Here is a 108,042-nt window from a genome sequence, read left to right as displayed (position 1 = left end):
CGCCGATTTGAATAGAGCCATAGCCCAATAGACCATAGAGGAGGTGACTCAGATCTCGAATTTCAGAGTTTAAAAACTCTGGATCGGAGCGGCCTATTCGGGTGCAGATTGGTCCATCGATGCGTATGGAATTTGTAGGGTTAGGGTATATTTTGGTCCATTCGGATCATGGTTTTAATGCTCGGTATTGGAACAGGTATCGGCAACACGTAAAATCGATATGATATCGATATGGTGTGCACCTGGCTCGGCTGTAGTGGATAAAATTACCCTTGAATTTCTTTAAAAAATGAGTTTTCTGACCATTTTAGCCCCTTTTTGTACAGTGCTACCGTAGCGGTATGGATATCGGTATGTATCGGTATCGATGACTAACAAAATCGATATGTATCGTCCGATACGAACGATACAATACCGATACTTAGAATCATGATTCGGATGGATTGTATTGATTGATTTGAATTAGAATTAGTTGAGGTCGATCCTCGATTTCAATCAATCAAGATCAATTAATTGATCTGTCTTAGATTTCTAAGGTTAGGGCATATTTTTACTGATTCCATTACAACAATACAATATCGATCAAGTATCAATATCGGTCTATAGATCAATTGATACCAATTACTTAAATCATGACAGTAAGAACAGGAGAGGAGAGCAGAGATTGGGGGATATTGGATTGATCCTTTGTGTCAATCAAGTTTATCCTTATTTTCTTCAAAAATTAAAATTTTTTTTATATTTTTATTATTATTCGTATCAATCCACTGATACGAGATCGACCACAAATTAACATCGGTCTCCATTAATATTGATATGTATCGACCATTCCGATACCGATTCCTCAAACCATAGTGAGAGAGGAGAGAGGAGAGGGGACAGAGGATAGAGGATGTCAACTTTCTTATTACTATGATGAGAAGACCCAAAACAAACGAATTTTTTATGTTCACATTATCAGATTTAGACAGAATCTCAATTCTCACATGTCTAGAGGACTTTGACTATCACACAATCGTACTAATTTTTAAATCAGGACCTCGTCAGGGGATGCAACCCTCGAGATTGAACTCAAAGAGATTTAACACTCAATTCAAGGCACTGTCTTGCTAATCGTGCGATAAATGAATAATAATCTTACTCCATCCTTCAACCCCCCACTCCCCCCAACATCAACACTTTTTTGATATTGGGCAAATTTCAAGGGCACCCCTTCTAAATATTCAATATGTCACAAACTTACCAAATTTAGTCAAAATGTCCCAGACACCTTTTACTTTAGGACTTTATTTCAACTAGTCCACTATGTTAGGTCTCTGCATTTAAGTGGCTGTTAATTCTTTTTAAATGGTGAAATTACCCTTACCTGTGAACTCCCCATAATACCCTTAAGGGTAAAATTCCAAATGCAAACCATTCTCTTCATGGGACCCATCATTTCTTCTTCTTCTTTATTTCTTTCTGCTTCACTGCTGCAATCTCCGACCACCACCAATGTCAATGACTTTCATGGCAGCACCTAGACGGACCATCGTAATTGATGCCCAGGCTCGCATGTCTATCTGTTATACCCGCACCCAAAGTACACCTTAATTTTTTGGGCCACGTCGAACTTTCATTGGTAGATGTTGCAGTGCTACCAACGGTCAATACCTGTGACTTTGGGTCCTGACAGTCAAGGAGATAACTAGAATAAAAGGGTGAAAATTTGATGTGATGGGTGATGTGACCGCGTGAAGGTGAGCATTTAATCCTTAAATATCGTGTGTACGTATTTCCTTGGTAACCCTCGAAAGGTGGGCCAAGCCCGGGGTTTATTGCCTTGGATTACCCTATTTTAGGTAGGCTGGACCCTGAACTGGACTTGGTGGTGAGTCCACACTTACCATATGATTTATTGTGGATAACGTGTCGTGGACCCCACCACCTCTTTTGTAACTTAGTGATTGGATCTTAAAATATCTTAGGGACCCACTAGAGACTAATTGAGGGTTTTGGAGTTATGTGGATTAACTTAACTATCCACTCACTAAACCACTTATTAATCTAACTATCCACTCACTAAGCACCCACTAACTAGTCACTAACTCATCTAACCTAGCAAAACCGTGGAAGAGAGGAAAAGAGAAAGGAAGGAGAAGAAGAAGAAGAGAGGAGGAAGCATTGAAGGTTCTAGGGCTTGTGCAAGCACCCCTACTTAGAAGTGATTATCTTGAGGAGGTAAGTCCTTAATTATATGTCTCTATCTCTCCCTCTCTTCTTTAATTCTTTTTGGGTTTGGGGATGAAGCCATTAGGTTGGGGGTTTTGATCCTAGGGTTCCATTTGAAACCCAAGGATGCTTTTGGGTTAGTAACCTCCCTACTTGGAGGCATGATGCTAGCTTGGAGTCTGTCCTCTTCCCTTTTGTGGATTTTGATTCTTGGATTTAGGGTTCTTGGTGGAGAAACCCTAGATAGGGTTTTGATGAAATTACCCTTTGAACCCAACAACCCTATGATAAGGGTAGGGTATAATGACCCTAGGTGGCTTATAGACCTTTTCCCCTAATCCTTGTGGGCTGAAACCCAAGAGAAATCGAGTTCGGGAGCTTGCATGTGGTGAATTTCGATTTCAGCAGGGTGGTGGACCCTGTGGTGGACTCAGACCAGAAACCACAACCAGAGTCCACCCCTTCTCTGCCTGCAGCTGGACCCTGTGGTGGACCTAGACCAGAGTCCGCATGCTCGCTGGTTCGTGCTGGACCCAGGAGTGGACCCAGACCAGAGTCCGCATGCTTGCTGGTTCGCACTGGACCCAGGAGTGGACCCAGGCCAGGATCCACCCAAGAGTCCAGTCTTGGATTTTAGAGTATTTTGCCCGGGGTGGACCCAGGCACTGTGCCTCCACTCAAGAGTCCACCTCAACTCTATTGTGTTACCTTTAAGCCTAGACTTCGAAACCCCTCTTACCTCACCTAACTCACTTTGCTATGCTTCTTTAGGCACCATTACTCTTACGATGAGGCTTATCATACGTTGATTGACGATGAACCCTAATAAACGAATCGCGAACTAATAGGTGAGTGGGTGTGGATTTGACTTAATTTAGGAGTGTTTTGCATTATGTTATGCTTGTATGTCATTTCTCATGCATACTCATTCTTGCATTATAATAACTATGTTTGTGAAAATTACGAATGTATGCTTTATGAATATGGCTTGTTAATGTCTTCATCATGTTTATAATTGGTCTGCTATGCGCCGTGTCGTGCTAGTACCAGGGTGATAAATGGTATGGGACTTTGATGCACCCGGAATACCTCTCGATACGATAGTATCATATTGCATCATACGGTTAGTGCTATTATATAGTTTGTCATGCGTTGTGTCGTGCTGATACCCGGGTACTAAATGGTATGAGACGTTGATGCACCCGGAATACCTCTCGACACGATAGTTCATATAGAATGGTTAAGGTTACATTCCCCTTGTTACGACCCTTACCAATAGGGGTTTAGGTGTTGGGTAACTAAAGCTCCCTGTGTGCCTGAGGAGTGATACGAGGCCAGGTCCGGGATGATCATTGGTTATCGGGGTTTGCCTCTGGGTGGCGAGTGGCTTCTATCGGCACGGGCCCCAAGGTAACAATTGAGGTTGCATCATGGTGATAAGATAAGTGCTCCATGATGTTTTCCGAGTTGTTGCAGTAGCAAGAACCTAGTGACTTAGACATGTTTGCTAGGTGGCTAATATTGTTAATTAATTCATGCATCATAGACTATGTGTTATTGTTTGCATGTTTTCCATTCCCTCACTAGGCTCATTGGAGCTTACCCCTCTTTGTGCAACCTTTTTAGATGTGTTGCAGGTGATGTTTTGGTGGAAATCTTTCTGGCTCTTTCTCTTGAATACGTTTTGCTCGGTGAATGTGCCCGATGGGGCACTTATTTTATCGAGACACTTATTTCTTTGCTCCTTTTAAGACTTAAAATCAAAGCATCTTTAAGGATGGGGCACTTTATTTCTTTACGGATCGATCGAGACACTTATTTCTTTACTCCTTTTAAGTTTCATCATTTGTATAATATAAACTCTCTAATAATTACTGTTGTTCTTAGTTTTATTTAACCTCTTGAGAAATGATATAATATATTATTTGTCTATCACATAGACTTTTGAACGCTTTTATTATTGTAAATACTTCCATTCTTTTGCATCTACATTTACTTTTATTGTAAATGTATTTCTTCCCACACTTTGATGTACATATGAGTTGTATTAAGTTGACTATGATTCGAGCCATGCATCGAGATCCTGGCGGTGTGGGGTGACACGTGTCATCCTAATTATACCCCTTTTATTGTATTTTATCCCTTTTTGGGATGGAGGTGTAACACTATCAACCTATAAATACACTTTACATATCTCCATCTTCTTCTACTCATCGATTCCTCTTTTATTTTCATTCAATTTCTTTGTTCCTGTTTCCAGTTTTAATTTCTCGAATCTCAATTCGATTGTCCAAGCTCAAAGAAGAAGAAGAAGAAGATATTGGCGATCTTAACAAGACAGTAGCTCATCCACCAAAGGAGCTGCACCCCTGATTCTTTAAGGAGTGCTGAAAAGACTAATCTAATTCCAGAGGAGATTCTCAAGGATTCCTTCTCTTCCCATCCCGGTAATGCCTTTTCCATGGCGTTCAACAGTGCGCGCGCTAATGTTCGTCTTGATCAAATCTACTCCCTCCACAACCAAAGGTACCCATATTGTGCAATTTTATTTGTTGCTTTTGAATTTCTTCAAGTTTAGATCAGAAATCAAACAGATTATTAGAGATAAGAATGAAGCAATATTGAAGATCATTTTGTTTTTTGGTTTACCTGTTCACAGTCGCCGTCCAACCACCCTCTCTTTCCCCTTCTTCTTCTTCCTCTTATTCTTATTATTCTCCATACACCATAACCGAACCCACCTCTCCACTGAACCTCAAAATTCATCTCTATTTCCCTTCCATTAACCAAATTTCCATCATCATCGTTACCCACTCCCTTTCCAAAAACCCCAAAACGAAACCCATCTTCCTCACTTCATTCTTTACCCCAACTCAAAACCCCTGCCAACACTTCTTTCATTGGTTTTTGCAGGTTTAATGATGTTAAAGACCTCATTTTGTTTTTCTTAACGTTATCTGATCGGATCAATTTGCAAATTGTATGAAATCCAAACTCTTGGTCTTCCAACAGTTTCAAGCGGAAAAAATTAGGTGAAATTTGGGGATTGGAGGTTATTTCTTACAATGGGCTATGATGATTTTAGATTGATTTTGAGGAATTCAAGGGGTAGATGTCTGGAATTTCATGGACACGGCAATCTCTGTTGACTCTTTGTATTACAAAAACAAATTGAAGGATCGAAGGGATGGAATCGTAAAGCGGCTTTACGGAAACGAATAAACAAATCATGGACAGGACAATTTTGGTTGGGCGGCCGTCATGAGTAGTCGAGGGGGAAGGCTATTGCAGCAGGTGGTGGTCGTGCGGGAAGACGAGGGTATGGTGGTGGCGGCGGCGACAATGGTGAATGGTGAGGGGGAAAGTTGCTATTTTGACCAAGTTTGATAAGTCCATGACATATTGAATACTTAGAGGGGGTGTCCGTGAAATTTGCCCTTTGTTATTTGGATTCCATTTGATTGATAAACTAAGCTCTAAGCTCTAATCTCAAATGAAATTGTTCGTGATGATCTTAGATGCTTGTTGTAGGAGTGGTCATTCATTCATTCAGATCGTGGCATCTATGATGTCTTGATGATATCGATATTGATACAGATCAGTCGTATTGAGTTAAATCGAATCGTTTTGACTCTCAAAATATCGATACATTGATATTCAGTATCATTTTACCCAGTATATTAATATCAAATTGGTATAATATCAATATTTGGCAATACTAATATATATCGATCAATAGCTAATCTCGTGATACCATACCTTGACTCATGGTTATTGTGCAAGGATTTAAAATCCAAATCTAAATCGAATCAATCCTAACTACATGAGTAGGGTTAGGTATCTACAAACCAATTCTAGGATTTTTCACACCGATTCTAAATACCAACTCTAACACCCCTACTATTGCGGAACACTTATGCAACATTGAATGTTGTTTATCTGATACGATTCGATACATATCGATATCAATAACACAGGTGATCAATGCCCATGCCGATATTGTGAACTAAAACACTTGAGAATTGGAAATTTGGAATGGATCCAATTAGAATTAGGGACCAGTTTCATGAGTCCAAATCAGGTCCGGTTCTTAAATGGTAGCCGGCGAGTCTAAAGAGCCAATAATAAATAGTCAATCCAATGCATTTCCCTCTCATTTATTACATGAATGTTATGCGAAAGGCCCCTATAAAAGCTCCAAACTCCCAGGCCCTATGGGTGATGGGTCGGTAGTCCAAATTATCGGCGAATCCAACATATTTATTCCAAATCTCATTAAAACCAAAACAAAAAAGTCCAATTCCCACTAGACTTTTGGGTTTTGAATGTTGTCATTCTCTTCTCTTTACCTTTCATTCTTTTATTTATATGGACCGACATGATGAATTGATGATACGAAGAAAAGCCTTCAACTGCCCACACGTGCATTGACCGTGTCTTTCCTTCACAATTGAATACAAATCAGCTCTTCCACCATGATTAGGGTGGATCTAAAGTATCTCTACTCCTACTCCAATCAGAGTTTGAAAAAACCAAAATTCAAATTCCAATATATGGATTCGGGTGGATCCGGATCAGAGTCGTGACACGATACGGACAAGGGTAAAATGATAAAAAAAAAATTATTTTTAAAAAAGAATCAAGGGTAAATTTATCTGATATAACTAATCCATGCTGATATCAATTTGATACCATATCGATTTTTGGGTTGATCGATACCCGTTCTGATATCGTGTACTAAAATCATGTTTAAGAGGTTATCTCTTCCAAGTAGGAGAAGGGATCCACAACCACAATGATCTGGCCCGACGCAAATCATTGTGGGAAGGAACCCACAATTGCATCTATGAAAAACCGTCAAACCTAACTTCGGACATCCTAAGTGTTGGGATATTCATGTATAAAGTAAAAAGAATAATCCCACATCGGATATAAAAAAGGATGTGAGTGGGTTAATAGGTACTTGGACACCCTCTCCTTAACGGCTAGCTTTTGAGGATGAGACCCAAGTTCTTAACACTAAGGAGAGATACTCTTATCATTAAAGCACAGTTAAGGGTTCAAGCCTTGAAAATATCAAAATAAACAAAAGAAATAGTTTTAAACAGATTTTGAAATCCTACTTTCATTAAAATAAGAGAGAGAGAGAGAGAGAGGGGGGGGGGTTGGGCAAGCAACTTGTTTTCCTAGAGCTAGCAACTATGCCTAATGGAGAAGGTGGGGGGTTGCCTTTTTGACACAATATGCAACCCAAGAGAGTTGATCCCTTGACCTCTTGGGGGCCATGCACTCAATCAACAATGCCTCCAACCAACCGAGCTAGCAGTTGTTTGCTTGCACTCAATATCTTTTAAAGAGTTGCTTCTTATTTGGAACCATCACCAACCTACCATAAGTGGTCACCTCCTTGGCTCCTCCCTTAGTGGGATTAGATGGATCTATTGGCATGGTTTAGAGTATCGCATTGTATCATATCAGATGATACATATTGATATCGCAAGGTATTAATACGATATGGTACGATAATATATCTTTTTTTTTTTAATATATTATATATCGATAAATATCACATTGTATTGGCTAATGCGGTTTGATACGGTATGATACTATGGATATACTCACCAATACATTGCTTTAAATGATTTGGAGAAAAAGAACAAAACATCGGTACATATCGTTAATGCATCGACCAATACGGCTCGATACTATGCGATATGGTCGATGCTTTTATGATACGGTTGATACAATCATTAAACTATCATGTGCACATTCCAAAACTCAAAAATGTTTTTTTGAAGGCACAAATACCCACTTGAAACTCCCCTTTTCTCCATACCTTTTTTTTTTCTTTTCCAATTTATGACTTGGGGTTTACCTTCAAACATCAAATACGACTCTTATTCAACCAACAAACACTTTTTTCGATCATTTAATTGACTGAAATAAGAGACTGAGGTAGAAGTTCTTAGCAAAAAATTTGTATTAGTATATTATACTCGTATTGCAATTAAGTTCATACTTCAACCAATTTATTAATCTGCCTTTGTACTATTTTCTAGATGCCATGATACCATGATAAGAACGTGCAATGATCACATCATTTTGTAGGGATAACATTAAATAAAAAGAGAAAGAATGCTGACAAGTGTTGTGCCTTGGCGTGTACTTGTGCTTAGGTATAGCCACACGTAAAATGACCAGCACACTCCCTGGAAAAGGAGAAAGGACCAGGCGTGCAAAGGTCATTTCATGTACAACTATGTCTGACACAAGTACATGCCGTGCTACAACACCGGTGAGCATTGTTTTCCCTTAAATATATATATTTTTTAATTTGAGAAATGGTATTTAAATATTGTATAAACAACGTTCGTTGTAACCATATTCTGAGCGCCAATAATTCAACTAACTTGGTATAAAGTTTCCATTCCCTGGATAGAGCACTAGCTACTAGATGTATCCTCCTTCACTTGGGATGTGGCAATGATTTTGTCTCTTTTTCTAAAATATAATTGAGTTCAGTCGATTCAAATGTTTCATAATGAGATCCAACTATGAGTCATCATCATGATTTTCGTGAGTCTCGTCCGAAGCTTCGTGGCAACACGGGGTTTTTAAAACTGATAAATCAATTGTTTGGGACGACATGTGCGTCTTTCCAATCCTATAATAAATTGTTCTCATTTTTTATTTTTATAATTGCAATATGTACACTGTAAGGTCTTTTTTTTTTATGTGATAATAAACAGATTTTCTCTATTTTCAGGCATTTTCTGATTTTTATCATAACTTGGTTCCAAAATGTGATTAGGCAATGCTGTTCATCTTTTGAATGAAACATTTTATATATTTTAATATTGTTATAGGTTTAACTGTTTAAGGGTGATCTCTACATTTGGAAAAATTTTAAACACCTACGTACTTTGTAGGATTTGTTTTCTTAATTTTTTCCCCCACATGTCCTTTTGTAATTAAAATTCAGCCAAAAAAAATAAAAAATTTTTGTTATATGAGCCTTTTCATTTTGGATTTTCTTTTTCATTGCTATGCCAAGTAAAGTATAATATTTCACTATTTGTCACATGACAATACATGAGTTAATCGATGTGATAGAGAACCAAACAAACATCTCATTAGTACAATATCAAGTTAAAATGTATAGAGCAAGTAGCTAAAAGATATCATTTTGTGTTTTATATTCATCTCCATTTGATGCCATTTTCTTTAGTAATCCTTGAGAAAAAGAAAAGAAAAAATCCAAATATAGAAGGATATTTCAAGAAATCATACCAAATACTCTTTCTGAAGGCATTGTTCAACCCAGTTTCTGAGATTTGATCTAAGCTGATCCATGCATAAGGGTTGAGATAGACTCTATACTTTCTTAGCTTCATGGGTCCAGTAAAAGTGACTCTGCAATAACAATTTTTTTTGGGTCACATGTACTTCTGTAACCATTAAGAAGTACTCAATTAGTGAGTGTTCAAAAAGTGAACCTACCTTTCCCAGTTGCCAGTAGATAACAAGCTCTGACATTGGATTCTGCATCAGTGGAGGAAGATAAAGAGACAAAATTCTTCGGATTGCAATGTCATTTGAAAGGTGATGTGGCCATTGTGACAATTGTATAGAGAGGATATGGTCCGGATTAGCCACACGTTAAAAGAGCTTAATTCAATCAAATATTCTCTCGTGTATTGGCATGTATCCCCTTGCATCTTCTGGTACTTTGACCACTATTAGATCTCTCTTGATTTTTTAATGATTTGTTTTACCATTTGACAAACTACATTAGGCCTGATACTTGACATGTGAGCAGGGGACCTTGGGATCTACCTGTCCACAAAATTTTAGCCTCATCCAACCTTCCATGTGGCAGCTATAGGCGTGCAGACAGAGAATTTGTTTCGTGTCCACCAGTCCAGGAATGTGTCTTCCAAGTAATGGTTTTGCATCTTTTCTATGTGTTCATTCCACTTCTGCTTAGCATCCACTAAGGCTTGAAAATAAACTAACAAACTATTTATACCTCCTCTTGTTGTCGAGCAGAGAAAGATAAGAGCTGCTTTTGTACATCAATGGAGCTCTATGTCTCAGCAATAACCTCAGAGTCTCCAAAACTGTATTGAGCAGGAACTGCAAATGGCACAGACATTAAACCTCATATCTTGGATTTTTGAACAACTAAATCTTACAAAAAGTTTTTATTTCCTCCTATGGTTTCCTACTGTTTCAAAAGCTGTTTTGTGGGATGAAATTGTTGATTTTAGGGTAACATGGAAATATTGTGATCTGTGAGAAATATGAGGTATAGAAGTCCCTAAGATTCAATGCAACTTGCTGAGTTACAAAAAGGAGCTCATATCACCCGGTGGATGTGCATTCCATAGTTATCAAGGCGGCAAGACAATCATGGCATTGGAGAGGGTCTAAAATCAAGGCGACACCAAGAAGGCTGCAAGGTGCCCGCCTAGGCACCCAAGGCATCTGAAGACAATTCTCTACCACCTTTATTGAATGAATTACAGTTTTTCGAATTTATAAATAAAAATTGAAAATATCAAAACACTGAAAAATAACTATCTATAACTTAGTTTTCATCCCTCCCCTTTGTGTAGGTTTAACTTATGGTGCCCATAAGCAAAGACAGTGCAGTTTAAACCCTTGAGAACAACATTAACAATTGAAGAAATTGCTTGATCATATATCGATCTCTGTTGTGCCTTGGCCCCAAATCCTATCGCATATTTCAAAGCAAAACCAGAAAACATAGTTTGACATGCTAATCAAGTACTGTTGATTCTTCCCCAATATCGTAAGTCATTTAGACTAGGGTAATTTAATTAGAACTTTCAAGGGATTAGGGTTTCTCTGTATTGTAATGCGCAAGACACTATATGTAGTGTGTTTATCTCGTAAGGAAGTGTGAGTTAGTAGAATTTTGTAATTTCTTCATCAAAATAGTTGAAGCTCTACTTTATCGTTTCACCGTAGATGTAGCCCATCTTGGATGAACCACGTAAATCGTTGTGTTCTGTGTGTGTACGATCTCTATTTTCGTTTTTCTTTTGCTAAATTATTGTTCTGCTGCGTTATTAATTTCTAACAATATACAACTAGTGCATCCCTACTAGTCTCATTAAGGATCTACCAAATTTCTATTATTTTCACAGAACTGGTTTTCAAGCCCACATATTTTATGGCTTGAAAACTGACCGATCAAGCGCCTTATTGGTTTTTTGGTCTTGGAAGAGACCCGAAAATTTTGAAGTGATAAAAAACTGCAGAAGAATGAAAAGGTCTAGCCCTGATAAGTTGAGATCCAGAGAATATCAAACACCATGAGAAATGGAAAAGAAAATACCTGTCGTAGAGCTAAGGGTGCAAATTTGGGCCAACAAGCCGGAGCCCACCCAAGCCCGTCCTGAGCTTGATAGGGGTTGGGCTGGGATTTTCAGCCCATAGGCTATGGCTAGTTTGGAATTTTTAGGTCCGGGGTCGGGTCGGGTCGGATTGGGTTTGGGCTTGGGCTGAACCAAAACTGACCGATCAAGCTTCCTTATTGGTTTGGTATTGGTTTTCGTTTATAGAAACCGTTAAAAATATCAAAATCAATTAAATCACTCGAAACCGATCATTTGGACCAAAAGAAGAAAAGAACAATAGAAAACCAAAAACCTCAATAAAATCGATAAATTCAAAATTTTTTTTACCCCTTTTTTATATATGAAAAAAAATTGAGACCGGATCAACAATAGATTGATAAGGGACTGTTAAAGAGAAATTGATAACAAATCAACCGGACCAATAGCTATCCGTATCGGATTGGCTTTTGTAGACCGATATCTATCTATATCGGATTACTCCTTCCTTACCTTCTTGAGTGGATTAAAATGACTAAAATGCTCATGGTCCTTCATAAACTTGAAATAATTCTAACCCCTTGAATTTGGGAATGAACTTGAAGATATAATGACAACCTTGCAGTCCACTTTTAGGCTGTGTTTGGCATGCATTCTTGGAATGCATTTTAGGTTGATAATGCATTCCAAGAAATCATACCAAACACAGCACAACCTTTGTCTTCCACCCATGATCTTTAACATCTAAACCTATCATTTATTTAACATATATACCTCAACTTCTCAACCTCAACATTTTGTGGGTTCTGGGCACTCCACCCCTTGAAAATTTCAATTCGAAAAACCATGGTTACAGAGAATGAACCATACAACTATACTTTGAAAGCTTTTGAAATCATATAGTGGACTTCTTAAAATTAAGGTTGTATTTGGTATGATTTCATGGAATGCATTCCAAGAATGCATACCAAACACATCATTAGTTAATTAGATACGAATTTTCTAAAATATACACAAAGACATTTTCATATTTGTATTTCCTGTCAACCACTAAACTGAATAAGATAATCACCCTAATTAAATAGAGACATCAAATATGTCAACCATATAACTCAAATGACTTATCTACTACTCATCATGATTGAGATTTTACATACAAAATGAAGAGAAAAAGGTAAGAAACAAAGGTATAACAGACATAACAAGAAATGAATCGCGTGCACACACTTTTTATTGTCTGAAATGCGGTGCACTATCTAGTGCATCACACTTGAGAATCCAACTGTTAAATCATGGGCAATGGTGTTTTTTTTTTATCTTCTCAAGTGTTGGGTGTACAGTTGGATTCTCAAGTGAGATGCATTGGACAATACACCGCACTTTATTTAACCCAAACCAAATACTAAATAATAAACAATAGAGTATGCTTTAAAGGTCATAAATGATTTCTTATTCAACAATCCTCTTTATTATTATTATTATTTTTTGGTAAAAATCCTCTTTATTGAGCATGAACAAATTAAACACAAAATAATGCTTTAAAATGCATTAATAATATATTTTATCAAAAGAAGAAGATAAAGGATTTCTTATTCACAATCCTCTTTATTGGAGCCCAAACCAAATACTAAAAGAATTAACAATAAAGTATAGTTAAAATGAATTAGTATTTTATCAAAAGAGGAACGCTACTTTAGGATCTTAACACTGTATTTACTGAAACTAACTCTCTAGCAGTAAGCTTTATTCAATGTTTGGTGCTTAAAGGCAAACACTGATTTTCTTATAGAGAAGATAAAGTATTGTTTTTATGTGTCGGATTCTATCTCTAAACTCCTACAACCCTGAGCTCTTGGGGGCATTACGTTCCTTCAAGTGGGGGGAGAAAAAACAAGATATGATCGAGATTCTTTTGTAAAATATATATATATTTAGGCAAGAAGAATGCCACCCGTTCATGCAATGTATGCCACCCCTGTGTCTGACATAGGGGTGCATGCAATGACTGCCACACCCTTGAGTCATTTTGAGGGTTATAGGGGTGCGACATGTTGGGATATCCACGCATAAGGCAAAAAGAATAATCCCACATTAGATATGAAAGGAGATGTGGGTGGGTTTATAGGTATTTGGGCACCCTCTCCTTAATGGCTAGTTTTTTAGGATGAGACCCAAGTCCCTAACAAGTGGAATCAGAGCCAGGGTGTAGAAATTCTCGTTTGACCAAGGGTTATCGGGGTTTGATCTCAGGCTCCACATCAGCTCTCGCGTGGAGGGAGAGATCGGGATCTCAGGCTCCACGTATTTGTCATCTACGTGGAGGGGGAGATTGTTGGGATATCCACGCATAAGGCAAAAAGAATAGTCCCACATCGGATATGAAAGGAGATGTGGGCGGGTTAATAGGTATTTGAACACCCTCTCCGTAACATCTAACTTTTGAGAATGAGACCCAAGTCCCTGACATGACAGTCATTTCACAACGCGCAGGGGCGGTGACCGGTATATTAACCTAGGACACATGATTTGTCACAAACAACCTGTTGTAACCATTCTTTTGACATCTACATTCTTTGTGGTTTTAGATCTAAGATTGAATTTTGTATATCAGAAATAATATGTGGACACATATGATTATATTTGTTGATCCTTCTAATGTAGTTGAAAGCTCTTTTAATGTAGGAGGGTTCAATCCAAAATCTAAGCATTAAGTGGATATAGCTCCACAAGTATATGAAGAAATCAAGGACCTAAACAAATTAATCAATGTGAGACTCTAACTCTATAACTTCTGACAATTCAACACTCCCCTCATGTATAAATTGGATATACTTGGCTCTACATGTAGAGAGACAACTTGAGGATGATAACTATGTTGGAAGATCCAATCTAAAACCTTAAGACATTAAGTAGAGATAGTTCATCAAATATATGAAGGCATCAAGGCTGTGAACAAACTGATGTAAGACAATAACTCTTAATATCTCAACACCGATACATTTAGATGATAATATATAAACAAATGAATAATTAATGATGATTAGAGAGGATCATATCTTCCCATAATAAGCCATGTAAACTCATTTATGGTAATATCTCATGCGTGGATTTAAAAGTCAAGATAGATGACTCCACCATACAATTGTTGATTGTCTCCCTTCTTTTATGGGTTTCTTCCACTAACCCAAATCATGGAGGGCACTCAAAGGCAGGCCAAACCCAAAGGAAGGAATGAGACAGGACCAACACTCCCCCTTTGTCTCTGCACCCCAAATGCCCACCAACTAGTAACTCCCAAAGCTGCAAACTACAACACCTTTAGATTATATAAAAAGAACAAAGTAACACAGAATGAGGATCCAAGATATATTAAACAATTTAGATATAATATTTGAAGTTTGTAACTACAGGTGAGTCACATTTTTATATTTATATTTACCTTTACTGAGAGATAGGAGAGAGAAAAAGGTTTTCTAGTGGGAAGCCCACAAAATATTGGTGGCTTCCAGGTCATGTTTGAGTCATCTTTTGGGCAACTCACTCTCTAGTCTCTTCTCCCCTCCTTCCGCTTCCCCTCTCCCCTCTCTATTTTGTTGTATCCAGGTCATGTTTGATTATCTTTTGAGCAACTCCTTAATTACTCTCTACTCTCTTCTCCTCTTCTTTCACTCTTTCCCTCCCTCTCTCTCAGAGAGAGTGTTAAGTACTTGATCGATCGATATGCCAGAAGCTTCAGAACTGATGGAATAGGTTAAATCAAGTCCTTTAACCTATCTCATACTAAACTGATCCAATCTAGTGTACATACACTAGAATGCCTCCCATTAGACACATAAGAGAGAGAGAGAGAGATCTTCACTCCCTTGGGCAACTCACTCTCCTAATCTCTTTCTATCTCTTCTCCTTCCACTCCCTCCCTCTCCCTCCTGAGTGAGAGAGAGAGAGAGAGAGAGAGAGAGAGAGAGAGAGAGAGAGAGAGAGATCTTCACTCTCTCCCCACAAAGCAAAGCAAAGAAAGAGAAGAAAGCAAAGAAAACAAAGAAAACCCCACCACCTGCTTCCTTCCTCAATCTTCCTTTCCTATTGAGGTTTTGGTTTTTTCTTATGGGACAAAAGTTATTGGTCCGGGAGTGTGGCCTATGCCAACACTCCGATGAGTTTATGTTTATCTCTCTCCTCTCCATGTGAAAAGATCCCCCTGCCCCCTTGTTTTAATGAGGAGAGAGATGACACATGAAAGTGCTGACATAGACCACACTCCCATACATAAAACTACTTCTCTTTTCTTATTATTTAGTTTCAATAAATTGTAAAATGATTTTTACCAAATACAAAAAAACAAAAAAGATTGTAAAATGATGGATACAGTGCTGAAATCACCATAGACGTACGATAGGAACAGTCGTAGCAGCTGACGCCATTCCCCATTTTGACATGTCTGCTTATAATAATCACCCGTGCTGACCCTAATATCATATTTAATTAATTAAAACTCTTCTTCGACAAAGTTAATGATAATAATAATGAGTTAATTATTATGTTAAGATATCTTTCATTCTCAAACAATTGGTTCCCATGCCCATTGGTTTAGAATTTTGGATTTTAACTTCTCATAATTAAAGATTAATTAATAATGCAGATTGAAATCATTGATGGGATGAAATTCTGAGTCAGGCTCCCGTTCACATACGAGAACAACGGCTCACAATCGGTCAAATGGAATCTACTCTGTACAAGAATGGTTCATAATCGTTAAGATGGAATCTATTCTGTGGGATCCACATGGAGTGAATTCCATTTGAACGACTATGAGCCGTTGTTCTCGTACGTGAACTCCTTAATTCCTGCATTGGAGCTGCTGCTCCCATGCCTTCATCGTGTATCATGATTGTCTTTTTTCTTTTTTTTTTTAATAAAATAATTTTTTTTAACAAAAAAAAAAAAAAACAAATAATACAAAAACAAAAGGTAGGAGACAAGCCAAATTAGTGAGAACTAAGAGGCAACACGACAACTTTAGACAAGGAGAGAAAAAAATTTACAAGGACCATGGTCAACCACAAATTAAGTTTCTCAGTCTTTGAAACGATGCTGTAATTTTGTTTAGTATCACATTATTTATGATAAGCTCATGGTCGTTAATTTAATTGTATTAAAAAAATAATAACCTCACAAGATTAATAAGTGGTCCGAAACTACATGATGCACCTAGCTAGTGTACATTTACGGTTAGGTGATAACATTTATCCTTTTTTATTCTATAAATGTCTCTCCATGCATTCTTTATATTGGCATTAGACATGACAGGTGTCACCACCTAATTATTTGTACGTGAAGCATACATAATCAAGCTCGTGAGCCTTATAAGCCTTGCTACCCAATCATAGTCTGGGAAATAATTCTTATATATTTTCCATACCTATTTTACAGATTTCCCTATGCCCAAGGATTTCATGTGTCATATGATTAAGGGTGTAAGTTTGGCCCAATGAACCTCAGCCTGCCCTGAGCCCGGGACAGGGCCTTTGCTGGGCTTTTCAGCTCACAAGGCTGGCCTGGGTTAAGTTTTTCATGCTCAAGACCAGGCCGGCCCAGCCCAACCTCAAGATTGGGTTGGGCTTGAGCTTGGGCTGAGGTAATTAAATAGAAGACTTAGGTTGGAAAGTGCATTCTCTACTATCTTTTTGCCACTAATAGCTGGCTACTTCTAGCTCACTATTGGCTGCTTCTCGCAGTTTGCAAATGTTTGATTGCTTATTTGTAATGTTAGGTTGGCTTTGCATCCAACCTCAACTTTCTACTTAATTAACTAATTTCTTCTTTACTAAGAAACACTAATCTTTATTTTCTTTAGGCATCCATGAAAGTCCCAGTAGTAACTTAATATAATTGAGTCTGGAAATCAATTCAAATGGAATAAACCCTTCTCATATTGTTTGTGGGATTCAAAAGAAAATGAGCAGAAACTGTCTGATGATCGAGATCAATAAGGACATCATATGTTGTCCAAACGATTCTATAAATTATGTTCTTCTTTCCAACAAAAAAAAAAAAACATAAAAAAAACAGTACAAATATTTATACAAAAAGGCATGTATTTGTGTAAAACTCTGTTTGTTTTCATGTAGAAACAATTAAAATTTTGTTCAGAAGAGCAGGTTTTGAACTGCTCTAGGATAAACATTATCAGTTTATGTATATGACAAAATTTTTGTACTTTTTTAATACATATATTTTGCATGAAAAACAAATTAATTCCATATATACAATTTGGTTTTTGTTTGATATGCATTTTAAGAACAGATCGATCGCATTTATTCTCTATTTTCTCACACTTCAAAATGCGATCTAGACCCCAACTGTATTCCAAGAATGAATACTAAACACAGCTTTAAACTAGCTTACAAATAAATGAAAACCATGTCAATTCTATGAGGAAAATTTTTAGTAACTTTCATGGGTTACTATACCTCCATCTTGTTCCTATTGTTGTTTAGGTGTTAGGCTGTATCAATGGTGTTATAGGCTTGGGTTAATACCTATAAACACATCGGGCTACTCACATCCGATGTAGGAGTATTACTTTTGCTTTCAGTGTGGAACGCTAACAATTAATCTCTCTCTCCCCTTGGGAGGAATTGAGATCTTCCTCATCGATTCCTTCACGCAGTAGAAGTCAAGATCTTCTTCGACTTCATCCTCATAGGCACATTCTGACTGTACCACAACCTTATTAATCCTGATACCACTTGTTAGAGACTTGGGTAGAACTCATCCTTAAAAACTAGTCGTTAAGAAAAAAATGCTCAAGTACCTATAAGTCTCCACGTACATGAGGTTACTCAAGAAAGGGAAAACTTCATGTTGTTTATGTGACGCCTATGTCATTAACAGAGTAAATATGGTATCATATATAGAGTTATATATTGTCATGATATGTCATATATATAGATAAAGGAAAATAAATCAAATACGAAAAGTGGTAGTCATCACAAGATGGTCTAATCATCCACCACGTATACATGGTGGATACAAAGTCATTATAATGATAATAATAATAATAATTAAATTCCGTACTATAATTTAATATCAATATTAAAAACAACCAATAACTTGTCTGCAATGAGAATCATGGGATTGTATAAATAGAAAGAACTAGTTTAGCACCTTGAGCTTAATTCATGGTTGAAAGGAGAAGTGAGATCAGAGTGATCATCAGTACTACAAGAGGTTAATTCAGCAACCCAGACATAAGCGAGACAAGCAAGTACTGCAAGTGAGATCACTGTGGCCAGAGAGAGAGAGAGAAGCAAATCAAATGATGATGATGATGAAGAAGAAGATGTTGGTAGTTGCAGAGGAAATTCGAAAGGGGCCTTGGACAGAGCAAGAAGATGTTCAACTGATGTGCTTCGTGCGATTATTCGGAGAACGTCGATGGGATTTCATAGCCAAATTTTCAGGTTCGATGGTGGAGGGGGATAATACAATAAATGTACAACTACTTCTACTACTGCTACTACATCACACTATGCTACTTGCTACTTCTAAATAAGCTTAATTAGGTAATTAAGCTTATTTAGAGAGAGATTAGAGGGGGGTGGGGGGGGTTACCATTAACCACCTCGTTTCTTTGTAGGTCTCAACAGAACTGGAAAGAGTTGTAGGTTACGTTGGGTTAATTACTTGCATCCAGGCCTCAAACGTGGAAGGATGACTCCTCAAGAAGAGCGAACTGTGCTTGAACTCCACTCTCGTTGGGGCAATAGGTTTGATATGTTTAATTAATTAAATATGATATAAATTACCCATTAATTAATTAAAAATTTTCAAGAACATCTTTTCTATTTCTCTGTTTTTTGTTATCTCTTCTTGTTAGTAATTAACCTTGTTTCTACTTAAGCTTGAGCTTCATAAATGACTTGCAGATGGTCAAGAATTGCTCGCAGATTACCGGGTCGAACTGATAATGAGATAAAGAACTATTGGAGAACACATATGAGGAAGAAAGCACAAGAGAGGAAGAAAAGCGCTTTTTCACCACTACTACCTTCATCAGCCACTTCTTCTAATTCTCCACCACTACAAGATAGTAGTAATACTATTTCAGGGGTTTCTCTCCCTGATGAAAGCCAGAGGATCATAGAAGGAAGCTTATTGATGAATATTGATGATGACAAAGGTGATTTGGTTGTGAGTACAGGAGATCATCATCAGAGTGAGGAAGAAGTTGGAAAAGGGTATTACTACTCCATGGATCAAATATGGAAGGAAATTGCCTTAATGGAAGAAGATGTGATCAGTAGTATTAGTAGTACTGGACCAGTTCATGTGGGAAATGAAGAACACAAGGGGGAAGATGCAGCTTACACTTTCTTAACTCCTCCAATTCCAATGGCTCCTCCTTCTTCTTCTTCTTCTGCTTCTTCTTGGAATATTAACTATTGTTCAGATTCACTATGGAGGATGGATGATCAAGAAGACATCAAGATGCCACTTCCCACCATGGGAGATTATTTTGTTTCTGACTATGGAAATGGGATTGAATACTGAATCATACCTATAATATCAGGACAACCCCCCCCCCCTCTCCCCCCCAAAAAAAAAATAGTTTTTCTTTTAGAATAGGAGTTCCTTGTTCATAGCTGTTCTATCAGTAGTTCATATAAGTGAACTCTTTTAACTTCCTAGCATGACCATGTAATCAATAATGTTGTGTGTGTGGAACTCATCAGTTTGTCACTCATTTCTGGGTTTCTAATTAAGTTCACTCCAATAATTGTTGTATTCATATCATATACTTGTGCACAATCCACTACTCCCTACAGAGCTTTCTAGAGAAAGAAACAGAGAGATGATCCTTAAAAGCAGAGAATCCAAAGATCCAATAACAATTTATAATAGCTGGTCCAATATACAGGCAACCAATTGAAATGCTTCTGCTAATACATGATTGTATATGGCTGTCCCAACATGAAAAAGGTTATCATGTGAATTTCTAATATTTTCTCATGGAAAATGTAACATAACTTTTCCTCACCAAGAAGCAAGGCAAGTACATGGTTGGTTCACTACAGAGTCTAGTCAAGGGTTCTCATAATTACACCTAAGAAAAGGGCAAAGCTCAGATTGAGGAGTTTTGGAAAGTACAAGACCAGCAAAAAGAGATCCCCTATGACCACAACAAAAAGGGCTAGCAAAAAAAAAAGAAGCGACCCCCCCTTAACCAGTAATAACATGTCATTTTTTTTGTTTTCATAAATATCCCTCTTTGTACTTTCAATGACAAAAGATCGATGGGACAGATGTCATCATCTAATCTTATATGAAGTCGTACACGTAAAGATAGGTGATCCGTTGGATCTTTATCACCTCAAGTTCCCTGTCTGGCCGAGTTTCCCAATTCCTCTAACAAAGGGGGATTGGAAAGACCACCCTACCCCTGCCCGGGTGAGGTCCACCATCCCTTATTAGAGGAACTGGAAAACTGGGCCGGGCAAAAAACTGAAGGAGATAATTTTCCAATCTGGCCTTCATCTAAGAGAGCTTGGATGATTTTTCTTTGTTAATAGATTTTCTTTCTTTGTAGGAAGAGGGGGATGTATTACTTACCACTTCACTTTGGTGTGCATGGATCATGCATGCATTAAAAAATTTTGGGGGTGGGGGGTGGTTGAGGTGTTCAACACAATTTTATCTATTTCTATTAGGCAGAGGATTCATAATGGGAATCAGCAGGAATGCCACAGTTTGATGTGCATGGAGCATGCAACAAAGCTTTGCTGCATGTTTTGTGTTTTTGGGGGAGGGGGGTTGGTGTACTTTGGGTGTCACACAATTTATCTTTTTTGTTTTTTTTTTTTTTTTTTAAAGGAGAGGATTCATGAAGGGAATCAGCAAGAACCAGACTTTGAATCCAGGACTTAGGGAGAAACTCATTCTTTTGATTTTGGAACAAATTATCTTTATCAATATATGATTTCGTCTTCACATTTGTCTCTATTCCATACTGGAGAATAGTTAGGATCAAGGGCAATGTAAGAAGGAATATGCACACTACCGCATGAAAACCACTACTAATTAAACATGAAGTTTCAGGGGCAGTAAAAATATGACTCTATAACAAGTATTATATATTTAGAGGTAGTTAGTTCTATTTTATAGCCGCAAATTATGGTACAAGCAAGCTATTAGTGGCAGTAAAAAAAATATAATAAAAAAAAAAACCCAACGCTAAAGATATACTTTTTGGGGAAATGTTTTCTGCACCTACGCTCAAACACATGGGGTAGGCAAAATGACCACCCCGCCCACCTAAATGGCCGAAATGACCACTAAACCCATCCCATGTGTCTGGACGCAGTGTGCACTCTCGGTCAGAAAAGGCCCCATACTTTTTACCACCATTAAAAATCTCAGTAAAAACGTTGCCCATGTGTGCTTTTCTTGTAGGACATGATTGACATCACCTTTTGTTTACTATCCTAGTTTTTTTTTTTTAATGCGGGAGGAGGGGGGAGATTCGCCACCCTAATTTCACAATATGGCAAAATCTATACAATTCCTACAAGGGCAATTTAAGAAGGAATCCACACACTACAATTAACGAGGGATTGAAAAAAGATATCATTCATATGGGGTATATATAGGACCCACGTGGCCAAAATAGAAAAGAAATGTCAGTGTAGATCCCACTATTTATTATATGATGAGGGTATAAAAAAATCTATACAATGCCAGTGTAACAATCTTTTTATTTTTCAGTACCAAGATAAAACCATATGAGTGAATTTGACTAAACAATTGGCATGTAGAGGTCATAGAAAAGAGGAAACCCTGTCCATCCAACACTTGGAATGACCAGATTAGCCTCCATGCATATGGCTGAAATGGATGGACTACTCGGCCAATCTCAAGACTGTACCGTCAATGTACACAATTTCTCTTTATAATTTCCATTGGAGAGGATGATTGGCTTTCAAGATGCATGATAAGGTCCGGAGCAATTCAAGTAGTGGTTCCAGTGCTAACCCACTTATCCACTTCTATTTAAAGCACCAAACAGAGAGATAGAGAATGGTAAATGGTAGTCAATTTCCATAGTGATATCCATCCAAAAAAAAAAAAAAAATTTTCTATAGTGATAGAGAGAGTAAGTTAGAAAAGAAGAAGTTGATACGTACGTAAGTATACTGCTCAACATATAAATATACCTCAATTGAGTGTTGATGTGGCAAAATTAATTTAAATATATTCATATATAACGGCTAATTCTCATTCTTTTGGGCAATCTAAGACCCTAGAATCCATACAACTCGCTTTCATGACCTGTCCATTAACGGTGGGTAAATTTGTACCTCTTGTCTCTTAGATGACATATTATAATAATAAGCCCATGTCATGGATATAAAGTCTTTATTTTTGTATATTTAATATTTTACTATAAATGTAAAAAAAAAATGAAAAAAATGTAATCTTCGCGGCCGTAGAGATAATCCTTCTCCAATCAATGGCCGGCCATCGTAATTTTTTAATTCCAACTATTGGATAGATAGGTAGACTTTCTCCTTAAGATTTTCCATCTTGGTTGTCTTTTGTCGATCTCTAATAAGGATGATGAGGCCAGCCATGGCCTCATCATCCTTATTAATATACATTAACCAGATGTAGCTTTCCTACCATATGTAGGAACTTACTACGAAGCTTCATTTTGTACTTTCAACATTTATAAATAATAATAAATAAATAAATAAATAATTTCGACCAACTTCGAGAATTTTGATGTGGCATAATCTATAGAGTTTTAGGTCCATAGAACTGCAATGTTCTATGAAACCATGGACCATCATTTTCCTAAAGGATCCTATCCCAGAGTAATACATACTCCCACTCATACCAAAACCCACCAATGAAAAACTGTTTACTGGACATAGATATTTGTAAGATCCTTAAGCAAGATACACTTAACCCTAATTGAATTAGAGAACAAGAATTGTGAGAGATGATAGGGTCAAAGCATAGTGTAAGATTACTTGGGGTTTGAACAATGTAAAACTCTAACTAGAATGCCCATATCGAACTCTATAATACATTCATTACTGGAGATAAAAAGAGGGAATTTGTAACGTACCTTGCACCTCATATGCTGATGAAGAACAATGAAATATAATCCTTAAGCAATCTCCTTTCTCAGCCCTTAACGAATCAATCTTTGAAGTGATCTTATGCAGTCTCCCGTTCTTCATCCAAAAAATAATCTTTCTTGTGGGAGAAAAGAAAAAATGAATGATGTAAGCTTTGAAGGGATCTTTTGCAGTCTCCCGTTCTTCACCTAGAGAATACTTTTTCTTGTGAGAAAAAAGAAAAAGTGAATGACATGACTGCATGGGCCCTCCTTAATAGTACTTATAGTACTGTCCAAAAACCCAAACTCATTTTCATAATGGACTTGGGCTGGGGCTGGCCCATCTTAGTAAACCGGGTTACATGCTTGAATGAGTTCATGTATTAGGTAGGATCCCGATTTAAAAACTGGACCCAGTATTTAATTAAACCCATAAAAATAACCTTGGAAATTTCTTACACAGATCACTAGGGAATTTTTTATAAAAGAATAACTGGATTTTGAAATTGTTGTCCGTCTATGTTTAGATAATTTGTTTGTTTGTTTTCTAATAAGACTGCAGTTGTTCATCGTAAAATATTTTATGGGATTTGTTGAAATTCAATATAAAATTGTATGAGGTTTTGAAAAGGAAAAATTATTTTACTTATATAATATAAAACGTTGAAAATAATATCCATTTCAAAATTAAGGATGTTTTTCTTAAAAAAAAAAAAATTAAAAATAGCGATGGTATCTTGATCATTGGTACTCTTGGCACCCACTCCACCCCATCATATGGTCAGTTTCTTTTTCTTAATCATAGTTATAGTGTGCTTATTAGCCTTGTCAAATGATAGAAAAATATTTTTTTAAAACTGTGTAACTAATGGAATCTATGATCTGAATTAATTTATACACAAAATCACGAGTTTGAGAGCATTTCGAACACTTCATATTACATGGGCGAGTAATTATTCCATTTTTTGTGGTCTATTTCTCTAGACCCTAGATTCCCTTGGCTACACCGACTACTGAACTTTTTTCCGTAAAAATTTAGAATAATAACAATTTTCTCATAAAACCTTTTCCGATGAAATTAAGGATTGGGCTCCTCTCCTCGGAGTGTATTGCCCAGTGAGTGCCCAATGAGGCATCCAACTGCTGGGCTGAGCTGGGTCGCACACATCCCGATGGCTGATTTGACACACGTTGAGATGTGTACGGCACAGCCCAGCCTTCGGATGCCTCATTGGGCACTCATTGGGCGATGCTCTCCAAGAAGAGGAACTGAATCCTGAAACTAAGGCATGGAGCCTAATTGTACAAGTCATGGGCATTAGTTTTTAGCTGTGTACCTGTATCTCTGTTGTTTCTATTAAGTTTGAACAGAAGTATCACAAGAGTGCATCAAATTACCACTCAACCCCTCCTGAAATATAAAAAATCATACAATAAAATAGATAGATAATCCTTCTCCAATCCATGGCCCACCATCTTTATTTATTTATTTATTTTTTATGATAAAAAATCAAAATAAATTACAAATTAAGATAGGAATATACAAATGCCTAATTTGATTGCTGAGCCATTTTGGCTAGGTTAGAACCGACCACCGAACAAAACGGATCCCTCTTAAATCTAAAGTTCATATCTTGGCCTATAGAGTTGATGTCTAAAAGAAGTTTAAGTAATGACCAGGGCCACGGATTAGTAGATGGAGATAGAAGAAGATCGGCAATCCGTTGATTCGAGCACCATACTTCTTTCACCTTCAACCCTAACCGACGAGCATGCTGAAGACCTTTACAGATACTGAATAGCTCTGGTTCCATATCATAGAGCGATACATGGGGATCTGCAGCAATCAAAATAAACTTTCCACCCAGTAGAAGAAGGTAAGACCATCCAGCAGAATCAACTCCTGTGATCTGATATCCTGCACTGATCAAAACAGGAAAGTCAAAAGTAGGCAGATGAGAATAGATATTTAAGCTAAGGATCTCCTCAACTGGAGGATAAACATCCTGAGAGGTAATTGAGGGTGGGGATAAAGCTAAATCTGATATCCATAAGTTTATATTCTTCATGACCCAGATCGGATCTACTTTCTCCAAACCATATACAACTTTGTTCCTAATAGACCATATAAAGTAGCAGGTAATAATGAAAATTTCAAAAAACCAACTCAGAGTAGGTTTATCCAACTTGTATTTGAGCAAAAAAGAGGTGCAGAGATTTTCTAGAGAAGTATGAGATAAAAACTCAGTTCTCAACCCCAACGGACCAGCAGCCTAAATATGTTTAACCCAATCGCATGAAAGAAATATGTGCCAGTATGATTCCACACAGTTCCCATAGAGGGCATAATAAGGGTCGATCGAAAGCCATTTGGAAAGAGTAGCCTTGACTGGCAGTCCTGCATTTAACACTCGCCAGAAAAATAATTTAAATTTGAGATGTAATTTAAGTTTCCAAAAAAACTTCCACCATGTGGACAGGAAAACATTATGATTCGGAGATACACAAGACAGAGCTCTGGCTGCAAGTTTAGTGCTGAAAATGCCATTCTTGGCCAAAACACACCACCAAGTATCATCAGAGTTAGACAAATTTATTTTATGAATATGGTGAGAGACATCCATAGGAACAGTAGCATTAAGAAGATTAGACTTCCAACAAGAATTAAGGATATACTTACCAACCTTTTCAGAATGGCCCTGGTTGCCAAACTGCTTGGGAACAGAAAAAGAAGGGAGAGATGGGATCCAAGGATCATTCCAAAAGAATGTAGAATTACCATTCCCAATTCTCCTGATAACAACCTTTTTCAGAGAGGGAATAATATGGGCAATACTATTCCAAGTCCAAGATCCTCTTTTAGCACCAACTTTGGGATCAAATAAAGAGGAACTGGGAAAATATTTGGCTTTTAAAATTCTGGCCCAAGGGGAAGAATGATCAGTAATTAACCTCCATCCAAGTTTCCTCGGCAAAGCTCTGTTATGGATTTCAGCTTTACGAAACCCAAGGCCCCCTGTAGATTTAGCAACACACATTTTATCCTAAGCAATAAAAGTTGATTTCTTCTTCTTACCAGAATTACCAAGCCAAAAATTTAAGCAGATTGAGTCAATGCTTCTACAAGTCTTGAGAGGGAATTCAAAACAATTCATTAGGTATGCAGGAGTAGAAGAAATGACAGATTGAATAAGAACACTACGCCCTGCATAGGAAAAGAAATTAGCTTTCCACAAAAAAAGTTTATTTTGAATTCTTTGGACCACACCACCCAGCTCTTTGATTCTAGATCTGTTATGAAAAAGATTTGATCCCAAATAGGTCGAGTCTTTAGACATTTCCTTAATCCCCATGACAGAACATAGGGAGGTCCTATCTCTAGGAGAAACATTTCTGCTAAAGTGAATACCGCTCTTGGCAAAGTTGATTTCCTGGCTAGAAAGGTCAGAGAAAAGGTCCAAAATGGCCTTAATAGTAAGAAGATCTTCAGAAGTAGCTCTGCAAAAGATGAAAATATCATCAGCAAAAAGAAGATGGGATACTTCAGGGGTAGATCTGGCAATTTTGATTCCACGAAATAAATCAAGGTCACGATAAGTAATGACGAGTCTAGAAAGGACCTCCATAGCAACAATAAATAAGGGCGAGCTCAAAGGGCATCCTTGACGGATTCCCCTAGAGGCAAGAAAATGGTCAAAAGGACTACCATCAAGTTTAATCGAGAAGGAGGTGGAAGATATCAGAGAAAAAATCAACCGACACCATTTATCCCCAAATCCTAGAAATCTGAACAAAGAAATAATCATATTCCATTCAAGCCTATCATAAGCTTTAGACATATCAATTTTTATTGCAACATACCCTTGCTTACCTTTAGTGTGGTTTAGAAAGTGAAAAATCTCCTGAGCTATCACAATATTGTCAGTGATCTGTCTGCCAGGTATGAAAACAGCTTGAAAAGGCGAAATGAAGTTAGGTAAATACGTCTTAAGTCTGTTGGCAATCAATTTAGATAAAATCTTGTAAGAAAGTCTACCTATCTATCTATTAGTTGGAATTAAATATCAAGATGGAGATTTTAGACCATCTTGATATTTAATTCCAACTAATAGATAGATAGGTAGACTTTCTCCTTAAGATTTTCCATCTTAATTGTCTATCTTTAATAATGGCCTCATCATCCTTATTAATATTAAGCATATGAGGCTTTCCTACCACATGTAGGAAGCTTCCTTTTGTACTTTCAAAAGGAAACAGAACTGCCAGAGTAATATATACTCCCACTCATACCAAACTCACCAATGAAAAAAATGTTTGCTGGACAGAGATACTGAGAAGATCCTTGAGCAATACATACTACCCCAAATTAAAGTAAAGAAAAATAATTGGGAGAGATGATGGGGATCAGAGATTATATTTTACAATTTGTGAATTTGTAATAAAAGAATAGCTTGGTTTTGGAATTTCTTGTCAGTCTATGTTTTGTTTGTTTGTTTTCTGCTAGGACTGCGTTTGTTTGTGGTAAATCTTTTATGGGTTTTGTTGAAATTTTTAATATAAACTTGTATGAGAATTTGAAAAGGGAAAATTGTTTTATGGGTTAAAGTTCCCCACCGGCCATGCCAGTACAAAACCCAAATTGCATGTTATTGTCAGTTTTCCCACCCAAAACGCTGTAACACCACCCTCTTAAAATGACTTATATACCCCCTCTATGTGCTGAGTTTCCTCTAATATCGCCCTCCAACGTTCAAAACTGCACATGGGTGTCGGAGGGAACCTCCCCCTTGTTTTATTTATACAATACAAAAGTTGGAAAATAATATTCATTTCAAAATTCAGAATGGTCTCTTCACCATTGCTAATCTTGGTACCCATGGAGGACTCTCTTAATAATAGTTCAATGTGCTTATTTAGCCATGTCCAACCAAAAAAAGGCCAAATGGTGGAAAAATATTCGCTGTGGGGAGAGCGTAACCTCCGCAAGGACTCCTTTTCTATCTCTCTCCTTGCACCGTGAAATGACATATCTGCCCCCAAGGAGAGAGTAGACACAAGGGGCACTAGCGAAGCCTACGCTCCCCCCAACAGAGAAGACTACCAAAATATAATAACAAGGGATCGCTAGTCGATGTTGTAGCTCAGGGGATCCAGGTTTGGAGCATTTTAAGCACTTTGGACTACACGAGAATAATAATTCCATCTATGTAGTCTATTGCTCTAGACCATGGATTCCCTTAGCTATACACTTAACTGACGAACTTTTCTCTATAAAATTTGGGCCAAGAGCTCGCTGCCTTGTCATGTAGCCACTGCATCAACTTGAGGGTCAATGAGAGCGTGGACATGGTCATCAACCTGTATGTTATTTTTTATTTCAGTAGGGGTTGGAGGTAATTTTGTGCACTCCTATATCTAGGAGTAGGAACCACACGACCAGACTGCATTCTTTTTTCCATTAGGGAGAGGTTTCCTCACGCTGCCAATGTGGGGAGGAATCTGCATGCCACACCAATGGGTGTCCCAAAAAAGGTATCATCCATATTGGCTACATTTTCAAAATAAGTGAAAAATAATAATGAAAATTTTGTGAGAGAAAATGCTCATTGGCAAGATGGCAATCTTTTTTTTTCAAAATTATAATACTCAATTAAATTATGGGGAAAAGATTGGCGCATGGGAGGGGAAGGGCATTGATGATGTGTCAAATAGTGGGGCTTTTGGTCATTTTGGCTAGGCATTTGTACCCATCAGACACCCATGAAGCCAGACCTTGCATATAACCTTTTGCCTTGTATTATTTTCTGCAGCCTAATTATACTGAGTCAAGGAAGATTGCTTTTGGTTGTATACCTCTGGGGTTTCTGTCAGGTTTGAGCAGAAGTATCAAAAATTATGAATCAAATTCTCAAAAGAGTTGTAAAAGGTTATACCATAGTTCAGAAATGTGAATTGGCAGTAACAGGATAGCTGGGTGGGCAGTCGTTTAGCTTGTTTTTCTGTTTTCTGAAGATTGCATAGGGCCTGGCCATTTATATTGGTTATGCACACCTGGGGCTTACTGCCACTTTCTCTGCTTCTTCTTCATGTCCCTCTAATGATACCTTTTTCTCAATACATAACCAAAGAAAACAAGAACATTCCACAAACTACTTACAAAACTAATATACTAGTAAACATGCTTGTAGGGTCTTTCTTATTCAACACCTTAGACTATTATGGTCTTTGAAATGTTTGAGTGTAACAATGCTTAATATAATTGTAGGAGATCTCGTTCTTGAAATGTTTATCTTTAATTAGGTTTCTTTTGGGATAAGAAGGGGATTAAATATATAAAATTTGTGAGATAAAAAGAAGGTAATAAGTGATAACTTAGTGTCACTCCCATTAGAGAGTACAGTAGCAGACAGAAGCCCGTCAGGTAGCAAATTATTTGAAAATTGGGTTCTTACAGGGCCTACATGGCTGAGGACAAAGGTATCTAAATTCTAGAACATGGGAAACAAATGAAATGAACCAAGCAACAGTTTTTCAATGCTCTCCTAAACCTGGCCAACGCAATGAGAGATTACCCACTATCTCATTTTAACATATTGGGTTCCATTAGTTGATATGTGATGCGGATCATTATTATCATCAAGAAATCAACTCTTGCAGATCCAAGATAAGGATTCCTAGGCCATAATGTACTTCTTTTTTTTTGGATAAACACCCACATCTCATTTTAAATTATTTCGTATGTCGGGCAACTCTGCCAGTGTTTTATGCTGCCTGTCCCAAGCCTTGATAAAGGAGGAAAGTTAGTGCATCAGGTCGACAGCCGACGTTGTAAAAACTTTAGCTACACCTTTTTGCATGGATTCTAGGTCATCCTTGGAAGCAATGCATTGCACTGCACTGCACTATAACCCTAGGTGTAGTGAATAGTAAGCAAAGGTTAGCTAATGCTTCCCAGCAGCCGACCCCATTTAGTTAGGACAAGACTGAGTTTAGTTCAGTTGATCTCTCCGCCAATTGACATGAGATAGAGATCATCATCAAGATTCAAGACATGAACCTTTGGAGATACAAGATAAGGTTAGTAGGCTACAACTCAATGTACAAGACAGACCATGTCCCTACAGTTTTCGGCTCAGTGTTGGAGAACAGACCAATCCAACCTACTGATCTTAATGATCTAAGCGCGTTTTCTACATGGCCTGACTGCAATCCTACAGCCTAGATCAAAACAGTGTGTGAAAACATTGACCACAAGATGTTTTGTTGTCATGTTAAGGAAATATCAGACTTGCTATGGTTTCCTGCCAAAAAAGAATTTTCAAATAAAAAAATAGGAGGGTTGAGGAATTGGTGGATGCATGCGGATGGATAAGATATCTATCCTTTGGATCAAAATTAAAAAAAAAAAATTGAGTGTCACCTTATCTTCAACACTCTTTTTCGTACCTAACTTTTTGGACTTTTTGATTCTGACTTCTGAGGCTCAGGACTCTTTAGGTACTTTTAGGGTACTTGGATCACCACTTTCATCAAAGATCTTCTGCTATCTTCTTTTCAGTTATATTTTATTAAATTAGTTCCTCTTTGAGGTACTTGGATCACCACTTTCTTCAAAGATCTAAAGTCATGACTTATTTTAACTAAATTACAGCAATTTCACGTCACTCATATAATAACTGAAAGCAACTTCCACAGAGATTGTGACCAACTCGGGAAGCATTTCTAGGAACTAGTGCAATCTAAAATACAGATATTAGAATATCCTTCTATGGGAACAGGAATGAGCTTATTCATCAGATGACCCACCCAATCCTTCAAGTAAAATTTTTGGAGTCCATTTGGACAAAAATCAGTTGGCCACATGAACCTAACAATCCAAATGGGTCCACCACTCTAATACAGTGATGTTCAATAAAACATTTTCAACAACTCTATCTACAGGAGCATAACCACCAATTAGCAGGTTTTAACTCCTGGTTGATTATAGGTTTCAGCAGTGACAAGTATGTTTTTGTTCTTCTGTAATATTTTTTACCCCTTTTCTTTTTCGGGTTGTTGGGGGAAGCACATTCTGGTTGTCATACCTGTAGGTACTTGAGCAGTTCTGTGTCATATTAAATTTCATAAAATATAGCTATAATCAAATCAAAATAAAACAATATGATAGTACAAATGTCAGGGATATGAATTACTATAACAATATCATTATAGCAGGCATTCTTTTAGAAACATGCTATAGAACTAGAGTTGTATAAAAATAGATTTTAAGATTTGAGAATTGACTAGCCCTACCCTACAGCTAGCACATAAATATATAGTTCTACAAGATCCTGGTAACATCATCCCTCATTGTTACCAGGTGATCCATGAAATCATCTGAGTTAAATCAAAGAGGTACAGATCCATAAAACACTACCTCAGCAAGCCCAGTCATGTAAACATGATTGTCTTTCTCGCTCCATTGGATTTCCAAAGGCCCACCAGGCAAATCAACCATGCAGCTCTGGGAAGAAAATGTAATATTGACGAAACATGCATAGAAAAATAAGGACAGGGAGAAGAATACTCTAATTTTTTATTTTCTCTACATCAAATCATACTCTTATTTACCCTCTCAGAACGATCCTCAAGAACTGCAGCAACCACAACAGCACAAGCTCCAGTTCCACAAGCTAGGGTTGCACCTATTTTACAGAAAAGATCTCAAAAGTTGAGCAGCTATTAATGAGTAATTCAAAGAGTAGTTAAATTGTTTAGTATGTTGGAACACTAGCTACAAGAAGACAACTTAAACACTGTAATGACCAACACAGTATCAGAACATGAATGGTTATTTGGAATGTCGTTACCAACCAAAAATCGAACCACAAAATTCAAAAGAAAATAAAACAAATCCAACCAATCAACTAAATAAATGAACGTAGTCCAAGCAATAACAGTTATGTGAAAAGAATGACTGACCGGCACCACGCTCCCAAACACGCATTTTCAGGTGTGAACGAGAGAGGACTTGCACAAATTCTGGGGAAAAATTAATAATGAGACTTACGAGTCATAAGGTGCACAAGTTCATATGGAATCAAAAGCAAATATACAAAAGAAAATGGAGCAGCAAAGGACCAAGTAATAGTGCATCAGCAGCATCAACAAAAAAATAAATAATAATAATAATAATAACAAAATGAGCAATCCTCAGAAAATAGTGAGAGACATTAGTATTTTAAAAAACAAAAAACAACCACAACAACACAGTCAGCAACCCTCAGAAATTAGTTCAGCTTCAATAAGCATGATGTAGTTCAATAATACCATGAGTTACATTTGTAAGTTCAAAATAACAAGATTGTCAAGTTAAGATCAAGAAATGAAGGAAGAAAATCATATTAACAGAGTATAAGCCAAGCACTTGGTAGCCAGTCTTCAAGAGTTCATCCAAGTCTCAAGATTTGTTTTGTGTCGTAGATAGACATGACTGGTCCATGTGATAGAGGACACCACACCCATCTCACTGCTCAAGTTTTAAGCCCTAATGAGCAAGGGAAGTCACTGATAACTGAGATGGTACCACTTTGTGAAGTCACTAATAGAGGATGGGCCTTGGTGCATCGGTAAGGATACTCCATTGTGACCAAGTGGTCACGGGTTCAAGTCTGGAAACAGCCTCTCTCAAAAAGCAGGGGTAAGGCTGCGTACATTATGACCCTCCCAGACCCTGCACTCCCGCAGTGGCAAGAGCCTCGTGCACTGGGTACACCCTTTATCGCCAATTTTGTACTATCTTTTAATGCAGTTCTATTTTGTTTGGGGCTGAAATTTTACCAGTTAGATGGGCTGAAATATCCTCTACTCTCGGTAACCAAGGTCCAAACAATCCGTACAGCACAAAATGAATCAATTGTCAAATTCCCACGAGGATGCGAGACACATACAGGATAATCCTAGTCGTGTCGCCCCTGCACCATGGCCAATGATAGTGTAGACAAAGGCATTGGTTTGGAAGGGATTTTCTATTTCACTGGGGCTGAACGGACTTTTCGCACGCTCCTGTGTCTGGGCGCAGGAACCACGCCGTCCACGCGACCAGGTAGCGTTCTTTTTCCCTTCTTTTATTAAATCCTACTTTATGATGTTGGAGATTGTAGATTATTTTTCATTCCAACACCAACCTTATTGATATTGCAAGGCTTCTCTCAATTAGGAAAGGCTATGGGTTGTCACCTTGTGGAAGAAGTGACTGGAGACTTGTACCTGCTGTAGCTAGCTGGACTATTTGGGTTGAGAGGATTAGGGAAGTTTTAAAAGGGTTCAAGAAGAATGACATCTTTTTCCTTTTTTCTTCTCTCTTTTTTTTTTTTTTGGGGGGGGGGGGGGGGGGGAGTGTCTGTATAGTCTTTACTCTATATGTTGCCTCTGCTGGCACACAATTTGACACTTACATTGCTAAATAGTTACACAAGCAGAACGATCATTTGCACATGAAGAAATGTCCAAACTCTCAAGCGTTGGTTGAAGAGATGCAGAATGTAAAACAACCCAATTCTGGGATCAGTTCTTCTACAAGGTCTACATGGTGCCACCAATGGGTCCAAATGACCAGACTATCAAAGGAGGAGTGTTAGCTTTCAGGGTTGCCCAGTGTTAGCTTTCAGGGTTGCCAGCTTTAGCTTAGCTTCTGAATCTCTTTTATTTTTCGTTTAATTTTTAATTAGTCACATGTTTGGTAATTAGGGTTATTTTGTTAATCTTTTGTTACTGGAATCATTACGGGCTTGGTCCAATCAGGGATTGGGTTTGGTTTTGTTCTACAAAATCAGAAGTTGTTTGAGTTGGTCTTGGGTTTATCAACCCATTGTATGCCTTTTCAAACTCCATATAATTGTTATTTTTTGGGGAGAATGTTCTCTGTACCGGAGGCGCAGGCTGCGCCTAGATACATGGGCCTGCCATTCAGGGGGCAGGGTGGTCATTTCGCCCACCCCCATGTATCTAGGCGCAGCCTGCGCCTCCGGTACAGAAAACATTCTCCCTATTTTTTTATTGCATGGTTGTTGATTTGTGATGAATCAAAGAGCCTTGTGGATAGAAAAGCTTCTTTTTTTTTAGGGAAATTTACGTCTACCACCTCTGTGGTTTCAAACAATTACATCCACCACCCCTGAGATTTCAAAAATTACTTCTGTACCCCTGAGTACTAACTCTGTTAGTTTTAAAAGGAAATGAGCATTTAGCCCTTTCTTATTTCTTATAAGAAATAAACCCTCTCCACCCCACCCCCTGTTACTGTTCATCTTCAAGGTCTTGTAACATCCACCACCACCACCTCCCCTTCGATCACCGCCACCTTTACCCCCACCGTTATAACCGCCGTATCCACCATTGTAACCACCAACTCCGCCTCCGAAACCATAACCCCCACCACGGCAAGTTAAAAAAAAAAAAGGGGGGGGGGGGGGGGGGGGGGGGCACTTGTTTTTGGGCCAATGCTCCCAATAATAACTTAACGAAAAACAGAGGGAGAACTCTAACTTCAAAGAGCAAACCCAGCACAGGGGAGACCATTTAGTTTGAGATAAATTCCACTCTGGTTTCAATTTACTAGAACGAAAAATGTAAGACCGCAGATTCTAACCTTGCTAATCTTTGGAACAACCAACCTCAGCATGTAAAACCTGTCATTGAGTTTCTTTCTGCGTTTCCTCTTGGCCATAAGATTTTTTGTCGGGAGCCCCTTCTTCTTCCCCTTTTGATCAGTAGCAGTGACAGTGCTGTTAGCATTCAAGTTGCTTCCACCATTTTTTGCATTCTCGTCCACTTTGTTGTTGTTGTTATTCTCTGTAGCTTCATCAGAATCATAATTCAAACCGGACCCATCGATGCTTGCCTCCTCCACTGCATCCTCTTCGATGTAGTTCTTCCTCCTCTTCTCCTGGGCTCCGTTCAACTCCCTCTTCCCCTTATTTCCTTCCGAACCCGCGAAACCCATATTCTCACTTTGTTAGGGGAAGCAGAATTCTGCTGCAGAGCCGCTCTCTTCTGAAAGAGAGTGGGCTGTTTGTCAATACCTTGGACTTGTTGAGGAACTATGGATTACCAAAGCCCTAAAAAGTCAAAACCTCCAAACCCGGGTGGACTGAAACCAGTGCTAACAGCCGTTGTCGGCCGCCATCAAGAGGAAACGAGTGGATGGAAATTGTGAATTGGAGCTTAGATCGGGGATGCCCATATGAGATTGGGGGCTTAAACCGTTGAACTCAGTTAAAACCCCACCTCTGTTCATCAAAGCAGGGGAGTTCGTGTTCAGGTTCCCTTGCAAGGGCGCAATAAACCCGGGTCACAACCCAAATCGAAACCGCTCTCAAACAGGTTACTACAGACGACATTGAGCAGCGAAGACAAGCAAAATTTCGGAGGCAAGGACTGTACCTGAGAACGGTCGAGATTAAACACGGACAACGGAGAGCACGACGACGAGGAGTCTACTGACTGCAGCAGAAGATTCTCAGCTGCAGTAGGGTTTGAAGAGAAGGTGTTGTCTCTTATATCTTGGTGGTTGTGGATGCTCTGAAAATCATGGTGTGAGACGGGTTCCCTCCACTGTGCACGTACCAGTCGTCTAGCATCGATTTGAACGTAGAGAGAGGACCCAAGTAGTCCCTGTTTTCTCCACCGCCACTACTACCACCGTTGTTCCTAGTCCATGAAACCGCATCTCTTTCGTCACCCTCTTCTTCCATCCAGCTATTAGCGATGATGAACCCATCCCAACAGGGGACTCCGGCGACGAGAGGGAGGAGTGAGAGAAGAGAGAGAAACCAGCATGTTAGGGTTACAAACAAATGAGGGTAAATATGTAAAAGCACCTTCATTAAGGGTATTATGGGCATTTTGTTAATATTTGGAAGATGACATCATCACTTAACTGTTCTCATCCAACGGTAGGGGTAAATTTGTAAGAATCTTTCAAAATACAGGAAAGGTTTATGAAATAGATGAAATCCCAAGGGTAGTAGACGTAATTGTTTGAAAACACAGGGGTGATAGACGTAAATTTCCCTTTTTTTTTTTAATGTCGTTGTGCATGCTTAGTTGCATGGTTTTATTTTTAATGATCCAAGGTGCCTCATAGATTAATACAGAATATTAGAAGGTAATAAAGTCTTCCAATATTTCTCTCGTATATTATAACCTACACATGCTGAAAGCAACCAACAAAACTACAAGCAAAAACAATGTGAACAAAATCAACAAACTTCAACGTATTACAATGGCATAGAGGATCCAAAACGAATCATAGGTTTAACCACTAGCTGTTTAGCAGGCTTATTTCCCATGTCTTTAACACAATCTAAAATCCACATGAATGAACAGTTCAATTGAGATAAGGTGCCTGGTCTATCTAATGAGGTGAGAAAACCTTGACGGCTCATTCCCTGGATTCTTAATTCATCCAATCACATTGGCCCAATCTCCCTCCACTAATACCCTTTCAAATGCGCACTGAAGCACATAACATAAGCCATATGAAATTAGTAGTTTAGCCTCTAGTGGAATCTCGTTCACCATTAGGACCCAAGGGTGACAGATCTTCCTATGCTTGACAGCCGGCTGTTACATAATATCCAAGATATAATTTGATTTATACGAGCAATAATTTGTTGTATGTCACAAATCATAGGAACCTTCAAATAAGCCTTAAGAAAGATAGCAGCTAACCCGTGTTAGTTCGAGCAGGGAAAATTTCATGATGCTCAAATTTTGGACCGATTTCTGCCAAATTTAATCTATCAACCTGCAAATTCTGTACAAAAACTAGCATGAGAAATTCAGTAACAGATGCTTGTTAAACATTAAGGTTAAAGAGGTTAAAAATTCTAAATCATTGAGCAGTTTTAAATCATTATTAGAAAAAAGTGTTATTGTCAGACTCTATCTGAGAATAGAGTTGACTGGTGAAAGAGGATCCATGTACCCGAACCAATATTTTTTAGGATAAGGCTGATTTGAGTTTTGTATCAGATTTTATCTGAATTCCGTTCTCTTCAGGAAAAAAAAATCTAATCCTCCAATAGTTTGAAGATTTCATCATGACAATATGTATTTAACTCAGAAAAAAGTCCTAAGAACACACTGCAATCCATTGAAAACCAAAATAACCTGTTCTGGCATTAGAGAAAAATTGTTATGGTTATTCGCCTATATAGAAAAGGCGGGTGGGTCTTCAGGCGTCCAGCCGCCTGAATAGAGTCAATAAAAAAATTGATGAATTGTAGCATTGCATTGTAGCCAGTGATTGCCTAGGTCGGTGTGTGATCGCCTTTGGTGAAGCAACCCTTCAGATGCTTACAAAATGAAACTCTTAATCCCAACTTCGTCGAGAAAGACTCCACGATGCGTGAATCAACATTATTAATTTATTACTTATTATTCCATATGATGAAGGCATAGTCTTCTCTTTTTTTTTTTTCCCTCAAATACAAATAAAAAACTTATTGGCACCAAGCGGGAGGGAATGCTAAACATTTAGTAATTTCTCCTCTGACCAGGACGAATAAAGTATATACTTCGACTTTTGTGTGCTAGAACTTTGGCTCCAAACACAAAAGTACTGTACGCGCTTTTTTGAAAAGATTGGATTCAGAATTATTAGAAGAATTCTTTACGGAGGAAGAAGAAGTTCATTCTTTGATCTTCCCAAGAGCCTCTTCAGTCTTCTCCTTTGTGGAGGTTATATAGAGAACGGACTTGGTATTTGGATATTATTCGTATCAATGATTTGGTCAACCATGATAGATTGTTTATGAGACCATGTAAATAGAAATCATCCCTAAATGATGAAGAAATAAAAAAAATATTTCATTCATTTCAATTCTGAAGTGCTCATGCAGTAATGGTTGAATCAATTGAGTATTCAACTTTTTTACAGTCTCATCTACGGAACTGAGTTTTACTTGTATACATAGAGAAAGCCATGTGCTATGAAAAATGCAAGAATGGTTTGGGGAAGGAGTTTTTTTTTTTTTTTTTTTTCTTATTTCAACAAGGAAATGATCCACTCCATCCAACTAGTTCCGGGTTCGAATCCCAGGCAACCCAAATGCCCTATATTCACTAATCCTAAAACATATATCTACCCTTTTTCTTAAGTAAAAGAATCATATGAGTGAACTTGTAAATGACGAAGAGAAAAGATCTCAAAAAAATGGAAGACGAAATAGAGAATAAACCAACCAGTAGTCCGAGAGAGCAGGGGTCAGAGCTAGGCAGGTATGTCATGATGTGGGATGGTTACTGACAAAATTTTTTCACATGGCTGAACTGTAAAGATTTCAATACTTAAATTTAGTTGTGGCATCTCTAATGTTTCTGTGCATGGTTTATTTTAATTTATGCGATGTAAATTAACCAGTTCATGGGAACCACACGAGGTCACATAGGTTGTATGTTCTCCCTGGCAGGAGGGTTTCTAACCATATCAGTACCTGGCCAACACATAAGTCAAAAGAAGGTTGATTAAACCTGGGCATATAGGGCCATGTTTGGTAACATTTATATTCCCCAGGAATTTGAATCAGATTTTTTTTTGTTTCTATTCTTGGGGAGTATTTCTTCAAGCTAAAAATGTGTTTGGTAATTCTGGGAGAGAAAAAGATTTTGGATGCAAGGGAGACCGAGAGGAGGTGAGTCAGGGGAGAGGTGAGAAGAAGGGAGACAGAGAGAAGGGGAGAAGGGCGGGCAGGAAAGTTGCAGAGCTGGAGTGGGGTGGAGCAGGGGTGGGGGAGAGGGGGAGAGGGGGAGATGATAGAAAGGAAAGAGATGGGGAGACGGGGGAGATGAGAGAGATTAGAAAGACAGGGAGACGGGGGAGTTGAAGAGGGCAAGGGCGGGGGAAATGAGAGATGGGTCTCATGCGATGCTTTTGTTTGTTTTTTTTCTCTTGATTAGTTTTTCGAATAACAAAGCTTTTATTGTTCTTCGTTTCTGTTTTTTAGGTGTTCCATATGCCTGGTTCAATTCGGGAGAACAGAAAAACGAACTGGGCTTACCAAACACATTTCCAGTGTTTTGTATTTGTAGAACAAAAAACAGCTGGAATTACTTCTTCAGAGTGTTTCCAAATGCAGCCTAGGTTACCGTTAATATCATCTAGACTCTTAATTTCAATTGGTTTAAGTTGCAATAAACTGATTTAAAAAGCACTTATGGTCGGTCACTGCTTAAAAATTGGTATTTTAGTCTATATCTTTTACTTTTCAGCTTTTGAATCAGGTAGGAGTTTAAGTCAGCAAACTTAGAGTCCTAATTATTTTTGTCAGTCAAAAAGAGTTAACCACAAGGTGACAACTATAATGAATTTGAGCACAGTTGCAGCATTTTCGTGTTTCTAACAGCTGTTGCTCACTTCCTACCATTTTTGGCGATTACTTGCTTGTGTTCATACTTTATTCATCAAGCTTAGGTCAGAATATTGCATTTCTAGATTTATTTTGATTTTCAGCCCCGATCAGTTGGGTGCTCTTCAGATTGCAATTGATTAGCCTAATATGAACTTAGTGGATTTTTTTAGTGTTTGCCGAATAGGGTTTGCAAATCAATCTTCTGAACTATATTGTTATGTCCTTCCATAAAGCAATATCTTTTATTGGTTTGCAGTCAACTGCGTAGGGCTTTAAATTAAAAAAGACCAAACCATAGACTCTCTCAACCTTATACCGACAGGCCACTTAACAAGGTTAGAGAGAGATCTCATCCATCTTAGCCACACAGCCTGGTAGGATAAATAAATCCTGAGTTTGAAGTACGGTTGGGTTTGGACAGAATTGACAGGGGTTACGTGATTTCTCTTTGCAACCATGTTGCGTTCACTGCATCCTTGTCAGTTTCTATATCTTATCTTTTTTTGTGGGCATACTTGCAGCATGCAAACTACAAAGTTGGTAGAACCATCCTGCATCATTGTGACATCTTTTAAGCTTCTCCATATGGTTCAGAATTAGATCAATGGTTTGCCTAAGCAGTAATACATAGCTTCCAGTTATAATCAGACTGATATTTCTAGAGAGGGAGAGTTAAGGGGAACACTGTAAAAGAGGCGCTCTCACATGAGAAGCAAAGAACATTAAGAAAAGTGGTTGAATTCATACAATAAACACAAAATAATCTGGGTACTCATTAAAAAAAATACCTGGCTTTCTGTTGTTCCAAAAGTTACACAATGTGGGTTTCCCATGCTAACGCAAGTCACATTCCAGGTTAATCCATTGACTTGTAGTTCTGATCTGATAACAGCTTGATCCTTGTTTGCTGGTAATTTAGTAGGTACATCAGATGGATTAAGTATTGGTTAACCCATATCCACTCTAACCTGCAAGTGGACTAAGAAAATCTTTAAGAAGTCTATGGTTCAGATCAAAAGTTGATTTCATAAAACAATTGCTTAATGATAATGTGACTACAAGTCTACAATTGTATATCCGATAATACTGCAGGAAATCTTTCAGGCACTATAGAGTAATAGAGGTGCAACCATAACAAGCAAAACACCAAAAATGTCACTAACAAGAACTATATGCACTATGGAAAGTCCAGGCATGATGACCAAAAGGCTCCTCGAAAAAACCACTCCAATTTCAGGGAAACAAAAGAATAACCAAATAAATAAAAAAGAGGAAGTTTATTGGAGGAATTTTGCTACTTGACCATGTAAAGCTGCCTAGATCAGAGTAGATCCACCAGAAAAAGTGATCTTTGGTCAAGCTAATAGATATCAGCTTGAGAAGCAAAAGACGTGGAAGTGAGATGCAAGAACTTCCCCATCCATACCAAGCTTCCAGCAACTATGGTTTAACTCCAGTTTATACAGAACTGTGGTAACTGTAGGCAACATGAGATAAATTAACCACTAAAGTTGCTTTATCAACTTCATTACTTTAAAGAGGTCAACCTTGAACATTTAGCTAGTCATACATGTGACATCAGTCCTGCCTGATAATATTTCGATGATAAAACCAGAAGCCTGCCCGATAACTTATAATATGGATGAACATGCATATGTCAGCCAAACAAATCATAATATGGAAGTATGGATGAACTAATATATGATCTGTGAAAGATTGGATAATGACAGGCATTAATATTATGACATAAAATACAAATCATAACTCATAAGTACAGTAAATATTACAAATAGGTTGAATGATAGGGCCTATGTCGGATAATAAAATTTTAAAAGCACTTCAGAAGTCAGAACTTATAAGCCACAATAAGTCAACTCAAAATAAGCATACCTTACCATCATCTTGAATTTCAGGAACAATTAGACCAGCACCCAGCACCAGTGTGTACAGTAAAACTGTAAAACACAGAAAACCAACATTTAAGTTTGTTTGAGCTATCAAGCTGTGACACATAACCTACAGTTTAAATTAGCCAATATGTGTTGTACATCAAGAAAAAAATGCTTGCTCCAAAAATCAGCATCTGACAGAAAGGAAATGATTATTAAAATTAGACAAACATATGAAAATTCAATTATCACAGGTATAATTTCACTCTTCTCTTTTTTGTTAATAAACATCACTTAAAATATGTCCAAAGGATGATATCAATTCAACAGACAAATTAAAGCATGCAGGAAGAAGAGAAAAAATATGAACGATTGCAATTATCATATATCGTCTCTACTTTGATCTAGACTTCAAATTTTCTATGAAATGCAACTTCAGAGGATTACTGAATTTACCATATCATTTCCAGATTTATCAAACATGAGAACAAAGTTTTCAATCAGAGTCATGACAGCAGAAAACAGATACCAATTATATATGTCTTTAAGTTGTGTTTATGATACCGCAGTAGCATTGTTGTCTGTTCCTGCGGAAATTAGTTTTATTTATTATTATGATGTAATCTTGTGAGACTTCTACTACCGCAAGGACTGGAGGGTATTCCTAGTCCTTGCGGTATTGTACTTGATGAATATTATATAATGTGGGGAGGGGAACTGCTATTCTAACCTCTCTTCTTCTGGTTTGTTAGTGCTGGTTTACCTTTTCTGATATTGTTTTCATGATATGAAAGTGTGCTTAATCAGTATTTACGATCTCCAACAATACTGTTTTGAGAAGTTCTATTTAGATCTCTCTCCTGTGGTGTACAGCCACCCTTTGCTGCAGCTTTCTACAATGAAGACCTAGGTTTATGTCAATGAAAAACAAGGGTTCTCTTGGGTAATGCTATCTACATGAAGAATACTCCCTGCTAAAGATTGTTCATGGAGTAATTTATCTATCTACATCAAGCTATCTGAATTTCTACTGCCAATACCTGATTTCATGATTTTTTGTTGACTGAATCGATTCCTTCTGGCAACTTCAATCTCGCCATCAACCTGATTTGAAGTTTTAGGGTTTTATTGGCCACTCAGGCATGCACAATCAATTCCCCTTTCGAGACTGATCAGAGATCTTCCATCTAATTAAGGAGCACATCATCTACAGCTAGCGGTACCCTGTTTTTGGGTAATTTTTTGCTGACTGAATCGATTCATTCTGGCAACTTCAATCTGGCCATCAACCTTATTTGAAGTTTTAGTGTTTTATTGGCCACTCAGGTATGCACAATCAATTCCCCTTTTGAGACTGACAGAGATCTTCCATCTAATTAAGGACTACGGAGCACATCATCTATTGCTGGCGGTACCATGTTTTTGGGTAATTTTTTGCAGACTTTTATTTCTGAAATTAGTCTGAATCTGACCATTGGATTCAGGTGATTTTCTAGGGGGCATCATTGCCTCCCTTGGAAGGTCTATCGATTCTGATTTGGATGCAATCTGCCTCGTGAATTGATTTTACTTTTAAATCACCCAAAATCTGGGTGTTTCAAGTTCAGATTTGAATATATTGATTACTGGTTGCTGGAATTTTATTAGATCAGTGTCACATTGGGGGGTTTTCTTTCTCGATTGCTTTACAATATATCTCCAGGCATGGAGATCAATACAACACTATCTACTTTATTTTTCGGCGATCAATTACTTGCTGGCCAGAACTGTGTCTTCCTGATTCTATCGGTTCTACATTGTGTTATTGCTGTTGTGCATGATGACTGATTCCAAAGCTTCTACCTTGAACAATGTTAATTTCCAGATCACTACTATTAAACTCAATGGAGTTTCTAATTATCTGTTATGGGTCCAAGCAGTTAAGATTTAGATTAATGCAAAGAGGAAGATGAAGTATTTCAAATCCAAACCACCTTCTGCTGATTCCAAAGAACCTTTTGATATCAAAGCCTATGAGGAGTGGATGCATTAGAATGACACTATTCTCATACGGTTGTGGAACAGTATGGATCCAGCTATTGCAGCAAATCTCATGTTACACACCACTACAAAAGGGCTTTGGGATGACTTGAAAGAAAGCTTCTCCCAAGAGAAGAATATGTCCCATATTTATGATCTATATGATAAAATTTTTAACTTCAAGTAGGGGGACAAATCTTTGAATGAGTACTTCTATGCCTTTTAAGGGAATGTAGGAGGAGCTCAATATTCATCGACCTCTTGCTATTGATCTGGAACACTTGAAGATTCAACATTCAACGGGCTGAATTTTAGGTTGCAAAATTTATGGCCGGGTTAAATTCTAATCATCAATCAGTTTAGAGCCAGTTGCTTGCTGGGAAGAAGGTGCCTTCTCCGAATGAGACCTTCTCTCATCTTCAGCATATCATTACTCCTTCCCTAACTGATCTCTTACCCTCTTCTAAGGAAGGTTTTGCGTTTGTTGAGGAGAGATCGTGGCTCATGGGGAGGCCGTGGTCGTGGTACAGGTGGAAAACAGCCTGACCGGTCCTCAAGACAACATTCTTTTAGTGGCAAGCCCACTCATACAGTTGAGACATGTTGGCTAAACATGATAAACCAGAATGCACTCAACAATTAGCTAACACCATTGTGTCTGATGGTAATACTGAGGTGTCTTTTGGTACCACCACCCTTGCCTCTTAATCTGGAGCTTCTCCATCCAGTTCTGTGTCTCGAGATGACTACAATCAAATACTTCAACGTCTCCAAAATCTTGAGTCGTCCACTGCTACTTCCTCATCCACAGCCACTCTGGCTCACTCAGGTACATCAACATTTCTTACTGCTACTGTACCACATCTTCCTGTTTAGAATAAATTCGGGTAGGGGGCTCTACCACCGAACTCCCAAGCAGGAGGGCGGCCCACTCAATGGGGACTGCTGCTGTTGGGGAAAGTGTACAGCACTTTCCCTGCTAATAACAGCAACACTTCCAATCCTTAGATAATTGATTCTGGTGCTTCTACTCATATGAATGGTGAGTCAAAATGGTTTTCTTCATTGTCTGAAGTTCTCATTATGTCCTCTGTAATTCTTGCTAATAGGTCTTCTACCAATGTGACTGGTCATGGTACAGTTTCCCCTACTTCATCCATGACTATCCTATTTGCTTCATGTTCCACAATTACCTTTTAAGTCTTTTATCAGTCAATCAACTTACTAAATCTCTTAACTATTCTGTCACCTTCCATCCCTCTTATTGTGTCTATCAGGATATTCAAACAAGGTGGATGATTGGTGACGGGCTTGAGCAGGATGGACTATATTAACTTAATTTTGCTAGACCCTCTATTGCTGCTACTACTACTTCCGGTGGTCTTTCTCCCATTCAATGGCACTTTTGGTTGGGGCATCTATCATTATCCAAACTTCAGTATATGATACCTAGTTGCAAGACAATGTCTCACCTTGAGTGTGAAGCATGTGAACTTAGGAAGCGTCATCGGTCATCTTTCCCTTCTTGTAACGTGTCTAGAAGTTACACTCTATTTTCTTAGTACAATCAGATATTTGGAGATATATTAAAAAATAAGGTGTTTTTCTTATTTTGTCACTTTTATGGACGATCACACTCTCATCAGACATGGTTGTACTTGTTGAGAGACCTTTCAAAGTTTATTTCTTATTTTAAAGATTTTTACAATGAAATAAAGACCCAGTTTGATGTTTCTATTAAAGTTTTTCGATCTAATAATGCATTTGAATACACTCAACATGAGATATATGCTTTTTGTTATGCACATGAAATCATCCATCAAACAAGTTGTTCTTATACACCTCAACAAAATGGGGTTGTTGAACAAAAAAACAGACATTGATTGGAGATTGTTCGGTCTCTAATGATTCTTATGAATGTTCCCAAAAGTTTTTGGTTTGATGCAGCTCTCACTAATTATTTGATTAACGAATGCCCTCTTTTGTTCTAGCAAATCAAAAACCTTTATCTATTGTAATTCCAAAATCTTCCTTATTGCTTTGCCACCTCAAGTTTTGGATGTGTGTGCTTTGTTCATAATTTGCAACATCAAGTTGATAAGTTGTCTCCCAAGGTTGTCAAGTGAGTTTTTCTTGGTTATTCTAGAACTCAGAAAGGGTACAACTGCTATGATCCTCTTACTCACCAGCAGTTTGTCAATGCCGAAGTTATATTTTTTGAAAATAATCCATATTTTTCATTTACTGCCCCTAGCTCTTCCCTTGACATAGATGTTGTTCGGCTACCTCCTCTACCTACACTCATGTTTTTTGTTGACAATGCTCCAACCACTACCTGATCTGCCCCACTGCAAGTGTATCAGAGGCGTAAGAAGACAATACAGTCAAGTTTGATTCCAACTGCTTCCCAGGCTCCCAGCCCACCACATGAACTGATCCTCCGGCTGAAGGTCCTGCTCCCACCTTGTCTTCTAATGACTTACTAGTTGCTCTTCGCAAAGGTAACTGCTCTTGCACTTAGTAATCCATGACTGCTTATCCTATAGAAAATTATGTTTCTTTCTCTCACCTTCCATCTCCCTTGCATAGCTTCGCTTTATCCTTATCTACTCACTCCATTCCTTAAAGTCATCTTGAGACCTTATCTCACCCTGGATGGAAAGTAAAAATGGAAACAGAAATGGATGGGTTAATTTCTCATCAAACATGGAACCTGGTGGATTTACCTCCAGGTAAGGACATTGTGCGGTGTCGCTGGGTGTACACCATTAAATACAATCCAGATAGCTCAGTTGAATGGCTTAAGGTCTGTTTGGTTGCACAGGGTTATACTTAGACCTATGTTGTGGATTATTTCGAGATCTCTCCTATTGTTAGTCTTAATTTGGTTCGTGTACTTATTTCCTTAGTTGTGAATTTAGATTGGCCTCTCTATCAGTTGGATATCAAGAATGCCTTCTTATATGGTGACCTACATGAGGAGGTGTATATGGAGCAACCTCTAAGGTATGTTGCTCAGGGGGAGAATGCTCACAGAGCTTGTAAGTTACATAAGGCTATTTATGGCTTAAAACAATAGCCTAGAGCCTAGTTCGATCAGTTCAGTTCCCTTGTTACTCGCTGCCATAGTATAAGATCTCAGCGAGATCTCGAAAATATCTCGGTTTTGTGAAGTCTCTAGATGAGACGGTAGGCGATACAAGATTTGTGCAAGATCTCGGTCGAGTTCTCAGTATCTCACCGAGATCTCGTGATGCAGGTTCATCATAGAAATTGGCTTATTTCTTTAGAAATAGGCCTAGGGTTGGGTTATATACATGTTGGGTCTTTGTTCCCAAGGGTTTTCTATGTATTAGGCCACTTTAATGAGCCTAAACTAGGGGTACATAGGTTGCATACGGGATTAGCCCAATACTTAGTTTATTTTTATATTTTTTAATTGAACCGGTTCAAATTGGTTGCAACCAATTGGTTCAATTTAAGTGATCATGTGACTTGGTTAAGTGGTCATGTGACAACTTAAGTGGTCATGTGATGTAAATTGGGCTGGATTAGGACTCTATAAGTCCAGCCATGTTTTTGTTCAGTTTTAGAGAGGAAGGAGAAGAAGGAAAAGAGAGGGAAAGAGAAGAGCACATACGGTTGTGTTTAATCTCTTCTATCTCAAACTAGAGACAAACTTCCTTATATTGAAAAAGAATAACTAATTACACAGGGGCCCCTGGCCTTATACAAATAACAGAAGAAACATAAAATACATGTGGTTATATACAAGAATACCCTTAAACTCCTATTCTTAACACTCCCCCTCAAGCTGGGTGGTATATGTCATACATACCCAGCTTGTTCAATAAACAGTCAAAGTGATGAGTGCTAAGTCCTTTGGTGAAGATGTCGGCCACTTGTTCATTCGTCTTCACAAAAGGGGTACAGATGGTCTTTGACTCAATCTTTTCCTTGATAAAATGTCTATCAACCTCAACATGCTTGGTCCTATCATGTTGCACTGGGTTGTGGGCAATACTTATGGCTGCCTTGTTGTCACAATATAAACTCATAGGTTTGACAGTCTCAAATCCCAATTCCTGAACAAGTCTCTTCAGCCACAAGACTTCACACACTCCGTGAGCCATAGCTCTAAATTCGCCTCAAGACTTGACCTAGCCACCACAGTTGCTTCTTACTTCTCCAAGTAACCAAATTCCCACCAACAAAAGTACAAGATCCCGAAGTGGATCTTCGATCGAAAATAGATCCAGCCGATCGGCAAGATCGTGTATGCTTCGATCCTCAAGTGACCATTTCTAGAGAAGAGAAGACCTTTTCCAGGGCATGACTTTAAGTATCTGAGGATCCTATACACTGCATCAAGATGTCCCATTTTGGGTGCATGCATAAACTGACTTACCACGCCAACAGCATAGGCTATGTCCGGTCGGGTAAGGGAAAGATAGATTAGCTTGCCTACTAATCTCTGATATTTTTCAGCATCTACAAGGGGCTCACCACAATCTTCTCCTAGTTTGTGATTCTGATCAATAGGAGAGAAGGTTGGTTTACACCCTAAGTACCCTGTCTCTGTAAGTAGATCAAGGACAAACTTCCTCTGACAAACACTGATCCCTTGCTTGGATCTTGAAACTTCAATCCCCAGAAAATACTTCAATGGACCAAGATCTTTGATCTCAAACTGCCGAGCCAAGTAAAGTTTAAGCTTTGTGATTTCAGTTTCGCTGTTCCCCGTGACCACAATGTCATCAACATATACAATAAGAGCTGTAATAGTGTTGCCCTTCCTTTGTATAAACAAAGTGTGATCAGCTTGACTTTGGATGTATCCATTCTGTAGAATAGCTTGCCTAAACCTCTCAAACCAAGCCTTAGGAGATTGTTTAAGGCCATAAAGCGCTTTCCTGAGACGACACACTTTTCCATTGCCACTAGGATGCTTGAACCCAGGGGGAGAGTGCATGTAGACTTCTTCTTCTAAGTCACCATGTAAGAAAGCATTCTTTACATCAAGCTGGTATAATGGCCAATCAAGGTTTGCAGCCATTGAGAGGAGTACCCGAATGGAGTTATGCTTGGCCACTGGAGCAAAGGTTTCCTGATAATCAATGCCATACACCTGGGTATAGCCCTTAGCAACCAGTCTTGCCTTATATCTCTCTACAGTACCATCAGACTTGAACTTGACTGTGAATACCCATCTGCATCCAACAGGAACTCTCCCCTTTGGGAGTTCAACAAGATCCCAAGTGTGGTTCTTCTCAAGGGCCACCATCTCGGTATTCATTGCTTCTCTCCATTTTGGATCAGCCATGGCCTCTACTACATTCTTAGGAATAGAGATGGAGGAGATAGCCACTGTGAAAGCAATACCTGTAGGGGAGACAGAATCATAGGAGACAAACTTGGCAATGGGATTAGTACAAGCTCGAGTTCCTTTGCGGTGAGCAATAGGAAGATCTAAGTCTGAGGGTGTAGGAGTAGAGGAAGGTATACCTGTCTCAGGATGAGGAGACGAAGGAGGATTTTGGCAGGTCTTCTGTATAGGGAGCCATGAAGGAGGATTTCTCTTGTCCTTTGTATACACAAGTAGCTCCCCCTGCTCTCTGTTCACCTCTGCACTCGGAGACTCCCCCTCAACAACAGTATCCTCGGACCTTTTCTTTCCCTTGTCAATTTGAAATGGGGAAATAGGGACGAGAGAGGGGGAAGGAAATGATAGAAACTCAGGAGCCTCTTCAACCTCACTACCACGACACTCCCCCTGAAGAGGTGACTGAAAATACGGGAGATGTTCAAAGAAAGAAACATCTTTGGAGAGAAGCCACCGACGGGTAGGAGGGTGATAACATGTGTAGCCTTTAGAGGTAGAGGAATACCCAAGAAAGATGCACTTCGAGGACTTAGGATCCAATTTAGTGTGGGCAGATTTGCTAAGATGGACATAGCAGATGCAACCAAAGACCCGTGGGGGAAGTGAAAAAGAAGAAGAAAGTAAGGGTAAGACCGCAAGAGGTACTTTGAAGTTCAAGACACTGGAGGGCATATGATTGATAAGAAAGACTGCAGTGAGTAAGGCATCGGACCAAAAGGTTTTTGGAACATGCATTGTAAACCAAAGAGACCGGGCTACTTCCAGCAGGTGGCGGTTTTTTCTTTCAGCAACCCCATTTTGTTGAGGGGTATCAACACAAGCCACCTGGTGGATAATGCCACGGTCAGAAAAAAAGGACTCCAAACCACCATACATATACTCTCCACCTTTATCAGAACGGACAATCTGAATACGAGTTTGAAACTGAGTGTAAACCAACTCATAAAAGTTTTTAAATGCAACATAGACATCACTCTTTTGTTTCAAGAGATAAACCCAAGTAACTCGAGAGAAGTCATCAATAAAGGAGACAAAGTAGCGGAAGCCACGTAAAGAAGTAACAGGGGAAGGGCCCCAAACATCAGTATGAACAATGTGAAAAGGTGAAATAGATCTATTGCTAGAAGATGGATAAACTGTCTTACAACTTTTTGCAAAAAGACAAGGTTCACAATGAAAAACATGATTGACAGGAAAAGAGGTAAATAAATGTGGCAACATTTTTCTCATAACAGAAAAGGAAGGATGTCCCAAACGCCGGTGCCAAAGCAAAATGTCCTCCTGTGTACGTCCGCCATGTTGCCCACACACATAAGATTGAGCTATCGTCACAGGGAAGCACAAGTGTCCGAACATATAATCCATCGTCTCACGTCCATCGCCAATCACTCTCTTCGTCACCAAATCCCAAAAGACAATGGGTAGGAAAAAATGTGACAAAGCAGATTCAAAGATTTAGTCAATTGGCTAATGGAAAGAAGATTAGTGGCAAAGTTGGGAACATGAAAGACAGACTTCAAAGGGATAAGTGGAGTAACTTGGACATCTCCCTTACCCGAGATGGAAGAAAGGGAACCATCAGCAATTTTTACCTTATCTTTTCCGTAACAAACCGAGTAGGAGTTAAAAAGCCGAGACCTACCACATGTGATCCGTGGCCCCGAGTCAATTACCCGGGTGTAGTGGCGGATGAAGTAGAGACCTGAGAGCAAGTGGAAGTAGTGGGTGCAGAGAGGAGGATCCATCCAAGTGTGCTACAATCCGACGAAAAGCTGCTATGTCTTCTTTGGAGAGGGAGGATGAATCGGACTCATGAACCCCAACATGGGCTTTAGGCCCATTCTTCTTCGGTCCTTTCTGTCCTCCGGATGCGATGAGAGGTGGTTTCCCATGAAGATCCCAACAAAACTCCTTTTTATGCCCGGACTTGCCACAATAGTCACAGGAGAATCGGCCTCTACCAGCCCCTTAGTGAAGGGAGGACGGTCCTGTGGAGTGGATGAAACAAGAGCGAGCGCTCAACAAGGGAGTGGTCTCCATAGCACTTCTACGCGTCTCCTCACTCTGTAAATAACCACACACCTCCTCCAGGGAGGGAAGACTTGGTCGGCCAAGTATCCGTACCCGTATGGGTTCAAACTCGAGTTAAGACCTCCAAGAAGGAACAGGACCCTCTCCTTCTCAAATAATCGATGCACTTTAGGCTCATCAACAGGACACACGAGATCTCTGTAGTGATCATACTCCTCCCAAAGTCCCACAACAAGGCTATAGTACTCGGAGATACTTTTGTCACCCGACGCAGCTAACAATCTGTTGAAGAAGTTGATAAACCTTTGTAGAGTCCCCACTCGATCAAAAATACGAGCAACACTATCCCAAATATCTTTGGCTGTCTCCTTGCTCATAAACCTTCTTCCAATCTCCGGCTTCATTGAAAAAATGAGCCAAGTCATCACAAGGGAGTTCTCGGTTTCCCATTTAGAGTAACCCGGATCATCAATGGAAGGGGCCTTAAAGCTCCCAGGATATATATCCCAACTTCCCCTACTTGAAGGATAAGCTTCATTGACCGTGACCAATCCAAGTAATTGTTACTATCAAGCTTAACAATGGGGAGCTGAACATTTGGATTCTCATATGATGGAGGGATTGGCAAGGCTGTTTGTAATGGGAAGTTCGGATGTCTCAACAGCTTTTTTCACCCATTGTGGTTTTAAAACAAACACTTGAGAGGAGCAATCAACAGACTTCAAGCAAGAACAATAGATTCCCAAGTAATGGCAAGAAAAACAGAGGTAACCTAGACCACAAAGCTTGAAAAAGCTTGTAGGGCCTCACACAAATGTAAAACAAGCGAGTAGAAAAGAAAAGTCTTCCTTACCAAGAAACGACAGTGGGTAGTCCAAAAGCTCCCAAACAAAGCTCTAGTGAAGAGCTATTGCCAATCCCACACTCTGGCTGGCGGAAAACAGGGCAGAACAGTCCTGGCCGAGATTCACTCCTGTCCCTTGGATGCTCCCAACTGGCTTGAGATGACACAATGGGAAGAAAGGTAACCTCCAAACGAAACTAGAGCACTTGGTTGTTCTCCATTTGGATGAGAACCGAGAGAGAAAACAGATCTGTGAAGAACCGCAGTTGGAGCTCAAACTCAAAGAACAACCAAGAGAGGAAACCACCTCTTGGTCCACTAAACACCCTTCTAACACCTTCAAACTCCAGGAAGAGTACGCTCTGATACCATGTTCAGTTTTAGAGAGGAAGGAGAAGAAGGAAAAGAGAGGGAAAGAGAAGAGCACATACGGTTGTGTTTAATCTCTTCTATCTCAAACTAGAGACAAACTTCCTTATATTGAAAAAGAATAACTAATTACACAGGGGCCCCTGGCCTTATACAAATAACAGAAGAAACATAAAATACATGTGGTTATATACAAGAATACCCTTAAACTCCTATTCTTAACAGTTTTGAGTCTATTTCTTTTAGTATTTTAGTTTCCTAGTTAGTTTAAGTTGCCTAATAGGTTAGGGATAGGATTAGGCCATTCCTTTTGAGTGTTTAAGTCTATTTTTGAGTTTTCTATATAAGTTTGTAAGGGAGGCCAGCATTACATACGAATTTTGATTAATAAAAACTCAGTTTTATGCTTGCTGCCTTTGTTGCTGGCTTTGCTCCATCGTGAGTGTGCCTTGTGAGTAATATCAAGGTAAAGGGATTGGTGGATCTCTAATCGACTCCTTGCATCGTGAAGATCGGGAGGGCTGCTACTTATCTCCTTGCATCTTGTAGATCGGGAGACCCCATTGTTCATCTTCAAAGTTGCTGCCATTGAAGATCTCTTCAAATCCAGTAAGTTTGAATCTGAACTTTGTTTAAACATTCTTCTTCTCATTCCTACCCTAACTAGGATTCCTCCATAACTTCAAATCTGTCCATTAGTTTATAACCAAACTTTCAGCATACATCCCTTACATCATTATTGACACTCGATCCAAATTTCATCAAACCCCCACCACCCTAAACCCTAAAATCCCCTACTCCTACCTCCATTAGGAATTGTCTCCAATAACCTTATCTTGCTATCCAACTCATCTAACCTACTTCCATTCACTCAAACATCATAAAACCTATACCATTAGACTTCCCTACATCTGCCTATCATTACCATATAAGGCAACCCTAACCTAAACCTAACTTAACCCTAATTTTGACTTAAAATTCAATTCTGCCCAAAATTGCAGAATTTCAAAACTCATCCAAACCCTAACCTTTTTATACCATAATAGCCCTCTAGACCTGCCCATTAATACCCTATAAACCCCTTTCCCAATATCCACCCCTAATCCTAGTTTTACCCTAAACAGCCCACATCTGTAAACAGTTACAGAATTTTGATCTTACCTGGCTCCTATTAGGCCTTGCCTATATAGGACTACATTATCTCGTGGTATATCTCAATCTCAGTTCGACTCGGGTATATCTCGATCTCGGTCGTTGCGGATTCTCATAATTTAATTCTGATTACTTAGTATATGTTCGTTGTCGGGAGTCTAGAGTGATTGTATTGGTTGTGTATGTAGATGATATTATCAAATTTGGGGATGTTGCATCTGGGATTACCGAGGTTAAATCTTCTTTGCAACAACATTTTCAGATGAAAGCCTTGGGTGCCCTCAGGTATTTTCTTGGTATTGAAGTGCTTCGAAGTAAGAAAGGGATTAGTCTCTCACAGAGAAAATATGTGTTAGACGTCTAGTCTGAGACCGGTATGCTTTTTTTCCAAGCCAATTGATACACCCATGGATCCACATCATAAATTTGGGACAAATGATAGCAAAGAATTTGATGACAAACATCGGTACAAGAGATTAGTTGAGAAGCTCATTTACCTTACTATTACTAGACTTGACATTTCCTTTGTCGCAGGCCTTGGTGCAACAGTAAGGTTGCTCCATTGTGACCAAGTGGTCACGGGTTCAAGTCTGGAAACAGCCTCTTTGCGAAAGCAGGGGTAAGGCTGCATACATTATGACCCTCCCCAGACCCCACAGTGGCAGGAGCCTCATGCACTAGGTAAACCCTTTTTGGGACTTATTAGTCAGTTTATGGAATTACCTAAGAAGACTCACTGGGAGGCAACTTGTCGAATATTGAGGTATCTTAGAGGGGCTCCAGCTCATTTATCAACCTCATCAGCATATTGACTTGGTTGGATATTCTGATGCAGATTGGGCTGATGTTGATGGTGATAAAAGGTCTACCAAAGGTTATTGTACGATCATTGGTGACAATCTTGTCACATGAAGAAGCAAGAAAGCAAACAACTGTGACTAGATTTAGCATTGAGGCTAAGTATAGGGCTATGGCTTATACTACAGCTGAGTTGATGTGGCTGAAATCGTTACTTTAGGAGTTGGGGTTTCCTGTTACTAAATAGATGAAGATGTTTTGTGATAATCAAGCTGCTATCTATATTACCAGTAACCCGGTGTTGTAATGAGAAAGTTGATTGATACTCCTTGTGATTCTTTTGCATATCAGTTGGGTAATATGTTTACCAAGCCTCTATTTAGTCCTACTTTTCAGTAGGGTTGTTCCAAGATGGGCATGGGTGATTTACATGCTCTCACTTGAAGGGGAGTGTTAAGTTGTGTTTATGATACCACAGGGGCCTTGTTGTCTGTTCCTGCAGTAATTAGTTTTATTTCAGTTTTATTTATTATTATGATGTAATCTTGTGAGACTTCTACTACCACAAGGACTGGAGGGTATCTAATCTTTGCAGTATTGTACTTGATGAATATTATATACCGTGGGGAGGGGGGCTGCTGGGGCATCATCTGCTATTCCAACCTTTGGCAGTCTCTTCTCTTCTTTCTCAGTCCTTCTTCTTCTCTTCTTCTGGTTTGTTAGTACTGGTGATGTAGATCACAAGTCCATATGTACCTGCAGGAACAAGCCCCAAAACCGACCCAGCAAGGTTGTGGATTCGACTGCTGTGAGAAGCAGCCTGGTCTGATGATGTGGCAAGTTTTTGCTGGTTTGATGGAGCATCACCTAAGGCAGCCTCAGCCCAAGCCCAGAGTGAAGCATGAAGAAATTAAAAGACCAAAACACTGTTCACGTGAACAGTGTCACAGCCCATATTTTCATTTTGTGGAGATATTTTTTTGAAAATTTTGTGGACTCATCAAGTGGAGAAAAGAATTTTCAGGCCATGTTGCCATTGTGTATGGGAGAATATCCTTGTTTCAACAGCTGGGATAGCTGTGGGTGACAGACCCAGGCTGAGAAAGCCATCCCCTATCCCCTTCTTCTATCTTCTCTATATCCTCTACTTCTTCTTATCCTCTTTTTTATGTTCTTCTTTCATATGTAAACAAAAAAATAAATAAATAAAGTTTCAGTTATTCATCCTTATTGTGTTGATCCTGGCTGCAATCGATCTCCCGCTGGTTTCTCACTGGTTCGAGGTCGACTTTTGCATTAACTGGTTTACCTTTTCTGATATTGTTTCAATTCTGTTAAGATTAGAATCCAAGTTCTGAAAATTTTGTTTTAGTGCCTTTTTGCTTTCAACTTACTTCGACCTTCTTGCTTGAAAAATTGATCTCGACTAGTTTTAAGAGAATATGTCATGGTAAGAACCTTTAACTTCTCATTCTGCACAACTTTTCACTATAAAACAATAGAATGAACACCCAATGTATTTTCCTAAAACACATATTTACAAAGCTTAAGGCCGTTTAACTACTTTGTGACTGACCTTTAACACAAAATACCTTGTAACATTTATTTACAAATAATGGCATTGTAAGACCAATAATCACATACAGTAAATGAGTATCTTCAGCTGAATTCACGAAAAGTTTTCCTATGAATGGTAAAGTTTACTAGCTTTCTTGATCAAGGTTAGGATAAAGCCTCATTGTTATTCTTTTCATGGGTTAGCAGTGCTTGAACACCCTACCTCATGAAAACTATAAACATATTGTCGTGAACCTTAAACCAGCAGTTGACAAAGGAAGCCAGAGGCAAAACCTAAACAGGGCAACTTATCTGGTGGAGAAGCCGGGGAACAACTTGATATGGGAGCATCTAGAATAATTCCAAAATTCTCAAAAGCCTTCTCGAATAGCAAAAGCGAGAGGATTGCTTCTTCAAGGAGGTATTGTAGAAGGTTTACATCTCATTATCTCATTGTTCTGGGAAGGGTAATGTATTCACCTTCAGGAGGTGGTTTGATCAGGGTATAAACACTATATTCTTCCCCATAGGCATAGGTTTAACATTTCATCATTTTCTGACAAAGCAACAAATCACTGGGAACAAATCCAGTGAAGGAAGTCTCAAAGCATTAATTAAAATATGCTAATTTCAAGTTATGGTGTTTAAGGCAAAGCACAAGAGGCATTCTGGATAACTCACAAACATGAGTGTTTCACAGATCCTAATCTATTTCAAACTCTTGAGGTTATCCCTTTGGATTTCTATTTTCTCTTCCATTCTTAAACCCATTTCTCTAGCCATAATCATCAAATACAAATGTCACAAGAGTTCATGGTTGCAGTTGATAACCTAGAGATTTTTTTTTTTTTTTTTTTTTAGGGGGGGGGGGGTGTGGAGTTGGCCTATCATGTACAGAGATCAGTCTTACAGAACCATCCTATATAACACATTCAGACACTAAAGACCATATATTTAATGTATAAAACCACATGAATGCAAATGAGGTTTGGGTGAAAGAAGTTTACAAAGAGATAAAAACTGTAAACATTAGAAAGGAGAATAAGCATGAAAGCCACTAACAAATGCACCTGTCTTTTCCTTTTATATTGTCAAGTTCGGCAATGAACCGGGCAAAGCATCGCACTCCATTACCACACATCTGAATTAATGAAGAAATAGAAAGAATGCTATGAATAATTGGACTCTCGGTGTGGATGATCAAGTAAAAATTTGGAGATAAGGCTTACAAGTTACAATTCAACAAATAGCAAGGTTCAAGGTCTCGGTTTCGGACTTGGTTTCGGCCAGGCAGAAAACCGAGTTGGGCCGAGATCTCGATGAGTTGGTGCATTTTTTTTTTTGAACTCAAAGCCAGATTTTGGCTAGGCAGTTGACCTAGTTAGGTCATGAAACTTGGTATACACCCTATTTTGGGACATTTAAACACAATGGCACTATTAGAATTTGAAATATCAAAGTCCAAATAGGAGTTTGACTTCGGACCCTAGGTTGGTAAGCTACGACGTACTAATAGGCCCTATTCTAAACATAATTTAGTAGTAGAAAGCATACAATTAATTTAATATACCGAGATCTCGTCGAGATACCGAGATAATACCGAGATCTCGAGTCGATGCTGTTTCCTTTACTCGTACTCTATCTCATCTCGGACCTTCAAAAAACCGAGATATCTCGAAGATCTCGGCGAGATCTCGGGGAGACCTCGTTCCATGACAAATAGACATAAACATGCATCCTAACAACCCAAAACTACTAATGAAGAGCATTTTACTCAACATAGAGAAATCACTAGAAAATGATCTTCAAGAGGCAGAGAAATTCTTAATGGCATACTATTCTGTCATTGGCAAAAGATTCCATAAAGGTTATTTTTTAGCTTGCAAAGGGATTGATTATGTATGTCACTGTATTCATGGACTATCGGTCCAGCCAATATACAGTCAGATCGTTAGGACTGTTGACTACTAGGCCTACATGGTCAACCTAAACCTCAAAACTGGCACTCTCCTCAGAACCATCAACCTCTCAATGGAGCATCTGGTGGGAAAAGTCAGAGTGCTCTGAACATTCTGACCAGACTGTGAGCCAGCCAGGCCAGGCCAGGCCAGTCAGGGATATAGTACAATTAGAATTTATTATGACTCATATAAAAGGTCTGATTCAAATTCAACCATCTTGTGAAACTTAGCGAAGCCTTCATCACCATGCCAGAATTCCGGTCACGTTAATGATTGAGATACTTTTTTGTACATATATTGAATGCTACAGAACACTTACCTAATCCAATTAGACAATAAGGTCAGATCAGTGGACCACTGGCTGCTAGGCCAGAATGGTTTGATGTGCAGACTGGTTTTAAAAACATTGATTACTGTTACGGTCTCCCTCTCCCCCCCCCCCCCTTTCCTCTTCATCATTGTTAGGGACATCTAATCTGACTTCTTTTTTTATGAGGAAGGTGGGGGCATAGTTTGAGAACTCACGAGATCTCGGCGAGTTTCTCGGGTTTTTGAGAACCTGAGACGAGATGGTATACGATACAAAATAATACAAGATCTCGGATCTCGGGTTGACCCATGGAAATGACCCATCTACTATGTATTTACTTACCTAACTCGACAGAACTCGACATATCTCAACGAGATCTCAGATCTCGGGTTGACCCATGGAAATGACCCATCTACTATGTATTTACTTACCTAACTCGACAGAACTCTTATATGCTTGCTGTAGAGCACTATATGCAACAATACAGCAACACTGTCATGGGAAGACTATGTGACACTAGCAGGGACTGAATACTTGATTCAAAGTCATTTTATGTGATGATAGTTGTAACACTATTAAACAGTTTGCTGTATCACTTTAACATTTCCAATTCTTATTTAAGTTGTTTAGCTATTAATTGAATGTTTTGCTTGCTTTCTATTACTAAATTATGTGTAGAGTAGGGTATTTTAGTACGTCATCGCCTACCAACCTATGGTCCAATTTGAAACTTATATTTGAACTTTGTTTTTGCAAAATCTGATAGTGCCATTGTGTTTAAATGGCCTAAAATAGGCTGAATACCAAGTTTCAGATCCAAACTAGATCTAAAACCCACCGAGTTGAGGCTTCGAATCGGAGAAAAAAAAAATGCACCAACTTGGCGAGATCTCGGTGAGATCTCGACTCGACTCGGTTTTTCCAAAGGCCAAATTGGTACCGAGACCCGAGTTTTAGTACCTTGGGTGGGGGTTGGGGGTGGGATTCCAGTATAAGTAGTTTCTCTCTTGAGGGGTGGTCTGTCATTGTAATTTGGATGATAAAATTGTGCTAAAGTACTATCAAAAGATCTCCAGATTGGAAGTTGTCCGAACAGTAGTACCCCAGGTATCAAAATGGAATAAGTGGACATCTTCTGATTCTCAAACTCTTCTTTGGCCACATTGCAAGTTCACCCCTTTTCAGGGATGCCCTTAGGTAATCATTCTAGATCCTTAGACCACTAGGATTCATTGGTGGAAACCTTCCCCAAGATGTTGGCTGGTTAAAGAAATGACTTATATCTGTTCAGAAGAGAGTATTACTTGGATCACATCTGACTTCACCAACATTCCCATGTATTATATATTAGTATTTGAGAATAAAATGTGATGAAGGTAATTAAGAGGTCCAAAGGACTTTTCCTTTTTAACTTGGTGATTCTAAAAGCATCATTTTATAAATTGGAATGCTTGTAGGCATTATCGTCCAAGGATCTTCATTCAGGCAGGTCCTCTTACAGGAAGGTAGTTTAATAGCTACGTAGTTTAGGAGATTCCCTATGAAACTGTTGTATTTGTATTTTAAAATAATAAGCTTCAAAATGCTTTTAAAACTATCCCTCGGTATGTTTTGTTTTGTTGTCTTCATGGCTTTTACACCCCAAGCTCTGCTGTGTCAAAAGCAAAGATGTCGTGCAGTTCTTTAGTCCCATATGGAAAGTGGGAGGAAGCTCTAACTTGTATATAAATGTTTATAGAAAAATTATAAGGGGTAAGGGTGTTCTAATGGAGAGTATCCCTACTTGGGGATGTCCAAGGGTGGGTCTAGAGTGCTTTTCACACGCACGCGCACCGGGCCGGGTTGGTGTGGTGTGTTTAAGTGGGCTTGGGTCTAGGTCCATTAAATTATATTTTTTGGACAACAAACTTAAGGAGTTTTGAGCCTAGTTGTGACTTATTTTTAAGTCATTGGCTTGTAGTAAGCCCAATTCGAATCAGCACATCCATCATCTTTAGAACTTACCCCTTCATATGGGTTGTGTCTCTTCACAGTGAAGAGACACACTCATATGCAGGAGAGGCCCAAATGTGTGGATTTGGAATCTCCAAGAGAGATTGAATCGTGGCCATACAGTTTAGGGAACACCCCCTTGTAAAGATTCTTTGAAGGGACACTTTCACATCTATAAATAGAGGGTGGATGGCTGTCATTTCACTCATTAAAACTCAAATTTGGATGCTAAACAGTAATGAAATGAGTGTAAGACACTCATCAGTTTGTCAGAATTGTTTCCACGAGGTGAGGAGAGTATCAATTTTCAGAACTAGTCTTTCGAACTCGAGAGCTTCAATATTCGGACTTTGGTGCTATGTAGGATTGAGCCGTGCCACAGGGAACAGCCTCCTTAAGGTAGTAAACACCCCCTTATTAGTACACTCTGGGTAACATGCACTTCAACCTCCAAGATAAAACCATCCTCTTGGGAATTCATAGATGTGTGTTGCAATCACAATCTGGAAAACCCAAAGATGAGGAAGGCAATGCTCAACAATCCAAAAAATCAAAGAGATAAGAAGCAATTCGGTGAGAGAGAGAGAGAGAGAGAGAAAGTTGTCTCCAAATTCGAGTTTTGAATGAATGAAATGGCACCCTACCACCCTATATTTATAGACATGAAAGTGCCCCTTCAATGAGTCTCTACAAGGGGAGTCTCCCTAAACTATATGGCCACGATTCAATCCCCCTTAAAAATTCTGAATTCATGCATCTGGGCCTCTCCTAAGTATGGGTGGGTCTCTGTGAAGAGACAGCATATGAAGGGCTATGTCCTAAAGATAATGAATGTGCCATTCAACTTGGGCCTAAAACCAAGCCCAAAACCGCAAGCCAATGACTTAACAATAAGTCACAAATAGGCCCAAAACACCTTAAGTCTATAGTCCAAGAAATATAATTTAATGGACACAGACCCAAAGCCCACTTAAACACACCGCACCAGCCTGGCCAAGTGCGCGCACGTGTGAAAGCACCCAAGACCCACCCCAGGACATCCTTAAGGAAGGATACTCTCCATTAGAACACTCTTATCCCTTATAATTTCCATAAACATTTATATACAAGCTAGAACTTCCTCCCAATCCATGTGGGACTAAAGAACTACAAGGCCCCGTTTGTTTGACGGATAAAAAGGGGTGGGAAACTTGTGAGGGTGGGTCCCACATGTTATGGGTTGGGCTGACAAGGAAAGAAAATGAGAGGAAATAATGGAATATGCATTTTGTAGTGGGCTGGGATTTAGTGGGAGAGAGAGGAAATGGACATGGGGTGGAACTCCATGGGAAAGAAAGGAAATAGGAAGAGAAAAGAGATAGACTCAAAGGTAACTTTTCCATAAATAGAGGGGTGCCACCTCACCAGACAAGAATAAATGCATTTAATGAGCTTGTCTGAAAGTTTCCCACCCCATCTAACCAAACAGTCACATTTGTGGTAGTTTGTGGGAAACAAGTACAAGTTTCCCACCCCTTTTTTCCTTTTCCACTTTTCTCCGTCCAACAAACAGGGCCCAAAAGTTCTTTGCTTTTGACAAAGCAACGCTTGGGGGGTAAAACCTTTGAAGACAACAAAACAAAACAAAACAAACCAAGGTAATAGTTTTAAAAGTATTTTGAAACTAACTATTTTAAAACACAAATACAACAATTTGTTCACAAGTTTCAAAATACCAGCATAACACCAATAGAAAAGTTGAGCAGATAAGACTAGTAAGACACGTCGTTGCAGGTGTCCTTTGGACATGAACCTACACTAGTTCTGATAAACTACGTTACAGAGTAGAGGTAAAGTCAGACTTCTTGAACCTTTCCTCATTAACGTAGTCGACTAGTCTACCAACCAGATCCTACAAGTCAACCCTCGCAACATTTCTTTTATAAATGGACATTTTTCAACTGGCCTTGTCCCCATCTCAAATTCATTGATGTTTAGAAAGTTCGCCCTTTAAACTTTCATTGGTAATCTGCCTCACCTCCTACACCCACTTAGGTTAGCCCATAGTGTGCACTATAGTTAATACACACCAACATTTCCTAAGTATATAGCTCATTAATAGTTTATAACTAATCATCCTTTCATTGTAGTAGTACTATTTTACCATCTAACTAGAATGAACAAGTAATAGTAGTACTAATCCAGTGACTTTGTTTTTACCTTTTGAAGTTTGAACCCAATTCCAGTGACTTCCTATCACATGGATTGAGTATCCATCACATGACTTATGTCATTGGCCTTAGGCTCATTCCTTTAGATGATTCATGAATAGTCTTTGTGCAAAGGCTTTGTGAACATATCCGCCAAATTTCTTTCTAACCGCACAAAGTCGCTAGCTATCGTCCCTCCACTTATATACTGCCGTATAAGATTATGCCTCAGGCTGATGTGCTTCTTTTTCCCATTGTATACTTTGCTTTTTGCTTTTGTAATCACCCCCTGATTATCACAATGCAACGATAGAAGACACAAGCTTCGGACACAATGGAATATCCAATTAAGCTTTTATGGTGGATCTTATACCACTGGTTTGTTTCAGGGATTTCCATGAAATCGCTCCACCTCCTAGTGTAAATACATATCCACTACCTGCCAAAGATTCGTCAAAATTCAAAATCCAATTTGGGTCGTAATATCCTTCTAGTACAGTTGGGTTTCCACTATAATGCAAAGCATAATTCATAGTGCCTTTTAGCTATCTTAATAACCTTACCAAGGCATTCCAATGTTGTGTACTAGGATTATGTGTGTGTTTGCTCAATTTACCAACAACTAGTGCTATATCTGGTCTGGTGCAATTCATCAAATATGAAACTGAACCAATAATTTGAGAGTACTTCTTTTGAAAGATCGGCTGACCCATATTCCTTTATATATGGCCTCCAATCGCCAAAGTTGTTTAATAATAGGACTGCCATAGTGACCATAATTTTTAAGTTGGTTTTCAACATAGTAAGCCTAAGATAGTATAATCTCATTTTCCTTTCTAATGATCTTAATGCCAAGAATTACACTAGTCTCTCCCATTTCCTTTGTATATTAATGTTCGATATTAAGAGACTCTTAGTTTGTTTAACTGTGTCTAGACTAGTTTCATAATTAACATATTATCAACTTATAGTATGATGAACACACATTTGCCATTATAGAACTTATTATACACACTTATCGCCATCATTTACTAAAAATCCATTGTATCATATCAACCTTCACATGCCATTGTTTAGGTGTTTGTTTTAGGCCATATAAAGATTTTACAAGTTTACATACCTTGTGCTCAAGTCTAGGGATGACCTTCCAACTGTTTATGTATATCTCCTCCTCTAGATCTCCCTTTAAAAATGTTGTTTTTACATATATTTCATGTATCACCAATTTATATATGGAAGCCACAACAATCAAAGCCCTAATAATGGCAACTTTCGCTACTGGAGCAAATATGTCAAAATAGTAATATTTTTCTTTTGTCCAAAGCCCTTGACTCCAAGTCTTGCTTTTTTCTTGTCAAATGATGCATCGGGTTTTAATTTCTTTCGAAATATCCACTTGGTGTCAAGTAACTTGGTACCTGGTGGAATGTCGACCAATTCCCAAGTATGGTTGGCTATAATTGAGTCTAATTCACTCTTGATAATCTTCTTTCCAAAAGACGACATCAGTAGATGTAATAGCCTTTTAATAAATAAAAGATCATTGTCAATAAGATAGATAAACCAATCATCCCCCTTATAGATTCATGTGATTTGAAATCACCTAGGTTAACAACAAACTAAGCCTTATCCCATCTAAATGGGGTAATCCTTGCAAATCAAAGTAAGAGAAAAGAAGAAATGAAGGCATAAGAGATGAGAAGTGCAAAAAATGGAAATGAAAGTAAGAGGAAAGAGGCCCAGCCCAGGAAGTCAGGGAAATCTCAGTTATATGGAGTCAGCAACATGGATCTTTACCCTCCAATAGGCTCTATCCGAGGTCATACTTGGTACAAGACCCAAACTATGCATGTCATTCCTCACAACCTCTCCTATGGTCATTTTAGGCCTGCCCCTAACTCTTTTAGCTCCTTCAATCAGGATCAAATCACTCCTTACTTGAGCATCCTCAGGCCTCCGTTGAACATGGCCATACCACCTCAAATGATATTCTCGGAGCTTGTCATTGATTGGGGCAACTCCCAAATCAGCTCTAATACGTTCATTCCTTACTTTATCCTTCATAGTTTTGCCGCACATCCATCTTAACATCCTCATCTTTGCTACACATAGCTTCTCTATATGACACTTCTTAACTGTCCAACATTCCGCCCCCCATACATCATAGCTGAAGGAACAACAGTCCTATTGAACTTTCCTTCAAGCTTTAAAGGAATACATTGATCACATAGTACTCCAGTTTCACCTCTCCACTTCATCCATCCCACTTTAATTCTCTGTAAAACATCATCATCTATGTCACCTTCTTTATTAATGGTTGACCCCAAATATCTAAAATAGTCACTTAGCGGTATGTCTCTCTCCTCAATCTTCACCATGTCATTATCCATCATAGTGTGACTAAAGTTACACATCGTATACTCCGCCTTTGATCTACTAATCATAAAGCCTCTTGTTTCAAGGGTTGATCTCCACATCTCTACCTTAGAGTTCATCCCTGCATTAGTCTCGTCTACCAAAACGATATCATCGGCAAAGAGCATACACCACGGGGACCACATCTTGAATGCTCTTGGTTAATTCATCCATAATAAGTGCAAAAAAATAAGGGCCTAGCACCGATCCCTAGTTTAACCTAATCGTAATTGGGAACTCCTTGCCCTGGCCTCCCATCAATCTCACACTAGTCACCACACCCTCATACATATCTTAATTACATCAATATATTTACTTGACACCCCTCTCTTCATAAGAACATGTCGGATCAAGTCTCTAGGGACTCTGTCATAAGCCTTTTCTAGGTCAATAAGACCAAATGGAGATCCTTCTTGCTAGCTCTACATCTGTCCATGAACCTCCTCAGTAGGTAAATAGCTTCTGTCGTGGATCTACCTGGCATAAAACCAAATTGGTTCTTTGAGATATGTGGCTCTCTTCTCAGACGGGCTTCAATAACTGTTAACAAAACAGGAATTTCGTGAATAGCTTGAATGATCAATGAGATCAGTCAAGCTCCCTATTTATAATAATAATAATAAAAGAGATTACAAAGGGAAACACTGTTCACCATACTATTCACGACACTGTTCACGTGAACAGTGTCACAGCCCAAATTACAATCCTACCCTTGTTCAAAAGTACATAAATAAAGCATAAATAAAAAACCCAAAATACCCTTATAATATCGGGTAACACATCTCAACACTCCCCCTCAAGTTGGGGCATAGATATCACACATGCCCAACTTGACTAAACTAGGATAAAACAACTTCCCACTCAACCCTTTGGTGAAGACATTAGCCAATTGATCTCCAGACTTCACAAAAGGAATACAAATCTGCCCACTCTCTAACTTCTCCTTGATGAAGTGTCTCAATCTCCACATGTTTGGTACGGTCATGCTCATGGATTGTGGGCAATGCTAATTCTTGCTTTGTTGTCACAAGACAATATCATTGGAAGATGAACAGAACCACGAATATCAAGGAGTAAACTCGAAGCCACGATAACTCACATATGCCCTGGGCCATAGCACGAATTCAGCTTGAGCACTAGATCTTGCCACAACATTTTGCTTTTTACTCCGCCATGTGACTAGATTTCCTCCAACAAAAGTACAATAGCCGGAGGTAGATTTCCTGTCAGGGTTACCACCCCAGTCAGCATCTGTGTAAGCCTCAATGCGAAGATGGTCATGAGGAGACAAAAGGATCCCCTTTCCTGGAGATGACTTCAAGTAATGGAGAATACGAAGAACAGCAGCCATGTGAGTGGAATAAGGATCATGCATGAACTGGCTCACAGGACTCACAGCAATGGCAATATTTGGTCTGGTGTGGGAGAGATAAATTAGCTTGCCCACCAATCGTTGATATCTGCCCTTATCAACAGGTTCACCATCCTTCTCTTGCAGACGGGTAGTAGCTTCCAAGGGAGTGTCACAAGGATGACAACCAAGCAAACCAGTCTCTGATAGTAAATCTAGAACATAATTTCTCTGGGAGAGAAAGATGCCTTTTGGAGAACGGGCATCTTCAATCCTAAGAAAATATCTTAGCTGTCCTAGATCTTTTATGTCAAATTCCCGTCCCAAGAAAGCCTTCAGGTGAGAAACTTCATCTGTATCATTACCAGTCACAACTATGTCATCAACATAAACTATGAGAAGAGTGACCTTTTCTCCCTTTCGCTTGATGAACAGAGTGTGATCAACATGACTCTGTTTGTATCCACAGGAGACCATGGCTTTATGAAACCTACCAAACCATGCCCGTGGAGATTGCTTCAACCCATAGAGTGCCCTTTTGAGCCTACAAACTTTCCCATGGGTCTTGTCAGAGGAAAAACCCGGAGGAACATCCATATAAACCTCCTCTTCCAACTCCCCATGAAGAAATGCATTTTTACATCCAATCTTGTAGGTCCCACCAAAGTTGACAGACAAGACAAGTAAGACCTGACGGTGTTCAACTTTGCAACAAGGGCAAATGTCTCCTGGTAGTCGATCCCATAAGTCCGAGTGAAGCCTCTGGCCACAAGTCTGGCTTTATATCTATCCACTGTTCCATCTGGCTTCTGCTTGACAACAAATACCCATTTGCACCCGACTGGTTTCTTACCCGAAGGAAGAACAACTAGCTCCCATGTCTCATTTTTAAGTAAGGCTGTCATTTCTTCCATCATGGCTGCTTTCCACTTTGGATCTGCAATCGTCTCCTGCCATTTCTGAGGAATAGAAACAGAGGAAAGAGAAGAAACAAATGCATGCTAGGAAGGAGATAAAGCATCATAGGAAACAACATTGGAGATGGGGTGTTGGGTACATGACCTAACGCCTTTACGAACAGCGATAGGTAAGTCAAGGGAAGGATCCTTACCGATGATGTAGTAGGGTCGGATCCGGATCAAGTGCGAGCGATTGTGGAGGTGGTATGGTGGTGGTGGTAGTCTCAACTTGTCCTGTGCGCTCCCGGGTATATACCTTATCAACAGGGATTTGACTGACTGGTCTACGCTCCCCCTGAATAGGAGCCACTATAGGAGCTGAAGTTACAGAGGGCTCCCCCTAAATAGAAGCCGGAAGAATAGCAGACACATCTTCAAAACCCTGATCCTGCTCCCCCTGAAGAGGTGTCTGAGAATAATATGGTAAGGACTCATGGAAGAAAATATCCATGGAGACAAAAGTACGACGAGAAGGTGGATGGTAACACTTGTATCCTTTCTGGGTCGCAGAATAGCCCAGAAAAATACACCGAATGCTCCGTGGAGCAAATTTCCCATGAGGATGATGATTGCGGACATAGCCAACACAACCAAAAACTTTGGGGGGAACCACAAAGGAGGAGGAACCCTGGAGGAGATCAACGGGGGAACGACCATCAAGGACACGGGTAGGCACACGATTAATGAGATAAGCAGCGGTAAGAATGGCATCACCCCAGTAGTAAGAAGGAACCTGCCGTGCAAACATAATGGCCCGGGCTACCTCAAGGAGATGTCTATTTTTCCTTTCAGCAACCCCATTCTGGGCAGGTGTGGCAACACAGCTGGTCTGATGGACAATACCATATGCAGCCAAATAAAGTTGGAACTGACCCTCCATGTACTCTCTGCCATTATCACTGCGTAAAATGCGCAAGGTGGCATTGAATTGGAGTCCGAACCATACGATGAAATAACGAAAAAGCGGAAGACCTCACTTTTATGGCTCATCATGTACACCCAAGTGGCACGAGTATAACAATCAATAAACGAGACAAACCATCGATGACCGTAAAGGGAAGTACAACGGGCGGGGCCCCACACATCGAAATGAACCAAAGCAAAAGGAAACTCACTTCTTTTATTTAATGAAGAATAACTGGAACGAGTCTGTTTGGCCAAAACACAAGCCTTACATAAAAACTCATTCCTATTACAATGCTTAATCAAGCTCGGAAACAAAAGAGACAAAGTACTAAGGGATGGATGACCAAGTCGGCAGTGCCAGAGATGAAGGTCAGGGGACGAGGTGGACTGTAAATGATGAGCTGTAGAGGAAGCCGAATGCAAAGTAGAAGGCTGACCCGGGTCAAGTAGAGACCACCCTGCATCTTACCACCCCCAATCGTACGCCCCGTCTCCAGATCCTGTATGACACAATGAGAAGGGAAAAAAGTCAGTTTGCAGTTCAGATCTCTAGTTAGACTACTAATAGAGAGAAGGTTAGTAGAAAAGGACAGAACATGCAAAACAGATTTTAATGAAAGGGTAGGGGAGCAGCGTATGGAACCCTTCCCATTAATAGGAGAAAGGGAACCATTAGCTACTCGAACACTGTCTTTGCCAGAAGATGGAGAATAAAGATGAAATACATGGGAGGAGCCAGTCATGTGGTCAGTGGCACCGGAATCTATAATCCAAGGACTGGATACAGCCGATGCACACGACTCATTGGAGTACCGAGGCAAAATTAGAACCAGGAGGGGCAGCAGTGTAGATGCCGTAGTGGAGGTAACGGAAGAGGCCTGTAGCATGCGACGGAAAGCTAGGAGCTCATCCTGAGTAAGCCCAATGTCAGATGAAGGGGCAGCAGCAGCAGGAGTAGAAGAATCAGCCATATGAGCCTTGGGCTTAAACTTCCCACGGGCTTTCTTTTCCTCAAAATCAGCAGGCTTCCCATGGAGCTTCCAGCATTGAGCCTTAGTATGATAGAGCCTGTTGCAGTGTTCACACTTGACAGGACCTTTAGGGACAGCAGTACCACCATCAGTAGTGGTAAGAGAAGGAGTACTGGAAGCAACTTGCAAGGCGGAGCGATCAACAGTAGAGGAATGCAACATAGCAGCCCGACGAGATTCCTCATTATGAACCAAGGCAAAGGCCTGTTCTAGGGATGGAAAAGGGGACTGCCCAAGTACTTGCACCCGAATAGGATCAAACTCCATATTTAGTCCAGCCAAAAAATCATAGACACGTATTTTGTCAACGTGTTTGCGATAGGCAGCCAGATCAGTAGCAGTAGAGGGTTGATAGTCGGAGTAATGATCCAATTGCTGCCACATGTTCTTGAGGGCAGCATAGTATTTGTAGACAGAGAGCTCCTGTTGGGTAGTGGCATTAGCCTTCTTTCTAATCTCATAGACCTGTGCATCATTCCCCGTGCGACCATAAGTCTCTTTGGCACCATTCCAGATAGTATGGGCAGTGTCCAGTAGAAGAAAATTGTCTGAGATATCCCCTTGCATAGAATGGATCAAGTAGGACATCACCATCGCATCATTCGATAACCACTTGTTGAGCTGAGAACCCTCTTCCACTTGGTTTAGTTGTTGTCCCAAGAAGATGGCCAGTGAGGCCACGGCCACCATCGTCAAATAGGTAGACCGAGACCACTTCGGTAGTTGGAGCCATCAAGTTTGATTGGGAAGCAAGGGGAAGAAAATCAGTCCGGGCTGGCCATCAATGCCGAAGAGGCCGAAGAAGAATCTGAACCGTCATTGCAAGCAGTAACCAATCTTCAATGAAGCGACAAACAGCCAAAAATATCCAAAAAATTCTGGAATCGACCCCCAATAGAAAAGGGTTGTATTGGAGCAAAAATCTCGATATATGTAGGCTGGGAATGATGTCGAATGAAGGCACAAGGGTGCCAATCAGATGCAGCAGGAACCAGCAGCCCAACCCCAAGATCGATTAATGTCAGGGTTTTGAAAAAAAACCTGAGAAGAGAGATCGATAAGGGGTTGGGGTCTTCAACCAACTGATGAAGTGAATAGGGGCTGAGAACAATATCAAATAAAGATCCCACAATAGAAGATGCAGCCAAAACAGATGTAGAGGCCTGATCTCCAAAAAAATAGGAATCTTCAAATCGCAGACAGTGCTTGACTCCACTCGATCCAAAAAAGAGGCATAAAAAGGAGGTATATTGGGGCAGCGCTAGATCATTACGATCACCTCGTAGTGCTGCCCTAATGAGAGAAGAAGAACCAAAAGAAAGGAAGAAAGAAGAAGGGAAGAAGCTCGATGGAGGGAAGGAGAAAAAAATCGAAGGGAGGGAGGTGGGTTTTGAAAACCTAGATCAGAGTGTATTTGGCTCTGATGCCATGTTAACAAAACAGGAATTCCGTGAATGGCTTGAATGATCAATGAGATCAGTCAAGCTCCCTATTTATAATAATAATAATAATAAAAGAGATTACAAAGGGAAACACTGTTCACGATACTATTCACGATACTGTTCACGTGAACAGTATCACGGCCCAAATTACAATCCTACCCTTGTTCAAAAGTACATAAATAAAGCATAAATAAAAAACCCAAAATACCCTTATAATATCGGGTAACACATCTCAACAATAACCTTCTCCTATAGTTTCATAGTATGACTCATTCGTTTTATGCTTCTATAGTTATTGCAGCTCTGAATTTCACCTTTATTTTTGTAGATCGGCACTACAATGCTTCTCCTCTATTCATCTGGCATTTTCCATGTGCTCATAATCTTGTTAAACAGTTTGGTTAACCAATATACCCCACATACTCCTAGGGCCTTCCACACTTCTATTGAGATCTCATCAGGGCCCGGTGTCCTGCCTATTTTCATCTTTCTTAAGGCTTCTTTAACCTCCGCCACACCAACCTTTCGAACCTATCTATGATGTGTGGTGTCTTGATGAATAATGCATTCATCCCGATCATTCTCATTCAAGCTATCTCCATTTAATAGTTCACAAATATACTCATCCCATCTCCTCACAATGTCGTCATCCCTTACCAGCACTCTTCCATCCTCGTCTTTGATACATCTCACATGGTCGAAATCTTTACTCTTCCTTTCTCTTATTCTAGCTATCTTATAGATAGCTTTTTCCCCATCCTTTGTGTTTAGCTTAAGATAGAGGTCCTCATATTTCTTCGCCCTAGCCATCCCCAAAATCTTCTTGGCTTCGTTTCTGGCCTAGGTCATTGCGTGAGAGAGAGCGTTGCAGAAAACTGAAATCACCTAGGTCATTGTGCACTAAATCAAGTAGACTACTTTGCCTCTCTAGTGATTTATGAGACTTCTTTGTGAACTTGACCTCTACACAAGTAGGACACTTGTCTAGTGGAGGCTTAAAATTATTTTCTATTAAACTAATGAAGTCCTAGTCATAGTTCAAAATCTCGCGAAATCTCGATCGAGATTTCGGAAATTTCGGATATTTTGACCTCCTCGAAACGAAATGCCACCTCGAATAAAAAAAAGTACAAAAATTCGATCGAAATTCTCGAAATTTCGAGATATCTCGAGATTTTTTCAAAATATCGCAAGATGTTGAATTTCTCGAGAAATTGCTTTATATAAATGAACATGTTTCATCAGTCTCGGTCGAAATTTCGACCGAGACTGAGAAACAGCTCTGGTTTTACACTTTTGCTTGGTTTTCGAATTTCTTTTCCTACCCTGGCTACCCAACCCACCAGCCGCAGCCGTACAACCCGTACATGCTCCCAGAGCCGTCATATGACTCATATCATAGTGGATCAGTGGGTAGTATTTCTTCACAGTTTGGTGACCTATATCCTAGGATAGGTTACCTTCAGCATGTTGATGATGCAGTTTACATGGCCACTGTGGATGACTACACTCGCTTCTTCTCCCAGACTATGACGTGGCATGCATTTGTCCTACAGTCGGAGAGCAATACACGTCGGCTCCAGCGGACCATGAGTGGGGTTGATCCTGGACGGCGGAGTAGTTATTATTAGCAAATTTGTAAACATTTGAGATGAATGATGACTAGTTGACTACTTGACTTGTAGCCTTGTAGGGGACAATTGGGGATATTGTGATTTGGAATGTTTGATTTCATCTTCTTAAATCTTAACTCTTAAGTTGTTATTTGTTAACTTGTTATTGACTTGATATCTTATGTACTTAATATTATGATTTATGACTTAACTTATGAGTCATTATGTTTCCAACTTAATTCCAAGTCAATTTACTTGTTTAATGTACAATATGTATGTGTAAATGTGTAATTAACTAAGTTATACATTAGGGTTCGACCGGAAGTTGCCAATCAATGGTGCACATCCAAAACACCACTTTGGGTGACTATTTTTGCAATTTGAACATTTAAATGTGTTTATATAACCTAAAATAGGGTTTCCATGAAGTTTCAGGCCTTAACTTGGCCTAAAACCCACCGAAATGACCTATCGAAGGATACCAGAAAAAATACAATATTTCGACCGAAATATCCAAAATTTCGAATATTTCGGATATTTCGGTCAGCCCGATATACCGAAATGAAACGAGTTCTCGAACTATGGTCCTAGGTTTGAATAATCAAACTGGGAACCAATAACCAGGAACTGATCTGAACAGATAGGTCGGCTAGGTCAAAATAGGTGATTTTGGGCAAATTAGGGTTAGGGTTTAGTGGGGTTAGGGTTTGATGGTAGAGTTTGGTCTAGGTAGCAAGTAGCAGTCTTCCAGTGAAGGTTACATTAACCGTTAACAAACCAGTGACTGTTTATAGGCTTAGCAGCAAGGTTTTGTGGTTAGGGTTAGGGTTAGGGTTTTGGGAAAGAGAAGGGAATGGAGATACTATGGTCTGGATGGGCAGAATTGATCCAAACTTGGATCGAGTTTCCAATGGGTGAGAGGGAAATTCGATCAAAGAATGGGGCTGTTTCTATGGCTGGGTTGGTCCGTGCAATGAATGGAGTGTGAAAAAGGTTAAAAGAAGAAGGGGGATTCTAGGGTTTGGTTGTTTAGAGGATTAGAAGAAGAATGGCTAGGGTTTGGAATGATTCAAACTTACTGTTGTTGCAGAATTTCTTGGACAGCAGCTTGCTTGAATGAAGACCCTTGAATAAAAACCAGAACTTGAATGTAGAACACCGATGGAGGACCAAGAGAGCAAAAACAAATCACCCGGGCTTCACACCGCAAGGTGTCAATTGGATCAAACACCAATCCCACCAGCCTTGATCAAACACAAGACCAAATCTTCAGCAAGGAAGAGAAAGTTGCAGAACAGCAAACTTAATTGAGTTTCCAAATTAATGAGGGGTAAAATGGAGACTCCCACCACGCCTTTATTTACATAGGGCTTAGTAGCCACTTTCCTATTCAGCCTATGAGAGGGAAAACCCCCTTGGCCGACTATTACATTGTCAATAAATAAAAAGGTCATGTGACCCTTTGAGTAGTCACATGACTCCTAACTTAGCCTAGCCAATTCTCTGAGTGACAAATAACTTTTTATTTCAAATAAAAATGGGTCATGTGACCTTTAAATAGTCTCATGACTTATAACATCAAAATAAAACTAAGTATAAAACTAACAACTAACTACTAACACTGATACTACTTGGACAGCTTGACTTCTTCTTCTTTATCTTCTTCTTTCGAACTTAAGTCTTCATAAAACTGCATCACAAGCCTAACTTACACATTTTACTAATGTATGGTGCATTGCAACGTTCTAACTTAACATGCCGTAAATTACAAGAATCAACCATATAAAAAGAAGAAGCACTCGGCATGTCATTGATTATTTCAGAAATATTAAGTACAAATAAACCATCACTGAGATAGCCTTTTCCAACATAAACATCATTTTTCAGAATAATAACTTTGTCACCCTCAGTTTGGAGATCTATATAGAGATGTAATACTCCTCCTAGGATTCGGTCTTTTCTCTGGCGGGCATGTGCAAATGGGTTAGCTACAGCTGAGGGGCTTGCTCGTCGTTGCATCCCAGTCGATAAACAGTGCGTCCATTGTGGACCAGCATTGGAGTCAGTGGATCACATCATTTTGCAATGCCCTTTTGCAAAGGCGGTATGGTTTGGCTCATCTCTTTCTTTTAAAGTCCCTCTTGAGGAGAATTCTCAATTCCAAGATGGATTGAACCCTGGAACTCGTTCAAGAATCTGGGGAAGAAGACCGAAAGGAGGCTATGGAGCTCTATGGTTTTATTGCATGGACACTTTGGCTATCTCGGAACGATATGGTTTTTGGTCAAAGAAAATGGAGTCCAGGGGAGGTTACTCAAGCTGCTAGCCAGGCGCACGTGGAATTCAGGCACACTAATTGTCCTCAGAAAGCCTCCAGCGAGCTCCCTTCAACCAAAGTGCTCCATGTATCTTCTTGGATGGCCCCTGCCAAGCCTTTCCTCAAGCTCAACTGTGATGCAGCATGGAGTTCAAATTGCAAGGTGAATGGGATTGGTTTCATTATCAGAGACCATTTGGGGCAGCCAGTATTTGCCAAATCAGAGGCCTGCTATTTTGACCATGTTCTAGTTGGCGAATCTATTGCGATCCACAATGGTTTATTGGAAGCTATCTTTCATGGCATCGTTCATCTCATCGTGGAGTCTGACTCTAAATAATGTAAGACTAGAATACTAGTCCCAAAAAATCCACAGAAATTTGAAATAAGAACAAATTCAGAATTAGAAAGTTAAAGTTAGGGTTTCTAGCCAAACCAGCCAAGTGATGACCACCCAACTTGGATCGAGTGTAGAGAATATTCAGAGGATGTTTGACTCCAAATTTGGTTCAGTTTTGATTGCCTGATTTGGAGATATCAGTGAAACACCAAAATAGAAGGTTAAGAGAAACCCTCAAACAGTGTTGTTCTAGGAACTCCAACAGTAGCCGAGTGTAGGCCTTGATGATTGAAGCTTGACCTGCAAGTTTGGGTCAATATTGATGGGTAAAAGTGGAGATGGGAATGGGAGAATGAAAATAGAAGGTTTATGGTGCAGGCTAATCCAGCCACTGGAATGGAATGGAAGTGGGATCGAGTGGAGTGGATGATGGGGTGGAGTTGTGCTCCAAAACTCAGCAACTTTGGATGGAGGGATGAGAAGTTATGCAGCCTTGAACATAACAGCAGAAAACCCAGGCAGAACTTGAATCCGCAGGGTGGTTCAACCTCTGATTTGTCAATTCAGCAACAGCAACAATATTCAGAAGTGGAGGAGGGATCACAGCATCCTTCGAATGATGTTCTCCAGTAGTAGCAGCAGCAGTCACCAACAGAGATCGAGCAAGGTAGGAGGGAAAGGAAGAAAATAGGGGAAAAGGGATAAAGATTCTTCGGCTCTCTCAGCCAGATTTCTAAACCCTTCAAGTCACATTCATCACTTGAGGAGGAAAACATGTTTGCCAAAGCAATCTTCATTCATTCATAAAATCGTTGGGAAGTGGCTAAAACAGCCTTACAATAAATAGAGGGCAGGACTTGCACCCCAAGTAAACAGAAAAATTGAAACTTGCTATAATAACTTCAACATATAAATTAGAAACTACTCTAATCAACTTGACTGAACTAAATTAGAAACATAATAGGATCTTCACTCCTTCAAGTGGTCCCCACTATAAGTGAATATCGGCCCACACTTCAAGTTATAAAACTTTGTCAATAACTTGACAATTATGCCCCCATGATTCTGAGTTTGAGAGACCCACCAACTCCCAGCCCACTTAAAATTGGTTGGCCCTATGGCCCATTGGGTTGGTCCACCAGTTGGTAAAGTGAACCAGCCCTTCTCCCATGAATTCCCTTGGAATATTTTTTGCCAAACAGCTTGGCTTCTGCATCACTAAGGAAGCTATTGACCGCATCCAAGGCAGTTCTAGACTTTCTCCATTGGCGATTGGACATGTTGTGAGTTGTGACTGATATCAAGCATTTAGCTTCATTTTTCTTATCTTGTATGTTTGAGTACGTTGACTATGTTCCTAGGGAGTCCAACCCGATAGCGGACTCCTTAGCCCGGAAGGCCTTGTCTACAGCGTGTACAACAATTTGGCCGAATTCCATTTCCGTAGTTGTTGGAGTCATGTAACCCCCCAACTGCGTGTCCTACACGCATGAATCAATAGACCTCCGTTTAACCAAAAACAATTTGCCACCCTCAAATGACATCTTCAGTCCTACTTTGTTGAGAAGAGGTCCCAACACAAGGTTTTGTAATATCTCTGACACATGAAGAACATCCTTCAATACAAGATTCTTCCCTAAAGTAATCTTCCCCTTGCCAACAACACTAGAGATTTGGGAATTTCCCATATACACCTTACTTTGGAATTAATAATGGAGTAATAAAGGAATGTGTTCCGGTCTCCACAAATGTGCCTAATAGCACCGGTGTTGATGATCCACTCCTTTGGTTTTTCAACCAAATTCACATCTGTTATCATGGCTGCAAAATGTTAGTTTCTGTGAGATTTACTCTAGCCTTGTGAGAACCCTTCTTTTTCAATCATTGGCAATCCCACTGGAAGTGGCTGGTTTGCCACACAAAAAAAAATTCCCCTTCTTCTTCAATCTCATATCCTTCTTAACATGAAGGCTTTTCTTGGACTGTTTATAGTTACCGGTCTCAACCAGATTGGCCTTGGAATTGAATTCCTTGGCCTTTTCAAGCTTGTCCTTTTCTCAGTTCCTTTCTTCAATCTTGACCTTGACAATGATTTGGTCTAAGGTCAAGTGATGCAGATCCAAGTATCCGCAAGAAGAAGAATCAGCCCTAAGATTAGGGCTAAGTGTTGGAGCCTTAGTTTAATCCCATAGTTAGTTTATTTTAATCTTAGTTTATTTCTGCATTCCATACTTAGTTTATTTTTTAGTTAATTGTAAGCTTAAATTGAACCGGTTCAGACAATGGTTCAATTTAAGTGAATTAATGCTATTGTTAGGAGCTTATTTCCTATTGGTAGTTAGGGAATCTTTCTTTTAAGTGTTTTAATTCCACCCCTCCACGATTTTTAGAGGGAGAGCTTTTTAGTTTGTAATTAGGATTCAGCCTAGGATTCAAATTCCTAGGGTGAATACGTTTTAGGCCTATGGCCATATTATAAAATAATAAAATCATGGGAGGCTCCCCCACAGTTCAGATTTGAAAATAAACTTTGTGTTTGCTTGCTACCATTGTTGCTGCTGCTTTGCTCCTTTGAGAGTATGCCTTGTGAGCAATATCAAGGTGAAGGGACTGGTGGATCTCTAGTTGACTCCTTGCGTCTAGATCTTCTTTTCAACTCCTTGCATCTTGTAGATCGGGAGACCCTATATTCTTCAAGCTGCTGCCATTGAAGATATTCAATTACAAGTAAGTAATTTACTGTTTCAGCATTCTACCATCTTCTTCTAATCCTCCAACCTAAGCCCTACCTATTCCCCATCGATCCATCTAACCCTAATTCATCTATAATCTGTCTAGTACAATCTCACCATTAGAATCTTTCCAAATTCACACCACAGCTCCATTAAGTCATCCCCTCTACTTGATCCCAATTCCAGTCCCATCCTAACACCTAAACCCTAATCCCCTTCATCTCCATTAAAACCCAAAACCCTAAAAATCTGTCTAGACCTATCCAGACCATCCAAACCCATCCCTATTACAACGAACCCTCTCCTCACTGCCCTTAGCACTCGGCCTAAAGCCCTAGCCCAAACTCGCACTCTAAACCCTAAAACCCATCACTCCCATCTTTCCCAAAACCCTAATTCTCGATTTTTAATTTCTCACTCAAACAACATCAAACCTTGTTATACCCGTACCCCGGGATATAATTAAATATCATTTCTTCTCGTGACGTGTAGATACCGCTGCCATGTATGCTGGTGACCTGTTCTCCATGATGGTCAAACCTAGCTACAAAATCGTTGACCACAACACGGGTTTGCCCGTGGAGGAAAGATTCCTCAACCGCCAGTGGGGAAAGTTCGTGGACGGCGACTTCGTCGACTACCCTCCAAGTACCAGCCCGGGAAGCGAGGAGTTCAGGAGAGAGCATCCTGGACCGTCACCTCAGCTGGATATTTCGTTCGGTGATGAGCTTAGCGTTGCCGTGGCGAAGCTGTTCGGGGTCATGGGTAATAAACCATGACAGGGGGAAAAGTAAGTTCTAGCCTCAAGACTTATTAATTATTCTTCCCTTGGTAACCTCGAAATGCGGGTCCGGGCTTGAACGCTCGAGCTATTTCATGAGAGAAGGGAATAATTTAAGTTCGGGTCCCGCGTACCTTTAGGAAGTACATTGGGGACTTAAACCCATCTAAGAATGGGCTTTTCCCTAATTGAGGTTGTGGGCAGGCCCATATAACCTATTGACCCAATGATGGGTTATTCCATCCATTTACCCACATAGGACTAATGGGTTGACCCATTAGGCCTCATGACCCATTTGACTAAGGGTACCCATAGACCCAATTGTTATAAATGAGTCCATGAGGGAGAGAGAGAACATCACTTCTTCTTCAACATCCTCTTCTACCCTAAATCGTGGAGGAGAGAAAGAGGAGAGAAAGAGGAGAGGAAGAGAAAGAGGAAGGAGAGAGAGGCTTGGAGAAAGGTGGAGACCCCATCTCTTGGGCCAGAAATCGTGGAGCTTTCATCTTGGGGGTAGGTAAGCTTCTTCCTTCTTCTATTTTGGGTTTCAAAAAGGGGTTGGGTAATGGGAGAGATTGACCTAGATCTCTCTTGGAACCTAGGGAGTAGATGGAGCTTTAAAGCCAAGCTATGGTGGAGTTGGTTCACTCCATTATGAGCTCTAATGTGAGGGTTCTCATTGCCTTTTGAGAGATTTAAGGTTGGACCCTAATGAGCTTAGGATGGAGTTTTCTAGAAGTCCTTGTGCTTAAAACCACTTGAAATGGGGTCCTTGGAGGGGAATCCTTTGGATTTTTGGACCTGAAGGTGTGAGGGTTACATGTGGGTTCGGACCTGCAAGAAACCACCCTGAAATTACCTTCCCGAGATGGATTCTGTGAAGGTCGGATTTACACTCGGATTCAGTTTTTCTGAAACCACATCTGCATCCGACCTTGGCAAAAATTGTCCTGAGCCCCTGTGAAGCTCGGATTTACACTCGGATTCAGTTTTTCTGAAACCACATCTGCATCCGACCTTGACTAAAACTGTCCCGAACCCCCGGTTTCCTAGGATTTACATGTGGTTGCAGAATTTGGGCATGAAACCACTCCTGCAACCACTTCGTCTCTGAAACCTTATACTTAAGTGTTTATGGGAGACCTTTTGGGGATCCGTTCCCTTCGCTCGTTTAACCTTATTCCACTCCTTGTATAGGTTAAAATATTCACTTTTGTGGCTTATTGCTTGATCGAGGCGACAACTGATAATCGTGGTGCTTGGCGTATACGAGTGAGTGGGTTTGGTTGTTTGGGCTTGTTATTATTATTGCACTATATATTATGTACTCATTATAATTAATAAGCATGTTTGCGCATATTGCATAATTTTATATCTATTTGTTATAATGTTGATTGGTAATGTTGTATCTTGATGGGTCTCGGTGCCGGTGGGTACCGGTGCCGAAACCCCGAATTCTATAAACATTTATGAAGAAATTATGTTGAATGTCATGTTGAATCGTATGCGCGTGCGTCTTGTGTCGGGCACTAAACCGGATGAAAAGTTGATGCGCCGGATTACCTCTCGGGACGATAGGACTTGCATGTAGTATATTTGTGGCTAGGATTTCACACCCTTATGCTACGACCCTTACCAACGGGGTTTAGGTGTTGGGTAATCGACACCGGATTCGTGGAGGTGGGAGAGGCCAGTCATGGTAGTATTGGTTATCGAGGGTGCGCTCGAGTGGTCTTGGAGGCTTCGATCGGCGTAGGTCCCACGTGACAATTGAGGTTTCATTGTGGCGATAAGTTAAGTGACCCACAGTGTCTCCCGAGTTGTCACAGTAGCATATGCCATTGACTTAGTTGTTTGTTAGGTGGAAAAATGGACTTAACATGTGCATGCATCATTGGACTATGTGAATTGCGTGTTGTGCATTCCCATCCCCTCACTGGCTCGGTGGAGCTAACCCCTCGTGCGCACATTTTTTAGATTATGGTGCGGTGACGGATATCTCGCGGGACTTGGAGTTCAGCCCTCGGGATACGATGAGATCGGTGAGGAGGAACCGGAGGCCGTGTTTGAGAACATGGCGCGGGTGTCCTTGCGATGATTGTGCCTACGGGCCGTGAGGATATTCGGGACTCGATCCCCTTTTGATTACTTTTGAGGCTAAGGCCTATGGTGAAATACTTACTTGTAATACCATTTTTGATAGTTATTAGATGATCATTGGAAATGTAACTAATTCTTGTATTTATCATCTAGCTTTGAACATCTTGTAACTATTCGATTTATACGCTTCCGCAATACTACGATCATTGGAATGTAATATTCCTCTTTTACGCATTCTAATATTATATTGTGTTAATATTGGATATGATCGTGCGTTGGGACACGTGTCGGTGATCCGGGCGGTTTAGTAGGATGACACGCGTCGTCCTAGTCACCCTTTATATGATATTATATCCCTTGTTGGGATGGGGCGTGACATGGTATCGGGCGAGATGCTCGCACCACCACGATCTAAGCGGTTTGTGATTTACTCTCCACAATAGGTTGCTAAGTTAAAAGCTTCCAACAATGCATAATTGGAATGTGTGTGAATGCTAGGGAGAAGACTAGCTTAGGGAGAAAGCCGAAGACAATAGCAAATAATAGGCACAACAGTGGAAGGAAAAGACATGTGTATATATTTATATATATATTCCTTAATTCCAGTGTGAAACATTTCCATAAGCCAAAGCAGTGATTACAACAAAATTCAGCTGAATGGAGACTTCAGTTCTTACAACCAAGAAAAAGAAAAAAATAAATTTGCTTGCATGGTAAGACAAAAAGCTAGGGGTCCATTGAGAGCATGGTGGGAATGGATAGGAGGTCTCTGCTCCATCTCATCATCACTACTGGGCTCGTCCTCTGTGCCCTCATCATGGAGGTAGGAGTGCAAGTCCTCCATCTCGCGCTCGAGGCTCTCCATGCGTCCTCGATGCATCGAGCCTAGTGTTCACTCCTTCAAACCCCGAGCCATGTTGGTGCTCATCGCCCAGAGTTGCAAGAATTCGTCGATGTCGGACCCACTAGGAGCGTCGGATGAAGAGGCCGCATGCACAGCCGGCGAGGAGGAGGCTCCTGCACCTGAGGCTCAGGCCCATGACCCTCTGCTGGGACCAATGGCTCCCCATCACTATATGCATCCATCGCAATTCGCATCCTCGCCACTGCGTTACGATCTAGAGGTGGATCTTCGGTTAAGTCTTGATCCTCCTCACTCAAGTCAACTCCAAAATGCTGAAAAATAGTGGTGAGCAACCTCCCATAGGGTAAATCTAAGTTCCTCCTGGGATTTCGCCCCGCATGATCCATGGTCCGCATGATAATGTAGGGCAGGCAGATGGGAATGCCTTTGTAGAGGTGATAGGCCACATAGCCTACGAAGATGGAAGGCATGGTGCGGTGACCTGCTATAGGCACGATGTTGTGCTGCACAATCCGGCTCAGTATCCTGGGAGAATTGGCAAAAGAAGTCTCAGGCACTTTCTTCTCGAATGCCCCACGTGTAAGCTCCCTGTATAATTCCCTGTATGCCTCTCTCCTGAGAAAGGAGTAGGGATTCTTCCATGGTGCGCAGTAGGTCTTCTCTCCCCAGATAGCTACATTGAGGATGCCTGCCAACTGTGCCCCTGTGAAGGATATGGTGACTCCCTTGACATAAGAGAGGATCCGGTAATCTCGCGTGCCTAGGTTCTCGGTGTGCAGGTTGGCGTAGAAGTGACGAACGAGCTTGGGATAGAATGGCTCTGGAAGGTTGAGGAGGTTGGACCACCCCAGTGCTTCAAATCTCGGCCCTACTTTGTAGGCCTTGAGGTCTTCCAGTACCACATCTCTCCCCTCCAAGATACTCTTAAAGCGAAAGTGGTCTTGGTACATCTCCTGTTTCTCTAGGTCTTGGAACCATAGTGCATCCAAAGCAGCTGGGGCAGCTTGTTCGGCCCGTGCACGCCTTGTTCTAGGAGCCATTTAGATTCCCTAACCTGCAACCAAAGAAGGCCAAGAATACAGAAACACATTAAGTCCATGCTTGGATATTAAGGTTTAAGTAGATATACAATGAAAGGAGACAAGGAATTAGAACCTAGAACTTGATTCCTACAACAGATTAACCACATTACAGTAGGAAATGTACTAGGACAATTTTGTTGTGAATGGTCTAAGGAGTTAGGGAAAAGGGGAAAGCATGGCCAACATGTAGATGCAATCATAGAGGATAAACGTACATGGCCACATTATGCTTGGAGAAGCATTATATCATACAAGCATTTAGTTCAAACAAAATTGGACTGAATTGATAAAAATTATACTATGAAACCCAAAGAGGAAATTTTCAGAATTTGGTTGGAAGTTGAATGATATAGTACACAATATACATACATGGCCATAGTATACCTAGAACATGAAGTTTATACTAAATACCTAGTTCAAGCAATATATGGAGCTAAATTGTAGTAAATAATGCTTGAATCTCTAAAAGAAAATTCAGATGTGATTCTTGAAGTTCCAATTTGCAAGAAATAAATAAGTAATGGCTTGAGACAACCCCAAATTATATACACCAAGCCTACCTAGCAAAACCGAACTTGAATTGGGCAAAAAGACATAGAATTTCGGTTAGGGTTTTGGGATTTCACCAAAATCCAACCCAAACCCATGGTGAAGGTGCAAAATTGGGGGAAATACCTCAACTAGGTTGCATATGATGGGAAACGAATGGAGAATGGACAATAATCCATCTATTTAGCTAGGAGAAAACAAAAAAACCCAAATCTTGTAAACCCGAAATGGATTTTGGGGTTTCTCCATAATAGAAGTCGAAAGGAGAAAGAGATAGATCGATAGAGAGGGAAGAGGGCATACCTGAACTCGATCGGATCTGTTGTGCGTGGATTGAGTGCCAAAAATCCACCTAGAAGGGAGAGGGAGCAAGGGACGAGTGCGGTTTTGGGTTCTCCAGAGCGTAGGGTGTGTTTAGAAAAAGGGTTTTGGGTTTTGAAGAGGAGTTTCGAGTGAGAAATTCTGTTTTTGGACCATGCGGTTTTACACTCGGATGCAAGATTTTGAATCCGACTGTGAATCCGCGGATTCCCGAGACCAGCCTTTGGTCCTGTGAAGGTCGGATTTACACTCGGATGCAGCCTAGTGAAACCGCATGTAAATCCGACCCGGCCAGAAAGGGTTTTTTGACCCTGTTTTGCTTAACCAACTTGTTTCTAATGTTTATTACCCTCATTATTGCTTCCCTTACCCCTCGTGTAACCTATGTTTACCTTTGCAAATCGATTTTTGATTGGTTTGCTTAATATTGCTATTGTGCCTATAACTGTGGGTGTTGACTGTAACCAGGTGTGAACCATGGTTAATACACGGTCAAATGCCAACCGTTCTCCTGCTAGGGAAGAGGCCGGTGAGGCTTCGAATACGGTTCTACCGGTAGCACCGCCAATTAGTAATAATGCGGATGTCGCCGCGTTGTTGAGCAATAGGTTGCAATCCATGGAACGAGAGCATAGGGAGGCGCAACAAGAGCAGCGCCAATTTATGCAAAACATGACGGCTATGTTCCAAGCCTTTGTTAGGGAAAGGCAGCCAGTGCCTCCTCCTGTGCAAGTCAATCCTCCCCCACCTGCCCCTGTGGGTTCTGCTGTACCTAGTGTTCCTCTGGCTCAAGCCACTGCCGGAATTCCTTTGACACAAGAGGTGCCAGCACCTATTCTACCTTCCACTTCTGTGGCTCCTTCGGTCCAAGCGGTGACTCCGGCTTGGGTGGATGCTGCTAGGTTATCGGAGAGATTTCAGAAACATCGTCCTCCAACCTTCTACAAGATGGCCCATGATTCCTTTTTCCCGGCAACATTTATAAGGGATCTTGAGAGAATCTTTGAAGTGATACGATGCAATGACACGGACAAGATCCGGTGTGCTACCTACCACTCCGGGGTGATTCGATGCGTGGTGGCTCTCCTCTAAAGACCATTTTTGGGCAACTCACCCGAGAGGCAACTTGGGCTCAATTCAAGGAAGTCTTCTTCAAAAATTTCTTCCCTCAAAACTTCCGTGATAGGAAGGAGTCTGAGTTTATGAGCTTCTTTCAAGGATCCAAATCGGTCCTTGAGTACCAGCAAGCTTTTGAGGAGCTGTTTTACTTCGCCCCGGTACACATGAAGGCCGAGAATGTGAAGGCTAGGAAGTTTGAGAAGGGGCTTAGACCTAGCATTAGTACTTCTGTGGTGCTACACAAGTACCCTACTTATGCTGAGACGGTCCAGGCCGCTAAGGTGATTGAGGACCAGCAGAGAGAGAATTACAGGGCCATTCAGGCTGGTAAAAGGCCCATGACCTCTCACGAACCTAGGGGATCCACAAAATTCCAAAGGAGAGGATCCTACACTACTGCTTTTCCGGCCCAGTCCCGGAGGTCAGATGCGGTGCAAGTGCCCAGGCCTACATCAACTCCTCACTATGGTTCCCAGACTCTCATATGTTACAATTGCAAGGAGTCCGGGCATATGGTTCGAGACTGTCCTCATCCGCGGATGATAGGTCCTCCAGGTGCAGCTACACAGAAGGCACCCCAAGCCAAGGCAGTTGTGCGTTCTCTTCTTCCTGCTCCGGCCCATAGATCTCAAGGTCGGGTGTATTCTGTGACAAATGAAGAGGCCCAGGCCGATCCCAGTGTTATTACAGGTAATGCACTCTACTCTTAAGATGTGCATATAATAGCTTTTGTTTCTATGATTGGTTGTCTGTTGCTTGTCAGGTGTTGTTCTTGTTTGCTCTCAGCCTGCTTATGCTTTATTTGATTCGGGGGCATCACACTCTTTTGTGTCCCCTAGCTTTGCTAAGAAGATGTCCATTGAACCAAAGCTAATGGCCCAGAAACTGATAGTCAGTACACCAACGGGTAGCAAGGTTGAACTTAACTCGGTTTATGATCCTTGCCCGGTATGTGTGGGTGGTCACGGACTCGAAGCAAGCTTAGTACTGCTGGATATGAAAGACTTTGATGTGATTTTGGGAATGGATTGGCTATCAACTCACAAAGCCAGTCTAATCTGTTCAGAGAGGAAGGTTCTATTCAAACCAGCTGAAGGTGAAGAGTTTGTGTTTATGGGTACTAAGCGGGAGAGACCCAAGAAGGTTATCATCTCTGCCCTCCAAGTACGGTTGTTGGCGAGAGGGATGTCGTGTTATCTAGCATCCGTGATAGATCTCGAAGCCAAAGGCGGCCTTTGGAAGAGTTGTACGTGGTGAAAGACTTTCCGGATGTCTTTCCCGAGGATCTAACGCGGTTGCCACCAGATCGCGAGACAGAGTTCATGATAGATCTGATTCCTGGTGCAGCCCCAGTATCCAAGGCACCTTACAGGATGGCCCCAACTGAGTTAAAGGAGCTACAAGAGCAGTTGAATGACCTATTGAAGAAGGGTTTCATTAGACCCAGTGTATCTCCTTGGGGAGCACCGGTGTTGTTTGTGAAAAAGAAGGACGGTAGTATGCGTCTGTGCATTGACTACTACGTGAGCTCAACAAATTGACAATCAAGAACCGGTATCCTTTGCCTAGGATCGATGACCTATTCGATCAACTACGAGGTGCGAAGGTGTTCTCGAAAATTGATCTCCGGTCGGGTACCATCGATTGAAGATCGAAAATAGTGATATCGGCAAGACAAGATTCGATCTCGCTATGGTCATTATGAGTTCTTGGTCATGTCCTTCGGGCTGACCAATGCCCCGGCCGCCTTTATGGAGTTGATGAACCGGGTGTTCCACGATGTTCTAGACAAGTATGTCATTGTCTTCATTGATGACATCTTGGTCTATTCCAAGAGCGAGGAGGAGCACGCAGACCATCTTCGCCTAGTATTACAACGCCTAAGGGAGAAACAGTTGTACGCCAAATTCAGTAAGTGTGAGTTTTGGCTACAACAGGTGGCATTTCTGGGACACCTTGTTTCTGGTAAGGGTATAGAGGTTGACCCTGGCAAGGTGAAGTCAGTAGTTGACTGGGCGATACCCAAGAATGTGGCAGACATTCGTAGTTTCCTGGGACTAGCTGGCTATTACAGGAGATTTATTGAGAACTTCTCAAGGCTCTCCGCTCCTATGACACGACTGACCCGAAAGGGAGTGAAGTTCGAGTGGTCTGATAGCTGTGAAAAGAGCTTCCAAGAGCTCAAGCGAGCTGGTTTCCGCTCCAAGATTTACCATTCCTAATGGTCTGGAGGGATGGTAGTCTGATGATGCATCTAAAATGGGCTTGGGTTGTGTTCTAATGCAAGATGGGAAGGTAGTGGCCTATGCTTCTCGGCAATTGAAGGACTATGAGAAGAACTACCCGACCCATGATTTGGAGCTTGCCGCTGTGGTTTTCGCTCTGAAGATCTGGAGACATTATTTATATGGTGAGAAGAGCGAAATATACAGTGATCACAAGAGCCTCAAATACTTCTTTACACAAAAGGAGCTCAATATGAGGCAGCGACGGTGGTTGGAGTTGTTGAAAGATTATGATTGTACTATCCATTACCACCCAGGCAAGGCAAATGTAGTAGCGGATGCGCTGAGCCGGAAATCTCAGTCCTTGTCACCTGGCATCACTAGCAGCCAGTGAGAAACTCATCGAGGAAGCTAGAAGGATGGACCTGGAATTACTGGTTGATGGTGTTACCTTATCTCTATCAGCTTTATCAGTACAATCCACACTGGTAGGGCGAATTCAATCAGCCCAGGCTTCTGATGAGGAGATTCAAAAGGTTATTGAGGCTATCAAGGGGGACACGCAGCGGGAACTGGATTTTACTTTAACAGAGAGTGGTGTTCTCATGTTCAGACAACGGCTATGTGTTCCTAGTAACCCTCAGTTGAGGAAGGAAGTGTTAGCTGAGGCCCATGACTCTCCCTATTCTATTCATCCAGGTAGTACGAAGATGTATAGAGATCTGAAGGAATATTACTGGTGGAGTGGAATGAAGAGGGATGTGGCTGAGTATGTGGCAAAATGTCTTACTTGTCCGGTGAAGGCGGACGAGACAGCGACCTCATGGCCTCTTACGGTCATTGCCTGTTCCAGAGTGGAAGTGGGAGCATGTTACCATGGATTTTGTCACCGGGTTGCCCCGCACGCCTAGAGGTGTCGATACCATATGGGTTGTCGTTGACAGATTGACAAAGACGGCTCACTTCATCCCCATGAAGATTACCTATTCGATGGACAAGCTGGCTCGCTTGTACATTGATAATGTGGTTCGTCTACACGGAGTCCCTGTCAGCATCATCTCCGATCGGGATCCCAGATTTACATCTAAGTTCGGGGGTTTTCGAAGGCAATGGGTACACTTGTTGAGTTTTAGTACAGCCTTCCACCCTCAAACCGACGGACGATCGGAGAGGACTATTCGAGACATTGGAAGATATGCTCCGAGCTTGTGCCATTGATATGCAAGGCAGTGGGACGAGCATCTCTCACTTATTGAGTTTGCTTACAATAACAGTTACCAGGCTACTATAGGCATGGCACCGTTTGAGGCTCAGTATGGGAAGAAGTGTCGGACACCGTTATATTGGGACGAAGTAGGTGAACGACGTATTCTTGGACCCGAGTTGATTCAGGCAACATGCGAGAAGGTGGACTTGATTCGTGAGCGGATCAAGGCGGCTCGATCCAGCGGAAGGGTTATGCGGACTTGAGACGGAAGGACCTTGAGTTCACTATAGGTGATAAAGTGTTCCTTAAGGTATCACCCTCCAAAGGGGTGATGCGTTTCAAAGAAGAAGGGCAAGCGAGTCCGAGATTTATAGGACCTTTTGAGATCCTTGCACTGATTGGACCGGTGGCATATCGGTTAGCACTCCCTCCATCTTTAGAAGGTGTGCATGACGTCTTCCACGTATCCATGTTGAGGAAGTATGTCCATGATCCAAGCCATGTATTGACGCATGAACCACCAGAACTTGCGGCCGACATGTCCTATAAAGAGCTGCTGAAAAGATTTTGGACAGCAAGGTTGTTCATCTTCGCAACCGGCCCATTCATTATGTGAAGATAAAATGGTGCAACCATCCGGAAGAGGAAGCTTCTTGGGAGGCAGAGGTAGAAATGCGGGCGAAATACCCTTTTCTTGCCTATCTACAAGGTACGTCAAATTTCGAGGACGAAATTTCTTATAAGGTGGGGGGGATGTTATACCCGTACCCCGGGATATAATTAAATATCATTTCTTCTCGTGACGTGTAGATACCGCTGCCATGTATGCTGGTGACCTGTTCTCCATGATGGTCAAACCTAGCTACAAAATCGTTGACCACAGCACGGGTTTGCCCGTGGAGGAAAGATTCCTCAACCGCCAGTGGGGAAAGTTCGTGGACGGCGACTTCGTCGACTACCCTCCAAGTACCAGCCCGGGAAGCGAGGAGTTCAGGAGAGAGCATCCTGGACCGTCACCTCAGCTGGATATTTCGTTCGGTGATGAGCTTAGCGTTGCCGTGGCGAAGCTGTTCGGGGTCATGGGTAATAAACCATGACAGGGGGAAAAGTAAGTTCTAGCCTCAAGACTTATTAATTATTCTTCCCTTGGTAACCTCGAAATGCGGGTCCGGGCTTGAACGCTCGAGCTATTTCATGAGAGAAGGGAATAATTTAAGTTCGGGTCCCGCGTACCTTTAGGAAGTACATTGGGGACTTAAACCCATCTAAGAATGGGCTTTTCCCTAATTGAGGTTGTGGGCAGGCCCATATAACCTATTGACCCAATGATGGGTTATTCCATCCATTTACCCACATAGGACTAATGGGTTGACCCATTAGGCCTCATGACCCATTTGACTAAGGGTACCCATAGACCCAATTGTTATAAATGAGTCCATGAGGGAGAGAGAGAACATCACTTCTTCTTCAACATCCTCTTCTACCCTAAATCGTGGAGGAGAGAAAGAGGAGAGAAAGAGGAGAGGAAGAGAAAGAGGAAGGAGAGAGAGGCTTGGAGAAAGGTGGAGACCCCATCTCTTGGGCCAGAAATCGTGGAGCTTTCATCTTGGGGGGTAGGTAAGCTTCTTCCTTCTTCTATTTTGGGTTTCAAAAAGGGGTTGGGTAATGGGAGAGATTGACCTAGATCTCTCTTGGAACCTAGGGAGTAGATGGAGCTTTAAAGCCAAGCTATGGTGGAGTTGGTTCACTCCATTATGAGCTCTAATGTGAGGGTTCTCATTGCCTTTTGAGAGATTTAAGGTTGGACCCTAATGAGCTTAGGATGGAGTTTTCTAGAAGTCCTTGTGCTTAAAACCACTTGAAATGGGGTCCTTGGAGGGGAATCCTTTGGATTTTTGGACCTGAAGGTGTGAGGGTTACATGTGGGTTCGGACCTGCAAGAAACCACCCTGAAATTACCTTCCCGAGATGGATTCTGTGAAGGTCGGATTTACACTCGGATTCAGTTTTTCAAACCACATCTGCATCCGACCTTGGCAAAAATTGTCCGAGCCCCGTGAAGCTCGGATTTACACTCGGATTCAGTTTTTCGAAACCACATCTGCATCCGACCTTGACTAAAACGTCCCGAACCCCCGGTTTCCTAGGATTTACATGTGGTTGCAGAATTTGGGCATGAAACCACTCCTGCAACCACTTCGTCTCTGAAACCTTATACTTAAGTGTTTATGGGAGACCTTTTGGGGATCCGTTCCCTTCGCTCGTTTAACCTTATTCCACTCCTTGTATAGGTTAAAATATTCACTTTTGTGGCTTATTGCTTGATCGAGGCGACAACTGATAATCGTGGTGCTTGGCGTATACGAGTGAGTGGGTTTGGTTGTTTGGGCTTGTTATTATTATTGCACTATATATTATGTACTCATTATAATTAATAAGCATGTTTGCGCATATTGCATAATTTTATATCTATTTGTTATAATGTTGATTGGTAATGTTGTATCTTGATGGGTCTCGGTGCCGGTGGGTACCGGTGCCGAAACCCCGAATTCTATAAACATTTATGAAGAAATTATGTTGAATGTCATGTTGAACTGTATGCGCCGTGCCGTGCTGGTAATCGGGCACTAAACCAGATGAAAAGTTGATGCGCCCGGATTACCTCTCGGGACGATAGGACTTGCATGTAGTATATTTGTGGCTAGGATTTCACACCCTTATGCTACGACCCTTACCAACAGGGGTTTAGGTGTTGGGTAATCAGTACACCGGATTCTGTGGAGGTGGGAGAGGCCAGTCATGGTAGTATTGGTTATCAGGGGTCTGCCACTGAGTGGTCTTGGAGGCTTCGATCGGCGTAGGTCCCACGTGACAATTGAGGTTTCATTGTGGCGATAAGTTAAGTGACCCACAGTGTCTCCCGAGTTGTCACGAGTAGCATATGCCATTGACTTAGTTGTTTGTTAGGTGGAAAAATGGACTTAACATGTGCATGCATCATTGGACTATGTGAATTGCGTGTTGTGCATTCCCATCCCCTCACTGGCTCAGTGGAGCTAACCCCCTCGTGCGCACATTTTTTTAGATTATGGTGCAGGTGACGGATATCTCGCGGGACTTGGAGTTCAGCCCTCGGGATACGATGAGATCGGTGAGGAGGAACCGGAGGCCGTGTTTGAGGAACATGGCGACGGGTGTCCTTGCGATGATTGTGCCTACGGGCCGTGAGGATATTCGGGACTCGATCCCCTTTTGATTACTTTTGAGGCTAAGGCCTATGGTGAAATACTTACTGTAATACCATTTTTGATAGTTATTAGATGATCATTGGAAATGTAACTAATTACTGTATTTATCATCTAGCTTTGAACATCTTGTAACTATTCGATTTATACGCTTCCGCAATACTACTGATCATTGGAATGTAATATTCCTCTTTTCTGCATTCTAATATTATATTGTGTTAATATTGGATATGACTGTGCGTTGGGACACTGTGTCAGTGATCCGGGCGGTTTAGTAGGATGACACGCGTCGTCCTAGTCACCCTTTATATGATATTATATCCCTTGTTGGGATGGGGGCGTGACAAACCTTCACTGTTAGCTTCCTATAAACTTGCCTAGCTTTACTAAATAAGATACCCCACTACCCTAAGCCTAACCCTAGTTTTGACCTAATTCCTCAAATCTGCCCCAATCGGCCAACTATTTAGGAAGGTCCTGGTTAATTGGCTCCTACTAGATCTATCATTTATCTAGGACTACATTATCAACTCTTTCCTCTTGTGTTTCATATTCAACTGGAAATTATTCCAAAAGGATAGTAACTTCTCTAAACGAGAAGTAGACCCAAATTCATATAACTCCGGAAGAACCATGTCTTCCTTGGCCAATTTGGATACCAGAACTTGAAATTTGTCAATTTTAGAGGATACATTATATTCATCATTCATCATATAACTTAGGAAATTTGCAACAACATATTTCCTATTTCAGGCACCCTCAAGTTTATATTTCTTCTCTAGTACTTTCCATAATATATATGCATCCTCACAAGATGAATACACATTAAATAAGTCAACAGACAAAGCATTCAGCATATTCTTGCATTCAAAGTCAGCTTCAATCCTTCAATCCAGGTCTCTCTCTTAGCCTTGAGAGTAGAGACATCACTTTCATCAGGTTTGGGTTCAGACAAAGCAAAAGAGACCCATAGTTGCGCCAATGCAAACAGTACCATTTGTTTCCACCTCTTAAAGTTTTTCCCATTGAACGACTCGATCGTATCAAAGTCAGAAACTATCCTTAGTTTGTCCATTGCAGGCAAGGGAGTCAGCATTCTGGGTAGGACCAATAAGAGTGGTGATATTTTCCATCTTATATCTCAGGTTTTACTACCTTAAGAGTATATAATGTTGAAAAGTAATTAAGGAGAGTATAAGACACATATCAATTTGTCATATTTGTTTCCACAATGTGAGGAGACTGTATCAATCTTCAGAACTCAAGCTTCAATAACGGTTGGTTTCTGCTACTATGTAGGATTGAGTTGTGCCACAAAGAACACTCTCCTTAAGGTAGTAAATGTTCCCTTACTAGTGCACTCCGGGTAACATGCACTTCAACCTCCAACAGTAAACAATCATTTTGGGAATCCACAGATATGTGTGTTGCACTCACAATCTGGAATACTCTAAAATGAGGAAGGCAATGCTCAACAATCCAGAAAATCAAATAGAGAAGAAGCAATTTGGTGTGTGTGAGAGAGATAGTTGTCTCTAAATTCGAGTTTGAATGAATGAAATGACAGCCATCCACTCTCTATTTATAGATATGAAAGTGCCCATTGAAGGAGACAAGGGGGGTGTCCCTAAACTGAATGGAAATGATTCAATATCCCTTGGAGATTCCGAATCCACGCATCTGAGCCTCTCCTACGCATGGGTATGTCTCCTTCTAGTTTGTGGCACTTAATCAATCATACCAATTATAACCTGCATCACTATAGATGCGAATTTGGTAATAAGAGTCGTAGCTGCACACTCAAAGCTTTGGGTGTGATTTGTGACTTCCCACTACCATCAAGTAGTTCTTTTGAGTCGTTGGACACGTTCATGTATTAGGAAAGTGTTAGGTACTCTGATCGATATGCCAAAATCAAGCCCTTTAACCTATCCCTACTAAGTTGGCCCAATCTAACGTTCATACACTAGATTGGTCCCCATTAGACACATAACAGAAAGTTCGGCAAATCATATGGCGATTAATCACCTCAAAAGGAATGATCTTTAAGGAGTAACAGAGGTTGCTCTCTAGTGCTGGTCTTCTTCCTTTATTCCCTTTTCTATGGAGTATATTTCTTTTATTTTTAAGTTCAGCATCTAAATTCATCAAAATCATCATTCCAGGTAAGCAGAATACCTCAGGCTCGCTACCATCGGAATTGAAAATCCTCATGGAGTAATCAGTCCCGTTAATTCCAGGCATTGCAAAAATAACTCCATCCGCACCAACGCCAAAGTTACGATCGCAGAGCTTCACAGCATGCTCAGGAGTAACCTTAGGCTCCAAAGAATCTCGGTTGTCAACCTATTGAAACCCTCTTCCACAAAGCAAGGTCATTATCGAGAAGGACGAGGGTGCAGAATAGAAACACTGTTGAAAATATTTACTTACCAAGATGAAATCGTTGCCAAGGCCATGGTACTTGACAAAATGGAGAAACCCAGTCTCTCTTCGGTCCAAGAAAGAATGTTTCGATAATTTCTTAGGAGCTTCAACGCTCATCGAAGAGGCCGAAATACGAACAGAGGAATTCCCAAAGATAGCTCGTGAATTGAAAGGTTCCAATCGAACGGAATATTCAAATTCTTTAGCTGATATCATCGAATGGCGAACAGGGGAGATACGAGCGAGGGACATGGAGGCGGCCATTGCCATGGCTTCCCCGCTGCGCACTGCTGTGTTTTACACTTTTACGTTTACTCATCAACTCTCTCACCTGCTGTTGTAGGATAATAGCATAGACCGGCCGCCGGGTGGGCCAGGTTGAAAAATGAAAGGCCATCCGAGTGCAGCGACTGTGAGCGTACGGGAACAACTCACAGCCGTTCAGATGGAATCTATTTTGTGAGAATGTTCCATCTGAACGGCTGTGAGACGCTCATGTACGTGAACATTCACCTCCCTCAAGCCATCCTGTGGTCCTGATCAAATAAATAAAGCCATGTGATCAATTAAAGGCATCGGTTCGATCAGTGTTTTGGCCCGGTTTGATCCAGGTTCGGTCGATGCTACATGCAAGTATTTCAAAAGCAATAATAAGAAAAAGACTGAAGTTTGGATTTTATCTTCTCAGGCAGTGTACTACCCAATCCACCTGTGTAGCGCATCAGGCAATGCACCACACATGGAGAGTGATGATAGGTGAACTAAGCAGTGTTGGAAGGGTGTTTTGGGAAAATACTAAAACCGTATAGGGGTTTGTGAGAATTTTTATCCTCTCAATTTGCTTGTCCGTACTTGATGTTAAGTACATCTAATAGAGGGAGGTAGACCCCACCTCGGGCAGTGTGTTCTGGCAGGGGTAGGATAGTCATTTCCACCCCCTCTGTTAGATGTACTTGACGTCAAGTACGGGCAGGCAAATTGAAAGGATAAAGATCCGGTTTGTGAACCCTAGAAGAATGGGTAAATAGTCTTTTACAAGTGGATGAAAACTTTATCCAATAAAATAGTGTTTTTTTTAATTTAATTTTAGGTCTTAAAAGTGTAAAAAACACAAATAAAATTAGGGAAAGAAGTGTGGTCATGTTGTCATCAGTTGATGTCCCTCACAATGATAATACTCTCTTTCTTCACTAACCATGTAGGTCTCTCATTTATTCCCATTGATTTCACATGTATATAATGCCAATATATATTGAAAATGTCTCGATCCCTCCCAGGCTCCCATGAAACAGTTACTAAATATTTATTGCATTTTCTAAGGTCGGGGCAGTACTAGAGGACTTTACTCTCTCTCTCTCTCTGTGTTATTAACATAAAATAGTATTTTATTTTATTTTGGTAAAAACATAAAACAATATGATAGATATGGAACTTGTGTGACTAAGAAATCCGACCAGGCGAAACTTTTGATTCAATCATTCAAGTAATTTGAGACCTTTGCCAAAATTCATCGAGACCTAAATGAGTTTAAAGCTGTGTTTGGTATGCATCATCGGAATAGCTTATAGGTATATAATGCATTACAAAAGGTAGAAAATAAAGAAGATTTCTGTTTCAAAAGCATTCCAAACTCAAAATCTATTCCAAAAAATACATATCAAACACAACCTAATAATTTACGGCTCTTCGCGAAGTAGAGGTAAGGTTGTATACATTTGTCCCTCTCAAACCCTGCAAATAACGGGAGCCTCGTCCATTGAGATTTGATTTGCTTTTTATTTTTGTTTGGGGGTGGTGGTGTTCCATATCCGGGTTTAAAAACTCAAAATTGGGATTCAGTGCAGTCCAACATATCAATCAGAATCAGCCAAAACATAACCTAACCCTAGTATTTGGAAGGAATCTAGCATTGCATTAAAAAAGAACAAAAAAACAAGAAAAAAGAAGAGAAGGAAATTGGCCCAATTAAATCCCAATTCTTAAAGGGCGGCCCATTTTGGATTCAAGTTTGAACCCACAACTGGGAGCTCCAAGGTCCACCATTTTATAGCGAGGGTGCAATAGCATATTACCATGCAAAAACAAAGACAGTGTTTAGTATGCATTCTTGGAATGCATTCTAAGTCAATTTCGTATTCTCGAATGATAAAAATAGTTGTTTATCGCTCGAGAATGCGCAATTGACCTAGAATGTATACCAAACACGGCCAAAAAATACTAATATTTCAAGTCACAATTATGGTTCTAAGAATCGGTATCAGAATAGTCGTATTGGCCAATTCGTATCAATGTCATCCATGACCAATGTCAATACTTAATCGATACGGATCGGACAATACACCATGGATGTATTTTTTTTATTAAAAAAAAATTGTTTTAATCTAGAATTGGTACCGATTCGACCTAATATGTTTGATATGTATTGATATTGATATCGACTGCGATTGATACCATTAACTAAATCCATGGTCACAACTCACAATCACTTAATTTTGAATAATGAAGAGTTGCCTAAATTGAAACAGAAGAAACATTAACATTTACAGCAACAATGAACTTTTACTGACCCTAAATTGAAAAGGAATCCAAACATAAAAGCAAAGGTGAACAAACACAATATGAAAAAGAAAAGAACCCAATTGCACAATCCTAAATTCCTAACCCAGCCCAGCCCAACAATTTGAACCACTGAGGAGGGAGGTACAGAGAGAGAGAGAAACAGAGACCAACTTCTTGATCTGAACACAAATTCCATTCAATTCTAATAATCTGTGGTGGGGAGTTGCTCATGGGTGTTGCTGCCAATGAAGATGTTGTCGTAGATAAGAGCAGCAAGTCCAGCACCAATTAGTGGACCAACCCAGTAGACCCAGTGACTGGTCCATGTCCAACTGACCACAGCGGGTCCAAAGGAAACGGCTGGGTTCATTGATGCACCATCGAAGGCTCCACCGGCTAAGATATTGGCACCCACGATGAAACCAATGGCAAGGGGAGCAATGGTTCCCAGGCTGCCCTTCTTGGGATCCACGGCAGTGGCATAAACTGTGTAGACCAACCCAAAGGTCATCACTATCTCGAACACCACAGCATTCCATGCGCTCACATCAGTTGATAGGGAGAATGCCGAGGTTGTCTGCACAGAACCAAATCATCCGTTTTGTTTAATGGAAATAGGAAAAAAAAAAACTTATAAAGACTAAGGAAAAGAAATTGGGAATTTTCACATTTTTTTTGTAATTCTATTCCCCCCTCCCCCCCCCCCCCCCCAAAAAAAAAACCCTATAATTTTCCATTTTTTCTCTTATATTTTCAAGGATTTTGAATTCGAGGTCTGATCTAGATCGGATCGAAATGGATTAGAATTAATCCCAAAAACCCTAAAATTGATTGTTCTAAAATGTCCAAAATAAAGATTGGTCACGATAGATTTCGATCCGAATCAATCAATTCAATTGAGTTAATCATATAGGAAATTAATTTAGTTGCTTGACCCTTGAATGAGAACAGAGAAAGAAGCACAGTTTGAGCAAAGGAATTGCATTTTTAATCATGTTTCTTCTTATTAACATGTATAAAAGCATGGTTTGAGGAGTTGGAATTAGAAGGGGGAATTACTCCGTTTGAATTTGTTACCCTCTATTGAATTACCCACTATTCATATTTGAACTTCATTCTTAGACTATGGTTTTTTTTTTAATAGTAAAATAGTATAAAATGAAACTTACTTCTTATAGTAATCCTTATGTTTGAATAAATTTTTCAAAAAAAATCTTTGTTTCTTCTTACCAATTCTAATTTCTAGGGTTCTAACCCATATTTTGTCTACTTAGACCTTTCATACAAGCAGATTAAGGGATGAGATTATACATTACATGAGAGCATGATTTGAGGAATCAATATCGGATTGATCGATCCATATCAGTATTGGTGGAGATCGATATTGATTCCTAACTGATCTCATATCAATGGATCGATACGAGGGGCCAAAAAACTCCCCCAAAAAAATTATCGTATTAGATTGAGATTATATCGATGATTACTAAAACCATGCATTGGACGGGAGGGGACATGATGTTTTCAATCACTGTGCAATATTCTATCACATTAGATTGAGTAGAGATTCTCTCCCCATGTGCTAAGTGCTAAACACCATTGGGCTAGGGTTTGGGTGGTTATCACAGGGCGAGGATCTAGACATGGTTCTAAGTATCGGTATCGTATTACTTGTATCAGACGATATGTACCAATTTTATATGTAGTCGATTTTGATACTATGTTGATACCATATTAGTGACACGATACATACAAGAGATAAAATTGTCAAAAAATCTATTTTTAAGGAGACTTTTTGATATCAAAATCTCCATCAAAAGTTGAATCAATTTTTGACTTGAGACACTGTTCCAAAGTCTAATGGATGGTCACAATGTCTCCTATCGTGTGCATGTGCAGGGAATATTCACGTATATGTGCGTACATGAACAACTCACAATCGTTTAGAAAGAATTTATTTTGTGAAAATATTCCATCTGAACAGCTGTGAGTCATTCACATATACTCACGTACGTGAACATTCACCCCCTCGGTCACATCTTACCTGTCAATTTCTTAATTTAGATCGAACCTCTCTACTCAACTCCAATGAGACCCCGTGAAATGGGTTCCTTCCTCTTGGCCACAAGTAAACAAAATAGTAGGTTTTAGGTTTTTGTGTTGAATCCTTACCAATCCACCGGTGGCGAACTTAAGAAGCAAGCAAGCGACGATGGATCCAAGCAACTGTGCAATCCAGTACAAGATCCCTCTCAACAGTGTTATGTGTCCACCAACAAAAGCTCCAAAGGTCACAGCTGGGTTAACGTGTCCACCTGAAATGTTAGCTCCCACAGACACTGCAACAAACAGTGCGAAGGCATGAGCCAAAGCTGCCGCAACAAGACCGGCCGGCGTCGTTGATCCGTCGCTAGTGAGCTTATCTGACAAATTAAACATCAACCCAACACAGTTACACAATCACTAATAAGACTAAAACACGAAGTGGGTAGTGATTTGGTTAAGTCTGAGATCTTACTGAAAGCCATGCCGGAGCCTTCACCGGCGAAGACAAAGATAACCATAGAGATGAACTCGGCAAGAGCTGCCCTGAGAGCATCAGGTTGGCTTGCTTCTCTGGGTGTCCCAACTGCAATTCTGGTGATCGCCATTTTCAAAGCTTCAACAATAACAACTAATCAAAAATCTTAGAAGCTTTGAAGCCCTTGAAGTTTTTTCTCTTTCTTTCTAGCTTATTACTGTCTAAAGCTCAGTAAGTAGTCTCTTTATATATAGAGCTAAAGAGACGGCCATGGAAGCGGGCGAACCGGTTCAGCAATAAGACCAGAAATTTCAGGAAGGAATTGAAGGACAACAAAAAAGTTTTTTTAACTTTTCTTAATTAACGGAAAAGACATCTGTCGCTGTGGACAGCTAATGGCCGGAGCCTCCGGTTTGTTCTCCTTTTGACACGTGTATTGATGGACTAGATGGTTCCATAGTATCATGTATCATGTATGTATGATGGGATCTATCATGATGATGATGATGAAGTTAGTAGTTTAAAAATGAGGTTTGAGTGACTGAGTCAAGAGAATTTGAAGAGTCGGATCGCCGACTAAGTGACGTGGTGACTCTGTGGGTCCCATGGATAGCGGAGGCATCTCTTTCACTACTTCATAGTTTAAAACCTCGTGGCCGTCGTGGGCTTAGAAATGGGCCGACTCGGCCGACCTGTAGATATTTGGAGTACTATATAGTCTAGATCTTGGATTTTATTCACCGACCATTGAGCAAGAAATACTTTTCAAAAAATTTTAAATTTAATGGGGCCCAAATTAATAATAAGAGAAAAAAATACCCACAACTCTAAAGTGGGGATTGGTGTCTTCTCACATATAGATTCACCTGTTGAACGAGTCCATCTTCTGCCCTTTCATTGGTGTTTGATTTTATATTTTATTGCTTAAGCGATAGAAAGGATAGTATCTCAAGTATATGAATTTAATACATAATATCGACCATCTCAAAAATCGTTATGATATCGATACAAATTGACAAGGATTGATCGGTATCAAATAGTTTTGCCTCTAGTTTTTCCAAAACAATGGATTTTTGGATAGTTTTACCAATGATTCGTAGATATTATATCAGAGATATTATATCAGGATCACTGGCTAACAATCCCGTACCATATCAATCGATACCTTGAACTATGCTCACGCATTCACGTGAACTACTACAAAATGGTGAGATCATTAATGAAAGAAGGACCAACAAGGATCCTATCACAAATGATGAGTAGGCCCATGTGGGAAACCTCTACCTAATAATTACGCATTCAAAAATTAGAGGGAGGGGGACAAAAAAGATAAATCATGATAGAGACCACATGTTGAGGGTGAAGTAGGCACCTAAAAGCAATAAAAATGAACTGATTTCAGAGGTTATGCGATCACATGGTTCTTGTACCCAAACACAGGAATACATAAATTTACCATTCAACCCTCAGTGAAATTAAAATTTTCATTTAAACAAATTAATTCCCCTCTGTATTTTCTCATTGCTCCAACGATATTGCAGGCGCTACATGACCAGGCAGTGATCTCATATCTTATATATTTTTTGTTTTTTTCTTTAAAGCATTACATGCATCATGTATTAGAATTGAATTGAACGAAAAATTGGAACTGGATCAAAAGAAACACTTTGATTTGGATTTATTAAAATCAACAAGAGTGATAAAAAACCAAACTGAACCCAAAAGCAATAAAACTTGAACTAATTTCACACGATCATGTGTCTATGGGTAGGGGTTAGGTAGCGGTCTTTTTTCTTTCTTTTTTTTGGGGGGAGGGTAAAAAGAACATTGACTAATCACGTGGCTCTTGTATCTAGACACAAGAACATGTGAATTTACCATTCAACTCTCAGTGAAAATAAATTTCCATTCCACCAAATTAATTTTTCTATATGAATTCTCTCATTGCCCCAGCGATGGTGTAAGCACTACGTGACCAGGCAGTGATATGTTTTTTGTGTTTTTTTAAGCAATACATGCATCATGTGCACCTAATCCATGATTGTCAATATTTGAGTCAAAAGAAAAATGTAATTTCTGTTCTTATCTTTATGGATGATCACATGATGGTGAATACGTGTTATATTGATCACGTGCAGAGGGGGCAAATTGGGGTTAAAGGAAAGTCCAATAAAAAAGCATCTTCTCTCATGTGGGTTGCTCTTCCTTCAGGGTACAACTGTCCGTAATCGTGCATACTTAATCATTTTACAGTTGTACCATTTTCTCTTCTTTTAATATAAAATATTTCGTAATTAGTGGTGTCTAATAAACATGGTTTTATATCCATCTCGTCGCATATATCCATATTGATACTGATACTTATATGGTCGATTTCAATACAAGAAATCATTTTTTTATTATTATATCACTCAATTAGTATTGACGTGTATCGGCCGATACCCAATGATCAATACCCCAATCCATGGTCATATGTGTTTGTGATGATTTCATTCTTTTTACCAAAAAAAAAGTGATGATTTCATTCCTTTACTTCCATAGGTTTGATTTGATACTACAGAATTTGACCTATTTTTTCAACGAGCGAAGGGTTTGAAATAAATTAGATTTGATTTTTTTTAAGGTAACATAGATTTGAATTTTTTTTATAGTCTATGGAAAATATAATGTTGTCCTTTTTCATGATTTCTTCTATTTAAATCGTGCTCAAAGATGGGAGAATGCAAGTTTGATCCTCTATTTCCGTATGCTCGGTACTGTCGTGCACCCTACACACAAGCAAGTCGAAAAATATTGCCTTACCCCCGCTCAGGCAAGGTGCTTGGGCAGGGGTAAGACGGTATTTTCCACTTTGTTTGAGTGTGTACACGGCAATACCCAAGCAGGTGAAAGTAGAGGATTTCGATTCAGAGAATGCCCTATCAATAAAAACATAGATGGGAGAGTGCACACTAATGTCTATAATACTAGTACATGTGCAAGAAACACACAAGATGAATGCTAATGCAAATTTTTATTTTTTAAAATTGAATAAGATTATAAAATTTGACACATAGCTAATCTAGATCATGTCCTCTCTATTAATCAATTGTTAAAATGGACACATCACCTGTCCACATGACAAATTATATGTCTTGGGATTTTCTTATTGATACATCTTTAAGGTGTCAAATAATTTGTAAATAGGGCTGCAACAGGGTAGGGTTGGATCGGACCTTTTAAAAACCCAGCCCAACCCTGAGTCCTCTTAGTTGAGCCCTGGGCCCGACCTGGCCAGAAAGATCCAACCCTAACCTAGGCTCAAGGTCGGGCTGGGCTGACCTTGATTGCCTTGACGATGGAGGGGGGGGGGGAAGGGAGATGCATGGGATGGCCAAGCTGGGAAAGGGATGCATGGGATGGCCAAGTTGGGAAGTAGAAGAAGAAAGAACAAGAAGACAGGGTCGGGTCAGGTTGAAGCCTCGGGCTTGTCAGGCCAGGCCAACATTAGCCCGAGGCCTCAACCTGACCCGCCCTCAGGGCCAAGGTATCTCAACCTAGGCCTTGTCAGGGCTCAGAGCGGGCTCGGGCCGTCAAGGCCAAACTTGCATCCTTATCTATAACTTTTTTTATTATATAAATGATACAATTTTTTTTTCAATAAGAGTGATAGTGTCATTTCACATGCGTAATCGAAATATATGCATGACAATAACACCTTTTGTTAATGACATAATGATGTCATTTTTTTTTTAAACCCCTTTATATCCCTATTTTAAAAACCTCTTTACGAATATAACAAGGGGCATTAAAAGAAAGTGTCAAGTTCAAAATACACCTATAGAGGTGTCATTCAAATGTGGGAAAGGGCACTATATGGATATAAGGGTGTAAATCTGTTTGGAACCGAGTATTTGTTTCGGTTCTAGAAAGTGTTGGCATGATCCGGAACCGATCTGAGAATCGAATCGGTTCAGAAAATAAATACTTTAAACCAAACCTGCTCAATTTGGGTTTGGTTATTTGTTCTAAAAATCTGTTGTTACATGGTTTGTTTCCAGTTCCTGTACTCGGCTCATATACTACAATATAGTCGTATTATAAAAAAGGGAAGCAGTTTTTTGTCTGGGAGTGTGCCCTACGCCAGCACTCCCATGGGTCTATCTCTCTCCTCCTTAAAATAAAGGGGTAGAGCTATCTTTTCATATGGGGAGGAGAGAGATAGACTCATGGGAGTGCTAGTGTAGCTTACACGAGTTCTTTTTCCCTATAAAAAATTTTTGGGGAAGAGTTCTTTGTGGGGGAACGTGGCCCCTATACATGCATGGGGCCCAATGAAAGCATGCGTGGAAGCATCAATAGGACAGGTTTTTTAGCCTTTCTTGGGGTGGGGTGGTCATTTCAACCCCCTTTATGTCTGGGTGCATGGTTCAGGATCTTTGTACCCTCCAATTCCCTGTCCAGCTCAGTTTCCCCAGTGCCTCTAATAAAGAGGGTGCAATAACCACCCTACCTTTACCTCGAGTGGGGTCCAACCCGCTTATTGCAAGCACTAGGGGAACTGACCGGACAAGGAACTAGAGGTGATAATTTTCCCATGGACCATACTTTCTCACAGAGTTTTTTTTCCATTCCAATATTAATTCCACAAATCTGCAGGGAGAGAATATGGCGGGGGCACATGATACCGGGCAACGTGGAGATCATTTGTCCTTACCAAACCCCTAACCCCCTCTCAAGGGTAGTAGGAGTCAATCTCGTGACCTCTTGGGACCTACCTACTGGTAGGGTATCAACAACTGCTCAAGTTAACTTTCACCAAGTCATTCACCTACCCTACCCTCACAACACCTCATTAGAGCACACCCCTATCGATAGGTCCACACGGTGGTAACTGTTTCCTTTTCTTTTGTGTATTAAAAGAAAATTATGTAATAATTTCATTAGGTTGCCTTTTAATGACATGTCCCTCTCTCTCCCTTTGAAATGACTCCTGGCCCTATGATGCCTCATCCCATGCCCCCATTGGGGTTGCTTGATAGTATGCAGCATGCATGCGGGTGGCGTGCTTATATCTCTCCCTTGATTTATTTATCTACGTATAGTAACATAACCAAAGCTTAAAGAAAAATAAAACAAAAAACACATTTTTTTTCATGTAATAGTGTTGCATTTTGATAATGCCGAGAGCTGCAAGGTGGTGCACGGTTTTAGTGCGCAATATCAGTATTGGTATCGATTACCACTGATATCGATATTGATACTATTGATATGTATCAAAACATTTTGCTTTGTAAAATACTGATACAGATTTTTTTGAACCATTTTACTCTTCCTTATTTTGGTATCATCTATACAATATAAATCAACTACCAGCCAATGATGTAAATGGGTATTAAAAAAATCGAATTCGATTTGCAACTGTATTCATTTAAGGGTATCCGAATTTGTATTCAAATAATCAGAAAAAAAATTATCCAATCCGAATAAATATCTAACTACGATATAGAGGGTTTTTGAAGATTCAGTAGATTCTAAAGAATGAGAAAATGAGAATTATGAGATTAAAATATGGATTGAGAGTGAATCATATCTGTGGAGGGGGAGGGGGAGGAAGGTTTGAGTTACACAAGTCAAAGATGTAAATAGATAGTCGAAAATCCAAATTCGATTTGCATCTATATCATTTAGTAATATTCGTATTCAGACAGAAAATATCCAGATCCGATCACATTTGATCTGTATCCGATCCATATCTGATCCGTTTACATCCCTAACCTTAATACCTAAAACATGGGTAGGTGGGTCTCCAAGGAGGGAGGGAAAAGGAATTATAGGTGGCTGAAGATGACAAATTAATTAATTCCAATGGTTTTAGATAAATGATAATTTAGGCGGTGTGGTTTGTGGTTTGTGATTTGTGAGTTGTAACTGGCACAAGCACAACCACGAGTCGGTTAGCAATTTTAATTTAGCAGATAAGTTAGTTTTTGATAATTAAAAATTAAACCTATATTGTCCATATCACAAACAGTCCAAGCTTTGATTATTAAAAGATAAAATATTGTAAGCCAATTTCATCTGTATTATCTTGTCCAGGGAATTTATTGGATCAACCAATGTCTTATTTCTTGGTCCTCGTCCTTGCTTGGCTCGGCGTTCCTCATGAATGTTGTAGTAGTTAGAATATACCCCGACATGGTATTCTATATTCCTTTTAAAGATTAGTTTAGAGGAACAAATGAATCTTTCTTTAGTGATATTAGATAAGGGGGAGGATATACACGCTGCCATGTATACTAGTATTTCTCACATCTCATGATCAGAAAGGAGAGGAGAGATAGATAGTGTATCAGTTAGGGCTGCAACAGGGTCTGGTTGGGCCGGGCTTTTTAAAACCCTAGCCCAACCCTGAGTCCCCTTAGCTAGGCCTAGGCCCGCCCTAACCCTGACTCAGGGCCTAAATACCTTGACCCTAACCTTTACCTTGACGGGCCAAGCCCAGCCCAAGCCCGCCCTGATTGGCCCTGGCCCTGCAATAATTAAATTAAAATAGACTATGTAAGATGTGAGAGAAGAGGCTTGAACCCAAGACCTTTTGGTAGTAATTAGTTTTTACACAACACAAACTGCCAAGTGTGCTAAGCACTTGTTTTACTATCAGTTAGGGCTACAACAGGATCGGGTTAGGTCAGGCCTTTTATAACCCCAACCCTACCCTAAGTTCCTTTAATTGGGCCCAAGCCTGGCCCGGCCCTGACTCAGGGCAAAACAATCCAACCCTAACCTGCCCTCAGGATCAAGCTGGGCTGACCCTGATTGGCCCTGACCATGGGAGGGCAAGGAGATGCATGAGCTGGCCAGGCTGAGCCCGAGGCCTCAACCCTAGTCTGGCCCGACCCTGACTCAGGGCCAGAAATTCCCAATCCTAACCTGCCCTTAATGTCAAGATATCTTAACTCAATCCCTGTAGTTTGGACTCAGGACAGATCTTTAGGGCCAAACTTGGACCCCTAGTGTCAGTGATTGTAAGAGAACATATACTATCATTAGAGTGTCAATTATTTTCCTTTAAAAAAAATCACATTCAATGTGGAACACACAATCGTGGTGAGTCTATGTGCTTCCATCCCATTGTTTAATTTTCAGCCCAAAACACCAGGGGTATAGCTTTACATGAATTCAATCAGTCCCCATGGCCACACAATCGTGGTAGATGAGTGTGGGGTTCTCTATACATTGACCCACCTTCTTTGAGTTGCCGGTACAAGATACTCTAGCATCTCTATGTTTATCTTTCTCTTCCTCATATAAAATGATATCGTTGCCCTCAAAAGAACAGTATCACTTTATCACACCTCATTGGAGTGCTCCTCTATGTCACTTACTCTGAAAAAACCTCTACCATATAAGTACGAGAGGGTTTTCAGCCTAGGATCTTATCAACTCAAGTATGTTAGTCAAGAAGATACATGAGACTTGCATATAATCGTAAGGTAGTCATACATTAGACAAAATCATGAACACTAATTTTGTATTAGTTGTCTCACACCCCTGCACTCCCCCCTCCCCCCCTCCACAAAAAAAAAAAATCCTCTTTAGGAACACTTTTAATAGACCATTATATCATCCACAAGAAAAATTTTTAAGGATCTAATTCCTTTTCACCCATAGTGAAGAGGGAATCTCTTCATCCACTTCATCTGACAGATTAGAGAAAGATATTTAAGACCATGAACAAAAAACACAGGCGGGAGTTAAGGATGAATCGATGAACCAAGAATAATCATAGCATCACATCACCTTTGATGAAGTGGGTGAAGGAAAACTTAATCCTTTTTAAGCCCTTTTTTTCCTTCACCCACGGTGAAGAAGAGTTCATTGTGGTTCAGGAATGAATAATGTTGCAATGGGCAGCTTTAATTTGTAATAAATTTGTGAATGTAGTGGGTCATTACATGGTTATTATTAGGTTTGTATATGTTTGTGTTGGATTTTGGGTCCCCCAACATGTATAGGGTAAAATAGTAATTGTAAAGGGATTAGGGTTTCTCGGGTTTTTTATATATTGTATCCACGGGGAAAACTATTGATACAAGCAAGAAAGATTACATAGTGAGGTCGAGAATGGTGTAGAACTTTTTTATGGTCAATGAAAATTTTCTTTGATTCTTTAGGGTAGATGTAGGCATTCGTATTGAACCATGTTAACTCCTTGTGTGTGGTTTCTTCATTGTGTTTACGCAGGTAAACCGAACTCGGGTCTAAACCTGGTGTGGACTAGGGGTGTCAACCAGTCGGGCTCGGTTGGGTTCGGTTGGGCCTAGCCAGGCCTTGAGGCGCTTAAAGCTTGCACCGTGACCGCCTGTTTAAGTATTCGGGATAGATCTGGTTGGGCTCGGTTAGGCTAATTCGGGCTTCGGGCTATAATCGGGCCTTAAACGATGTAGAACTGGGGTATGAGCCGGTTTAAATATAAACGGGCTTTAAACGGTGCAGCCCATTAAAACAGAATACTTTAATTTTACAAAGAGGTGTACCATCTTGCCACCTTTTTTTTCGTCTTTTCCCATTTAAATTAGATATTCCAACCGTTTGAACATGGCTGATTCATTAGAAATAAGTTGAAATAGTGCAACTCGTGTTGGCCCATGTCCAATGATATAAATTTAAGCTAAAAAAATATCATAAAAATATAACCAATACATCAGGCCCAGCTCAACGGAAAATTAATGTCATAAAAATATACCCAATACATTAGGCCCAGCCCAAAAGAAAATTAATGTCATAGACAGATTTGGGCCAATAAATCAAACAGGGTTAGAAACCATAGTAAAGTTTACAAGTTAAAGGGTCGGGCTAGGTCGGTCCGGTTGGGTTCCCGATGGGCTAGGACCCTACACCAGGACAGCCCGATTAGTAAACGTGCCAGGCCAGGCCGGGCTCGATTAGGTCTTTTAGGTCGGGCCTGGATTTAACATCCCTAGTGTGGATTTCTCCATGGAGAAGCCTTTCAAGATATCAAGAAGAAGACCTGTAGATTGTGATGCTCATAACCAAAAAGTTGGTTCTAAATCTATTCCGCTACATTCTCATTTCCATTCATGTAACACCCGAACTATATCTATGGGATTCATATTTTGTTTAACAAGGTATTCATTCTCTTCTTCCTTGTGTCTACGCATTCGTTCAACACGAATTTCCCATGCATAGTTTCAATAAATAGTTATTTCGCATTCAAGAAATGAAACTATTGAGTAGATTAAAAGTGGAATTGTCCATCATTCACTCATGGAGTTTGTTAAGAATCTGTTCAAAAAAAGCTCCAAAAAGTTCTTATTGGATTACTTTTTGATTGATTAGATTTCAGATTA

At 40.1% G+C, this 108,042-nt stretch overlaps 2 protein-coding genes and 1 pseudogene across 2 annotated transcripts; 1 reads left to right on the top strand and 2 right to left on the bottom strand.

Moving 5' to 3' along the window:
• Window positions 1-18,906: 18,906 nt before the first annotated feature.
• Window positions 18,907-20,126, top strand: LOC122650396 (transcription factor MYB59-like). Its single transcript, XM_043843814.1, has 3 exons — window positions 18,907-19,036; window positions 19,213-19,342; window positions 19,502-20,126. Exons 1-3 carry the CDS (start codon window positions 18,916-18,918, stop codon window positions 20,124-20,126), a joined length of 876 nt encoding a protein of 291 aa, XP_043699749.1. The 5' UTR covers window positions 18,907-18,915.
• An 11,746-nt stretch (window positions 20,127-31,872) lies between these two features.
• Window positions 31,873-93,882, bottom strand: LOC122652758 (annotated as a pseudogene).
• A 2,448-nt stretch (window positions 93,883-96,330) lies between these two features.
• On the bottom strand, window positions 96,331-98,859 carry LOC122649747 (aquaporin TIP1-3-like). Its single transcript, XM_043842987.1, has 3 exons — window positions 98,687-98,859; window positions 98,341-98,591; window positions 96,331-96,748 (listed from the first exon to the last, which is right to left on the bottom strand). The coding sequence occupies exons 1-3, from the start codon at window positions 98,817-98,819 to the stop codon at window positions 96,374-96,376; spliced, it is 759 nt and encodes a 252-aa protein (XP_043698922.1). The 5' UTR covers window positions 98,820-98,859; the 3' UTR covers window positions 96,331-96,373.
• Window positions 98,860-108,042: the final 9,183 nt, after the last annotated feature.

The sequence above is a fragment of the Telopea speciosissima genome, chromosome 2 (genome assembly GCF_018873765.1).
Source record: "Telopea speciosissima isolate NSW1024214 ecotype Mountain lineage chromosome 2, Tspe_v1, whole genome shotgun sequence".
Taxonomy (NCBI): domain Eukaryota; kingdom Viridiplantae; phylum Streptophyta; class Magnoliopsida; order Proteales; family Proteaceae; genus Telopea; species Telopea speciosissima.
The sequence above is the reverse complement of the archived record's forward strand: the minus strand, read 5'-3'. Positions and strand labels throughout refer to the sequence as shown.

Bases quoted from the DNA above. Each gene is read 5' to 3' on its own strand.
- LOC122649747 (XM_043842987.1), bottom strand. From the start codon at position 98,819: ATGGCGATCACCAGAATTGCAGTTGGGACACCCAGAGAAGCAAGCCAA. The intron at 98,592-98,686 runs GTAAGATCTCAG...TTAATTTGTCAG, and splicing joins AGGCTCCGGCATGGCTTTCA to ATAAGCTCACTAGCGACGGA. The intron at 96,749-98,340 runs GTAAGGATTCAA...GGTTCTGTGCAG, and splicing joins AGTTCGCCACCGGTGGATTG to ACAACCTCGGCATTCTCCCT.
- LOC122650396 (XM_043843814.1), top strand. From the start codon at position 18,916: ATGTTGGTAGTTGCAGAGGAAATTCGAAAGGGGCCTTGGACAGAGCAA. The intron at 19,037-19,212 runs GTTCGATGGTGG...GTTTCTTTGTAG, and splicing joins TTTCATAGCCAAATTTTCAG to GTCTCAACAGAACTGGAAAG. The intron at 19,343-19,501 runs GTTTGATATGTT...AATGACTTGCAG, and splicing joins CACTCTCGTTGGGGCAATAG to ATGGTCAAGAATTGCTCGCA.